Source organism: Rhineura floridana, chromosome 3, assembly GCF_030035675.1.
Source record: "Rhineura floridana isolate rRhiFlo1 chromosome 3, rRhiFlo1.hap2, whole genome shotgun sequence".
Lineage (NCBI taxonomy): Eukaryota > Metazoa > Chordata > Lepidosauria > Squamata > Rhineuridae > Rhineura > Rhineura floridana.
This window is the reverse complement of record NC_084482.1, coordinates 3684023-3828201: the sequence shown is the minus strand read 5'-3', so window position 1 is coordinate 3828201 and position 144179 is coordinate 3684023. Positions and strand designations below refer to the sequence as shown.

General features: G+C 43.3%; 2 protein-coding genes and 1 long non-coding RNA gene across 10 annotated transcripts; 2 read left to right on the top strand and 1 right to left on the bottom strand.

Moving 5' to 3' along the window:
* The first annotated feature begins 14565 nt into the window (after positions 1–14565).
* On the top strand, positions 14566–56316 carry TUBB4A (tubulin beta 4A class IVa). 3 transcript variants are annotated; one of them, XM_061613914.1, is made up of 5 exons: positions 14566–14733; positions 36884–36976; positions 49322–49430; positions 50741–50851; positions 54516–56316. In XM_061613914.1, the coding sequence occupies exons 2-5, from the start codon at positions 36974–36976 to the stop codon at positions 55571–55573; spliced, it is 1281 nt and encodes a 426-aa protein (XP_061469898.1). In that variant the 5' UTR covers positions 14566–14733; positions 36884–36973; the 3' UTR covers positions 55574–56316. The 3 variants fall into 3 exon arrangements, with proteins under 3 accessions (XP_061469898.1, XP_061469899.1, XP_061469897.1); XM_061613915.1 differs by lacking the exon at positions 14566–14733 and adding an exon at positions 32577–32696; XM_061613913.1 differs by lacking the exons at positions 14566–14733; positions 36884–36976 and adding an exon at positions 37420–37603.
* A 6126-nt stretch (positions 56317–62442) lies between these two features.
* On the top strand, positions 62443–136098 carry DENND1C (DENN domain containing 1C). Of its 5 annotated transcripts, none has more exons than XM_061613908.1 (23): positions 62443–62531; positions 64989–65053; positions 72828–72871; positions 73922–73971; positions 76892–77011; positions 78019–78088; positions 78212–78292; positions 79352–79441; positions 80081–80131; positions 81936–82046; positions 84173–84273; positions 85173–85218; positions 87134–87235; positions 91503–91628; positions 93225–93326; positions 98861–98948; positions 112090–112130; positions 113938–114009; positions 114282–114338; positions 115732–115857; positions 117258–117313; positions 122927–123149; positions 132453–136098. In XM_061613908.1, the coding sequence occupies exons 1-23, from the start codon at positions 62515–62517 to the stop codon at positions 133053–133055; spliced, it is 2442 nt and encodes an 813-aa protein (XP_061469892.1). In that variant the 5' UTR covers positions 62443–62514; the 3' UTR covers positions 133056–136098. The 5 variants fall into 5 exon arrangements, 4 of the variants coding, with proteins under 4 accessions (XP_061469892.1, XP_061469895.1, XP_061469893.1 ...); XM_061613911.1 differs by lacking the exon at positions 132453–136098 and adding an exon at positions 124136–124266; XM_061613909.1 differs by lacking the exon at positions 73922–73971.
* On the bottom strand, positions 81246–101914 carry LOC133379177 (uncharacterized). 2 transcript variants are annotated; one of them, XR_009761131.1, is made up of 3 exons: positions 101870–101914; positions 101660–101735; positions 81246–87220 (listed from the first exon to the last, which is right to left on the bottom strand). It is a non-coding gene; the product is annotated as an uncharacterized LOC133379177 (long non-coding RNA). The 2 variants fall into 2 exon arrangements; XR_009761132.1 differs by having other exon boundaries at positions 81246–87211.
* Positions 136099–144179: the final 8081 nt, after the last annotated feature.

Sequence of the window (144179 nt, the reverse complement as noted above, 5' to 3'; positions counted from 1 at the left end):
CGCATATTTCCACTTTTTTCTTTTACATACAGGCCAGGCCCATGATTAACCAGTAGAACTCATTGCCAACATGTGCAAGGGACAATAATCAGCAAATTTGAAAAAGGTTACTAAACTGTGGCTCTTTAATGGCAAGTGATTCCTGGGAAGCTCAAATATTAATCCCAGGTGACTAAGATACAGGCAAGCTTTAGCTGAACTGTTCTTGTGGGGTCTTTTTCTTTCTTTAGCTGTGTAATCTCCAAATCTAAATCTCTCCAAATCCCTTCCCCCAAATTGCTTTTCCCGTGCTCCTGTGGCCGTGTGAAATGTGTTGGAAGTGTAGGAGATTGCAACTCAAATAACAAAATGTACTGTTTATGTTCTTCTTTGAGCTGCACCATGGCTTTTTGTGTTGGGCCTTGGGAGGGTCTGCAGTTCAGAGGAGTTTGTGCCTCCTCCTGCCGGGTCTTTCTTTCCCCTGCCAAGGCCCCTCTTGGTGGGCTGCTGGTTTTGTACCTGGCAGGGCTGGGCACGTCACTGACATCTTTTTCTTTATTTTAAACTGCTCTATTTAATTTATTTATTTCCCATCCTCCCAGTAGGGAGGCAAATCCTGTAGACCACAAAACTTTGATTAAAAAATTAACATTAAAATTGGCCCATTGTGAAACAGACACTTTCTTTTTTAAAAAAGAGGTGCGTGCATGCACAGGTAAACAAATACATGCAGACATGCTCACAAAAGACCTCAGGTTTCTGGAACCTAGGGAGGATGGGACAGTACTAACTGAGGGGAGGAAACAACAACGTTAATACATCCCATCAGGCACCATCCACTAGTGTAGATGGGAAAACAGATTTAAGTTGGAAGCACTCATGTGTAGATGCGTGTAAGTTAAAAAAAATACTCAAGAATGTCAACATCAAAAGGTCCAGGCTGAAGAGCAACATCACAGTATGCTTCTATGGACCTAGAGTCATCATGTTCCTTTTGAGTATGGCATCTATTCATGAGTAAGCAATCCCTTAAACCCCTGTCAGGGTGTGGTCTACATAGCCAGAGTTCAAAAAGTCTCCCTCTTGAGACTTCCAGTTGCTGGAAGCAACACAGGTCTTGGGCTTCTTGCTATTGATTGATTCTCCTTCCTTGCTGAACTCCCTGTGGGATTAGACTGCTTCCTGGCCTTGCTTTTGGATTATGTTTGAATTTAGATAGGTTTCCTGTGTTTGACGTGGGCTTGTTTGGACTGTGCTGCACTAGAACCTTCCTCCCTGTGTTAGGATGCTTTGGTGAGAAGCTTATACCTGCTGAGAAGGACCCTGGAGTGTGACGGTCTCATGCAATATTTCCATATAGTCTGATAAGCAGACTATTTATCTGAATTTAAAATTAGAGGCACACCTCAGTCTGACTCCCCCAAAGTGTACTTTTACTTTACACAATCTACAAGGCAGCAGAATTGGCCACCACCAGTTGTGTCTCTATGTGAATTTCTGCCCTGAGAATGCCCACTGAGCCTTTTCCAACCAGTGTGCCTCCAGATGCTGTTGGACCACAACTCCCATCAGCCTCAGCCAGCATTGCCAATGGCCAGGAAAGATGGGAACTGTGGTCCAACAACATCTGGAGGCACACTGGTTGGGAAAGGCTGCGAGAGGCATGACAGGTGACCACCTTTGGGGAAAGATTTCCCTGCATTAGGCATGGTTGGAGTACAGTCACTCCCAATGCCAGGATGTCTACATCATCAAGAACTATTTTTTTGTGAACAGCTACTATTAATAATTTAGCTATTACCATCTGTACTTTCTGCAATTCATTTCCTTTTGACCTCACTGTTTAGAATCCTGCCGATCTCTGCAACTCTGTAACTCAGGATAACGCTTCATGCATCTGATGAACTGGATGGTGACACACAAGAGCTTATGCCATCATAAATTTGCTAGTCTTTCAGATGCCACAACATTCTTTGTTGCTCTGTAGAATTATCTGCCCTCAGAGGAAGCTGCCTGGAATGAGCCAAGGCCAAAGCCACCCAACAGCTTTTAATTGTTAACTAATTGGTTTCTTGCAGTACATTAGTGGTTTCCTGTGGAGGAATGCTTGGTATAAGATTTAAGGAATAGGCTTGCATTTGAGGCCTTGGGCACCATCTTCTGGTTATAATATGCATGACATGTTCTTTCTCTTTTCCTAGAAGTTAACAGACCTATCCAGATTTGTACACTGTTTTTTCTGTTGTTAATTGGTTCAAATAACTGAGCATTCATTCCACACCGCTGTTGCATACAATTATTTTTAAATGATTTTAAATTATCAGATGCTAGGGCTTAATTTAGAAGCTACATCTTTCCTAGAACAGAAGATTTTTTAAAAAAAATCCTGGGTATTCTCCTATCTGGTGCCCTAGATGTTGTTGGACAACAATTCCCATCATCCCCAGACAGCATGGTAAATGGTCAGGGATTATGTGAGCTGCAGTCCATCAGTATCTGGGGACCCAAGGTTGAAGAACAGTGTTTTGGACTACAGCTCCCACTGTCCCTGATCATGAAGTTGTTGGGAGTTTTTGGTCCAAAACACCTGGTAGGCACCAGATTGAGGAAGGTTGGTATGGTGTCTAGTTGTCATTTCTCAGTTGTTACAGCAGGGATCGCTGCCATTGTGTCAGTGAAGGCCTTCAGTAGTGCCCCCAGCAAATAGCCCCAAATCTGGGCTTTCCTTTTGTTAAAAAGTAAGTCTCTGTAGCTCTTCTAGAAAGTTGTGGAGTAACTAGGGAGGGTTCTGCCTGTTTGCCAAGGTGAGGGGTGCGAGTGGTATGCAGGTGAGGGGGAAGCATTCACACTACAATTCACATTGGCACCTGTCTGTGGCTCTGCAAACTGCCCCCTCCCCCACACGGGTTGCCCTCCCACCCTACCTACCCATCCATGGGTCACCCACCCACCAAGGGCCAGGCCCAGCCAGAACACCCGGCTTCACCCCTCTCACTTACCCGCCACCACCACTGCCTCGCCTCACAGCATCACATTACTCAGCATGACTCTTAGAAAAATATTATATAGTAAGATAAGATGCGCGCAGGTACCCTTCTAAATGATGTATATGAAATGAGCCAGCCTGGCTGCTGCTGACTATCAGTATTATGAGCCAATGAATGAAGTCAGATCTGTGTTTGATAAGTGAGCTGTTTAGACACCAGGCAATTCCCTGGGGTCCTAAAAAGCTGCTGTTTTGCCCTGCTTTTTAGTGCACTTTTCCTGTGTCACCCTCATGGCAACAGTTGCCATGGGGAATAGAATGTCAGGGAAGAGAGGAAAGGTGGTTTGAGAGAGAGATTTGGAGCTGCCCTGTGAGGAGGAGATTGGAGAAGAAAAATCTAGGAAGGAAGACAGAGAGTGTCACCATGGGACAGAAAGGCTGTGAGGAGCAGGGGATTTGGCAGCTTGCAACACATGTGTTGAGGAAGAGATGTATTCATCTCATTTCCCTGGGCAATAGGCAGGGCCCTGCAGAAGCAGAGAGATTATGCAGCAGGACTAAGAAACAGGACTTTATTTGGGACTTGGTTTATTTTATGATACCCCAATATTTGTGAGGGGTTCATTTAATAATAATGTAAAAAATTGTTGTTTTTCTCAAAAATCTGAAGTGCTTGCCTGGTTTCAGCGTACACCTCCCAGATTCCCTGAGCCTTGGTCACACCTGCTTCTGTCCTTTTTTCTGGTCCTTGGATCCTCCATAATTTGCCCTTCCATTTCCCTAACAACCAGAATGCATCTTTCCTGTGCTGGATTGCCTAGATGTTATTTTCTGGAAATGCTAGTACACAATAAATGTGGGTGAATATTAAAGACCCCTCCCCCCAAGGCAAATGTGAAAACTTTGCAAAAAGGTTTAGGCATGTCTCCTGCTTTGATTAGGGACTCATTCAGAATTCACTGTATAATTTAACTTACAGTACCATGGTATACATGTCAACTCAGATGTAAGTCTCTTTATATTTAATGGGGCTTACTTACATTGAATACAACCCCAAGTCTCTTTGTGTTTAATGGAGTTTGCTCCCAGGTAAGTGGGTATAGGATTGCAGCCTAGGCTTTGGTTTAGAGCTTGCACTGGGGAAAAACAGGGTTCTTGTGCCTTTAACAGCTATCTGGCAGGCAGAAATTCAACAGATCAAGCCTTTTAAAATATAGAAATATAATTATAGGAAAACCTTTCACCTAACTGTTCACTGGTTTTGTGTTATGCCAGGCTCCTCAGAGTAAAGCTAAAGAAGAACAACAAAGCAATCATAATGCCAAAATACAATTTAAATAACATCCCAGAAGAATATAAAGATCAAATAAGAAACAGGTTTGAGGCTTTAAACTTAGTTGACAGAGAACCAGAAGAACTATGGAATAAAGTCAGAGACGTTTCCAGAGAAGAATGCAAAAAGACAATACCTCTAGTTAAAAAGAGAGATAGACTTCAATGGATGACTGAAGAAACTCTTAAAATGGTTAAAGACAGAAGGAAAGGAAAAGCAAAAGGAGATAGAAACACAGTCAGAACCCTAAATGCAACAATACAGTGACTAGTACGTAGGGACAAAGAGAACTATTACAATAGTTACTGTACAGAAATAGAAGAGGACAACAAAAAGGGTAGAACAACAGCCCCGTTCCAAAAGATTAGAGAAATGAAAGGGAAATTTAAACCAAAAGTAGGGATATTGAATAATCAACAGGGGAACACATTGACTGACCGAGATGAAATAAAAGGAAGATGGAAGCAATCTCTTAAAACACCTTTTGCTATCATTCCCTCTAGTTGTGTAGTATTCTTTGGCTCACCTTTGATAACCTGACGTCTTCCAGATGTATTTGGATTGCAACTTCCCTCAGTTGTTGTCTAAAACATCTGGAGGGCACTAGGTTGGTGAAGGCTGCTTTGGGGTCTTTTTCTTTCTTTAGCTGTGTTCGCACCACACTATGGACACATAGGTCACATAGTTCCAATTCTTTCATGTGCACTTTTTTTTTAACTTACACGCATCTACACATGAGTGCTTCCAACTTAAATCTGTTTTCCCATCTACACTAGTGGATGGTGCCTGATGGGATGTATTAACGTTGTTGTTTCCTCCCCTCAGTTAGTACTGTCCCATCCTCCCTAGGTTCCAGAAACCTGAGGTCTTTTGTGAGCATGTCTGAATGTATTTGTTTACCTGTGCATGCACGCACCTCTTTTTTAAAAAAGAAAGTGTCTGTTTCACAATGGGCCAATTTTAATGTTAATTTTTTAATCAAAGTTTTGTGATCTACAGGATTTGCCTCCCTACTGGGAGGAAGGATGGGAAATAAATAAATAAATTAATAAATTAAATAGAGCAGTTTAAAATAAAGAAAAAGATGTCAGTGTCATGCCCAGCCCTGCCAGGTACAAAACCAGCAGCCCACCAAGAGGGGCCTTGGCAGGGGTAGAAAGACCACACTTTGTGGCACTGTTGGTCCAGAAAGTCTCAGAGCATTAGGAATAAAATGGACATTACACACTCCATGGAGGCCGCAGTCATCGGGGCAAGTTGACAGAATGAATGAAACTTTGAAGGGAGCCTTAACCAAATTGTGTATTGAGACGAAGCTTAAGTGGCTGGAGGCTGTCCCTATTGCTTTAACGAGATTAAGATGCCAGCCAAGGGGAAGTTTAAAATTAGCACCATTTGAGTTATTGTATGGTCGACCCCCCAGGTTCTCACCATTGGCTAGAAAAGGAAGTGTAAACTTAGAAGTAGGGGATGTTCAAATTAAATAATATGTTACTGCCTTGCAGTCTGTCTTGTTTTTCCTCCATAGGTTTGCCGCCCCGGCTCAGAGGTTGCCACTAGGTGGGCCATTGCATTCGCTGAAACCAGGTGACTGGGTACTCCTAAAGATGTGGAGAGATGATCCGTTGAGAGAAAAGTGGACCGAACCGAAGCAAGTGCTGTTGACCACCCACGCAGCGGTGAAGCTCGAGGGGATGGAGAAGTGGATACATTATTCCAGGCTGAAAAGGGTACCAAGGCTGGAGGACAACGAGACAGCTAAGGTCTTAGCAACTGGAGGGGAGAAAAAGCAAACACCTGAAGAAAAGTGGTTATCGGAGACAGTACCGGATCTCAACCTGAAGTTGAAGCTGAAAAGAATTAGAGACTAAGAGTTAGATGCCAATCAGCGGTTTTGCATGGGAGAAGGAGTTAAGCCAAGATTAAGTACTAAATATCAGCTTCGCCCAGGTCCAAGAGAACAAGAGGAGAGAGTGAGGCTAGGTTTGCAGCCCCATGAACGAGCCAAAAAACCCCAGCCAATCATAGGGATAGCCTTTTGTGGGAACACTCCCATCTGTTGGAACCAATTGGTAAGGGACATTTGGGTAGGAACCAGGGGAGGGGTCAAACAAATATTTAGATGAACTATGGCTCAGCTTGGGCTTATATGGTCAGTTATCATCCTTAGTTCCTTAGCCGGTATAACACATGGGATACTCACACAAAAATTTGATGGCCAGACAAATGTTTGGAATTATATAGCTAGCCAAATTGTAAACACGAGCTCCTTTTGCCTGGCCGGGGGAATTTCTGTTAATCAAGTGTTTAAGTCATGTTTGATAGGGATCCCAACCCCTCCAGAAGTCCTTACAAAAGCATCCTTTTTGAGAAACTTAAGAATGTCACTGCTGATTATAATAATTACCATGCTTGGGGTCAAATTGACACCCATAAGGATAGGAGGTGCTTTGCCCTCAGGGTTCAGATGGTAGCCCCTCCGAATGTCACCCAATGTGTAAATTTTATTAATTGCTCTCGAGGATGTATGGATATAAGTCCTATGAGCGCTTTTAATTGTAAGGCTATGGTCAATGCCTCTTACATGCTCATGTGGTGTTGCCTCCAGGATGGTTTCTTTTATGTGGAAGGATTGTATATTCTTATGTTCCAGCGAACATCACAGGTGGTCCTTGTGCGGTGGGAAGATTGACAACTTGGCTCCCCACTCACTCACATCTGACGGGACTCAGGAGGAGGGACCTGAACACCTTAGATGCCACCTGTGATGATGTGGAGTTACTGAGTAAAGGTGAAGCCGTGGCATTGGCTGTATCATTGGTCGGAGTACCAGCCTTAACAATAGGGAATCATAATCAGCTTACAAAGGTAGTGTGTGCCTTGGCTAAAAGTATAAATTTCACGTCACAAGCAATAACCGCACTGAATATGGAGGTGACCCTTCAAAATAGGGCCACCATTGATTATTTGTTGTTGAGACATAACCATGGGTGTGAAGAATTTAAGGGGCTCTGTTGTTTTAATCTTTCAGATCATGCAAGACTCATTGAGTCCAATGTGGCAAGTCTCAAAGAATTGCAGACATTTAAGACAGAGTGATGGGTGGGATCTGTCCTGGCTTACCTCTTGGTTACCCGGGTGGGGTTGGCTCAAACAACTCATCCTGGGGCTTATAACTCTTGTTGTGCTTTTGCTCATTATTTGTATGTTTAAGTGCTTGATTTCCTGTTGGGCCAAAACCAATTATGGATTATAGAGAAAAGCCTTTTGAGGGGGGAGTGTTGAGAAAATCCAAACTGCATCATAACCAGAACATGCATAACTGAACCAAAGTATAACTATACTGAAAGTCACCAGGCCCAAGGGGAATTTCTTGTAAAATATGTGCTGAGAGGAAGTAAAAGAGCTTGGCCGGTGATTCTGGTTTATCTTGTTTTTAAGGTTTATCTTGTTTACACAGATGTGGTTGGCAGATAGCCAAAAGGCAGTGGCCCAACTATAAGTTTTGTTTCCTTTGTTGAAATGCTTGAGCTTTGTAATTTTCCATGGCCATGTAGCAGTGGTGAGATAGGTATAAAAAGGAGGCCTGCAAAGTAGTAAGCAGGCAGCTTACTTTGACGCATGAGCGTGAGTGTGTCTCTATTCTGCAGAATAAAATTGGGTTGAAACCTCGACTGACTGACTTCTCATTCTTGGTGGTAAATTAGAGAAAGCCTACCAAGGGGAGCGGACAGCAATATTTGCAACAGTAATGCAGCCGAAGCTCTGCTCATGGCCGGAGTTCGATTCCAACGGAAGGAGGAAGTCATATCTCCGGCAAAAGGGGTCGAGCTCTACTCAGCCTTCCATCCATCCGTGGTCAGTAAAATGAGTACCCAGCAGAGCTTGGAAGATTACTTTTAAAAAGTAATAAATTACAGTTACAATTACATGGCCAAAAAAGTAGTAATTACCGTTACAATTACAATTGCTCTGAAAGTAACTGATTACTTTGCTTTTTCTCAAAAGTAATCACTACAATTACATTTCAGTTACTTTTTAAAAAAAAACTCCTACAAGGAGCTGGCCCTGGCTGCTGCACATCTAAGAAGCCTAAAACAATATTAAAAATAAACACACACACACACGGGGTAGTAGAATAAAAAAATTTATCCATAAGATTAACATAATGGCATAACAGAATCTCACATCCCCCCAAGCAATGAAGATACCCCAACTCTTGAAATCAAATTTTACACTTGAAATGCTTTTATAATATGTTTCTGTTATGTCTCAAAAGAACAAGATGCTCAAAGAGCATGTCAGACAAGGAATGTCTTTTTACAGTCATTACGTTGCCACCAGTACTGAACAGGCGTTCTACTGCGGCGCTTGAAGGCATGCCTGTGTTGTGCTGCAAAAAACACCGCAGCACACGTGGAAAGCCATGGAGTGATGACACTTCCCTGCTGGGAGACCTCAGGTACCTCACCAGTTCCTCCTCAGCAGTGTCCACTGCTGACTTCTTGCCCTGGGGCAGAAAGTTAAAGAAGTCATCTTCTAAGTCATCTCCTTCCTGGTCTTTATCTGAAGACTGATCACTGTCCTCATTAAGTACACCCATCTTTATTTCAGCTTTCAACAAGGCTTCCATTGTGTATCTAAGAAAGAGAGAGGATATGTTAACACATATATGTTAGGAAACCATCATCTGCTCTTCATTTCCTGATGCTTGTCATGCCCCCTGGTTCAGGGTCCAGCCTGAGCCTGTGGAGGATGACATGGAAGGTAGGAAGGTGACCAAGTCACCACACTCATGGGGCAGCACAGCAGACCCTTAAGGATTACCTGCAGCAACCCAAGGTTGTGATGAGGAGCCCCAGGAAGAAAAGGCCCAGCCCCTGCCTACCACCTTAAGCCCTCAGTGCCTCCCTTGAGACAACATTTCCCTTGGAGTAATCCACCCAAAGGGCTTCCCTAATGTTCTTACTTGTTGGTATGGGTGGTGGCCTGACACGATTCCAGCCAATCTAGTTTGAAGCGAGGGTGTAGGCGGGCTGCCAGAAGAAGCCTCTTGTCCTCCCAGATGTATTTATTTATTTATTTAAGCTTATATACCGCCCGACTAGCAACAGCTCTCTGGGCGGTGAACATTAAAAATACAATAAAAATAACACAATACAGTATATCACAATACAAAACTGTACAAAAAACTGTACAGTCTAAAATCAAATTATAATAATTTAAAATTAACAGGAATTAAAATGCCTCAGAGAAGAGAAAGGTTTTAACCTGGCGCTGAAAAGATGATAGTGTCGGTGCCAGGCGCACCTCCTCGGGGAGACCATTCCATAGTTCGGGGGCCACCACTGAGAAGGCCCTAGATCTTGTCACCACTCTCCGGGCTTCCCTATGAGTCGGAACCCGGAGGAGGGCCTTCGTAGTAGACTGTAGTGTACGGGCCGGTTCATATCGGGAGAGGCGTTCCGACAGATATCGTGGTCCCGCGCCATATAAGGCTTTATAGGTAAGTACCAACACTTTGAATCTGGCCCGGAAGCATATTGGAAGCCAGTGCAAACGGGCTAGCACAGGTGTTATATGCTCAGACCGCTTAGTTCTTGTTAGCAGTCTGGCTGCCGCATTTTGCACTAGCTGTAGCTTCCGAATCGTCTTCAAAGGTAGCCCTACGTAAAGCGCATTGCAGTAGTCCAGACGCGAGGTTACCATAGCATGTACCACTGATGTGAGGTCCTCCTTACTCAGATAGGGACGTAGCTGGGCTACCAACCGAAGTTGGTAGAACGCATTCCGGGCCACCGAGGCTACATGAGCCTCAAGTGTGAGGGAAGAGTCTAAGATGACTCCCAGACTACGCACCTGTTCCTTTAGGGGGAGTGTAACCCCATCCAGGACAGGGTATATATCCACCATCCGATCAGAGAAACCATCCACCAACAGCATCTCAGTCTTGTCAGGATTGAGTCTCAGTTTGTTAGTTCTCATCCAGTCCATTGTCGCGGCCAGGCAACGGTTCAGCATGTCGACTGCCTCACCTGAAGAAGATGTAAAGGAGAAGTAGAGCTGCGTGTCATCAGCATACTGATGACAACGCACTCCAAAACTCCTGATGACCGCCCCCAGTGGCTTCATATAAATGTTAAAAAACATGGGAGACAGAACCGAACCCTGCGGGACCCCACATTGGAGAACCCACGGTGTCGAGCAATGTTCCCCAAGCACTATCTTCTGGAGACGACCCGCTAAGTAGGAGCGGAACCACTGCCAAGCAGTGCCTCCAACTCCCAGCTCCACAAGCCTCTCCAGAAGTATACCATGGTCGATGGTATCAAAAGCCGCTGAGAGGTCAAGGAGAATCAACAGAGTCACACTCCCTCTGTCTCTCTCCCGACATAGGTCATCAAACAGGGCGACCAAGGCAGTCTCAGTGCCAAAACCAGGCCTGAACCCCGATTGAAATGGATCTAGATAATCGGTTTCATCCAATAGCGCCTGGAGCTGGTCAGCAACCACACGTTCCAGGATCTTGCCCAGGAATGGAACATTGGCTACTGGTCTGTAGCTGCTGAAATCCTCTGGGTCCAAGGAAGGTTTTTTCAGGAGTGGTCTCACTGCCGCCTCTTTCGGACAGCCAGGGACCACTCCCTCTCGTAAAGAGGCATTAATCACTTCCTTGGCCCAGCCAACTGTTCCTTCCTTGCTAGTTTTAATTAGCCAAGAGGGGCAAGGATCCAGTACCGAAGTGGTCGCACGAACCTGTCCAAGCACCTTGTCCACGTCCTCGAACTGAACCAACTGAAACTCATCCAACAAAACATGACAAGATTGTGCTCCAGACACCTCAGTAGGATTAACTGCTATTAAATAGGAGTCTAAGTCCCGGTGAATGCATGAGATCTTATGCTGGAAGTGTTCAGCAAATTTATTACATCGAGCTACCGATAGCTGCAAACCGCTTTCTTAGGGCTTCGCGCACACCTCTCAGCAGCTGAAAACAGTATGTGTACCTCTCAGGTTTGTTTTCCAGTCCTTCTAACTTGCGGTCCAGATTGCAGAGCGTTGGTAGCAAATACCCCATGAACATGCCGTTCTCCCGTTGCAGGATATCTAGGGACTGGGCTAGTGGCTCCATAATCTCTGTGTATTCCTGTACCACTTCAATCTCAGCAGCTGTGATCCTGGACAAGGAGCAGCGGTCCATTATGGCATGCATTTTCAGTGGCACAGTTGACAGGAGCTCATGTAGTTGCTTCAACGCGTCAAAGGTGGAATTCCACCTGGTCTTATTCGGTACCTTCAGATACACACCACATTGCGCATGGATATACTCAGCAATCTGGGCTGACTGGTTCTGCTTGGACCACAACTTGCTGCACTTTCCCATCAAGGAATGAAACTGTTTCTTGAAAGGACCAAGAAGACTACTTTTGGAGGAGTCAGAAAGCATGGCCTCTATGTCTTGTGTTGCCACAAGGTTGAGGGTGTGGCTAGCACATCTCTGGTGTGGTGGTAAAACAAAATCCTCTCCTGAGTCTGCAGCTTCTTCCTCTGCCTCAGGTCCTATGTCCAGGATCTCACAGATAGGCACAAACTCCATCTCAGCCTCCTCCTCCTCCTGGTTATCACCATCATCGTCACTGGTGCCTGCAGCTTCCACTGGTTCTTTGGCCATGAAAACTCTGAACGCTTTCACAAAGTTGGAGCCATTGTCTGTAGTAGTGCACATAACTTTGTTGTGGATCCTGTACTGCACATGTACATCATGCAGTGCTTTTGAAAGGACATCGTATGTATGGCGCCCCTTCAGACGCTTACAAGCCAAGGCCCCGACCTCACGTTTCAGGGTAGTTGGGTTGATCCAGTGGGCTGTTACCCCAAAGTAACTCTTCTTGCCATTGGTCCAACAATCTGCAGTGGTTGCTATATATGCCACAGCACCCATTCGGTTTGCAAGAGTTTCTCTTTCTCCCGGGTAGAGTTTTTCGTGGTGTCCTATTTATGTTGGTGGCAACTTTGTTGAAGTCATTGGACCCACATGAAACTCACTGAATTTAAAAACAATGGAGCTGCTTTCTTGAAGAGATCAGTGCCTTAGAGACGATATCATCTAGCTTCAATGAAAATTAGCTGAGAGATGGAAAAATCCTAAAATTCTGTGTGTTTTAAAATGTGGAGTAGGGAGGTGAAGGTCATCCAACAAATTCGAAGAAAAGAAAGGGGGGAACCCCAGAATGATGAAAAAACGTGTGGAAAATATCCAAATGGTTTATTTGCAAGCTTATATCTCATAGTTGTCCACCTTGCAGTTGTGCGGTCCGAAAGTCCAGTCTTAGGGATAATTGTGACTGAGTTCTTCTTTGGGGTTTTTTGAGACATATCTGGGGCTAGCAGATTAATTTCTGCTACAATTTGAGTTGATCTGACATTACATTTATCACCTATCTCCCTGCAGGTTGTCATCTTCCTTTCTAATGAAACTGTTAGGTTATGGAGTCTTATCAAAATGTCTTTTTGTGCCTCTGTAGGTAGAGCAAGGAATGTATCGAGTAAGTTCTGTTCCTCTTCTATAAATTGTTCCTTTTCCTCCTCTTTCTTTGTTGATACAGGAGGTGGCTCTATTAACTCTGCTGTATCCCAATTTTTCAGGGCCAGCGACTCCATATCTCGAATTTGAGGAGGATCTATATCCGGTTCCAAATCAATAAAATTGTTGTCCAAATTATTTTCCCGATTTATCGGGAGTTCTATTACTTCAGCTTCAATAGGCAGAGTTAACAATTGTGGGGGTGCTAAATTCTCGAAGACTCTTGTTATTAAAAGGCCATGGGTTGAAAATAGGTCTTTATATGCAAACAACAATTTAGCTTTCTCTATATCTATAAAGGATATTATGGCATGAGCATTAATATAATTGTAAAATAGGTATTCTGTATGCATTATATCATCCAGATTAACAATACCCAGAATAATGGAATCTATCACCTGTTGAAAATGTATGTTACGATCTTCTTGAGAAGCATATCCTATCGGTTTTGGATAATTAGCTACCACCAACTTAAGGCGGTTTAAAACTATTGACCACTGCATATTTCTCTTCCATCTCGAAGGTGACTTAGTTTCTACGGGTAATATTGTCCAAGGACCTTGTTGATCCAAAGCCTGATTCTGCATTATGATCTTAGTTTGTGGTCGGTGGGGAGAAATCTCCAAGAGATCTTGTATGGGTTTATCCTCTGCCATATGCTTTTGCTCTTGTTAAGAGGCTTTTTTTGTACCATCTTCTTATCCTGAGTCTGTGAGGCCTCAAGCAATTTAAAAAGGTTTTTAAAAATCATTTTACAATTACCATGTCTTTTTAAATTTTTGATGTTCTTAGACTTCTTAATCGCATTAGTAGTGTAAGATCTAGACCTCCGTGCTTTATATTGCTTATTTGCCCATACAGAAACCGTCTTTGGCTGCACATTTTGATCAATAGCCAAGGTTAAAGGAGGGCCTGGTGACTTCTCCACTTGATTTAGATCCAGATTTATGACAGCTTTGGCTAAAGTAGTTAAAAGTTGATTAGATTCTGCTAAAAAAATTAAAATTCGGTTTAAGATCATCGCCATCCAATAAGGCCAGACCTCATCTTGCTCTGCATTATCTATATTCACATCTGTTGATCCCTTTTCCAATTCCATGTCCAATTTTGTCTGGCTGATGTCAGACATATCTTTACTCATTTTATCCCTGAGTTCGGGGGCTTCAGAGGGTTGTGTTTGGAGAGGTTTATTTTGAGCAGACTGATTATCCTCCTGGAAGGTTGTTGTTGTTCCTAATCATAAATTATTCTCCGCCCAGGCTAGTTCTTGGGCCAGATTTACAGCAGACTGGCTTCCACTATCACAATGATATTCTGGCAATTTATTAATTGACCAATCCATCACTAAATTCTCTTGTCGTGGACTTTTAATAGCCAGTTCTTTTACTTTTACATCTTCACCAAGAGGATCCTTAGCAGAGTAAAAATGGGTTATTTTCGCATAAAATCTATGTTGGGCTCACATAGGGGCTCAATTCCCATCTCCTTATAGTTTTTTCTTGTTAAGACCATATTGCTCAATTGCCAAGTATCTGTCTCTTTAAATTCCAGTTCACTATGCCTTTACGTTGCAAATGCAGCTATCCTCGGTAAGGTATACTTCAGCTATTTATAGCTGATTTATAGTTCATAATTTGTAGTAATAACAATAGCTTACTTACTTAATGAGGCTCTCTTTAACAGGCATGGAATACTGAGATAGGCTGGTTGGTGTAGAAGGAAACAAAGAAGCACTGTGATAGATAAAGCCGTTCTTCAAAAGCAGTTTGGTGCAACTCTGAATGACACCAGGCCGAAACAAGGAGATCAGATATCAACAAGGCGCTGTCACAAAGAAAACAATCTTCCAAGGTCAGCAGTCGCCTCAAGTAAATATAGAGTTGTCATAGGACTCTCCAGCAGTAACAAAATATAGGTGCTTGGTCTTAAAATAAGCGTCCTTGAGAGATAAAATGCAGAGCTCCAGACTGTCCTTCTGGCTCGCCATCTTGGCCCTTCCCAAATGCAGAGAAGCCCATTGTACAAGCTTATATCATTAAAATGTCTTTATAAAAAGCCCAACACTTTCTCCTGACGCCCAAAACTGATCTGACGTTCAAACTAGAAACATTTAATAAAAAGAGAACAGACAGTTGCTGGAGGGGGAACATAGACAATCATAAGGGAATAGGAGCCTGTTGTGAGTGGTGTAGGAGTATTTCCCAGTTACTCCAGGGTTGGAGAATAGTAATCTAGTCCAGCATCCTGTTCTCACACTGGCCAACCAGATGCCCATGGGAAGTCTGCAAGCAGGACCTGAGCACGAGAGTGCTCTCCCCTCCTGCTTCCATCCACAGTTGTTCTGTTCCATTAGATGGAGCAAGATGAGTACTTATATCAGAAAAGGTGTGTGTGTGCGTGTGTGTGTGTGTGTGTGTGTGTGTGTGTGACAGGTGGGTCATCATATGATTGACAGGTGGGTTACCTGCCCACCTGTCAAAATCCTTTGCATGCTGTTCCCTTGCACTGAGAATCACAGTGCAAGGGGCGTAGCCAGCCCTATGCTTTGCAAGGCTCCCCATGCCTCTCCATTCCATCCCCAAAGTCAGAGGTGGAAAGGAGCTGTGCAAGGATGCTTCAAACAGCAGTTGGAATGGAGAAGTGGTCTGCCCTCCTTGAGCAAGGTGTGTTTCTATCACATGTTAGCTGATGGGCAGTTGGAAGCACACCTTGCTTCTCCAGCAAAGGAACAAACAGGAGCCCACTTTAAGCTTCTGATTGTTCTTTTGAAGCCCTGCCCCACACCTGACATTATGTAGGGTGTGTGGGCATGGCTTCCCCAAAACAACATCTGGCCTACAAGCTGGAGATTCAACAGTTTTCAGATTTTCTAGTTTCAGAGAGTGCATTCCTTGCTGCTTGCTAGCTGTGGATTCTGGGAAATATTCCAGTATGCACATTCTGAGACAGTCTCCCAGGGCAGAGATAGTGGGCCCCTTGCTTTCCTCCTCAAAACACACTTCTCCTTCCTCTTGGCCCCACCCCTTTAAAACAAAACAAATAATAACCAATATGGCAACCCCTTATTGTCAAAGAAAGCAATACAACATTTTGAAATTTTGAAATGATGAATGCCATTTTGAAATGATTTTGTAATGATGAGTGCCATTTCTTCATCATTGAATGGATCCACCACTCCCACACACCTAAAATTGACCCTTGGGTCTCTCTATTATAATCTCATTTCACATTTCCTTTTTTGGAGACAAAAGCATAACATTTTTGTACAGGCAAACCATGTAAATAAATAATATTTTATATTATAACAAGTTCCATAAACTGGATCTGCCAGCAGGATTGGGTTGGGGCCAGGTAGGAGACCCGCTGAGCCTGGACCCCATTCAGCCAGTGCCCCACCTGGCTCACTGCTGATACTTGGCCTGCTTACTACAACTGATCTCAAAATGTCTGCCAGCTTAGGTGCCACTTCTCTGCTGGAGTTCATCAGAATTGCTTCCTTCTATGCATCCATTCACGGAATCCTTGGGTTCCTATTGTCATTACAAAGCTAGTTTCTGCCTAAGAGTAGTTGGCCTCATATGGCCTGATGTCTAAGAGGTGGCAAGTGGAGGCTTGCTTGTGCCAGCTTGGGAAGAAGTTGAGCTTTACCGGACTTGGACCATTGATGGGTCATGTGACAGAGTCAGGCTAAACACAGCCCACCAGCCATGCATGGCAGACCATCTGGTGCTCCATAAACCTCCACGTGTTGCTACCTCCCTGGGACTGCAAAAACAGAGCTTGTCATCCACCTAGCAAACTAAAACCTAAGCCTAGAGCATGCCATATATGGATTGAGAGATGGGAGCGAGGTATAGAAAAGCACAAAAGCAGGACTACAGCTGAACGTCAAAAAGACTAAAGTAATGTCAACAGAAGATTTATGCAACTTTAAAGTTGACAATGAGAACATTGAACTTGTCAAGGATTATCAATACCTTGGCACAGTCATTAACCAAAATGGGGACAATAGTCAAGAAATCAGAAGAAGGCTAGGACTGGGGAGAGCAGCTGTGAGAGAACTAGAAAAGGTCCTCAAATGCAAAGATGCATCACTGAACACCAAAGTCAGGATCATTCAGACCACGGTATTCCTGATCACTATGTATGGATGTGAAAGTTGGACAGTGAAAAAAGTGGGTAAGAGAAAAATCAACTCATTTGAAATGTAGTGTTGGAGGAGAGCTTTGTGCATACCATGGACTGCGAAAAAGAAAAATAACTGAGTGTTAGAACAAATTAAACGAGAACTACCATTCGAAGCTAAAATGATGAAACTGAGGTTATCATACTTTGGACACATAATGAGAAGACATGATTCACTAGAAAAGACAATAATGCTGGGAAAAACAGAAGGGAGTAGAAAAAGAGGAAGGCCAAACAAGAGATGGATTGATTCCATAAAGGAAGCCACAGACCTGAACTTACAAGATCTGAACAGGGTGGTTCACAACAGATGCTGTTGGAGATAGCTGATTCATAGGGTCGCCGTAAGTCGTAGTTGACTTGAAGGCACATAACAGCAACAACAACACAAAATGTGAATGGGAAAACTGCATGGATGTCGTTTGTTGTAAGTTGGGCTGGGCTCTGAATTGGAGTAGACTACAGACATACCCCACTTAAGGTAGCTTCACTTAAAGTATCCTCGCTATAAAGTACATGCTCCATACTCCACCATACCCCGCTTAAAGTATGCGCGCTTCACAATAGCGGACACTTTATTGGCATGACGCCGCTGCCATCTAGTGGTGATTGCGTGCAGTGCAAGTGAAGATAATTGCTTCACTTTAAGTACATTTTCACTTAAAGTACACTCTCCGGTCCCATTGCGTACGTTAAAGCGGGGTATGCCTGTACTTTCTGGCGTTCATCCAATTGGTTGTGGCTATTGCTGAGAGCAGGAGGGGCAGGCATCATTTAAATTATTGCTGATGACACAGCAGTATAACATAATCATGTTTGGCTCATGGTAGAACTGGTGGTGATAATTTGGTTATGTTATTCTATCCTCCTTTCACCTTTTTTAGCTAGGTGCAGGTACCTTGATGACTTCTGCTGCATAGCTTCTTCCCAATTCCCGATTCTGGCAATAAGGTATTGTGGTGGAAACTGAAATGCTGGCATAACATGTTGCTGTCCCAAGAATCATTGTCTCATGATAGTTTTCCTATCTTAAACTTGTAAGTTAGAGTCTAGAGTCATAGCGCAATATTTTGCTTATGAAGGTGGCTGTTATCTACAGAGGCACTAGCCTTTACTAACATGTAGAACTACTCATTGACATTACAAGGAATATACAATGCTCTATGATAAATTTGCCTGTCTTATGCCTTTGTCAAATATGCTGATCTTCAGTGTGATGTATTCCTCTGATTCAGTTTTTGGCCTCACAGCAACCTTTTAAATAAGTTATTTTGGATGTCATACACTTGTGAGTTTTGTACAGATATGGTATTATGAAGGCATAAATCTATACATAGTAGAGAAGTCAATATGGCTCTTTGAAAAGCATTTCGTTAGAATGTTGCTGTTAATAAATGAAAGGATGAATGCAATAAGCAGGGTTTTTAAAAGTCACAAAATCTTACCAAAAGGTTTGTGTCGATATGTAATACATTAACTTCATAAGAACATAAGAACATAAGAAGAGCCTGCTGGATCAGGCCAGTGGCCCATCTAGTCCAGCATCCTGTTCTCACAGTGGCCAACCAGGTGCCTGGGGGAAGCCCGCAAGCAGGACCCGAGCGCAAGAACACTCTCCCCTCCTGAGGCTTCCGGCAACTGGTTTTCAGAAGCATGTTGCCTCTGACTAGGGTGGCAGAGCACAGCCATCATGGCTAGTAGCCATTGATAGCCCTGTCCTCCATGAATTTGTCTAATCTTCTTTTAAAGCCGTCCAAGCTGGTGGCCATTACTGCATCTTGTGGGAGCAAATTCAATAGTTTAACTATGCGCTGAGTAAAGAAGTACTTCCTTTTGTCTGTCCTGAATCTTCCAACATTCAGCTTCTTTGAATGTCCACGAGTTCTAGTATTATGAGAGAGGGAGAAGAACTTTTCTCTATCCACTTTCTCAGTGCCATGCATAATTTTATACACTTCTATCATGTCTCCTCTGACCCGCCTTTTCTCTAAACTAAAAAGTCCCAAATGCTGCAACCTTTCCTCGTAAGGGAGTCGCTCCATCCCCTTGATCATTCTGGTTGCCCTCTTCTGAACCTTTTCCAACTCTATAATATCCTTTTTGAGATGAGGCGACCAGAACTGTACACAGTATTCCAAATGCGGCCGCACCATAGATTTATACAACGGCATTATGATATCGGCTGTTTTATTTTCAATACCTTTCCTAATTATCCCTAGCATGGAATTTGCCTTTTTCACAGCTGCCGCACACTGGGTCGACATTTTCATCGTGCTGTCTACTACAACCCCGAGGTCTCTCTCCTGGTCGGTCACCGCCAGTTCAGACCCCATGAGCGTATATGTGAAATTAAGATTTTTTGCTCCAATATGCATAATTTTACACTTGTTTATATTGAATTGCATTTGCCATTTTTCTGCCCATTCACTCAGTTTGGAGAGGTCTTTTTGGAGCTCTTCGCAATCCCTTTTTGTTTTAACAACCCTGAACAATTTAGTGTCATCAGCAAACTTGGCCACTTCACTGCTCACTCCTAATTCTAGTTCATTAATGAACAAGTTGAAAAGTACAGGTCCCAATACCGATCCTTGAGGGACTCCACTTTCTACAGCTCTCCATTGGGAGAACTGTCCGTTTATTCCTACTCTCTGCTTTCTGCTTCTTAACCAATTTCTTATCCACAAGAGGACCTCTCCTCTTATTCCATGACTGCTAAGCTTCCTCAGAAGCCTTTGGTGAGGTACCTTGTCAAACGCTTTTTGAAAGTTTAAGTACACTATGTCCACTGGATCACCTCTATCTATATGCTTGTTGACACTCTCAAAGAATTCTAATAGGTTACTGAGACAGGACTTTCCCTTGCAGAAGCCATGCTGGCTCTGCTTCAGCAAGGCTTGTTCTTCTATGTGCTTAGTTAATCTAGCTTTAATAATACTTTCTACCAGTTTTCCAGGGACAGAAGTTAAGCTAACTGGCCTGTAATTTCCGGGATCCCCTCTGGATCCCTTTTTGAAGATTGGCGTTACATTTGCCACTTTCCAGTCCTCAGGCACGGAGGAGGACCCAAGGGACAAGTTACATATTTTAGTTAGCAGATCAGCAATTTCACATTTGAGTTCTTTGAGAACTCTCGGGTGGATGCCATCCGGGCCGGGTGATTTGTCAGTTTTTATATTGTCCATTAAGCTTAGAACTTCCTCTCTCGTTACCACTATTTGTCTCAGTTCCTCAGAATCCCTTCCTGCAAATGTTAGTTCAGGTTCAGGGATCTGCCCTATATCTTCCACTGTGAAGACAGATGCAAATAATTCATTTAGCTTCTCTATTTGCCTCTAAGAGCTTCCTTGACTTTGCTCGTTAACCATGCTGGCATCTTCTTGGCCCTGGCGGTACCTTTTCTGATCTCCGGTATGCACTCCAGTTGAGCTTCTAATATAGTGTTTTTAAACAACTTCCAAGCATTTTCGAGTGATGTGACCCTCTGGACTTTGTTTTTCAGCTTTCTTTTTACCAATCCCCTCATCTTTGTGAAGTTTCCTCTTTTGAAGTCAAATATGACCGTGTTGGATTTTCTTGGCAATTGGCCAGTTACATGTATGTTTAATTTAATAGCACTGTGGTCACTGCTCCCAATCGGTTCAACAACACTTACATCTTGCACCAGGTCCCGGTCCCCACTGAGGATTAAGTCCAGGGTTGCCGTCCCTCTGGTCGGTTCCATGACCAACTGGTCTAGGGAATAGTCATTTAGAATATCTAGAAACTTTTTCTTTGTCATGACTGGAACACATATGCAGCCAGTCTATGTCCGGGTAGTTGAAGTCACCCATTACTACCACATTTCCTAGTTTGGATGCTTCCTCAATTTCATATCTCATCTCAAGGTCTCCCTGAGCATTTTGATCAGGGGGACGATAGATCGTTCCCAGTATTAAGTCCCTCCTGGGGCATGGTATCACCACCCACAACGATTCTGTGGAGGAGTCCGCCTCTTTTGGGGTTTCGAGCTTGCTGGATTCAATGCCTTCTTTCACGTATAGAGCGACTCCGCCACCAATACGTCCTTCCCTGTCCTTCCGATATAGTTTATATCCAGGGATAACCGTATCCCACTGGTTTTCTCCATTCCACCAGGTCTCCGTTATGCTCACTATATCAATGCTCTCCTCTAAGACCAAGCACTCCAGTTCTCCCATCTTGGTTCGCAGGCTCCTAGCATTAGCGTACAGGCACTTGTAAGCAGTGTCTCTCTTCAAGTGTCTTTGGCACTTGTGGTTAGGCCTGTGGTAATTTTGCTCTTCTGAATTTATATCCTGTGCCCCTGCTCTCACAATGCCTACTTCTAGGCCTACCCCTTTTAAAATTTCATCATTTCTTTGGTTTTTATCCCAGGGGGGAGGTTTATTCTGAACCGGACTTTTCTCAGCTCCTGTCGGGTTTCCCCCCTCAGTCAGTTTAAAAGCTGCTCTGCCACCTTTTTAATTTTAAGTGCCAGCAGTCTGGTTCCATTCTGGTTCAAGTGGAGCCCGTCCCTTTTGTACAGGCCCGGCTTGTCCCAAATTGTTCCCCAGTGCCTAACAAATCCAAACCCTTCCACCCGACACCATCGTCTCATCCACGCATTGAGACTGCGAAGCTGGGCCTGTCTGGCTGGTCCTGCGTGTGGAACTGGTAGCATTTCAGAGAAAGCCACCTTGGAGGTCCTGGCTTTCAGCATCCTACCTAGCAACCTCAATTTTGCTTCCAGGACCTCACGGCTGCATTTCCCCATGTCGTTGGTGCCAACGTGCACCACGACCACTGACTCCTTCCCAGCACTGTCTACCAAACTATCTAAACAACAGGCAATATCCGCAACCTTCGCACCAGGCAGGCAAAACACCTTGCGGTCTACACGCCCATCACACACCCCACTGTCTATGTTCCTAATGATCGAATCACCCACTACAAGGATCCCTCCACCCCCTGGAGATATATCCTCGGCACGAGAGGATAGCTGCTCATCCCCCAAGGAATGGGTCCCTTCTAAGGGATCGTTTCCCTCTTCCTCAGCTGGATGCTCTCCTTCCCCGAGACCATCGTTGTCCATGATAGCAGAAGAGCTATCATCGTTGGAGTGGGACACAGCTATAACGTCCCTGAAGGCCTCCTCCACACACCTCTCTGCCTCTCTCAGCTTTTCCAGGTCCGCCACCTTGGCCTCAAGGAAATGAAGTCATTCCCGGAGAGCCAGGAGCTCATTGCACCGAGAGCATACCCACGACTTCTGTCCAACAGGCAGATAGTCGTACATGCTGCAGGCGGTGCAAAACACTGGAAAGCCCCCACACCCCTGCTTCAAATAATTAACTTTAAATAAAGCTTTTATTTCAATAGTATTTCTAATATGCATAATTAGGTGCATATTCTTAGATAGGTTGACATTCTCTCTGTGTTAATCATCAGTTTAAAGTAGGGATGGTGAACCTATTGATCTCCAGATGCTGTTGGACTACAGCTCCCATTAGCGCCACTGAGCAGGACCAACAGTCAGTGATGATGGGAGTTGTAGCTGAAAACGTTTGGAGGGTTGGAGAAGGCTGCTGTAACTTGACATTGGCGATCTGCAATTGGTTATACTAGAAATAGTTTTCAAAGTCATGAGAAGAAACTATATCTGTAAAGCGTTTCTGGACCGGGATAGCCTGACCACTGTTGTCTATGCACTGGTAACCTCCAGGCTGGATTACTGTAATGCCCCTATGTGGAGCTGCCCTTGAGGTTAGTCCGGAAGCTGCAGCTGGCACAGAATGCAGCGGCAGGTCTGCTTACTGGGGCAGGGTATCACCAACATGTTACCCTGCTGCTGAAAGAATTTGACTGGCTGTCCATTAGCTTCTGGGCCAAGTTCAAGGTTCTAGTTTTGGTGTACAAAGCACTATACAGCTTGGGACCAGGATACCTGAAGTTACCCCTTATATACTCAATCGATCTCTAAGATGTGCTAGCCACACCCTCAACATGGTGGCAACACAAGAAATAGAGGCTATGCTTTCTGATTCCTCCAAAAGTATCCCTCTTGGTTCTTTCAAGAAACACTTTCATTCTTTGATGGTAAAGTGCAGCAAGTTGTGGTCCAAGCAGAACCAGTCAGCACAGATTGCTGAGTACATCCATGCGCAATGTCGTGTGTATCTAAAGGTACCGAACAAGATCAGGTGTAATTGCACCTTTGATGCGTTGAAGCAACTACATGAGCTCCTGTCAACTGTGCCACTAAAAATGAATGCCATAATGGGCCAGTGCTGCTAGTCCAGGATCACAGCTGCTGAGACTGTAGTTGTGGAGGAATATACAGAGATCACGGGGCCACTAGCCCAGTCCCTAGACATCCTGCAATGGGAGAATGGCATGTTCATGGGGTATTTGCTACCAATGCTCTACAATCTGGACCACAATCTGGCTGGAAAACCAACCTGTGAGATACACATACTGTTTTCAGCTGCTGAGAGGTGTGAGCGAAGCCCTAAGAAAGTGGTTTGCAGCTATCTGAGAGGGCAAGATGCTTCTTCTGGCAGCCTGCCTACACCCTCACTTCAAACTAGAGTGGCTGGAATCATGCCTGGCAACTCCCCATACCAACAAGTAAGAACATTAGGGAAGCCCTTTGGGTGGAGTATTCCAAGGGAAATGTTGTCTCAAGGGAGGCACTGAGGGCTTAAGGAGGTAGGCAGGGGCTGGGCCTTTTCTTCCTGGGGCTCATCACAAGCTTGGGTGCTGCAGGTAATCCTTAAGGGCCTGCTGTGCTGCCCCATGAGTGTGGTGACTTGGTCACCTTCTTACCTTCCACGTCATCCTCCACAGGCTCAGGCTGACCGTTGGACCCTGAACCAGGGGACATGACAAGCATCAGGAAATCAAGAGCAGATGGGGGTTTCCTAACATATATATGTTAATAAATAAATATATGTATTAACATATCCCCTCTCTTTCTTCGTACACAATGGAAGCCTTGTTGAAAGCTGAAATAAAGATGGGTGCACTTAATGAAGACAGTGATCAGTCTGCAGACAAATACCAGGAAGGAGATGATTTGGAAAATGACTTCTTTAACATTCAGCACCAAGGCAAGAAGTCAGCAGTGGATACTGCTGATGAGGAATTGTTGAGGTACCTGAGGCCTCCCAGCAGGGAAGTGTCATCACTCCATGGCTTTCCACATGTGCTGCGGTGTTTTTTGCAGCACAACACAGGCATGCCTTCAAGCTTCACAGTAGAATGCCTGTTCAGTACTGGTGGCAACATTATGACTGTAAAAAGACATTCCTTGTCTGACATGCTCTTTGAGCATCTTGCTCTTTTGAGACATAATAGAAATATATTGTAAAAGCAGCATTTCAAGTGTAAAATTTGTTTTCAAGTGTTTGGGGTATCATCATTGCTGGGGTGGGTGGAGGGATGTTAGATTCTGTTATGCCATTCTGTTAAACTTGGATAAAAAAATATATTTTACTACCCTCTGTATGTGTGTTTATTTTTAATGTTGTTTTAGGCTACTTAGATGTGCAGCAGCCAAGGCCAGCACCTTGTAGGCGTTTTTTTAAAAAAGTAACAAATGTAACTGTAGTGATTACTTTTGAGAAAAAGTAAAGTAATCAGTTACTTTCAGAGCAATTGTAATTGTAACTGTAATTACTACTTTTTGGGGCCATGTAATTGTAACTGTAATTTATTGCTTTTTAAAAGTAATCTTCCAAACTCTGCTTTCAAGGCTATTTCAAGTGACCAGCTAAGCAAAGGACTGCAAGTAGAAACAGGGAAAATTCCAAAGGCCTCTGAAAAAGGTGGACTCTAAAGCAAGAGATTCATTGTGATACAGAAAAGTCAGATTGCTTGGTAGACAGAAACCCAGCCAGAGGGCAGCCCTTCTAGGAGTTGCAATAATGAGTAACATCTCATAGAAAATTGGCTTAACAATGTAACCCTCCTCCTCTATGCAATCATAGGAATACTAAACCATACTCAACAATCACAGATGGACATCCCATCCTTCATGCCAATCCACCCCATTCCCACACTAAGGGAATAGGCTTCATGTCATTCTGGCCAGGTTAAAAATATTGCTCATACCAGTTCCAGGAGCAGTTCTTCTGGGCTTTGGATGAGGAAGCACCTTGTACTTTAGAATGTCTTTATCATATTTATCTTATTTAGAAGCATACAAGCAGCAGACAGCAAATCTGCTGAGTCTATTCCAGTTCCTCAAAGAGAGCAGCTGCATCCCACAGATGTTTCAGTCTCAGCTAACTCTCAGCTATCTGACTCTCTAAATTCAAACTGCAAAATGACTCCACACTGTTTCTCTGGTCCCTTACCTATAGGGGGTTTCAACATCTCCAAGCTTTGATAATAAAGAGAGAAACCGGCTATTAAGGGCTACTAGCTGTGGTGGCTATGCTCTGACCCCACCATTGAAGGCAGGATGCTTTTCAATACCAGTTGCTAGAAACTGCATGCAGGGGGCAATAGACTGCTCAGAATAAAAATCACAGCTGCTTTGCTCCTCCCCCATCCTGCTGCCACCATGCTATATGGAACTAAGCTATGGCTTGGCTCAGCATTATGTAAGAAGCTGAGAATCCAGACGCATGGTTTGTCTCCCTGTGATGGGCTGCTAAGGCTTGCCGGTCCTTGGCTGGAACCTGGCTCCTTAAGTAGGCCCTAGTCTGCATTAGCAGGCAACACCCAAACAATAAGTCCTGAGGAGACCTCATTTGGCCACCATTGGAGACTCCATCTGTGAGAGAAGAAGGATGGGGCACTCTCCCTCAGCTGCCTGGTGATGGCAGAGAATGAACCCAGTTGTTGTGTCTTAGACAGGAGGTGAGGGGAATCAGGGAGATTATAATAGGCCTCAGAAACAGGGGATGAAGCTCTGTGGAGACCCAGGCTGGGCAAGCTATGCCTCACCTGAGAATGGGGGAAGGTTATCCTTATGTCCCTTGTTCTGAGCCCATGGTTCTGAAACCCACTTTGCCAGACAGTCAACTCAATCTCTCTCTTTTAATCAGAACTATTTCATTAAACCAGGAAACACAAAGGTATACAGAAACTTCAAAGAAAACATACAGTCTCTGGGGATGGGGATGATGATGAAGAAGGTTGATAGCAGGTAATTATATTGTAGGATTGTTGAAGAGGTAGATTAAATGGAGGAGAGGTACCTTCTGAGAGAGAAGCTTCTGGAAGAGGCAATTCTGACAGAGAAATACCTCTGAGAGAGAGTGATAGGTAAAAAAGGAGTGTTGTCCTCTGGGGCTACTAGGCCTGCTGCTAGCTTCACTGATGACTGAAACAACCGAGGCAGATTTTTGGAGGGAAAAATAACTAACCAATTAAAGAGAGGGGTGATGTCACCTGACAAGAAATTACTGTAAGGCTAAGGGAGCATAGAGACAGACCACTAGAGTTCCATAACTCTAACCTAATAAATGGTTTGTTTAACACAACAGAAGGAGTATCTCTATATACAATTCTAACCCTGCAGAGGCAGCACATCCCTGGTGGAGGCCCTTATCAGGCTGTTTCTGTAAGTCCTATTGGATGTGGCTATAGTGGGGATACCAACAGCCCAGATTTATCTAGCCCCCCTGCACACTGGGGAGGCATTTGATTTGCCTTTGATTTACACTTGCTAAAGGCATAGGGGCTGAAGGCCCCTGTCTGCTTTGGGGAAGAGCCTCCCCTGGGACAATGAAGCAGCCCTGAGAAGGACAGGTCTGCTAAAGGATTTGGTGTTGGGAGGAATCAGAGCCTGAAGTAATACCAGATAATAAGAAGTAACATTTCTGTAATAAAGCTGGATGTACAACTGATCCAATGTGTTAGTGCCTTTGTTTGGACCTCCTTACCAGGTGGGACCCATAGAAGGCGTGGAGCGTGCCCCCTTCGTTGTGCCCCTTCCCCTGGAGTAAACAGTAAACCAAGGACAACTATAAGCTCATGGTTTGTTGGGAGTGAGACAAACTGCAAGACTGGGTTTGGACATAACACTAAGCCAAACCATGAAGTAAGGAGGAGTGACACACCTGCAATTTTAGCAGTACGTATTAGCACATGCTCATTTACATTAAAACATATTTTAACTATGGTTCAACACAACATGTGAACCAGGCCGGAGTCATGTTGGAATATGTGGTTCAAATCCAACTTGTGGGTTGAGGCTGCATGGGGTTAAAAAGGGTAGCTAGAGAGGAGACCTCCTGATTGCTAGGCTAACACCTATCCTTTGATCTCCTCCTGTCCAGTGGTGTCACTAGGGGTGTGTGGACCGCACCAGGTGACACCGTCAGAGGGGGGTGACTCTCAGCTTTAATTTTAAAAAAAATTAAGTTTCTAGGTGGTCCGGTTCTCGAGATATACATAAAAATGTCAGCTGCCCCCCAGTGGTGTCACTAGGGGGGTGCGTGGGGGGTGGACCACACCAGGTGACACCATCAGAGGGGGGTGATTCTCAGCTTTAATTAAAAAAAAAAGTTTCTAGGTGGTCCGGTTCTCGAGATATACATAAAAACGTCAGCCGCCCCGACTGTTAAATCTTTTTTTAAACTACTGTATAGCACTTTGTAGCTTTAACCCCACCCATTCAGGATTGCAGCCAATCAGTGAAGTGTTTGTTTGACCTGTGGCAGTGTCTAGTAAACCTCATTGCAAGGCCAGAACCCCCCCCATTTATCTGAAAATCTCATAAATTGGGTAAGTATATACATGTCAGTTTTTTCCCCTCTTGTGTGTAGGAGTCAGATCCTGGGCAGTGTTTTCAAAACCTTCCCAATACTTGCTTTTGTGGGGGTAAAAGCATTGCTAATCCCATATCTCCAGAGTAAATCCCATTGAATTCAATAGGATTTACTTTTGAGTAGACATGGTTATGAATGTGCTCAAAATCGATGGGACTTTGGAATGAATGTAAAAAAGAATTGTGTTTCTGTTGTCTTTCTGTCCCTCCCTCCTCCAGTCCTATTTTAAAGCAAGTAGGCAAGGCTTACTTAGGTATTACAGTTTTTATTCTGTAGGAAACGAATACTGTTTTTTTTAAAACGAATACTGATTTTTCTGCAATGACCAACTGGTTTGACAATAAACTATTATATGGGCTGTATGTATTTATACATCTGCAGTGTGTGTGTGTAGTCTTTCCAACGACCCTGTGAGGTAGGGTTGGAAACCAAGGCAGCTCACAAGAAATAAAGCCATTTAAAATCCAATAACCATAAAGCAAGAATAAACAGTTGGAAAACAGCCTAAAGATTCTGAATTTTGGGTTGGGTGAATGAAGATTATTTATTTATTATTTGATTTATATCCTGCCTTTCCTCCCAGTAGGAGCCCAGGGTGGCAAACAAAAGCACTAAAAGCACTTTAAAACATCATAAAAACAGACTTTAAAATATATTAAAACATCTTTGAAAATATTTTTTTAAAGCTTTAAAAAAACATATTTTTTTTAAAAAAAGAAAAGGCTTAAAAACATATTAAAAAGCAATTCCAACACAGACTCAGACTTGGATAAGGTCTCAACTTAAAAGAACAAGTTGAAAGAACAAGTTCCTTATCACTTTAGGCTGTAGTTCTCTGCACACTTCCCAGTTTGAGTAAGCCCCATTGAATACATTGGGGCTTGCTTCTGAGTAAACAAACATCGGATTGCACTATAAATATATTTACAGATTGTGTAATTCATAAACATATTTGAGAGTCATGTTTATATAAATATTTCTTCATACTGTGTCCCAATAAGTATTTGATTTTACACTATGGTTGTAGATGATTTTTTCCTCTACATTTTAAGTGTGCCCTTCTTCCTGGGAGTGGTCATGGTTCTCCATTGTTTTCATCCTGAGGGGAGGATAGGCTGAGAGATGGTGAGTAGCACATTTAAGGTCTCTTCACCTTCCCCACTTTTTTATTTGTATTTATTTTATATTTCTCCAATATATTGGCTTCTAGAGATGTTTGTTGTTGTGAGAGAATGCATTAACAAAGATCTCATTCTTAATCCAGGAGCAAAAAAGGGTGTACGTGGCTGTAACTATCATGAAGGGACCCTGCAGCTCTGAATTTTCTACTAAACAACTGATAAATACCTATGTAACTTTGTGTCTGGAGACTTATTATTAAGAATCACTTTCCATAATTGTAAGGAGGTGTGTCCACATGCAAGCATCCCAGGCACCTAAATGAGGGGTGAGAGCAGCATAGGGACATAAGCAGGTGTCTTATTCCAGGGGTTCCCAAACCTTTCTTCTACATAGACCACTTGAAAATTGCTGAGGGTCTGAAAGTATCTGAAAATTTACTATGGGCATATGCAAGATAATTAACTCCCATTAGTAATAAGAGCAAGAATTTGAGCTGTGCATATGATATTGTAATTTAAAGGTGTAATTTTAATTTTGCTAGTTGTTTATGTCACTACTATTGCCATTACATTCAGTGATATATGGGAATTACGATTTACGAGTAACATTAGTACAAAAAACATTACTAAGGATTCTGTATGGTCTGATACGGGAGGAGGTCCATGGGGGTGACACCATGAGTTACCGCACCAGGTGACACCAACCCTAGTGACACCACTGCCCATTGAGCACCAGGTCCAAATCCCCTAACCTTCCCTTGTCTCCCATAAGCAGTACCTCGGTTTTGTCAGGGTTCAGCTTCAGCTTATTCCTTCCCACCAGCCACTCACCGACTCCAGGCACTTGGATAGGGTTTCTACAGCCAATCTCGGTGAAGATTTAAATGAGAGATAGAGCTGTGTGTCATCCGCATACTGGTGACACTGCAGCCCAAATCTCCTAATGATAGCCCCCAGTGGCTTTATGTAGATGTTAAGTAGCATCCAGGACTGGATGGAGCCCTGCGGCACCCCACAAGTGAGAGGCCAAGGATCCGAAACCTCATCCCCCAATGCTACTCTTTGGTGCCTATCAGAGAGGAAGGAACGGAACCACTGCAGTACAGTGCCCCCTATGCCTAATCCCTCCAGGCGGTCCAACAGGATACCGTGGTCAACAGTATCAAAAGCCACTGAGAGGTCCGGGAGGACGAGGAAGGTGCATTCACCCCTATCCAACACTCTCCTCATATTATCCACCAAAGCGACCAAGGCTGTTTCAGTCCCATGTCCAGGCCTGAAGCCCGACTGAAATGGGTCCAGATAATCCGCTTCCTCCAAGTGCGCTTGTAACCCCTATGGGTTATATTGGTTTGGTCCAGCGGGTGGAGAAACCTTATGGAAGGATTGTATTAAGGAGTTGAGTACAAACCGTGAGGAAGCTGAAGAGAAAAGGAGCTGTTAATGCCAGGGAGTAAGGACTAGGCCCTTGTCATCTTGAATTAGGGCTTTGAAGTTTGCAATTTGGAAATTTCTGAATTTTCTCTACTGGACTTTCTGCAAGCAACTTCTTCATTTATGTCTTGCTGAATGCGTTGGACTTTGGAGATTATTATGTTAAGAAGATATATGATATATTCTGTTGGCATACATGGTGTTATGTTCCTTTCAGTTATTGTTTAAATATATATATATATAAAACAAACATTGTAATTGTGTTTGCAGTATTCGTTTCAACGAGCCCCATAGGACCCAAGAAAGAGGTACAAAAGTGGCGCCCAACCAACGTGGGGCTCGAAGTGAAATTGCAAACATAAAATTGCTGTAGTGGAGGTGTGCAGAAAGTTGGGTTTTGATCTGCACAGAACTGTATTGCTGATTGATATAGACCATGGGGATGAGAAGGGTGAGGTTCAGAATGCTGTACAAAAATATGGTATTGTCACTAAAATGCAAGAAATACAAGGAAGGGGTAAAGAAATGTTGCTGTGTGAGTTCCAGACTCCTAGTGCTGTTTGTAGGATAGGGAGGGAGTGCTGGAATAAAAGACTGCATGGGAAATGGGAGGTAATTCCTGTAGATGCAGAAGTCACAGCATTTTTGGGTGAGGCAGCATGTGATAATTATGAAAGAAGCACTCCAATAGCAACCTCTACTCCTGCAATAAATCTTTCCCCTGCATTGCAACAGCAACTGTTAGCTAGAGTTTTGCAAAGAGAGGGTGAAACTGGGGCTGCAGTAGCAGATCTTAGAGTGAAACTTAAAATGTTTTCAGGACTCATACCCAAACCAGCTGGGGAAATAGATTATGCTGTTTGGAGAGTGCAAGCCAGGGAACTACTGGAAGATGGCAAAATCTCTGGAAACATAAAAAGAAGAAAAATCATAGAGAGTTTGCTCCCACCTGCATTGCATGTAGCTTTAGGAGCAGGAAGGAAAGCTACAGCAGGAGAATGTTTTGCAATATTGGAAACAGCGTTTGGTAATATAGTTTCAGTTTCCCAGCTAAGAGCAAAGTTTTATGAGACTTACCAACACGTTAAAGAATCTCCTTCAGGATACTTAAATCGATTGCATGCTTTTGCTATGGAAATTCTTGAAGAAAAGGGGATAACAGAAGGGGAGTTTAATCTGTATGTACAGGAACAGTTCTTTAGAGGTTGTTGGCATGAGGCTTTGCTAACTACCCTCAAAATCAAAGGAATAGGCTCTGGCAGCAAGCCAAGAGGAGTGCCTTATGTAGAGCTCCTCTATGCAGTAAGATCTTTAGAACGGGAAATCCTTGATAAACAAGAGAGAAAACTTAAACAAGAATTGCATGAAAGGGGAAGGCCTAAAGAGGCAGGGCAAATTGAGAGGGAAGTAGATTGGAAAACTAAATATTTAGAAACTGAGAGAGAAATGGCTACGCTCAAATTGTCTGCTCAGCAGAGAGATCTCAGGAGTTCAAGGTCAGTCTTTCCTCAAACCTATAGTGAAAAAAGAAGATCTGAACCAGCTAGAAGGCCTAACAGGGAATTATGGTGTTTCAATTGCGGATTAAAAGGACATTTTAAGAGAGACTGTATTAATGAACCTAACTCAACTCTAGTTCATCTGAATTTAACAAACAACACAAGGGACCAGAAGCAGACAGCTGCAAAGGAAATTACTCAGAGCAATGTTGCCAATCAGTGCGCCTATGAAAAGGAAGGATTAACTGAATGTGAAAGGGAAATATTGCAGGAATTGATAGGACCAGAATGTAATGATTATGTATATCTGGATGGGGCAAAATGTAGTTGTTTAATAGATACTGGGTCCCAAGTAACCTGCATATGTGAGACATTTTACAAAGATCACCTGTCTCATAGAGAGTTGCATCCCATTGGTGATATACTAGCAATAGAAGGAGCTGGAGGTCAGCTAGTGCCTTATATAGGATTTGTAATGCTAGCATTGCAGATTCCACATGATGATAAGGACAGGGAGGATGGGTATGAGATTCTAGCCCTTGTATGTCCTGATCAGCGCATGAACCAAAAGGTGTCAGCTATTATTGGAACGAATGTACTGAAACGTGTAACAGAAGTTCATTTTAATCCAAAGTCTTCCAGCCCTCTAAACCAGACAGACTTGCCATATCAGTGGAGGATGGCTTATAGGCATTTTTCAAGAAGCCAGAAGTTGGGAGAAGAAGATGGGAGTGAGATACGATTACAACGAAGAAAACCTGTTAAAATCCTAGCTGGTGGATCGTGTACAGTGTCAGGTATGTTACAGGTGCCAGGACGAGGCCCAGAATCCACAGTCCTTCTGGAAGACCCAGAAGTAGTAGCAGGGCCAGGAGGGTTAGCTGTTCTTCCACAGATTGTGAAGCTCACTGCTACTAATATGAGAATAGGAATGCATATTAAAAATTTAACAGCAAGGGATATTGTGTTGAACCCTCACACAATAGTGGCTAAGGCTTGTGAGGTGGAATGGGCAAAGGCCCTATGTATGCAGAATTCTGTCACAGCAAATAATAATAAAGGAGAACAATCCTCACCTCTTAACTTTGAAGCTTCAACATTGAGTGAGTCTGAGCAGAATAGAATTTCACAAATTATAGCAAGTGAAGCCCCAGGAGTTTTTGCAGCACATGATTTAGACCTGGGCAAGGTCTCGGGTGTGACACATAGAATTGAATTAACAAGAGATGTGCCCTTTAGAGAAAGAACCAGGTATGTTTCACCTGCTGATTTTGAGGACTTAAGAAGACATCTGCAGGAATTAGTTATGTTGGGGATCATTGAAGAAACCAGCAGCCCGTATGCATCCCCAGTGGTATTGGTAAGAAAAAAATCTGGAGCACTTAGGATGGTGGTAGATTATAGAAAATTGAATAACTTAACAAAGAAAGATGCTTACACCCTACCTAGAATAGAGGAGACATTTGCATTGCTTGCAGGATCTGAGTGGTTCTCTGTCTTGGACCTGAAGAGTGGATATTATCAAGTTCCTGTAGAACCAGCAGATCATCAAAAGACAGCTTTTACCACTCCATTTGGTAATTGGCAATTTAAAATGATGCCCCAAGGCCTGACAAATGCTCCAGCAACTTTTCAACGAATGATGAAGAATGTTATGCATGGCTTAAATTTAACTGAAGTAGTTGCGTTTTTGGATGATTTGATCATTTTCTCAGCCACCCAAGAAGAACATGAGGAAAGGCTTCTAAAGGTATTGAAGAGACTTCATAATTATGGACTGAAATTAGCCCCTGCCAAATGTAAGTTATTTCAAACGTCAGTGAAGTATCTGGGCCATGTAATATCTGCAGCAGGGATAGAGCCGGATAAAGAGAAAACTGATGCCATTACCACTTGGCCAGTGCCCAATACTCTTAGGGAGCTTCGGAGATTCTTAGGATTTGCTGGCTATTATAGAAGATTTGTAAAGAGATACTCAATTTTAGCTAAGCCATTAAATTCTCTCTTAGCGGGGAACCCTAAAGGTAATAGAAGTTCCGGGAATCAATCTCTCAAACATAGATGGGATACTAGTTGCCAGAAGGCTTTCGAAACCTTGAAACAAAAATTGACTACCGCACCAGTTTTGGGGTTTGCTGATTGGAGACTTCCATATATATTGCATACAGATGCCAGTACTACTGGATTAGGAGCAGCATTATACCAGATCCAGAATGGCAATCTTCGTGTCATTGCTTATGCCAGTAGAGGATTGAGTCGTAGTGAATGCAATTACCCAGTGCACAAGTTAGAGTTCCTGGCTTTGAAATGGGCTATTTGTGAAAAAATTCATGATTTTCTTTATGGGGCTAAGTTTCAAGTAATGACAGACAATAACCCCTTGACATATGTGTTAATTTCAGCCAAACTAGATGCTGCAGGCCAGAGATGGGTGTCAACCCTATCCTTATATAATTTTGAAATTGTCTACAGATCTGGACGGAATAATATAGATGCTGACTTTCTCTCCCGAAGACAAGAACATGTTCCTATGGAAGATGAGGAAGGAATCAGACAAACAGAGCGGATCGCCAAGATGTTGTCTAGAAGCCAGCAGGATCTTAAAATCTGGAAATCATGGGATGCGGCCATGTGCAAAGCAGTCATTCCAGTTCAGGCACTCTCTTGTGACCAGTCTGCATCCAAAGAGTCGAGAAGAAACAGCAATCTTATTGAAACATTACCTTCCTCAGAGGATAGTATTCCAGAAGAATATGAAAATCAAGGATGCAGAGATGATCTATTTTATGAACAGGGTACTAATCCCCCAGATTGGAAACGGCTGCAGAAGAAAGATAAATATATGAACAAAATAATAAAATATTTGGAACAAAATCATAAACCTACCATAGATGAGGAGAAATATGAAGAATACGAGACTAGACTTTATCTAAGAGAGTGGCATAGACTTTTCTTATCAGATGGCATTCTTTATCGGAAAGTACAACGGAGGGGAGAGGAAGTGGAGCAATTGGTGATCCCTTATACCCATAGGAAGAGAGCTTTAGAAGGAATCCATGATGAGATGGGCCACTTTGGAGTGGAAAGGACTTTGGAATTAGCACGGGATAGATTCTTTTGGCCTAGAATGACACAAGCAGTAGAGCAGAAGTGCCGTAATTGCGAACGTTGTGTATGAAGGAAGGCTAAGGTGGAGAGAGCAGCTGAATTAGTCAATATTAAAGTGTATGCTCCCTTGGAATTGGTTTGTATAGATTTTCTGACTCTGGAACCTGATGCAACAGGCATTAAAACCATTTTAGTCGTCACTGATCATTTTACGAAATATGCTCAAGCTTATCCCACTAGAAACCAGACAGCAAGAACCATAGCAAACACCTTGTGGGAAAGTTTTATTAGTCACTATGGATTCCCTAGAAGAATTCATAGTGATCAGGGGGCAAGTTTTGAGTCAGAATTAGTTGTAGAGTTGAGTAAATTGGCTGGGACTAAGTCACATACCACACCATACCACCCTAGAGGGAATCCTGTAGAGAGATTTAATCGTACTCTCTTAGACATGTTGGGAACATTGGAAGCAAGTAAGAAAACTAACTGGAGAAAGTATGTAAAACCATTGGTGCACGCTTACAACTGCACAATGAATGATACTACAGGAGAATCTCCTTATTTTTTAATGTTTGGAAGACAACCATTGTTGCCTATTGATTTATGTTTCGGGATAAAATCTAGGGGACATAGTGAAGTAAGTCATCAGGACTATGTGAAAGAATTGAAACGCAGGCTACATTATGCATATGACTTGGCTACCAAGGAAAGTGAAAAGCATCAGCAAGCCAATAAGAGGAGATGGGATGGCAAAGTTGTGAGGTCCAACAATGAACCAGGAGATAGAGTCCTAGTACGTAATTTGAGTCCTCGAGGAACCCAGAAATTGGCTGACAGGTGGGAACATGTTGTACATACAGTTTTGGATCAGATTGATGAAAATCTTCCGGTATATAGAGTTCAAGCAGAAGGTGGTGAAGGCCCTATTCGAACTCTGCACCGAGATATGTTAAGACCCTGTGGGTTTATCTCTTCAATTGAAGAAAATTCTGTTGTGAGGGATCCAGATGATCCTATTAGTAATAGGACCAGGCAGAAGTTTAAGGATGCAAGGATTCAATTAGAAGATGATGGTGAAATTTCACTGGAGTGCTCATCAGAACTTAACCCTTTAGCGATGGAGTTCAATCCGATCTCTCTATCCGCGGATGTAGACATATTTTCAAGCTCTCATAATGAAGGAACACCAAGCAGGGTGTTTGAGCCGCAGGGAATTGCCGAAATTGATTCTCTCAGTACTGTAGCTTCTTCAGCAAATTTAGAAGAAAACAATAAGATATACCGGAGGTCTCAAAGAATTAAGACCAAGCCGGCAAAGTTTAATGATTATGTTTTGAGTTTCTCAGCAATACCAAGTATCATGAGTTTCCAACCCGTGGTTACACGTTGCAATATATTAATTGCATTAATATAATCATGTAAATATATAATATAAAGTTAGCTCTAGTTGCGCTATAATTGAGTAACTGTCGGGTCGACAGAGTTTTAGTGGGGGAGAATGTAACCCCTATGGGTTATATTGGTTTGGTCCAGCGGGTGGAGAAACCTTATGGAAGGATTGTATTAAGGAGTTGAGTACAAACCGTGAGGAAGCTGAAGAGAAAAGGAGCTGTTAATGCCAGGGAGTAAGGACTAGGCCCTTGTCACCTTGAATTAGGGCTTTGAAGTTTGCAATTTGGAAATTTCCGAATTTTCTCTACTGGACTTTCTGCAAGCAACTTCTTCATTTATGTCTTGCTGAATGCATTGGACTTTGGAGATTATTATGTTAAGAAGATATATGATATATTCTGTTGGCATACATGGTGTTATGTTCCTTTCAGTTATTGTTTAAATATATATATATATAAAACAAACATTGTAATTGTGTTTGCAGTATTCGTTTCAACGAGCCCCATAGGACCCAAGAAAGAGGTACACGCCTGCAACTGCTTCGCCGCCACCCGCAAAACCGCCTTGCCCAAGAATGGTAAGTTTGAGATTGGGCGAAAGTTGTTCAGATCTTGGGGATCCAAGGAGGGCTTCTTTAAGATTGGTTTTATTACTGCCTCCTCGAGAGCTGATGGCATCACGCCCTCTTCCAAGGATGCATTTACCACCGCCTTAATCCCCTCGCCCAGTCTATTCTTGCAGCTCATAGTGAGCCACGATGGGCAAGGATCGAATATGTGAAACAACAGTGCCTTTGAGTTCGTGCAGAGTGTCTTTTCTTACCCACCATGTAATCCATAACTACCCCAACACCACACATATTTAGGGCGCACAGAAGAGACCAGGCTTTCGGATCTCGACTACAGAAGCTACCGCGGTTCACCTAGAAAAGCCCCGGGCGCGTTTGCAGCGGTTGGCCTCTTGGTAAAGCAGAAGAGGGTGGCTGCATTGGCAGGCAGCTGCAGCCCATGCGCAGTGGCTCACGCCAGTCATTCCGTGCCGGGCCCCATTTAAGGCGCCTTAGAGCAGCGGGCTGGAGTCAAAGAGTGGCGGCGCTGCAAGACGAGATCGGAGCCTACGTGCAGCTTAAATCCGCAGCAAGAAGACCATGAGGGAGATCGTGCACCTGCAGGCTGGCCAGTGCGGCAACCAGATCGGGGCCAAGGTTAGGGCAGAGGGTTCCTGGTGATAGGGCAAGTTTGTGCCAGAGCGTCTCCTATGGGGTTAACTGGCCCTTTTGGCTCTCGAGGCGAGGGTGTGTGTCTTGGGGGCTAAGTCGGCCGGGGAAGGGGATTCAGCTGCCCCGATTTCTTCCACCGACCCCTTGCAAATTCTAGCGTGATCTGTTGTCTGTGATGGCTCCTTGCAGGAATGTGCTTGGAGCGTACGGTGGGGACCGGGGAACGCTGACGAGGCGTTTTGCGGCGGCGAAGGAGAGGCTGGATCTGCTCCCTTCTTCCCGAGCCGAACCCACCAGCCCCTTGTTTGCGCCACTTTTTCCATCGGGGGAGTGTGTGGTGAGGCTGGGTGGATCTCTGCAATGCGGCCGCCAACACGGGTTCCGCCATTGCCCCAATGAAGAAATCCTAGCCGAGGAAGGGGCGATCTCCTCCGGGCTCATGGCCCCCTTCCTCGCCTGCCGCCGCGGACGGATTCTCGGGCGATTATGCGGTACTTGGATGGCTGGGGGCCAGGCAGGGCCTTCTGCTATTGCCTACCTGCTCTTCCTCATCCAAGAGAGTTTGGTGCAAATTTGATCGGTATGGGAATTATCTTGCTGTCAAAGCGAGGCCTGATCCAGTAATTTTGTGCTATGGCAGGCTGTGTTGTCCTGCTACACCAGAAGAAATGTGTCGTTTTTCTTTTATCTGTTATTATTCGTTATTTATTTGTTAAGCTTGTATCTCACCATTCCTCCTAATGGGGCTCAAGGCGACCTTTTGGCTATGTCTGATTAGTGGAATAGCACAAGATTCACACACACTTTACATGGATGCAGTAGGAATCTGAATCTGCTGCAGTGTGACTCTGTCTTGCTGCATGTGCATGCGGTGAGCTTCTACTGCATGTGAATGCTGCAAAACTGATATGTACTTGTCACATGCCACAGTGTAAATGTCAAACATTGTGCAGCAACAGGGAAATGTAGTAAAACTGTGTTGTACAAAGCAGGATCACACCGAGGCCCTTCCCCAACAGCTTCACCAGGGACGGGGTACCTGTGGTCCTCCAGATGTTGCTGCTCTCTTAACTCCCATCAGCCACTGCCAGCAAGACCTGTCAGGATGATGGGAGTTGTAGTCCAGCAACATCTGGACTGCACCAGGTTCCCCATACAGCATACATTGTGTTGCATCCTGGTATCCTTCAGGGATGCTTCTTGGACTTCATTAGTGCCCCAAAAATTACCACCCTAAGTAACCTCAGGTCAGTTCCCATGACTCTTCAGCAGATGCCATCATGGCTAGAAGCAGATTGGAATTAACTCTTGCTTGTCTTGGGATTCCATAGCTGCATCTTGACTTGAACTTGAAAGGACCACAGTGGGCCATCTAGTCCATCATTACCCGTTAAGCATTTCTAGAACATTTGTGTCTAATTACAAACTGCCTTAGAAAACTCCGAGTTGATAATGTTTCCCTTCTATTAAATTATATTCATTGGCTGCAGGCTTCTGGCACAGTCTACCAAATCCTAAGAATTTTTTTTTTCCTTGAAAGGGGAAGTAGGTCAGAAGAGTAGCACACCTTTCCATGCTAACCTACAAAAGTGCTCCAACCTTGTTAGTGTAAACTGTAACATAAAGCTTGACTTCAAAAGAGAGTGTTGTGGATTTATGGATAGCACAAGCAGATGTGTTCTCCTTTGAGAGCCACTGATATTTCCCCCTACACAAGGCTCTTTGTTTGCTTGGGGGGGGGGAATGAATAGAAAGGAGGAGGATTTGCTGCTAAACCAGTTTCCCTTGTAGACCAGTTAAGATACGCGGAGGCCTAACTATCACAGAGGTGCTCAAACTGTGTCAGGGCTGTACCTCTGAAAACTGCAGGTGGACGATTACATAAGTGAATGCTTCTTCATACAAAGCAGTTCTCCACACAGAAATCTAAAAATCTGCCCACTGCCTGTTTTTGTGTGTGGAGAAGCTTTCCATCAGGCACATCCCTACCTGCAATCTGAAGCAGCCCAGCCCAGCCCAGGCCCCAGACACCACTTTATCACTGTGGTGAGAGTCAGACCTTGAGTCACCACTGTAAAGCTCACTTTTTTGAGAGCTCAACAAGTTCTCTGTGGGAGGAATTGGTCTATGACTTACCCACAGTTGCTAACTTGTAACCTTCCAGGAGAGAGAGAGCGTTTGCTTCTTGGGCCACCACTTTTTAAAGCACCCTTGCCTTTCAGTGTAATGATTACTGTGCACCCTATTGACTTTGCCCACTAAAAGTGGCTGCTGTATTTGACTGGCAGCTGTTTTGCTGCAGTGCCCCTTGGAGATTATGCTGTGGCTTTCCAGCACAAAATTGCAGTTTATCTCCCTGCCCTATCTAAAATGTATTTTGTTGTTGTTTGTTTTGTTGCTGAATCTGGTGGGGATGTGAAGGCATTAATCAACCCAGGGCTTAAAAGACTTATCTGCACAACATGGAATGAATGCAAACATGTGCCCATGCAGAGCTGGTGGACTTCCTTGGATGGCGGATTCATCCTGACCTTGAGGCTCAATGCAGTTGTAGCAGCAGAAAGTGAGGTTCTGACAGCTCTACAGGCTTTCTGTTGCATTGATATCCCCCCCCCCCCTGCACACACATGCTGTGGAATGGTTTGTGTTCATAGGACATTCAGGCTTGATTCTGTGCAGAACCATGCTGGCTTAAATAGTAGCCTCACCCTTTATGGTAATGAAATCTGGCTCGCTCTCTCCCCACATGCCTACCTCCTGCAGAACAAAGGCGGCAGCTGCGCTCTCAGGTTTGGGTTTAAAAGCACACGGGCAGCAAGAGTCTCCTTGTGAAACATCTGGTGTGCCCATCTCCCTCTGGGTTGTAACTTTTAAAAAGTCCAACTGGGGTTGGCCTGAAGGATGCTAAATAGGAAGTGACTGTATGCTCAAAATGGAAGGCCTCTCTTCATTTTAATGTACAGCCACTTCTGACAGCCATAACTAGCTCTTTGGACAACTTGGGGGCAGGTATTGAGAACAGAATGCAAACCAGGGGCTCCATTGCTAATTTGGGGAAAGGGGTTGTTCTCATTTATGGCAGCAGAGTTCCAACAGCTTTTGGAATCATGGGCAGGCTGCAGGAGGGTTTGTCTTTGAGCAGGTCAGTGAAAATATCCCTGCAGCTTAAGCCTTTTCCTGCAGCGTGATGAATGAGGAGGAAGTCTGTCAGCCATCTTTGCTCTCCCCTCCAGCACACCAGGCTCTTGAACTATTAAGTCTGCTCTCTGTGCTGGATTTATGACTGTGGCGCTTGCTCTCTACTGGTCTGGCTGCTTTCTTTGAGAGGGGTGTGTGTGTGTGCAGAGGTTAAAGAGTGCAGCGACTTCTGCATCCTTGCGTGCAAGCTGTCCCTCGCTTTCATAGATATTGGGTATAAATAGAATCTGCCAGTCACACTGCTGCTGTTCCTGCAGCAGAGTGAAGGAAGCAGACTGACTCAATTTTAGAGCTGTGCTGCAGAATGCAATGAGGAATGGCTAGGGACTGGCTGTGCAAGGTGCTCTGCCTGCAGTGGTGGGTCTGACCTGATTTGGGAAGGGGCTCCCTGCCTATATGCTGCTATGCAGAGGAGCTAATCTTAATGTCTGTTGGGTGACAGTTTATTCCCAGAGCAGGATCCACTTCCAAAGGGAACAGATTTTTGGGAACAAGTGTGAACCAGGGGTCTGTCCCAGCCTTTGAGAAGGAAGAGGGATCTTCATAATACTTTGTTGTTAGAAGCTCAACTGAAGTGCATACCGCAGATCAGAAAAGGTACCGCCAGGGCCAAGAAGATGCCAGCATGGTTAACGAGCAAAGTCAAGGAAGAGGCAAAAAGTCTTCCTTCAGAAAATGGAAGTCTTGTCCGAATGAAGAAAATAAAAAAGAACACAAACTCTGGCAAAAGAAATGCAAGAAGACAATAAGGGATGCTAAAAAAGAATTTGAGGAGCACATTGCTAAGAACATAAAAACCAACAACAAAAAATTCTATAAATACATTCAAAGCAGGAGACCATCTAGGGAGACAATTGGACCCTTGGATGATAAGGGAGTCAAAGGTGTACTAAAGAACGATAAGGAGATTGCAGAGAAGCTAAATGAATTCTTTGCATCTGTCTTCACAGTGGAAGATATAGGGCAGATCCCTGAACCTGAACTAACATTTGCAGGAAGGGATTCTGAGGAACTGAGACAAATAGTGGTAACGAGAGAGGAAGTTCTAAGCTTAATGGACAATATAAAAACTGACAAATCACCGGGCCCGGATGGCATCCACCCGTGAGTTCTCAAAGAACTCAAAGGTGAAATTGCTGATCTGCTAACTAAAATATGTAACTTGTCCCTTGGGTCCTCCTCCGTGCCTGAGGACTGGAAAGTGGCAAATGTAACGCCAATCTTCAAAAAGGGATCCAGAGGGGATCCCGGAAATTACAGGCCAGTTAGCTTAACTTCTGTCCCTGGAAAACTGGTAGAAAGTATGATTAAAGCTAGATTAACTAAGCACATAGAAGAACAAGCCTTGCTGAAGCAGAGCCAGCATGGCTTCTGCAAGGGAAAGTCCTGTCTCAGTAACCTATTAGAATTCTTTGAGAGTGTCAACAAGCATATAGATAGAGGTGATCCAATGGACATAGTGTACTTAGATTTTCAAAAAGCGTTTGACAAGGTACCTCACCAAAGGCTTCTGAGGAAGCTTAGCAGTCATGGAATAAGAGGAGAGGTCCTCTTGTGGATAAGGAATTGGTTAAGAAGCAGAAAGCAGAGAGTAGGAATAAACGGACAGTTCTCCCAATGGAGGGCTGTAGAAAGTGGAGTCCCTCAAGGATCGGTATTGGGACCTGTACTTTTCAACTTGTTCATTAATGACCTAGAATTAGGAGTGAGCAGTGAAGTGGCCAAGTTTGCTGACGACACTAAATTGTTCAGGGTTGTTAAAACAAAAAGGGATTGCGAAGAGCTCCAAAAAGACCTCTCCAAACTGAGTGAATGGGCGGAAAAATGGCAAATGCAATTCAATATAAACAAGTGTAAAATTATGCATATTGGAGCAACAAATCTGAATTTCACATATACGCTCATGGGGTCTGAACTGGCGGTGACCGACCAGGAGAGAGACCTCGGGGTTGTAGTGGACAGCACGATGAAAATGTCGACCCAGTGTGCGGCAGCTGTGAAAAAGGCAAATTCCATGCTAGCAATAATTAGGAAAGGTATTGAAAATAAAACAGCCGATATCATAATGCCGTTGTATAAATCTATGGTGCGGCCGCATTTGGAATACTGTGTACAGTTCTGGTCGCCTCATCTCAAAAAGGATATTATAGAGTTGGAAAAGGTTCAGAAGAGGGCAACCAGAATGATCAAGGGGATGGAGCGACTCCCTTACGAGGAAAGGTTGCAGCATTTGGGGCTTTTTAGTTTAGAGAAAAGGCGGGTCAGAGGAGACATGATAGAAGTGTATAAAATTATGCATGGCACTGAGAAAGTGGATAGAGAAAAGTTCTTCTCCCTCTCTCATAATACTAGAACTCGTGGACATTCAAAGAAGCTGAATGTTGGAAGATTCAGGACAGACAAAAGGAAGTACTTCTTTACTCAGCGCATAGTTAAACTATGGAATTTGCTCCCACAAGATGCAGTAATGGCCACCAGCTTGGATGGCTTTAAAAGAAGATTAGACAAATTCATGGAGGACAGGGCTATCAATGGCTACTAGCCATGATGGCTGTGCTGTGGCACCCTAGTCAGAGGCAGCATGCTTCTGAAAACCAGTTGCCGGAAGCCTCAGGAGGGGAGAGTGTTCTTGCACTCGGGTCCTGCTTGGGGGCTTCCCCCAGGCACCTGGTTGGCCACTGTGAGAACAGGATGCTGGACTAGATGGGCCACTGGCCTGATCCAGCAGGCTCTTCTTATGTTCTTATGTTAATCAAGGGCATTACTGTGTTAAGAGCATGTTGCAAAAGCTATGTAGGGTAGGTCAGCCTTCTCATCCCCAATATTTCATATGGGAATTAAGGAGGAGGGGGCGGGAGGTGTGCTGAGTCAGAGCAGCCTTGCCTAAAGCCACCCAGGGACAAGTCTTGGCAAAGGTGAGATGTAAACTAGGGATTTCTTGGAAGTTCACAGCTCAGATCTTAGACACTATACCACAGTAGTACTCTCTGTGCTGGGTGGGAGGCAGGGAGGCCAGTTTGCAATTCTCTGTAGCTACCATCTGTCTAAACATTTGTTGTGAACCTGAAAAGAGAAGATTCTGAAAGTTCACACTGAATCAGTTTGGCAGCTAGCATTTTTTTGAAGTCTCACCTTATACTCTGCTTATCCCCGGACACATGGTTCCCTTAAATCAGGAGTGGGGAACTTGCAGCCCTTTGTACGTTGTTGGACTCCCATCATCCCTGACCATTGGCCATGCTGACTGGAGCTAATGGGAGTTGGGAGTCAACAGCATCTGGAGGACCACAGGTTCCCCATCCCTGCCTTAGATACTCCAGATCCATATTGGTTCGGCTGCCTCCCCACCACCACCACTGACCTGAGCATGGGTGAATATCCTGTGTATCCATGCTCTGATGCAAGCAGGCTCTTATGCTTCTGATGGGCTATTTCTCTCCTGGAGAACAGCAGCAGTGCCCAGGTGCAGGCCTCTTTGAAGTTACCAAGGGTCACTGCAGCTGAAGATGTGGCACCACAGAGTTGACCAGTTCACATCTGCCTCCTTGCTAACCGAGCTTTGACAAATCTGCTTGCCAACAGTTGCACTCCATGCACTTTCAAGAAAAGTCCAGCTCACAGAGAACTTGGAGGAAGTTCTTCTTCCCACTGGGTGATTGCAGAAGATGGAAGTGGTAAGGCTTTGCTTGCTCCTTCTGCCAAATCCTGCCACTGAGGTAAACATCCCTCCCTTTTCCAAGGTCTCTCTGTGTGCCACAGAACTCAAGGAAGGGAGGTGCTGATAGCAACCACAAAGAAGCCAAGCCAAATATCTGTGGAGCCTGCAGTGGGAATAGTGTGTGTGCTCATGTGTGCGTGTGTAGGAAAATGATAAACGGAGACTCCAAAGCTTCTACTTGATTCCAAAGCAGAACTGAGATTTCAAGCTTACATTTTATTTCCTAGGGCTGGGACATGTGTTTTTACATCACTCAATGTCTTTAGCGTACACTTAATGACAGTTGACTAAGTGAGATGATCAAAAAGCACTGCATCAGTGGAGAACTTCTCCTGCCTGAGCCACATTGAAATGGATCAGTAATGCTCTTCATAGCTCCCATTCATTTCAATAGAGTTTGTTCCTCATCATTAATTAGTGGCAGCACTTGGATGTTCACCCTCTGGTGCCAAACTGTTTTGATGATCATGAGTAGCAAACTTTAAGAGGAGCCTGAGGGCATCCATCTCTCATCCCTGTTGTCTCTGAGCTAACTTTGCCTCTGATTAAATCAGACTCTGGAAGCTAGAGCCAATCAAAGAACCAGTTGCTTAGGAACGTGTCACAAATGGGCAGCCTAGGATGTACATTCATGCCTGGCCTTGTACCTGTCCCTCTTGTTTGCTTCTTAGTCTGTAGTCTCTTACCAGGTGTACAGTTTAACTCTCAAATGGCACGGGCAACTGCAGAGCTTGGAAAAGTTACTTTTTTGAACTACAACTCCCATCAGCCCCAGCCAGCATGGCCACTGGATTGGGCTGATGGGAGTTGTAGTTCAAAAAAGTAACTTTTCCAAGCTCTGCAACTGCCAAAGGGCAGCTTGGAGTCTTCCTAAATCTGGCACATCTTGGAATCACTGCCCTCCTCCTTGATTAAATCCATAGTATCCAGGTTTGTGTTGTACTCTTGGTATCAGATGTCTCTGCATCTAAAATATAGGATTTCACTAGTTCCAAAAAGTACAAGTGTTTTCTTGCCTAGTTTTCAGAATGCTGGGCAGGTATCTCCTTGCAACTTCAGGATAGCCCAAGTTAATATTGCCAACTCATCATCCCATCCCTTCTTTGCCCAGTCAAGTTGAGTCTTGGAGATGGAGGGCTGTAGTTTCTTGGCAATGGTCTTGCTTCTGGGACTTTTCCCACACCTGTTAGCTGTAGTGCAGGCTGCATCAAGGAATGCTAGTGTGGCATCATGCCAAGCAAGAGCAGAAGGTAACTGCAGTACTTCTCTTGCCTGATCTTTACTCATAAGAGGGGTGGGTGGAGGATGAGCAAGTAAAACTAGTGTGGTCTAGCTGCCACTGTCCCATAAATTTAAATATCCCTGCCTATTACAAGACATATACAGTATGGAGGCTTTATATGTATATACAGTAATATCTCAGTTAACAAATTAAATGTGTTCCTGGACATTACTTCTTTTACAGAGGTAGGAATAACATGGAAATAATAGGGATAGGTTCCTACACCCGCTCATAGATGGTGGGGGCAGCTTCAACAGGGATTTTAAAGGGTGCCTTCCAGGCACCTACCCCTACCCCTCCTCTGAATGTATTGGATCCTTCCCTCCCCAGCCCTGAGAGGAAGGAAGAGATCTCTAATGCAAAGCAAAGACCCAGGCTGGTCAGTTTCACCTTAAAGCAAAAGGCACAGCCTTGAAAGTTTATCCATAGTAAAACAAAGCTGATCTGTTTCACCTTTAAAAAGTCTTCCTTAGAAGGAGCTTCATTCCTGGAGGATTTGTTAGCTGAGATATTACTGTATTTTATTTTCAAGGCATACTTTAGCCCCTCTTGGAGCACATAACTGGGAATCACTGCTTTTTAAATTGCCTGGTCATGCAACAAAGAGCTGGCCCTCAAATACAGGAATGGAAAACCTATAGCCTTCCAGATGCTGTTGGATTAAAGTTCCTATTATCTCTGACCGTTGGCCATGCTGGCTGTGGCTGCTGGGAGTTGTGGTCCAAAATATCTGGAGGGTGACAGGTTCCCCATCCTTGCTCAAAGGGCAGCCCTACTTACAAAGATCTTCTAACTGTGCAGCCTCCACTTTACTGACTTGCCCAAGCATGGTGAGATTACTCCCAATTGTTCTTCTTGCTCCTTGTTTCTTTGCCTGTATGTCTAGCCAAGAAGTGAACAGGTGCAAGGTCTCAAGTGTATAACTGCACCATGGAAGATCTTATGTCCATCTGCATGAGGGGCTGCTTTATAGCTGTGGCGTCAGTTCTTAAAAGAGTTGAGTGCATCAGTTGCTTTCTCCTAAGCCTAGGGATGGGAACCTATGGCCCTTTGGCAAGGGCTGAGGCTGATGGGAGCAAGAGAGCCAACAGATGGCCCTTCTTCCCTCTCCTAGGTTTAAAACCTCACAGACTAAACTCATGCTGCTTAGGAAGTATATAGAGCCAGCTCGCACAAACACTTTTATTTTTTTTCTAATTGGTACCTGCAAACCTGGGTGGCTTTGTATGGTGCAATAAATAGGCTTCTTGAAACAGTACCTAATCCCTCAGTTCAAATGAATGACAACTTGTTGCATTTCCAGAGTGTGGTTGCATCCTTAGTTGCAGTTTTAAAGGATGGGTGTGGTTTCTGCAGTTAAATCATGTGTCTAAAATATAACATGAGACTGGGTATTATGTTACTCTGTTAATATAGCTCATTGTACATGATACTTTACAATACAATGTGTCTGCCTTGTGTCAAAGGCACAGACAGTGGGATGTTATCAGTGGCCTGTTTGCCATATTCAGACAACTCTTATACTTTAATCCAAACATTCAGGGGAAACTGCGGTATTTAGGACAACAGGAAGCTGCATCAGACAGTGTCAGCCTTGCTCAGTATTGTTGACACTAACTGGCAGTAGCACCCCAGTGTTTTGGACAGCGATTTTTCCCAACCTAGCCTGGGAAATGCCAGGAACTGACTCCGGAATCTTCAGCATGCTGAGCTATGGTCCTTCTCTGTAATCAGAATACATATGTAATGCTTCCAGAATGCATTTGGGTGATTGTGCCTCCATATCAGGAGTCTCCTTGCACGTGGAAGGCTAATTTGTGACTGAGAAAAACAAATCCAGATGCTGTCTTCTTGACATATTAGACTTGTGTATGTGAAGGGGCTTCCTACATGCACACATTCTAACTTTGCTACAGTCTCATGAGGAGTATGTCACACACCTCCCTGCATAACCAGGTGACATGGGAGTGACATGGAAAGCTCTCTGGTCTGGAAGAGGCAGTGTCCAGCAAAATAGCTGTTGGATGGAAGTCATTTATTGACGTTTCTTCCATGAGCTGAGTTCAGTGGCACTGATGCTCTGTGAAATGTGCCAGCTTTGCTGTTCCTTGCTGTTGTCCCCTTCAAGTTGTGCCTCTTTGTGGAAAGCAACAATTCTTCCTCTCAATTAATGGAGGAATTAAATTAAAGCTGGTGGTTCTCAAAAGTATATGCTAGGGAACCTGCTACACTGCTTTAGAATTTTATCTGGGATACCTAAATGAAAAGATGAATATTGGCAAGCCATCTTATCTTAATATTTTATTTACTTATTTATTAACTGTATATCCTTCCTCCCAAAGGGAGCCCAGGGCAACAGTGATAGGGCAATGGTAAGGCAAACAGTCTATCTTCCCATGCAGTGTATAACCTTAGATAGTGTTAGGATGTGCACTTGAGTCACATGAATATGGCAGGAGTTCGGTCCACTAGGCCTGGCCACTACCCTGAGTGAACTGTGCCATTATGTACATGGTTCCTTTCCACCACCACTGCCCACCCTTCACCCCACCATTTCCCCCCTCACAAAATCCCTATAAGGCAGGGTAGGCTGAGGGATGGTGACTGCCTCAAGGTCACCCAGTGAATTTCATGACCGAGTTGGGATTTGAACCTGGAGTATGTGAAATGACTCCCGAGTGTGTGCCTTATAGAATATCTCCCCAAATCTTGCATTCTTTCCAAAGGGGTATCTGGCAGGTGAGCTTATATAGAAAGAAGTAAGAATATAGGGAAGTAAGAATATTTAAGAACCACAGAACACCCAGCCACATATGAAATTGCGCTGCTAGTTTGCTTCTCTGTGAAACTGAATGCCATCTTGCAAACAAGTTCCTTCTGGGGTCAGGATGATAGAGTTTGCTGAATGATGAGCATCCAATACCCTTGGTCTGCTGTTGCTTGAGATACTGGGTAGCAAATCCAATCCATGCTATTTGAATGGTGAAGTGATCTAAACTAGGGGTGATGCTGATACCTGGCTTACCCACCTAAGAGATATCGGAGTTCCTGGCTCTTCCATTCAGAAAGTGTATAGTGATGGATACTATTGGCTGCCAACTGCAACTGTGAAGAAATGCATGCCCTTGCAATAATAACCTGCCCATGAAGGGAAAGTTTTGCATGGCTGAAGCTGCTTAACTAGTGCAGAGATAGAGAATCTGTAGCCCTCAAAATGTTTCCCATCCCTGTTCTAGTGCATGGGGGTAAACCCCAAATGGTGCCCCCCACATTAACACAGGGGCCCAATCCACTGGGCAGTGCTTCTACTTGATCCCAATGGAAATGAATTGAAGCTATGCAAAGTAATGGTAGTGACTTAAAGGCTGTCTGAAATCTGCTACCTCCATTTGCTTCTGTGATTCACAAGAGGCCTGGCTACATCTGGATTTCAGAAGGATTCGGTGAGAAGGCTCCTCCTGATGTTTTGTCCTCCCCCCCCTTTCCTTTTCTTCACCTGCCACAGTTCTGGGAAGTCATCAGTGATGAACATGGCATAGATCCCACTGGTACCTACCATGGAGACAGTGACTTACAGCTGGAGAGGATCAACGTCTACTACAACGAGGCCTCAGGTTTGTTCTCTTAGCAGCGCTGTATGTTTCAAAGTCCAAAAATCCTCCCTCATCTCTTTGCCCATAACTCCACACTGCTCAAGCTTCTCTGTATGATCAGCTGTTCTCCCTTTCTCTTCCGATCCCCCTTGCCCACCACAGTTCTGCCTTTGGGCCTAGAACAGTCTTTCATACATCAGGGATGGGGGAAATTGTGACTCTCCAGATGTTGCTGTTCCTATCGGCCCCAGCCAGCAAAGCCAAAGGCCAGGGATGGTGGGAGTTGTAGTCCAATAACAGCTGAAGGGCCCACATGACCCAACCTCCCATAGAGGGAAAAAGTGAAAGTTACAACCCTGATCTTCCCAATTCCTTGCTCAAATGTGCTAATTTTAGAGCAGGAGTACAAAGTGCAAATAACAAGGCGTGCTATACCTACAGTGCTCTACCAAACATCAGCTGGCACTGTGTATGGTTGTATTTAGCTTCTGACCATGCTGTAGTACTAGAATTCAGTTGGTGTAACTCTCTTTTAGCTCCATTGTCTATATTAAGCCATATCCTTCTCCTCTTCCGGGCCCTTAGCCTCGCTTAATATGCCGTTTTCTCTTCCCTCCCCCACAATACATAGACACTTTGCTATCCCTTCTCTGACCTCTGGCTGCCATCTGGTGTCATCCATAAATGGTGGCTGGCTTGCAGAACAGGTTGCTTGCTTGCTCCATGTGATCAGTCCCTTGTATGGAATTGTGAAAAGAAACTTCTGGGAACTAAAGAAACAACAGCCTATAGCAGCAGCCATCAGCTGTTTTCTGGAATTGCCACAAGACTTCTGTGGAAATGGCTTAGATGTTGTTGAGAGATGATGGCAAAGTTCCTCACTGCAGAAGGATCCCATCAAAGTCAATCATCTCTTTGCTGGAGAGCCCGGAGGATGGTCAAGACCTAAAGGCAGTTCTGCTGCCTTGGCCCTGTAAGCTGGCTTGGGAGCCATTGCTCTGAGCCCTTTACAGCAGAGATGGGCAACTAGTGGCCCTCCAGGTGATGTTGGATTTTAACTCCCATCAACCCCAGCCAGCATGGCCAATCATGTGGGGATGATGGGAGTAACATCCGGGGGATCACTGGGTTCCCTGTCTCTGCTTTAGAGGGAGAATTGGGTGTATTTGATCCATCAACAGAGTAGTACTGAACCTGCTCTAGAGCTGATTTTGTTCAACAATGAGCTTCTCAGATTAAATGCTAGAGTATCTGTTGGAATGGAGGGAGAGCTGCTGTCACCAGGTGAGTTCTTAAATTGGTTCTAAACATTTTTCTTTCTCTCCGCTCAGGTGGCAAGTATGTGCCCAGAGCTGTCTTGGTTGATCTGGAACCCGGCACCATGGACTCTGTCAGGTCTGGACCTTTTGGGCAGATATTCAGGCCTGATAACTTTGTCTTTGGTAAGGAACTATTGGGTAGGAGTATTGCTAAGCTGCAGTTGCAGATGTTATCCAGTCAGATTAAAAAACAGATACGGTGTGTAAGAGATCGCAATATCTCAAACCTGAGCTACTTGAACTGTGATAGGATAAGCCAGCTATTGTCAAAGTGAGCAACTGGGCTATAGGTCAGTGGTAGAGTGTCTACTTGGCATTCCTTGGTTCAGTTCTCAGCATTTCCAAGTAGGGCTGGGAGACACTTCTCTCTGGAGAGTTGCTGCCAATCAGTATAGACAGTACTAACATAGAAGGTCCAATGGTGTGACTCGATATGAGGCAACTTCCTATGTTCCTATAGGCAATAGGGGGAAGGGTTGGTACCTGGGTGATGCAACAGATAATAGTGTCAGGCATGGGAATTCCAGGTTCAAATCGCTGCTCAGCAATGAAACTCAAGAGTGGCCCAAAGGCACAATCTAAGATCCTTGGTATGACTTCCCACTCAGGATGGTTGTGAGGATAATTGGGGGGGCAGGGCATATATGCCATTCAGCATAATGCATAAATAAAATAAAATCAGCAACCTATTTTGCATGTCACAATAACCATAGTTGATATTAACTATGGTTTCATGCACATGAGTAGCATGCTGGTGCACACTGTTCAAAAGTCCCCACTCCTGGCCACACCATGACTGGGAGCAACAAACAAGCCACAAGCGTTAGTCAAGGTTTGTTTCTGGCTTACTGCTAATGGTTTGTTTGAAGGAAACAAACCACAAGTGCAGGTTTGGATGACACAAGCCAAAGCTTGTGGTTGGTTGCTCCAGGAGCGGGAGAGAAGTAAAACAGATATGTTTGAGTAGAATGCTCCTAATTCACATTAAAACCATAATTAAACATTAATTATGGTTTAACATGATATGCAAACTCGGCTGTTTACTTTCCTACAGGATCAGAGTGGGTTGAAAGCCAGTGCAGCGCACCAGATATTGTAAGTGGTGCCCTTCAAGTTTATATGGTTAGGATCTTTTATGTCATGGGCTCCCAACCCCTGCCAGCCCCAGCCAGTATAGCCAATGGAAGTTGTGGTCCAACATCATCTGGAGGGCACCAGGCTGGGGAAGGCCAATTATTTATAGACCACCTTTTTAAGGCATAGCCTTTACAAGACAGGCTACATAATCACGAAATATATATTGTAGAACAAGAAAATCCAGACTAAGGCAACTGCATAATTTTATTTCTTTTAAAGGGCCAGTTAATTTAAAACAATAAAATGGCAACATTGATTCCAATAATAATACTAAAACATTTTAAGAACAGCTCAATCTTTTTATAGCAGCAATATTGAGAGACCTTATTTAAGAGAAGGCAGAAATATATTTTTTTAAAGCTTATAATGTTGGAGCCATGGGCACCTGAGTGGGTTCCATAACCTGGGAGCCATCACAGAAAAAGTCCTGTTTCTTATGCCTTCCAACTAAATTAACCTCACAGGTGAGCCTATATACAGGACCTCTGAAGCAATCTTAATGCCAGCTTAGGACAGGTCCTACCTGTAGTATTAAGGCGTAAATCAAATTTTCATTTGCTACCAGGCTGGTTCTAGCTGCTAAGAAGACTGGTGTATGCTGTACCCATAGAGAGTGCCTAGTTTTTTTCTCAAAGTGCGCTTTGTTTTGGGATAGGAGGGGCATTTTTAATTTTTTTATTTATTTGTACATAGCTGTCTTATAACATACATTTGATGGGCTGCTAACAAAACAATTACAATATAATTTAAAACTAAAAAACGCAATTAAAACTTGGGGAAGAACCTGGGGACAAGAACACAGAAGTTATTTATAAGATCAGAGTGAACACCTGGCACCAAAAAGACCACAAAGATGGCACCAGGAAAACCTCTGGGGATGCTGTTCCATAACCAGGATGCTATCTACTAGCAGGAATAACCTTACTGGCTGTGTCTCAAGTTAAAAACTGCAAGATTTGATGCAGTACGAATTATGCAAAATTAACTCTTAATTAAACCACCTCCCATGCATGTGTATGTGTCTGAGAAAGAAAAAGAGGTGCCCAGAGGAAGGGACTGGAATGAGCTAGCAACAGCTTTTGCTGTCTCTGTGCTACTTTTTTTTCTCCACAGACATGGGCCAGCATATATATTCTGACTGGGGTGAATAGAAAGCCACCACCTCTTGATTTTTGTATGCACAACTTGGGAGTGTGGCTTGGTTTATAGTGGGAGGAATGGAAGGAGAGATCTTACAGAATGAAGACCTTAGAGCCCATTTGCAATTTGGGAAGGGTTGAGTAAGTTTTGTAATTGGAGAACAGCAGTTGCATTCTATAATGCAGAAAATGGAAATGGACTGCCTTCAAGTCGAACCCGACTTATGGCAACCCTACGAATAGGGTTTTCATGGTAAGCAGTATTCAGAGGTGGTTTTCCATTGCCTTCCTCTGAGGCTAAGAGGCAGTGACTGGCCCAAGGTCACCCAGTGAGCTTCATGGCTGTGTGGGGATTTGAACCCTGGTCTCCCAGGTCGCAGTCCAAGACTCTATTACCATAGCAGCTTCAAGCTCCTGTGATGTACAGATTTTTTTATAACTGGCAATATCTGAATCATGGTCAGATATAATCACAACTGAATCCTAGTCAGACACACCACTTCACCCTGGCTTTTGATGGCTGAGATATATACATTTTGAGACCCTCTCTAGTTGTGAATGCGATTTGGTTTTAACTGTTTTCTAATAATTTGTTTTATATTGTTGTGACCTGCCCTGGGACCTCCTGGTGAAGGCGGGTAATACAATTTAATAATGATGATGCTGTATATCAGTGGGGAAAAGGGGGTTAAAACTGCTACATTTCGGCTTTAAGATGACTCAAAGGATAAGGTTCTTTGCAGTGTAAAACAGCTCATGGAGAATTAGTTAAGCAGATCAGTGCTGTGTGCACACTGTGTATGTGGCTTATGCCCTAGTTTTGTAAATGTAGTTCTAAAGTAGCATAGGGGGTTTTTTTTAGAACTTTTTACTCTTCGCAAGAGATCAGTATTCTTTGCATAGGTAAATGATAGGAAACCATAAAGAGCAATTAGTCATGCAGAGTACAAAAGCACCCCACCCCTAAGCACAGGAACCTTTTACAGATGCCACCTGCAGTTCTCCAAACTATCGTAAGGCTAGGAGCCTACTACTTAAATGATGGTGAAGATTACTCATAAATATTGGATTTGCATACACAAACTGTTACATACTTACAGAATGGTTATAAGTAGTTGCTAGGAGCCTGAGAGGAATGGCTTGGATACTGTAGGCTGCAGTCCTAACCCCACTTAAGTGGGAGTAAGTCCCATTGAATTCAGTAGGACTTCTAGTTAGGATTGCACTAAGTTCCCTGAATACAGCCTTTCATTGAGGTTTCAGGTATGTTACCTGAAGCTGACAGAAGTTGAGTTTGTTTAAGTTTGGGGCTAAGCTGAAGTGTGTGAGGGTCTCTTCTGAAATGTGTTTGTTCCCATGAAAGGATCACCTGTTTGGGTTACCTTTCAGAGGCCTATGTAAATGAGGGCCAAATGGTTTGCCTTCTTCAAAGAAACTGCATTGTTGAAAAAAGCCAATCCTGAACTGAGTGTCTTATCCTTCAACCCCTGACTTTTTTCCTTGCTGCTCAGGTCAAAGTGGTGCTGGAAACAACTGGGCCAAAGGACACTACACAGAAGGAGCTGAGCTGGTGGACTCTGTCCTAGATGTGGTAAGGAAGGAAGCGGAGAGCTGTGACTGTCTCCAGGGGTTTCAGCTCACCCACTCTCTAGGTGGGGGCACTGGATCAGGGATGGGGACCCTGTTGATCAGCAAGATCCGAGAGGAATACCCTGACCGTATCATGAACACCTTCAGCGTGGTGCCGTCCCCCAAGGTTTCGGACACAGTGGTGGAGCCTTACAATGCCACTCTCTCAGTGCACCAGTTGGTGGAGAACACGGATGAGACGTACTGCATTGACAATGAGGCCCTGTATGACATCTGCTTCCGAACCCTCAAGCTTACAACTCCCACCTACGGAGACCTCAACCATTTGGTCTCTGCTACCATGAGTGGTGTGACCACCTGCCTCCGTTTTCCTGGCCAGCTCAATGCTGACCTTCGCAAGCTGGCGGTTAACATGGTACCCTTTCCTCGTCTCCACTTCTTCATGCCCGGCTTTGCCCCTCTGACCAGTCGTGGCAGCCAGCAGTACCGGGCCTTGACTGTGCCAGAGCTGACACAACAGATGTTTGATGCTAAGAACATGATGGCAGCCTGTGACCCCCGCCATGGGCGTTACCTGACTGTAGCGGCAGTCTTCCGTGGTAGGATGTCCATGAAGGAGGTGGATGAGCAGATGCTGAACGTGCAGAATAAGAACAGCAGCTACTTTGTAGAGTGGATCCCCAACAACGTGAAGACAGCTGTGTGTGACATCCCACCCCGTGGCCTCAAAATGGCAGCCACTTTCATTGGGAACAGCACAGCCATCCAAGAGCTCTTCAAGCGCATCTCTGAGCAGTTCACAGCCATGTTCCGCCGCAAGGCCTTCCTCCACTGGTACACGGGAGAGGGCATGGATGAGATGGAATTCACGGAGGCAGAGAGCAATATGAATGACCTGGTCTCAGAGTACCAGCAATACCAGGATGCTACTGCTGAAGAAGGAGAATTTGAAGAGGAGGCAGAGGAAGAAGTAGCATGAAGATCTCCTCTCTCTCTCCCTCCCCCATGACTCCTCCTTATTCCCACCAGTCTTCTAAACCAATGGACCATATTGCCTGCACTGGCATAGACTTGAACTTTCTAGACCAGGGTTGGGGAACCTGTTGCCCTCCAGATGCTGTTGGACTCCACCTCCTTTCTTCCCTAACCATTGGCCATGCTGGCTGGGACTGATGGGAGTTGGAGTCCAACAACATTGGGAAGGCCACAGGTTCTCCATCCCTGTTCTAGGCCAACCTAAAGGAATTAAGTTATGTGTTTAAGTCCTTCCCACCTACCTATCCCAAATGTTGCAAGGTGGAATGATGGATACAGAATTGATGGGGGTAACAGGCTTCAAAGCTGTGTTCTGGAATGACAGTGAGCGGTAATATGTCTAGCTAAACCACTACCAATATATTTTTTCATCTTACCCCACACCTGTTCTTACCCCTCTGCCCACTCTCCAAGGCACCTTTCCTGCTGCGATGTCTGTCCTTAGTGTTCTGTGGTCATGTATGTTTTTTTGTTTTCAGAGATGAATATGCACTAACTTGTAACTTGCATTGTTCTTTTGTTTCTTCATCCATGCTGGGCTTAAAGAGAAGATTAATGGAACTTAGAGGGGTTGAGGGGGGATGGGGCTCTGTCCTTTAGGGTAAAATGTAGTCCCCCTTTTGAGTGTTTGCTGTCAAAGCAGTTATGTCTCCATAATAAACTATTGAACTATGATAACAGGCTAATGTTGGTTTATGAGCTTGACTTGTTGAATCCACTCTTTTAAAGCAGGCTAGCCCTGTTGTGGCCAGGTTGAGTGGTGTAACAAGGAAGTGGGACCACAAGCCTACCTAAAGCACTGGTGGTTCTCTTCTTCCTCCCCCACCCTTTACTTGGAGGGATACAGCCTGAAATCCTCACACCACCATTCACCAAAAACTAGGAAGAAATTTATTCACTATGGGGACAACTGTCCATTTTCTGCAGTCCTGTCAATTCAGAAAATATGGAAGTGTTTTATAAGCCTCTGAAATTATGTGTGTTGTGCTTAACTCTATTCTGCTATTATTTTCCATTTAGATTTTAAATGGCTTTGATCTTGCTTTAAGCAAAACAAAAGGAGGGCTGTTACCTTTATCAGTACCAGGATGCTGGTAGTCTTTTCGGCTTAAAACAATGGATTTGTTGCGTTTGAAGGCAAGGTGCTTGTGAATATTACTTTGGCACATGGCACAAGTGTCTTTAAAATACTGCACCCCTGTAGTTCTTGAGTACTAGGGTGCATCATAGTAGCAAAATAATATTGCTGCAGTTAATGTAGCCAGCCAAGAAAGTGGTATTCTGTGGTATCAGCATATTAAGTATAACCAGCAGGGGAAGTCCTTGTAGGTGGATTCTCCACTCCCAGTGCTATCAAATCAAACTCCAGTTCTGTAACTCAGCCTCCAACTAAACACAGCAAGAAAAAAAATGGAGAGGATCAATTAATTCCTCCCTCCCCATCAGTTCTGCTTCTGACTGGTTTCCATATTGTGGCTTGGAAGTGCACACATGATCTGATTTTGATTTTGATGTTTCTACCCCGCCTTTCGGCCAAAAGGCCCTCAAGGCAGCTTATGAAAGAGCACCAATACAAAGATACACCAATAAACATCAGTAATACATCAATAGAACAATGAAAACAATACAATTTGCAATACATTTCAGGGTTGTCACAAACTACCTCCCCCCTCACTTTGGCAAAATAGGTATTATAGACATTGGGCTACTTTGCAAGGCTAGCCACACTCTCTCAGTCATAGTCCTATCCCCTGTAATATAAATATAATAATTATGAATTTTATTTGCATTGGTATTAACAGTCATTTTTAAATGTTTACATTACATGCACATACACAAAAGCCTGGAACTCTTTTGAGGCAGGAATCTCTGAAGTTGTCCAGCACTAAGTATCCCCACAAATGCCTCTTTGCCCTATCAGTTGCCTTATACCCCTTCAACAGAAATCCATGGAACTGTGCTAAGCTCCCCTTTGTGACGCTACTGCTAGGAACCAATAGGTCTGTGACCTAGTTTTGTCACTTGAGATAATAGTTGGTCATTCTGTTTCACACAGGTGGTTGGAATAGCCTACAGCAAAAGAAAGCTGAGGAAACTACCAGGGTGTGGGACAAACAGGTTCAGGTGGTAGAACGGGCTCTCCTTCCTTCCTTGTTTTTACTACCTGTCCAATATGAGTAATGCATTGCAGCTCCCATTTAGTAATTACACAACCAATATTTTTTTAGTTATTGTAAACTGCCCAGAGAGCTTCGGCTATGGGGCGGTATATAAATAAATAAATAAATAAATAAATAAATAAATAAATAAATAAATATTATCCTTCAGCACTCTTGGTGAATTTCTGCCTGGTAGGATTGCTCATTAAGAGGATACAGCTGAGCATTGATCAATGTAACCAGGACTATTGGGTCCCATGGCAGTGCAAGGAGGAAATTGGTAGTAAGTGCAGGTGAGCATTGTCTGTGGGATTCTTTGGAAGACAGAAGAGTTGCTCAGTGAGACAGCTGGGATCAGTAGCTATTGCTCCCATTAACAGAGTATTAATAATTAGTAGAACAAGAGAAATTATACATATAAACAAACATTGGCATAAACATTCTCAATAGCTGTTATTCATTCCGCCTTAAGGGGAAAAATAATATTGCATTGTGGGACAAAGTTGACAAGGGGATGAGGGATCTGTCATTAGTGCCACCATGAAACCTAGGTCTGCTACTGCTCAAAAGTTGGACAGCGGTTTAATGTGTTTTAGAATTGTCAAAAGCTGACTTAGTGTCTTTAAAATGCCAGTCACTGCCTCTCAGTCTCAGAGGAAGACAATGGTAAACCCCCTCTGAATACCGCTTACCATGAAAACCCTATTCATAGGGTAGCCATAAGTCGGGATCAACTTGAAGGCAGGCCATTTCCATTTTCCCGGAGCTTCGTGAGCCAAATGCTGAAGAGGAGGCATCATTGTATACAGGTGGAACACTTAAAACCAGAGTCCAAATGCCCTGGTATCAACCAGGCTCTGTTCACGACTCTTGAGTGGTTTACTTTTATTTCTTTCCTTTCATTTCCTTCACAATTTGTTAAAAATTGCTTATAACCTGTCCTGGGACCTTCTGGTGAAGGGCAGGTAATAAATATCATCATCATATTTGTTTTTGTGATGAATTTATTGACATTATTTAACCCTACATTGTTTTTTTAATTAACTAACTTAAATTAACTAATAAACTAGAGACTAAAATTACAACAATTAGCATGTAGGGGTTGCAGAAATTTTTGAGGTAACAAAGGGGGTCCTGTATTCATAAAGGTTGGGAAACACTGCTATAGAGTCTAATTTCCTCTGGAGGAGAGAATCTGTAGAATTTAGCATCTCTATATCCAGTGCTTGAAAACAACATTTTGAAATGAGGTTGGTTCCAGTTCGTTCCCACCCCTCCAAAAAGGAATTTGTTCAAGTTTGCCTCCTCCAGAATTTCATTGCAATTTAATTCACCATTCATTCATGTGGTCCTCTGCATTTCCCCCCCAGCTCACATAGCATAATGTGAACAACTGTTTAATTTATTTTTCCTGACAATTATGATATTTAAGCTTAAACAGTGGCATCACTTTTCAGATAGGTAAAAATGGTAAATGCAATGGCCACAAACAAACAGAGTTAAGTGTGAGGAAAACCCTATATATATATACAATATTCAAGTAATGAATTAAAATTGAATTGAATTAAAAATCACCCAAGTTTCACCACAGCTTAATTCACGTTCCGATCACCCAGAAATTGTGTAATTCAGACATAATTCAGAGATTTTTGAATTAATTCAGTGACTTCATTAATAATATGAATTAGTTCATTTCTAGCACTGGAAATATCTGCCTTATTTGCAAATATATAAGCAAAAAACAAGCAAAAATACCAAAATTGCTGATTCTGCATCAGATTCACAGGGAACAAAAGGGTGGACCCCCACTTCTTCCAGGTCAGTTAGTAGTACTCTGTCTCCAAATTCAAATGCCTTTCTTCCTTTCTCCTGAAAGCCTTAGGCTGCAAAGGCACCTAGCAACCAGATGAAAGAGTTTCCACTGGCCACACCTCAAGGAGGAACAGGTTGATTTGCTAATCAGTTGCAAAATCTCTTTGAAGCTGAATTTTAAAAAAAGTGAGTGTGTTTCTACTCACGCCTGGGGATACCTATTCTGGAGAACATCTAATTCAATTATTAACCCTCACTGAGGAAACATCAACTTATCATTACTGACTATTAGCAAGCAAATCAGCAGAGATAGTTACCTAGTAGTAGTCCTAACAATACTATTTCACACTCTCCAATTCTTGCTGTAGTAGTAAGTTCCAGGAGCAGCTGTTACTGAGTCATTTTACTTAAAAGGAGAGTGTACTGAAGATTTGTTGGTTTTGTGACATTTGTTTATTTGACAAGTTGGGCAGGAGAAAGCAGATAGACAATGCCCATCCTTTCAGTTTCATCAGCTCCTCAAGTGCCATGGCATACAGCCTCCACCTCCCTGCTGTTTCTTGTCAGCCAGCTGCAAAATTTGGACTTCCTCCTCTTATATTTAAATAGCCACACTGTTCCCCTCTCTCTCATTCTCCCACCTGTCAGCCGCCACCTACGCCAGTAAGGTGTTTAATAATTGGTAGCCACCAGTTATCAAAGGCCAACCAGTCACCAAAATGAAAGCATTGGGAAGACATAATTGTGCTAATCCAACCACGAGTAGGGATGTTGAATAATCAACAGGGGAACACACTGACTGACCGAGATGAAATAAAAGGAAGATGGAAGCAATACACTGAAGAACTCTATAAAAGAGATGACAGGATGACAGATTAATTCACGGAGGAACCATAAGATGAAGAACCAGAAATTTTAGAATGTGAGGTGAAAGCTGCTCTTAAAATTCTTGGAAGAAACAAATCACCAGGAATAGATGGCATACCAACAGAGTTGCTACAAGCTACTGAGACTGAATCTGTCCAAATTTTGAGAAAAATTTGTCAACAAATATGGAAAACTAAACAATGGCCCACAGACTGGAAGCGTTCAATATATATCCCACTTCCAAAGAAAGGGGATCCCAGAGAATGCAGTAATTATCACACTATTGCCTTAATATCCCATGCAAGTAAAGTAATGCTCAAGATTCTACAACAAAGACTCTTACCATATATGGAGAGAGAAATGCCAGATGTCCAAGCTGGATTTAGAAAGGGAAGAGGCACCAGAGATCATATCACAAACATACGTTGGATAATGGAATGGACCAAGGAATTTCAGAGGAAAATCCCCCTGTGCTTTATAGACTACAGCAAAGCCTTTGACTGTGTAGATCAGCCTTTCCCAACCAGTGTGCCTCCAGATGTTGTTGGACCACAACTCCCATCAGCCTCAGCCAGCATTGCCAATGGTCAGGAAAGATGGTTGGGAAAGGCTGGTGTAGATCATGAAAAACTATGGAATGCTTTAAAAGAAATGGAGGTGCCACAGCAGCTGATTGTCATGATGTGCAAACCTATACTCTGGACAAGAGGCTACTGTGAGGACAGAATATGGAGAAACCAATTGGTTCCCCATCGGAAAGGGTGTGAGACCCGTGTGTATTTTATCACCCTATTTATTTAATCTATACATAGAAGATATCATACAGAAAGCAGGATTGGACCAAGATGAAGGAGGTGTGAAAATTGGAGGGAGAAGCATCAATAATTAAGATACGTAGACAATACCATACTACTAGCAGAAACCAGTAATGATTTGAAACGAATGCTGATAAAAGTTGAAGAGGAAAGCACAAAAGCAGGACTACAGCTGAACGTCAAGAAGACTAAAGTAATGACAACAGAAGATTTATGTAACTTTAAAGTTGACAACGAGGACAAGGATTGTCAAGGATTATCAATACCTCGGCACAGTCATTAACCAAGATAGAGAGAATAGTCAAGAAATCAGAAGAAGGCTAGGACTGGGGAGGGCAGCTGTGAAAGAACTAGAAAAGGTCCTCAAATCCAATGATGTATCACTGAACACCAAAGTCAGGATCATTCAGACCATGGTATTCCTGATCTCTATGTATGGATATGAAAGTTGGACAGTGAAAAAGGCAGATAAGAGAAAAAGACAAATAATTGGGTGTTAGAACAAATTAAACCAGAACTGTCAGTAGAAGCTAAAATGATGAAACTGAGGTTATCATACTTTGGACACATCATGAGAAGACATGATTCCCTAGAAAAGACAATAATGCTGGGAAAAACAGAAGGGAGTAGAAAAAGAGGAAGGCCAAACAAGAGATGGATTGGTTCCATAAAGGAAGCCACAGACCTGAACTTACAAGATCTGAATAGGGTGGTTCATGACAGATGCTGTTGGAGGTCACTGATTCATAGGGTCGCCATAAGTCGTAATCGACTTGAAGGCGCATAACAACAACAAAAGAGGCTACTTGCAACAGTTCTCTCAAGTCTGCACAGTGTCTCCAAGCACCCCAAGAGGTGAAAATAACCCCTTTCCTCATTCCTCTTTTGTCAAAGCACTAAAGTGATCTGGAACTCTGCTTGGCCCCCAAAATCTGCCTATTGAAGGTTTAGATGAGCTGAAAAGAGATACAGCAAGAGAGAAAGGGACCAAATTAACAGCCATCCACCCCCATCAAAGCTGGCACCCTGCAGTGAGCTAAGGCAGTCACAGGCCTCATACTTCCTCTAACAAAAAGCCACAAAGGAAATGCTGTTTTTTTAAATGCACCAAACTCAGTTCTAAAGAGATTTGTCAGTTTTTAGAGCTTCAGTCCCTTTGCCTGGTTGCAAGGAAAGACTGTCCTTTTTGGGGCTTCATTCGGATGACGATGTGATGGGATGAGCCAAGGAGAATGGGGTCCCGGATCAAGTAAGACCAGGGGCTGGGTTTTATGAGCAGGAGGGTGGGGCATTGTGTGTGCATAGCCAGCTCACCTTCATTTTTCTTCAGCTTTAATTCTTCACAGTAGAAAGTCAGTCAGGATCTATCCAATCCCTGCTTGGATGGAAAACTAGAAACATTTTCCTCCAAGGGACCTGAGAGTTGTATCCCAGCAGGTTACCTTGCAATGCTGGAGAGCATGCTACAGACCAGGTCTTCCAAACATGTACTGCTTGGATCAGCTTGTAAACAGTTTAGCTCAGGGGTGGACAACCTGTGGCACTCCAGATGTTACTGGGCTACAGTTCCCATCTTCCCTGACCATGCTGGCTAGAGTTGATGGGACTTGAAATCCAACAACATCTGGAGGGTCACAGGGTGTCCACTCTGATTTATGCCATTGTGTGTGATGGGATTCTAGAAGAAACAACAGTGATTACAAGAACCAGCAAGGGTCTAGTGGGTGGATTGCCCAGTTGCATATGGAGCTGCCTTTGAGTCAGACCACTGGTCAATCCAACCATGAGTTGTCAGCCGCACAAGGCAACAATTCTCTCCAGGGTCTCAGAACCTTCTAGCCCTTCTGTCTCAGATCTTTTAGCTGGAGATGCTAAGGACTGGAGCTGTATGCAAAGCATAAGGAACTTTACAAGGCATACACAATACTTCACTTCTGAGCTAGGGACCTTCCACTGAAGATTTTCTTTCAAATCCCCTGCCACCCCCCTCTGGTTAGGAGGATAGGAAGTTGCCTTATACAAGAGCATCCAACACAGTACTCACTGAGCATACTTCCTGTGCTCGATAGGAAGTACATCATTCTTCCTCACATTGCAGGTTCCCCAAGAAAGGCACTTTTCAAGTATAAATTATAGCTGGATCATACATTGGAAATTAAAATAAAGCTGCAGTCCTAAGCACACTTACTTTAAAGTTAATGGCATCAAAATCAATAAGACTTACTTCAGAGAAAATACATCTGGCTGTGAGTATTAAATATACTGTCCTTTCGTTTTCAGAATGTGAACATGTCGGACAAATCTCACCTCCGCCAAAGCACTGCTCCTTCTGTGTCCTTCCAGTGTTTTGCTTGTGATCTCGTTGACCATACATTATCTTCTGTTCTGACTGGTGGCAGCTGCAGGTTCTCTTTCCCAACTCTGGGACCTGATACCACTTTTTAACTAGAGAGACGAGGGTAGGATAGCGGAAATCTTATTCACTCTGTATCTCCAAGGCACAGAGTGCAATACCTTTTCCTGGCATGAAACGCAGCTCAAATATGTCAAATAGGCTGCACATTCTTGTATAAATACCCCCAACTCCAAAAAAATCTACCATAGGCAGGCTGTGCCCGGAGAGAGGGCCTATTTCTTTTTGCAAGAAACTCCTCCCCCATGCAGCACTGCAGCTAATTTTAGACCTTGGACTAAATGGTCTTACCAGGAAGGGGAACTTTTGACAGCCTTGTGTATTACATCAGTTGTAAGGACACAATTAACATTTCTGTTCTTCCCCACCCAATATATTTGTAAGGCAAAAATAATAAATGAGCATCTGTAATCATGCACTTACCTGATTAGGAAATACTGAAACATTTTGTTACAGAATGTGTGTGTGTGTGTGTGTCATTTGATTCCCAGCATTTTGTTGCACTTTAGTACTATAAATGCTTTTCAATAATAGGAAGAAAGGATGCTGCGACAACCAGCATCAGCCCCAGTTGAGCCCATCATACCAAGGCCAGTCCAGGTGGGCCCTCTTGCCACTGTTCCCCTCATCTGCTGCTCTCTAGGTGGCCATTGGGGCTGTCCTGTGAGGCCTTAGACTGCCCCCATGGAACTCTAGGTTTAAACACAACAGTGCCCCCAAACACCATGATTTCTTGTCCTCAATTTATTATTATTATGATGGTACTTAATACCACTCAGGCTCAACAGAATTTGAGAATTCGTTCAGAGACCCACTTTAAATGCTGGAAATATTCAGCCGCGAATGTGAATCTCCGGAACATGTGCTAAATAATTTCTGGAGACAAAAGGTGCAAGTTATAGGGATATAACGTGACATTAATTCCAGTGCTGATTTTGTTTAATGTGACTGAGGATGAGGTAGATAGAGGCTTGAAATAGTTAGTATGGATCCTATTAACAGTGACAAAGATAGCGTGAGCTAGAAAACGGAAATCTCAGTAAACCCCATCTGATTTAAAACTGTTTTTAAAATGCTTGGAACTGGCACACATTACAGGTTTACTTAAACGTGACCTGAACCTCATGCTATGCCAGGAAATCTTGATTCCCACGCTTGTCAACAGCATACCTCCATCTTATTCTACCCTTTACAGTCAGCTGTACTCACATACCAAAATGCACATGGCTTCTGAGACTCTTTTGTCAATTACTAGGGCAGATCTCTGTTTATTGGTTCCTCTTCTCTCCTCAGGGAAAATCCTCAGAAAATATTTGATCTGTTCATTGAAGCTGCCTGTCCAACACTTGCAGATGATGGTGAGTCTCGACTATAGTGAGAATAGATGCTTTTAGGGTGGAGGGAGGTGGTAGTGAGGGAAACATATTTGTGCCATCAGTATGTCAGATTTCTAGGAGGATCCAAATGGCCCCTGCTGGGAGGAAGTGGGCTGGGAACAATCCCAGGTCAAAGATGAAGCCTCTTTATGTAAAAGCAGCCTCCCTGCTGCTTCATCCACCTCCCAGTCTATGGGCTGTCACTCAGCTGAGGCTTCTTCTGTGAGGAGAACAGGGAAGGGAGCAAATTTTGGCACTTTCCCTTCCCTCTGCAGCCCTAACACGTCTAATCCAGAGGGCTGGGGGACCCTCCAGAGCAAATGTAGTTGGAACACAGGGAAGGGGGCAGCAGCAGAGAAGGTGAATCCCTATAAATTGCTTCCCTGCCCTTTCTGCTGATGGAAGTCTTAATGTCAGCTGAGTGACATCATTGGACCCCCCCTCCATTATGTGTGATGGCCAAAATATGTAAAAGAGAGCCACAGAAGCCAAACCTTTGGTTTGCGGTTCTCTGCTTTGGGGTTGTTTGCAAGGCTCTCATGGTGGAATAAAATTTGCACATGATGTGGAGAAAATGGGTCAGAGATCATTTTTCTTTCCTCTCTGATAACACTTGAACTCCAAATCAGTTGGTTGGTATTAGCTACAGGAAGGAGAAACAAGAGTGTTTTCTTTCACAGCATAATAATAAATAATTAGCATATGGACTTTGTTGCTGCAAGATATGATGATGGCCATTGGTTAAGATGGCTTTAAAAGGGGATTAGACAAATTCATAGAGAGGGAGATCTATAAATGGGGATAAGCCAGGATAGCTAAGTAGGATCTTCATGTTCAGAGGAAATATACCCCTCAAAACCAATTGCTGTGGGACAAACAATGGGAGAGGACAAGCGTAGACTCCCCAGAAGCTTTTGGCTGGCTGAAGCTGGGAACAAGATACTAGACTAGGGCACCCTTTCCCGAGAATTATGGGAACTGTAGTCCGGCAACATCTGGGAACCCAAAGGTGTGTGGCAGGTAAAGCTTATCAACAAAGGGACAACTAAGATCCTTAAGAATGTGCTCCTTACTGTTCCTCTGCAAGTAGGGCTTACATGTGGCACCTTTTAAATTTGACACCAAATGCAAGCCCCATTGGGATTGGTTTAGGGTTGCCATATTGCCTGGTTAGCAGGGTTTTACCCGGATTCTGTCTCGGTGCCAGTTTAGCCCCTTAGGTGGCCCGGATTCTCAGCTTTAATTTTTTTAAAAAATTAAGTTTCTAGGTGGTCCGGTTCTCGAGATATACATAAAAACGCCAGCCGCCGCCCCAACTGTTAAATCTTTTTTTTAATCAAATCTGTACTGTACTGTATACACTTCCTAGCTTTAACCCCGCCCGTTCAGGATTGCAGCCAATCAGTGAAGCCAGGATTGTGTTTCAGTTTGGTTGACCTGAGGCAGTGTCTAGATAGAAACCTCATTGCAATGCCTTTGCATAGGGACAGATAGGCAGATGTGCCGGCAGGGTAGTTGCTGAGAGGTGTGCATGCGCACACACAGCTCCTTCCCTTCTTTGGTGGCAAAGCAGCCTCATTTTTTCTCCAGGCCTGGGGAAGGCAAATGGTGGCAAGAACAGCCTCTGTTGCCTGCTGGAGCCGGCAGTCTGGTGGGGCATGACTATTGCATGAGGGCAGAGGGCAGAGGCGGCTGAAGAACACAGAGGAGGAGGGTGAGTCCCGCCTGCCCTAGGTGGACACTGGGCTGGCTCACGATCCTGGCAGGGACTATTGTATTGTTTAACATTAAGTGTCAGCCAAATACGTTTAAAATCAACCAGTGATATTCCTGGTTTGCTTTTTGTTATTGCTGTTGTTGATGATGATGTTTTTATTACACATTTAAGGTCTCTTCACCTCCCCCCCCTTTTATTTGTATTTGTTTTATATTTCCCCAGTATCTTCCCCTGGCTGTTTTTATGTATTTTAAATATTTTTAGATTAAATAAATAGGAAATCATAACTGTGAACCTCTCTAAAAGCAATTTACCAGGCATGCTGGTAGAACAAGAGACCATGTTTGAGGCATCTTATAAGGCATTTGAGGACTGTGTCACACATTACTTTTAGATGTTCGAAAGAACACGTGCATGTATTGAATGGTGGCTTGGGTGCTGTTTTTTGTCTACGCTGCACGTGTAGGGAATGTAATACATCATCTGGCAGCTAGCTTCATAACGTGAGAATGAAAAACATTTGGGTCACCATTCACTTGTTTACTTTTCTCACTATTGAGACCACTTCATATATTACTTTTTCATATACAGAAATTTAATATTTGTATAGGAAAAAGTATTTTCTATATAGGAAAAAGTATTTTGTAAAATATGAAGGACAGTGGTTGTCCAGTCAGTATAACCACTGTACAAGATCTACTCAGCCACTGTAATTACCTTTTCGTTTTGAATACCCTGTTGTCTGGGTCTTGGTTCAGGTGTGTATCCAACTTTGATGTGCTTATGGAAGGGGTGTGCAAGTAGTGCCCCCTGCAAGTGTGGAGGCTTGGACGAACATTGTGTTATGGAAAACCAAAGTCTGTGTGAAAGTACATATTTGGGAATGCCATCAGTGTGATCCTAAGCACACTTAATAAATAATGTCATATCGAACTTGCACGTCACAAAATATTTTACGGTCATGTTCAAAAGCACCAGGAGTGTAGGGGGTCTCAGTTCCTCTGCTTTTTGGGGAGCAGGGTCCCTATGTCTCCAAGCATCCTACAATCAGCATGAAAAGGGAGTGTGTTAGTCACTGAGAAGAGTCTTCTAATAGGCTTCCTTGTCTTTCCTGCTGATTGGAGCCAATCAGAGTGAAAGGAGGTGAGTCAGCCACTGAGAAGACTCTTCTCAGTTGCTAAAGCTCTCCACTTACATGCTGATTGGCTCCTAGAGATGTTTGTTGTTGTGAGAGAATGCATTAACAAAGATCTCATTCTTAATCCAGGAGCAAAAAAGGGTGTATATGGCTGCAACTAGCATGAAGGGACTCTGCACTTCTGAATTTTCTACTAAACTACTGATAAATACCTATGTAACTTTGTGTCTGGAGACTTATTAAGAATCACTTTCCATAATTGTAAGGAGGTATGTCCACACGCATGCATCCCAGGCACCTAAATGAGGGGTGAGAGCAGCATAGGGACATATAGTCTTATTCCAGGGGTTCCCAAACTGTTCTTCTACATTACATAGACCACTTGAAAATTGCTGAGGGTCTGAAAGTATCTGAAAATTTACTATGGGCATATGCAAGATAATTAACTCCCATTAGTGATAAGAGCAAGAATTTATAATTATTAATTAAAACAAGAGGCTTATCAGTACTTTGAAGAGGTTGTTGTTGTTATGTGCCTCCAAGTCGACTACGACTTACAGCGACCCTATGAATCAGCTACCTCCAGGAGCATCTGTCACGAACCACCCTGTTCAGATCTTGTAAGTTCAGGTCTGTGGCTTCCTTTATGGAATCAATCCCATCTCTTGTTTGGCCTTCCTCTTTTTCTACTCCCTTCTGTTTTTCCCAGCATTATTGTCTTTTGTAGTGAATCATGTCTTCTCATGATGTGTCCAAAGTATGATAACCTCAGTTTCATAGTTGTGGTTTAATTTGTTCTAACACCCAATCATTGGTCTTTTTTGCAGTCCATGGTATACACAAAGCTCTCCTCCAGCACCACATTTCAAATGAGTTGATTTTTCTCTTATCTGCTTTTTTCACTGGGTCAATATGGTCATGATGCCCGGTGCGGGGGGGGGGAGCAGGAGAGTAGTCGATAAGACAGACATCCTGGCACTGGTGATCTAATTAGCAAGGTATGTGTGGGGTTGTTGCACACTTCCAGGCCCAGTTTCATTTTGAGTAGGGAGATGGAACCTGTGTAGATGTGGTTGATCAAAGGGAGAAGAAATTTTGAGTTAAGCAAAGCTCTGCTTTTATAAAACCTAAGAAACTTACAGATACTTTGAATGTCTGAGTGCGTGTGTCAGTGGAATACTGGAGGAACTTGTAAAACTTGCTGCAACAGTATTTAGAACTGAGCATGTGGTGTGAAAGACTCCTTTTTCTAACATTTTGGCTTCTTGTTTTTCTCCACCCACCACATCTTTGAAATATATTGTATGTAATGGTTAACCGTACTGCTGCCCTGACTTACTTTATGTTTGTTGCTATTTTGTGTTTTTATTATGGTTTTATATTGATTGTGTATTTTTATTGTTTTTATTATATTTGTAAGCTGTGCTGAGCTCTGTTTTTAACAGCAGAAGGGCAGGATATAAATCCTCTTAATCAATCAATCAATATTCCATAGCGTTGGAAACTAGAGTCTAGGCATTTAAGGCTGAAAATGTAAGTTTTTTTTAAAAAAAGATTTCTCACATCTTTCCCCAGTTTTTGGTGGTAATTGCTAGGCACAAAAACAAAACAACTGTACAATCCAAATATTAACATGCAAATAATTTGCATAATATGCACACAATATGCAAATATTTGCATAATATGCAAATTAGCCTGTCCGGATTTGTGGAACTGGAATATGGCAACCCTAGTGGTTTCACTAGGAACCTCCTGAGCGGACTCAGTCTCTGTCAAAAGCAGGTCCTATATTTTGCAGCTCCAACTTGCATTCAGAGACTCTTTGCAGAATCTGAACTGCACTTAGAGTGCACTCCCAATTATTACTTTGAATTTGAATAACCTGACATCAAATGACATCAGATGATTGACAGGTGGGCGGCTCTGCCCGCCTGTTAAAAATGCTCCGTGAACAGTGGACAAGTCCTGAATTCAGCTTGGTACAGGAACAAAAATTACATAGTGTCAGTATGGAATCAGGATTATTCAGGCAGCATTTTCTGCCTTCATCCTTGTGCTTCCCAGGTGTCATAACAGGCAGCAGCTCCATCCTCAGTACTGGGGGGGGGGGAGAATAAACAAAAAGGTGGCAACCCAACAATTTACATTTGTTTAAGGCAACAAGGTGACACCCAGTGTGGTGTAGTGGTTAAGGTGTTGGACTGCGACCTCTGAGAGCAGGGTTCGAATCCCCACATAGCCATGAAGCTCAGTGGGTGACCTTGGGCCAGTCACTGCCTCTCAGCCTCATGAAAACCCTAGTCATAGGGTCGCCATAAGTCGGGTTCAACTTGAAGGCAGTACAAGGCAACAAGAGAACAAAAAACACCCAAGAAACCCCACGAACACCTTGAGCCCCTTCTAACTATCTCACAGTGAACCTGGATCTGCTCCTTTAAATGTCTTTAGATAAGCAAAGGTTTTAAGAAAGCTAGGTGGAATGCCCAACCCCAACCCTCAGTAAATGTTGGGCAGTGGTTTCTAGGTAAGTGTGGATCTTTGTGTGCCAGGTGCTCATTTGTGTACCAGGCTCCTACCTTTCTCTTCTAGAGTAGCCCAAAGATTGCATAAGGAAATCAATTATCACTTATCCCTCTTCATCCCTTTCAGTTCCATGTGCTCCAAGTTGTCTCTATTCAATAGAGATGGTACCTAAGTTTTGTGCCCCCTTCTGCTCCCTACTGTGGTGGTCTCTAGATGGCTTGAGATGACAGTTGGATGATGGTTGTTAACAATTAGAAAAAGAGGGGAAATGGAAATCTCTACTTAAGCTATGCTACTCAGGAAAGTGTGTGTGTGTGTGTGTGTGTGTGAGAGAGAGAGAGAGATCCAATTTCTATGCAGAGACAGCACAAGACTCTTTCATCATCTCCTGTCTTGCCTCTCTCCTTCCTGTGTCTGCACTGGTTAGTCTTTGCAACTGGGATGCAGCGTCTCATGCATGCCTGGAAGCCATGCTTCAAATCCCAACTGCATTGGGGCTGTGGCTCTTCAGTGGCAAGGGAAATATATACATTTTCCAAATGGAGGCACTTTCTGTAGGCTGTTGCTCTTGCTATTTTCTACATTCTGAGCATTAGCATTGAAAAAACATGTGTCAGGGTTAAGCACTCTTAATTCCCGGACAAAATTAAACTCTGTAGTTTGAAAGAGTGAATCAAGGTACTAGGCCTCATGGTTTGATGTACAGAGGGTTGGCCATATAGAGTATCTTTGCTCTGTGCGTAAGGGGATCTGTACAGTTCCCAAACTTTCACAAATAAAAATAGATGTTTTTGTAACATTCTGTTCTTACCGCAAGGATCCTACTACCTGAGTTGCACCCCTCATTGCACAGAAGGCTCTTCTTTGCCTATTGTATCCACTGTATTCGTTTATCATGTGATAAATCATTTCTGCACTGGCTTCTGGAATAGGGGGCCATTAGTAAATTGACCATAACAATTTCCTTTTTAAAAGTTGAATAGAATATTTAATTTTACAATGGATCTGATTGTACTTATGATATTTACTAGTAGCTTTGTTTCCAGCATTGCTTGGGCATTCTAAGAAACCAAAAAAAAAAAAACAGAGCAGTTTTGAAAGGTTCAGTCTGCCATCTTGTTTCAAAATGATGTCCAGTTGTATCCAAACATAGAAGAAAACCTGCTCCTTGATCTCAGGGACCATTGTGCAGAATTTGGTTACAATATCTTAAGAAGTGTTCAAATGCATAGTGAACAGACAAATAAACAACTTTAAAAATATATATAGTAGATAAGTGCAACTCAAGATCATTCTGCAACATTTAGTATCAAACTGCAGTTATGCTGGTGATGAAGCATAGGTCAGATTTCTTGCCCACCTATCTCATATCCAGATGTGGTTCTCCAAGGTCTTAGGCAGAGATGTTTTGCACCATATCCATCTGGTAAAGTTAGCCCAGTTGTGTCTCCTCTGAGAGGCTTCCAACAGCTCTCCAAGATCTTTAGCACTGGTCTTTTAACTGAACTTGCTAATGACTGATCCTGGTGTTTTAATACACCTCTAACTTGTACATGGTGGTTGGGATCTGGTGGATGGTAGAGAGTTTAGGGGCTCGGCCTGGGGGCTCTCCTTTGCCAGATCTTTTTAACGTGAGACAGCAGGAATTTAACTTGGAATTTTCTGCATTGTTCTAAGCTGCAGTCCCTCACAGAGAAAGAGGGTCCTGGCATTAAATTTCTGTGGATGTGCATTTACACATATTATTGTCAAGATGTATCCAGTCCACCCAGGAGAGGGGGGACTGTGATCTAAAAAACTTTGTTGAGGTGTGTGCACAATTGCAGGTTTTTAAAAAGCCATTCCCAACCTCCCCCCAAAAGGTTTTAAAAAATCAAACAAAATAGGGGGAATATTTTAACAGGGACAAGTGACAGAAAATAGGGCCTGTGCTCTGTTAAATAACAACACCAAGAGCATTTGAATTCCATAGAAGTGGGCCTCAGCTAATCAATGGTTGACAAGGAAGGGTTGTAGCTCAATGAAGAGCACCTGCTTTGCATGTAGAATCCAAGTAGTGCCAGAAAAGACTCCTGCCTGCAACTCAGTGAAAACCAATGATCAGAAATAATGGGAGTTGAAGTCCAACAACAATTGGATGAGACCACGTTAGCTACCCTTAGTGTAGACACTTCTGAGCTGGATGAACCAACAATGGGCTGACGTGGTACATAGTTTGCGATGGTTCCTAGCATTTAAGCAATTAGATCTGGCATGGGCTTGATGACAATCATGATTCCTGTGGTCTGTCCAAACAAGCTTGGTTCCCATGTAAAGCCATTTGAAATTTAGTATATCTGTGTTCCATATGCTATCTTCTGCTCTCTTTCTCTGTGCAGATCCTCCAGTGCTTAGACAGTTCCCTTTGGAATTCGACGACCAGGTAGGCCAGCTGCCCAATTCCACTATGCTCAGTCCTTTGCATTCCTAAATAACTGCTAGCATGTGCTAAAGTCTTCTTCTTCACCATCTTTATTCTGAAAAACAACCTGACACACAGAAATTAAACAGATGAAGCTTTTCCTGACATGGAGATAAAATTCTGAGGAATGATTAAACGATTTAATGAAACTGAAGGGAATTCAAAGATATGGAGTAGCGACCATTAAACACAGCTTTGTAAATGAAGCCAAAAATATTGGTCACCTGCAACTTTTTTTTTTATTAGTCTGATGAGGGGCTAGTAGCCTATTTGCAGGCTTGTAAAAACAGTTCAGTTCCACCAGGCAGGCTGGTTCTACTGACAACCACTCACTCGCTCACATGGATTTTCATTCACTCACCTGCATGGAATTCCATATCCCTATGGTTGAATGTCAGGCAAGTTATTCAATACAAGGCTGCATCCGCCACCTGTATATCCACCCCCCACAAATATAAACTATGCTGTCTGGTGATGGCAAGGAGAGGTTTTGGAGGAGGGTATGAAGTATCTGGAAAACAGCCCCAGGCACTCCAACATCTCCCAGCACAGCGACATAGGCACCCACTCCTTAGAAGCCAAGGCCGGCGGACTTGTGTCGCCCCAGATGTTGTTGACCTGTAATTCCCATCAGCCCCAGCCATTATGGCCAATGGCCAGGGATGACAGGAGCTGCAGTCCAGCCACATTTGGAGGATCACAGTTCCCCCTCATTCTTGGTTATAAGCTGGGGAGGGGGAAGCACCCCATGCAGCCCTTTATAAGTCATTGTTCCCATTCAGTTAGCAAAGGAGGCCAAGACTGCAGTACTATTTACCTGGGAGTAAGCCCCACTGAACTACTTGGGACTTACTTCCTACATAGGCATGTATAGGATTGTGCTGTAAATGCATGTTCTATACATGTACAAGGCTTTTCCTTGCCATTCAGAGATCTTCTCTAGGTGCCCTTTTGTGTGTTCAGGCTGGTTTGTGTCCTGTAATAACCAAGGATACTTCTCTTTTCCTGCAGGAATCAATCCAGATACTGCCCAAGTTTTGCTTCCCCTTTGATACAGAAAGGTTTGTAATGTCCTGCAAGAATGGGGAATGCTTACACTTCAAACACACCTTTGCAACTTAGGCTTCCCAGCTGTTAACACCAGCCACTGTAGCTGTGCCTTTGGTGGCAATTTGATGAGCAGATTGCCACACGACAAAAAGCTTTATTGCGGATTTTTGCAAATCAAATTGCCGTTAAAGTCACAAAAGCTATTTTTTTCCTGGTTGGTTAGCAATCCTCACCAAGCCACCCACTGAAGGCTCCTCTTTGTTTACAGGTTCCCCCATCTAGCGGGAAGCAGCACCCTGAAGACTGGGAATAAGCTTCCCTTCTATAACTTTCCCCCTGTTCTAGATATGGACTTGCAGAATTTTACCCTAGTTGGAGGATTCTCTTTACTATGGAGACCTTGTCTCCTCCTTCACTGTGACCAGCCATTCCAACCTTTATTATAGGGTCATCAGTACCCACATGGAAGTACATCATTTGATCTCTGTATGTGATTACATACCATCTGTTATTTCAGACATGAACTATCTGCATGGAAAAAGTTCCATGTTTGGGGAGTGATATGAAACCTCTGTCTGTGAACAAGAAATAAATTAATAAAATAATAAAGGCTTTTTGTGAGCTCAAAGTACTCATCCACTGAAGAGGATGCCTACTATCTTCTACATGATCTTGTGTTCTGGCCTTGTCTACTTCCAACTAGCCTCTGTTAGAGATAGATAATTTATTTATTTATTTTATTTTATTATTTCAATTTATATACCGCCCTTAGCAGAATAGCTCTCAGGGCGGTGAACAAACAAAATACAATATATCATAATAAAAATCATAAAAACATATACAAACAAACAACAAAAAACACTACAAAAACACAATATGACAAAAATTAAAAATACGGATTAAAAGATTAAAATGGTTAAGAAAATTAAAATGCCTGGGAGCATAAAAAGGTCTTTACCTGGCGCCGAAAAGATAAAAGTGTAGGCGCCAGGCGTACCTCTTCGGGGAGGCTGTTCCACAACTCAGGGGCCACCACAGAAAAGGCCCTAGATCTAGTAACCACCCTCCGGGCTTCCCGATGGGTTGGTACCCGGAGGAGGGCCTTAGATTCTGAACGAAGTGAACGGGTAGGTTCGTATCGAGAGAGGCATTCCACAAGGTATTGAGGTCCCACGCCGTGTAAGGCTTTATAGGTAAGAACCAGCACCTTGAATCTCGCCCGGAAGCAAATAGGAAGCCAGTGCAGGCGCGCCAAGACAGGTGTTATATGCGAAGACCGACTGGTCCTCGTCAGTAGTCTGGCAGCTGCGTTCTGCACCAGCTGAAGCTTCCGAATTGTCTTCAGGGGCAGCCCTACGTAGAGCGCATTACAGTAATCCAATCTTGAAGTTACCAGAGCGTGAACAACGGAGGCGAGGTCGTCCCTGTCCAGATAGGGGCGTAGTTGGGCTACCAGACGAAGATGGTAAAACGCATTCCGTGGTGTCTCCGCGTCAGACATGATTGGATAATTCAGTCACTCCTTGCAGGAAGATGACATGTCAGCACTCAAAACAGGGTGCTTCCTGTGTGTCCAATGAGTCCCTGTTCTAACTTGTCACCTTCCATCTGGAGGCACATCTAGAATACACAGAAAGGGTAGATAGGTGGGAAGAAGCTTGTCTGGGGGCAGGCAAGTCTTAGGCTGTGATCACACTAGTTGCCTACAGCAAAGCATTTCCATTGGCCGCACCTGGAGGGGGAATGGGTTGATCTGCTGATCAGTTGTGAAATCTCTTTGAAGTGAATTAAAAACACACACACTCAAGCTAATCCCACCAGGTTTTACAGTAAAAAGGGGCAGGGTTTGACTAGCATCGTATGCCCCCATTTTCAGAAAAAAGAGGTGGAGACGCACTGGTATCGGTAGAACGGTAAGTGTGTTTCTACCCTTAGTCTTGCAGGTTCTAAAAGTAAATATTTTTGGATGCAAGAGTGAAGTGTGTTTCTCATTTTTAATTCAGAAATTAGTGTTCTGCAGCAGCCAGAACTTTGAAAAACACTGCCTTAAGGAATAAAAAGGATAGCTCCAGCATGGAGCTAGTGAGCTAGAATTCATTAAAGTATTGAGAATGGATTTGCAGAAAATGGTTGTCCCATGTTTAATTTTTATGTAAAACTAACTGCTATGCTAATTTATCACCTGGAGCCTTAGTTGGGAGTCTCACAGCCTCTCAGATTGGATCCTGCATCCATAAGAACAGCCCCACTGGATCAGACGAAAAGGCCTATTTAGTCCAGCCACTTGCTTCCCACAGTGTTAAATAGATGCCTCTGGGAAGCTCAGAAGCAGGACATGAACACAATAGCCCTCTCTCACTGTTGTTCCTCAGCAACTGGTTTTCAGAGGCGTGGTGCCCCTAATTCTGGCGGTGGTACACAACCATCATGACTACTGGCTTTTAATAGCCTTATTAACTCATTTTTAAAGCCATCTAGATTAGTGGCCATCCTCACATCTTGTAGCAGCAAATTCTATAGTTTAACTGTGTGCTGTGTGACATACTTCCTTTTGTCTGTCCTGATTCAGCTTCATTTGTTGATCCTGGGTTCTGTTCTTAGCAGAGAGGGAGAAAACCTCTCAATCCACTTTCACGACACCATTTATAAGTTTTTAAGCTTCTATCATATTCCGCCCCCTTATTTACCTTTTGTGCTCTTGCACAGACACGCTTTATGACCACCTCTTATCATTTTGGTCTTGCTATATAGAGCATTATATCCTGCTGTACTCATATTTAAGCAACAGCTTTGTCCATCTATCAAAGTGGGTTGTTTCCCACCAAAGCATATGTAATATTATTTTTGTAGTCTTGTTGTTTTAGCTGATTTATTGTATTCTTCCTCCAAAATGGTACCCGTCTTACACAGTCCCCCCATTTCCTTATTAAGGGTTCAGAAGAGCCCCACGATCCAACATTTCACTTTTGCACTCACCGACATGGAGGGGAAGCAGCGCTTTGGTTTCTGCCGACTGGCCATAGGCTTCCGTACCTGCCTGTGTATCCTCAGGTATGATGGTCCGCTCTTCCTTAGCCGCCTCTCACAGGAAGCGATTAACATGTTACTGCTAGAAACATTGTTTTGGCTTTGATTGACCCAAAGGCCTACAAGTCTCTCTCATTGCTCTGTTTCTTTCAAGGCTGCCTCACCTCCTGCTGGCTAAATGTATCCTGTGAATCAGAGCAGCCGTGCTAGTGTTGGTCTCTCTAGAAAATAATGTGGAGTAAGAAGACTAGAGCCACAAGAAAAGAGAGTACTTAAGAATTAAGGGCATTTTAGAAAATAAACCACAAGCAATAAAATTTAACATTTATATAGTGCAGAGGAGGGAACCATTGGCCCTACCGATGCTCTTGGACTCCAGCTCCCATCAGTCCTGGTGAGAATGATTCAAGAAGTGCCATTAACTCACTCAGTCAGTGGCCATTGGCAAGCCTCTCTCTCTCTCTCTCTCTCTCTCTCTGTTCCCCATTGAGCTATAGGGATAGTAATAAGTCTCTCCAAACCTAAAGGGTTGTTAATGTAGGTGACACCCTTTAACATTTGAAAGGTCTCCATATATGCCCAGTATTAACCTTGCCAGAGTCCTGTAAGTTATGCCAACATTATCATCCCCATTGTTGCAGACAGGAGATTAAGGCTGAGAGAGAGAATGTTTTGCCTAAGGCAACATTAGGCAGAGGGGAAGTCTGAACATGTTTGGCCAAAGTTTTATACTTAGTACAGTTTCTGTAAGTTGATTATTTATTAAGTTGGTGTCCGTTTATTATATGATAATTATATATTTTTATTCACATTGGTCGTATTAAATCATTTTCATTGGATTTTTGGTCCAAGGGTACATGACTCACCGTTTGATCCTGTCTTGGGGGTCTTTCCAATCCCATCCCTGCCAATTGAGACCCTTTTAACTGGAGAGGACAGGGAATGAACATGGAAGCTTCTGCATATATAAAGCATGTGCTCTTGCTTGGTAAATTGTGTCCTGATGCCTCTGCCACTGCTTCTTTTTACAGTTACTTGCCCTGGTTTGAAGTTTTCTATAAGATCCTGAACTACATTGGAGACAACCTAGCCAAGGAGCAGGTGAGAGTACGAATTCTGGGTTTATTTCAGAGCCCAACAAGCCTCCTCTATGTTTCCCCCTTACCCCTGCTCCTATTTTTTTGTTATTCAAACACCAACCTCTGCCTTTATCTCTTCCACCAGTTCACAGAGCTAGATGAGTTCTTATCAGCGTTGTATCTCCACCCTGTGCCTAGTCTCAGCGGTCCCATGAGTCTTGAATTTGTAAGTATTCGCCTCTCTCATCTGTAGAAGGATCTGCTCCGGACATAGAAAAGTCTTAAGACATCCTGAGCTTTGGGTAGAGTTGCCAGCCGCTATTTTTTGTTTTCTTGGCAATGCCTTTAAACATCTCTGTGGGAGGCTGCAGCACTTTGCTATGCAAAGATGCAGTGATGGGGTACTCTAGGGGCCATACTAGGCATCTTTGCAAGTTTTTTAAAAAGTGTAAAAAGTTAGCATTAGTGGAGGGGGGGACAGATAATGTTTGGGATCATAGCAAGCATTGGAGGGGAGATGAATCTTTCCTATCCCTGCTTCAATTGTGAAGTTGGAATTTACATTAGGAGAAAATCCCCCATTGGTACCAAAGGAAGGTTTCCTCCCAATACAATTTCAGGGGAGGAAAGTGTTATATTTCCCCTCCATGCCTGCAGGAATTCTGATAATTATCACATGCATTTGCAGCTGATGCTATTTACATTAAAAAAAAATCATGTTAAATGTAAAGATCTGTTTGGCATCTGATTTGGTCCCTGAGAACATAAGAAGAACCCTCTTGGTCTGGATCAGGCCAAAGGCTCATCACAGTCACATCCACACCATACATTTAAAGTGCATGGCTTCCCTCAAAGAATCCTGGGAATTGTAGTGTACCCTCATAGAACCACAATTCCCAGCACCATTAGCAAACTACAGTTCCCAGGGTTTTGGGGGGAAGCCATGTTCTTTAAATGTATGGATGTGGATGACAGTGGCCCTAGAAAGAGCTGGAAAATGAGATAAACAGGGATTGTTTTTAAGCTCCTCAATATAGTAAGCTGTGGCATTAAAGGGTTTCTATCATGTCTTCAGTTTACATGGAAGTGAAAGACAGTGGAGTGTGATGATTGATGAAGGTTTTCAAAGTACGTATTATTATTGGAAAATCTAAAAATGGAAACAGTCCCTGACCTGTCTACCTTTATTCTTTGCGTTGAGTGTTTTGATCCCTGGGTCTCTGGCTTGGAATGCCCATTATATATTTCTGGGTTCCTTTTTAACAATTTCTTGTTCTCTTGCAAGGATCCAAAGATGACCAAATTAAAAATTTCATCAGAGAAGGATCTGGACAGACAAGGCAAGAGCCAGGATCTGAACCCTGGGACTGCACCGGTGAGTCAGAACTAGGGTAGCCATGTGTACTACTTTACGGAGAACAGTCCTCTCTTTCAAGGTCCAGTTTAAACAATCCTAAGGAGGAAGATGGGGGGGCTTGAAGTTGCCCATCATCAGTTAGTACCTGGACAGTAGATTGAGCAGTTGTACAGGTCACCTGGTCACACTGTTCCCCACTATAGTGAGATGCAGTGTATTTCTATTTAAATTATTTCCAGAGGGATTAGCTGCGTTAGTCCCTTGCAACAAAAATGATTGAATCTTGTGGAACATTAAAGACTTAAATATTTAAATCCACAAAAGCTTCTGCCATAATAAACTTGTTAGTCTTTAAGGTGCCACAAGACTCTTTGTTTATTAAAATTATGGTAATTTTCTAAATTTGCATATGCACATCAGTGTCCTTTTTTTTTTTTTAGTCCTTTCTTGGTGATGCATATCTGGCCATCCCATTGGGAGATCAATCATGAATCTCCCCATATAATATGTTGCTTGGCCTAGTGTAACATGATGGTTGGCCAATCAGCTACCAGCCATAAAAATATGAGGCTCAGGCTACTACCATCTTTTGCTTTGCTTCACAGAATCTTCTTCTGATTAGACCAGATCATCAACCTCTTTTCTTTTCTGTGCCAGGCTTATTTCATTGCCCCTGACCAAGGCAAACTCCCCACCATTCCTGAAAGTGTAAGTCACAATTGTTCTGTCATGGAGCTTTGGGGTAGATGGTTGAGGTTTGTGCGGGCAGTGTTTACTTTCTGAAAAGAGAGATACCAGTATCCTGGAAATGATGTTTCCTGAAATAATCCCTGACCTGTGGGCCTGGCTGCAATTATCCTGTTGCAGAAGACACTCTGCATAAGCGCCTTTATCTGCTCTCTTTATAAACTGGCATTTTCAGTGCTCCAGGACTGAGACTGGCATTGAGTATAGATTCTGAGAGCCAAAGTGAGCCCTGACTCAAATCAAGCCTTGGGTTTGAGTGTGGCATGGTTGATGCAGAGGGAGAAAGTCCCTATTGCTCTTATACAGTATCCATTCAATTCTGTTGGGGGAGAGGTCGCAGGTGAGAAGCTCCAGGTTCCACCTGGGTCATGTATGTTTGAGCAGGGTGGAATAAGCTAGACCAGACAGGCCTGGCTCCTTTACTGGCACTCAACATCCACTCATCTGCCTCATGGAAAACCGGGTGACATTGAGGAGGAGGACCAGCAGCTGCAGAGTGAGGATGTTGTATTGCTAGCACTGTGGATTGTGTGGCAGGGGAGTGGCAAGGAATGAGGTGGAAAAGGCATGATCTGGCAATGCTACAAAGACTACCAAGCAGTTTGGGGGGGAGGGAGTGATTCATTGCAAAGGTCACTTCCTAAAGGGGGGGGAGTACAAGGGGCTTGGGAAGCAGGGAAGGCACCAGGAGGTGGCCAGGTTGGGCCCTGGCCAAAAGCCCCTTCTTGGGGTGGGAGGGTGGCGCTCCTGTTCTGCGATCTGCAGCAACATTGGGTCCCACAACCTGACTCTGCTGTAGATTGCAGAGAGGGAGCTCCCACTCCCCCAATACAGATAACATGGGCTTCAATAAGCCTGCACATATGCCCCACCCACCTCTCCAGTACGTGTTAATACCATGTGTGCATGCCTGCCATCACCCAAGACATCACATGACACAAGAGGTAGGTGGGGCATGCATGCAGGCTTATTGAAGCCCATGTTATCTGTATTGGGGGAGTGGGAGCTCCCTCTCCGCGATCCATGGCAGAGTTAGCCCCGTGCCCCCTGTATGGGGGGGGAGGATTGGACTAAGGCGCCGCATGCCTGGGGCAGATTGGTGCCCAAGGGCCCAGTCATGCCTAGTGCCAGTCCTGGTGGGAAGTGTTTGAAACAACCAGGTATTGCACAGAGAAGGGGAAGAAAGGACTGTAGTACATTGAAGAGAGGAGAAGGAGAGCAAAATGAAGAGTTGCTGGGTTTTTGTGGACAGGCTGCTGCTGCTGTACCTCAAGCAGCTTCATGACAGGTAGCAAATGCAAGAGCTGAACCTGCTCTGAACATAGCAATACAAGAGAAGAGGGACTGTATTTCAGTGGCAGAGTGCACGCCTTGCACGCAGAAGGTCCCAGATCCAATTCCTGGCATCTTCACTTAAAAAGGGTCAGGTAGCAGGTGACCTCTGCAGAGGAAAGACCGCTGCAGGAGACCCCCAGAGAGCTGCTCATGCCAGCCAGAGCAGACAGTACTGAGCTAGATGGACCCAATGGTCCGGTGCAGTATAGAGCAGCTTCCTATGTTTCCAGTAATGGGAAGTGCTATTGCTGCTCCTAAGCACAGAAGCCTCTCCATAACAAAAGGTGTCAGAAATGCAATGTGAAGCAAGTGAGGTGGATGCTTTGTACTGCCTTGGGTGAAACGGAGAGTACAGAGGAGACCAGGGGTGGGGCTCAGTGTGCAATCTCTGCATTGGAGAGCTTAACTGGACAATGGCTCCTTCCTGCAGAGGAACCTGACAGAGTTTGTTGTGGCTGTGGATGTGAACAACATGCTGCATTTGTATGCGAGCCTCCTTCATGAGCGACGGATCCTACTCACCACCAGGAAGCTCAGCACGGTGAGGAAAAGGGGATGAGGGGAGGGAGAAGGGTGTCTCACAGAGGGGCCAGGCCTCCTGAGATCCAGACCCTGAAATGTAAGTGGCAGAGGCCTGGGAGTTAGGGGGTGCTGCCTAGTAGGGTTAGGGAATAGTGTTGCCAGGTGAGAGCAGGGGGTGGCACTTGGCAGGTCAGGGAAGAGCTAACTGTGTTCAGTGGCTCAGCCTGGTGGAGCCAGATGGACATGGGGGTAGAAGTAACAGCAAAAGCTTTCATCAAGACAAGCAGAAAATAGGCAAGCCTCTCTTCCCACCCCCATCCCCGCCCCCTGGATTCTGATTCCATCTTGAGCAGAGGTGTCCAACTGTTTTTTTATACTTGCCAAAATTGTTGGCAAATGTGTTTAACATTTTCGCCACATGACAAAAAAAAAACCCTGTGTTTTTGAGGGTAGAGAAATACACAATACTGTTTTGAATTACTTATTGATAGAATTAATGAGCAATTTGATATATCTTTTCATTTACGTAGTGCAGGGAAATCAGGCATAAAATCAATTAGACTACATCTCAATTCAATCTCCAATTCTTGCCCAATATCTGTGACCTATATTTTAATTTCACCACTTTAACCACAGAAAAAGTTGATTCGCAGAGCCACATTGAATCAAAAATTGAAAACAGTTTTGGAATAACTATTTAGAACCGCAAACTTACTTTGATTTAAAATATGAGTTCACATCATAACAATTGAATCACCTTTCAAATATTGAGTGCTTTGAAGCAACATCGCATCTATCTTGAAAAGGTGCCTCTCCAAAGAAAGAAGCCTCACAAGCTCTTGAGATAGAATTGTAGATGTTAAGGTACAACGGAACATGCATGAAGTCAACAACAATTCTGTACTCTTCAAAATCAGAAAAGTGATTAGGATCCAAGGACGAATCTGTGATTGTTAGGGGAGGAAGGTCTACACTTTTAAAAACTGATACACATGTAAAAAAAAATGTTGTTTTAAAAATTATTTTAAAACAAACAAAAGTAAAGTACCAATTTGCTACAGGTCAATAGCCATTTCACTACATGTGGCAAGTGGCAACTGTGTTGGACACCAATGCTCTAGAGCCTGAAAAGGAGAAGACTATGACCCCAACACTTCACATCATGTCCCAAGACCTGGCAACTTTAGGAAAGAGGTAGCGCTTCTACAGCTGCTAAATCCAGCTGTAAGGAACATCCTGTAACTTGGGGGATTTGGACATGGCACCTGTTTTTAATTTTCATTTCTGTATCTATTTACCATGGCAATTGTATCCCACTCCTTCCTTCCAGGAGCTCAGGGGCAGTGCAAACAGAGGGCTACCCCATTATATTCTCACTACAGACCTGTTAGGTAGGCCGGACTGAGAGAGATGTCAACTAGCCCCAAATCACCCAGGAACCTTCATAGCACCATAGTAATTTCCAATGCATTGGCTACACTTGGGCAAGCGAGGTGGGAGGACTTTAGGAGCTATAGTGTAGCACTGCTGAGGGAAGTGCATTTGCCTTGCACACTTCAGAAGCACACTAACGTTGTGCAATGTATGTGAGAAGGTGCGACACAAAATGGACACAGGGATGTACCGCATTGTGACCCTGCCCATCGACTTCCTGTATTCCGTGGCCCTCCTCACGTGTTCAGGGAATACGTAAGGAAGGAGTAGGTTCACACCTGCTGGCCGTGCCCACTGGCAGTTGTTAGAGGCACTGCTATAGTCACACAGAGCCTCTTTTATTTGGAAGCATGGCTGCCAATGGGTCTGATCAAGTGGGCCCATCAGGGGCCCATCAGGGTTTGGACATAACACAAAGCCAACCGTAGCTTAGCCCCAGGTAGCATGGCAACAGCAGGAGTGCAACAGCTGTGATCTTTACCTTGTTAAATAAATAAATAAATAAAATAAGCTACAGTTTGGCTTAGTGTTGCATCAGAACTGGGCCCAATGTATGTGAAGCCCCTTCAATGCTCAGAAGCATCATATTAAGGCAAAATCTTATTTTTCTTACTCCACCCTCCATGTGTAGTTGTACTCCGTCATTTAATCTGGCTTCTGAGCAGGGTTAGGCTGTCCTAATGGGGGAAAAGTGTCTCTATCTCCTTGCAGCTCACAGCCTGTGTGCAGGCCTCCCTCTCCATGTTGTATCCTATGCACTGGCAGCACATCTACATCCCAGCATTGCCCTCGCACCTCCTTGACTACTGTTGGTAAGCAATTGCATTTCCTTCTTTGAAACTCCATGCAGAACAGGGGTATAAAACTGAAAGTGGTGGAAGCATCCCACAGAGTGCCTGGAGCCTGATAACAGCAGGTAAGGAGGAAGCGCAGCCAGAGTGATGAAGGCTGCATTTGCCCTTAAGGGCCAAGCCAGACTAGTCTTTCCATTTAACTTGAGGTTAAATTGGAGGAAGCTTGGAGGAAGGAAGAGATGGAGGCCTATATTGTACCAGTGAGAGAACAGATGTTTTTCTTGCTGGTGTTTTTGTATCCCCTTGCACGGTGCCTTCCAGGCACTGCTTCATTGAAAGGTGTCCAGGCTCAAGCCTTCCTGCCCTCTGACGTGGGGGAGCCCTTGAGGGTGCCTGCTGGAAAAGTGGCATACAACTAAACAGATGACAGATGCAAAGACTCTGGGATGAGGGCAAGACAGGCACTTCCATAGACTCCTAGCCAGTTGTCTTAATTCTACTACTTCATATCTTGAGAAGCTGAGCCTCCATTGTGCTTTAGGAAGTCGTAGCTCAAACTGAGGTCTGTTTTCACGGAAGGCTATTGTAGGAAAAAGGAGGGAAAGTTGGAGTATTAAGAGACAAGAGGGGGAAAGAAGTCTTTCTCTTCCTGCCCCTGTCTGCTCTCCATTTTGCTTGCCCTATGTCTCTGGCATCAGCTCTGGGAAGGGTTGGACACTTGCCAGGGCCCAGCGACTGTTAAGAGGTCCTTCTTGCCCAATTCCCTCCTAAAGCAGACACATGAGTTCTCAAGGACATGTCTTTTTTTTGTATGTCGGGGGCAAAGTGAAACTGGGAGGACCCAATCGGTAGTCTCTTGGCCATGAACCTATACAAATCTGGAACCAACTCTGACTCTTTCTTTCTTTCCTCAACAGTGCCCCCATGCCCTACCTCATAGGAGTCCACACCAGCCTCATGGAAGTGAGTTTGTAAATCCATCTTGAGCCCTACAGTCTGTTATGTAAATTTGTATAAATGAGCAGAGATCGTCAACGGTCTGAGATGCGTGTGTGCCAGTGTGTGCGTTTAACTAAGTGGCAGGCTTTTACCCTGCATTAGGACCACTGAGACTTAAGACTTAGTAAAATAAGAAAAGCTACTTTATTTATAGAAATACATAGTAGATAGGAAAGGCATACCTAGTTCTAACTAAGTTGGAGGTGCAATGCCCAGACTTGGGTATTGCCCTCATGGCTCAGGAGAGAGAGCAAAGACAAAGATGTCTCCTCTCTCTTGGACAGTCGAAGAAGAGAAGAAGCAAAGGGCAGAAGGAGGAGGGGCAGATAAGCTTCCCTAAGCATATCAGGCTGTGACGGAAGGAAGTCAGTCAGAGCATCACAGGTAAAGCTAGTCAATCCTAGCCATCTGGAGGACCCTAACTATCTCCCTTCTGGAACATAAATGAAAGAACAAAACAGAAGTTGCTCTTGCCCCACTCCCAACCATGACCCCTAAGGGTGTGTGTCACAGAAGTTCAGTATAATAAAGAATAGGAATCAAGTGTTCCATGAATAGGTGGGTGTGGGGGGGAAGCAGGTTGGGTGAACACCAACAGAGCACTGACACCTAGGGCAGCAATTCAAATTCAAAATTCAAATGACGCCATCTTTCTTCCAATAATTAACACTAGGAAATTTTCCTGCGAAACCCTAATTGAAATGAATGGTCTGGGCAAGGGCATGTATGTGAGGCTTGCACAGGAGAACTTCCCAGTGGGTTATATCTGTAAGCCACATCTTGCTCTCCCACTCAGCTGTCTTGAATGATCCCTCACCTTACCCCCACTCCCAGTTCTTTTGGAAAAATTGTAGTGCCATCTCTCAATATTTGACCTGGACCTCAGGGGTTTTAGCCTCCTTCTCATGGTCTCCAAGAGAAGGATTTAAATCTCAGGTGAGGGACCACAGCCAGAGGAGGAAGACTAGACTATTTTCTGCTTGGCTTCAAGAGATCTTGCTGTTTGCTTTGTTCCCACATGCATCAGGCTCCATCCCTGAGCCACTATGAAGCATAGCCAGGGTCTGTTCCCCTGACGCACCAGGCACCATCCCCTGCCTCCATCAGGAGCCACTGACTTTGCCCCTACCCTATCAAACTCCTTCCTGATATGCCAAGTCTCAGGCTCCTTCTCCTGAATCTCTCGCTCTGAGCCTCGGGAGACCTGGGGACACTGTATGAGATGGGTTTTGCTCATACTCTAAGTCTGATCAGCATCTCTGAGTTCAGAAATGAATTTTCTCCCAGGTAACCTTGGGAGTTTTGTGTCCCTGCAACTTCGTATTGCAACATATTGCTTGGTGTATCAGTAGGAGCTCTTTGCTCAGCAAGCTTCTTTCTTCAGTTGCTCACCCTCTGCTAATGGTCCAGGCCAGCTCAAGACACTTTGCAGTTGCTTAGCAGCTTCACTGAACAACTCAAGAGCCATATCCCAGTGTTGCCAGTGACATTGCAAAGGATTCGGGGCCTGAACCTTTGGGATCGCATTCTGCTTCTTTGATGACCCTCAAAATCACTGTCACCCCAAGCAGTTACTTGGACTTGCTTGTGCAGTCAGGATGGCCCTGCTTGTGGCATGCTGGGGTTAGGTTGATAGAGGATTGACCTATAGGAGGCTGGTAAGTGGGTTCTCATGCCTTTACAGCAGGTGGGTTGAGTACCTTAGGCCCATCCATCTCTTCAGTTTCTATGATGCTTATAAGAACCGTTCAGTGTCGTGAACCAAGGAACCCTCGCCAAGGGTGATGAGAGATCAGGTGTAGATGGGTGACAGTTAACATTAGCAACTGACTGGGAACAGTCTCTCTTTGTTTCTCTATTTTCTCTTGGATATCTTTAGAGGGTGAGGAGCAAAGCCCTGGAAGATGTCGTCATTCTCAACATTGACAGCAACACCTTGGAATCGCCTTTCCAGGACCTGGAAAACCTCCCAAGTGATGTAGTTAGTATTGATTTCACAAGTCTTTTAAAATAATAACTACTACTACCCTGCAGGTAGATTTGATGTCCTTGTGAGCACTCTGGGTCTTCCCTTGGAACCTTCATTGGTTCTTTTCTCTGCCTAACAGCCTCTCTTCCTCCTTACCCCACCCTCTTGGCTCATCACAACTAAATTCTAATAGTTATTTCAAAACGTGAACTTTGGTTTCAACTAATAAAATTTTGCTTTAAACAAACTGATTCATCCTTGCATCCCTAAATATTTTCTCCTGTACCCTCTTCTTGTGTGAAAATACAACAGAACCAGATGGTGGGAAATGGCCCTACTTAACTCATGAACTATTTTGCTATTTTGTGTGAAAATTGCAAACAGTTTTCTGGTATTTTCTGATCTAGGGAGTTGAGCTACTTAAAAAACAGTTCTGTTTCAGTTTAGTATTTTTTTTTTAACTCCCCTGTTCAGACATCAACTTCCAAATAAAGTGTTCAGCCACTTTAAACAGGGTTTGAACTTTTTCAGGTACGTTTCATACAGGTGAATGTCAAACTCTTAATGATTGCAATGTAATTCCCATGCAATGAATACGATTATAAATAATTTCAGAGAACTTCTATTTTTGAACATACTACTGTAGTGTCAACTTCTCTGTGCTATGACAGGCTCATAACAGCCATTGGCCTGGTCAAAATTAGGATCATAGAAAGCTACTTTATATTGAGTTAAAACATTGATCCACTCAGCTCAGTGCCATCTATGCAGCATTTCATACAGGAGTCTTTCCAGAAGCTGGAGATTGAACCTGGGGCCTTCTGCATACAAAGCATGTGCTCTACCTCTGACCTGCAGCCCCTCGTGGGAATTGATGACAGGGCTCAGAAGCATGGTCACAAATGCTTTCCTCCTCTTTAGGCTAAAAATTACTAATGCAGAGGGTATGTGTGTGTACATGTTTGTTACACTGTATGTAAGCTAGTAAAAACTTTTGATGGCTAATAACTCTGCAAACTTATCATTTGCAAAGCTGCATACTGAAACATTTCTCAGTCTAAAGCTTACGCCTTGTGAACCATTTTTTGCTGCACCTTCCAAGACCTGATGCTGAAACAAAGCTTTCTTGATTATAACACGTATGTTTCCATCATATCTCAATTTCCCTTTGTGGGGTTTCAGGACAACCCCCCCCTATGCCAAGGCCCAAGGGGTCAGGATATCCAAGGGGATAGGATATTTATTTTTATGTTTATCAAAACATTTGTATACTATCTTTTGGTTGTAACAAGGGGCCCCAAGGCAGTTGGCAAGACAAAGAAATACCACAAAACCAGTAAGAGAATTAAAATTAAACACTAAAAACCAAGAAAAGCAGAGTGGTAGAGTACATTGCATGCAGAAGGCCCCAGGTCCAACCTCTGGCATTTCTAGGTTGAGTTGGGAGAATCCCCTGCCTGAAATCCTGGAGAACAGCTGCCAGTCAGTGTTGACAAGACAGAACTAGATGGACAAATGGTCAGTATAAGGCAGCTTCCTATGTTACAGAGTTAAAAAACAGTCTTAAATTAAAAACCATGAAAAGTCAAGTGGAACAACAGTGTTTTTGCTACCTCCCTAAAAGTTATCAAGGGTGGTGCCTCCCTAATCTGTCCAGTCCTGAGGGAGGGAATTCTGTAACTTGGGTGCTGCCACAGAAAAGGCCCTGTCCTGTGTTCCTACAAACTGAACCTCTTTTGTAGGGTTGCCATATTCCAGTTCCACAAATCCGGGCAGGTTAATTTGCATATTATTTAAAGTATTTGCATGTTATGCAAATATCTGCATATTATTTGCATATTATGCAAATATCTGCATATTAATATTTGGATTGTCCAGTTGTTTTGTTTTTGTGCCTAGGAATTACCACCAAAAGCTGGGGAAAGATGTGAGAAATCTTTTTTTAAAAAGCAACATTTTCAGCCTTAAATGCCTAGACTCTAGTTTCCAACACTATGGAGTATTTATTGTTTGATTAAGAGAATTTATATCCTGCCCTTTTGCTGTTAAAAACAGAGCTCAGCACAGCTTACAAATATAATAAAAACAATAAAAATACACAATCAATATAAAAACATAATAAAAACACAAAATAGCAACAAACATAAAGTAAGTCAGGGCAGCAGTACGGTTAACCATATACGATATATTTCAAAGATGTGGTGGGTGGAGAAAAACAAGAAGCCAAAATGTTAGAAAAAGGAGTCTTTCACACCACATGCTCAGTTCTAAATACTGTTGCAGCAAGCTTTACAAGTTCCTCCAGTATTCCACTGGTGCAGGCACTCAGACATTCAAAGTATCTGTATGTTTCTTAGGTTTTATAAAAGCAGAGCTTTGCTTAACTCAAAATTTCTTCTCCCTTTGATCAACCACATCTACACAGGTTCCACCTCCATACTCAAAATGAAACTGGGCCTGGAAGTGTGCAACAACCCCACACATACCTTGCTAATTAGATTACCAAGATGTCTGTCTTATCGACTACTCTCCTGCTCCCCCCTCCCCCCCCGGGCATCATGAAAGACCCAGTCCTGGGCTCAGAAAGAAAATAAATATCTGGTCCTCTTCAAAGTATTGATAAGCCTCTTGTTTTAATTGAAATAATAATTATAATTTCTTGCTCTTATCACTAATGGGAGTTAATTATCTTGCATATGCTGCTGTTGCTTCTATGGCTGTAACGGAGTGAGGTTAAAGATAAGTGAAATGCAAATAGGGAAAAAAAACACAGAAGGCAGTAACACTTTCCTAAATGTAATACCATACCAACCACAACAAGATTCCTACGAGTAAGGCAAAAACTAAGCATCTCACAACCAGTCAGGATTCCTAACCAAAAACCAAAAATATGATAAATGAAGAAATATTTATATAAGCATGACTATCAAATATATTTATTATTTACACAAATTGTAAAGATATTTATAGTGCAATCCTAGGTTTATTTATTCAGAAGCAGGTCCCAGTGTATTCTGTGGGGCTTACTCAAACAGGGACAGAAATGCAACCTCAAGTGATAAGCAACTTCATTCACACAACCCAAAATTCCAAATCATGCCACTTTACGCTGTTTTGCAACTGTTTATACTTGTTTTTATGGTTATTGGATTTTAAATGGCTTTATTTCTTGTTGTGAGCTGCCTTGGTTTTCAACCCTACCTCACAGGAGTGTTTATTTATTTATTTATTTATTCAATTTCTTTGTCGCTCAACTGGCTGGCTACCCAGCCACTCTGAGCGATGTACAAAGCAAAAAACATATAAAATATCAAAGACTCCATACACACACACACACACACACACTGCAGATGTATAAATACATACAGCCCATATAATAGTTTATTGTCAAACCAGTTGGTCATTGCAGAAAAATCAGTATTAGTTTAAAAAAAATCAGTATTCCTTTCCTACAGAATAAAAACTGTAATACCTAAGTAAGCCCTGCCTACTTGCTTTAAAATAGGACTGGAGAAGGGGGCAGAAAGAGTTAGAACACAAACACAATTCTTTTTTACATTCACTCCAAAGTCCCATTGATTTTCAGCACATTCATAACCATATCTACTCAAAAGTAAGTCCTATTGAATTCAATGGGATTTACTCTGGGCATATGGGATTAGCATTGCTTTTACAAAAAGCAAGCATTGGGAAGGTTTTCAAAACACTGCCCGAGATCTGACTCCTGCACACAAGAGGAAAAAAAACTGAAATGTATATACTTACCCAATGTATGAGATTTTCAGGTAAGGGGGGGGGACCACCATTTTGTTTTCTAGACACTGCCTCAGGTCAAAGAAACTGAAACAATCCTGGCTTCTCTGATTGGCTGCAATGCTGAATGGGTGGGGTTAAAGCTAGAAAGTGCTGTAGTACTATACAGTACTGTTTAAAGAAAGATTTAATAGTCGGGGGGCGGCTGACGTTTTTATGCATATCTCGAGAACCGGACCACCTAGAAACTTAATTTTTTTTTAAATTAAAGCTGAGAATCCGGGCCACCTAAGGGGCTAGCCGGGCGCCAGGTGGCATGCATAGAATCCGGGTAAAACCCGGCTAACCGGGCAATATGGCAACCCAACTCTTTTGGGTGGTGGGACATATAACAGGGGCCTGTCATGCTATTGATGCTCGACTGGGACTTCTGAGTATAAATTGTGGTTGATACAATCTTGTGATTGTGTGTAAAGGGCCCATGGGATCAAGGAAGAGCTTGTATCCTTCTCCTCTCCCTCCATAGGTCTCTTTACTGAAGTTCCAGTTGAAGAAACAGATGGTGACTACTGGGGATGGAGTCGCCCAAGCTTTCCTCAGGGCACAGGCACTGCTGTTTGGCTGCTACCGAGATGCACTCATTTGTAGCCCAGTGAGTAGATTGGCTCCCACTGGGTTGTTTCTCTTGATTCAGCCCACCAGATGGAAGGGAAATAGCAACACGTGCAGGAGCTCCCTTTTCATCACAGAAGCATTTTAGAAGGGAAGGAAGGGGGGCATTTCAGAAGAGACATAAAATTAGCAAGTGGGGTAGAGAGAGAGAAACTGTTCTAGCCTGCTTTTTTGCCTTTTAAGAGCTTGAAGTGCAGAAATCTACTAATAAAACTGGTCTTAAAGGCACAGCTAAAAATGGCTAATTTAAAAGAACTTAGTAAGTTTTTCTTTGGCCAGTCAGAGGCAGCATGCTTCTGAAAACCAGTTGCCGGAAGCCTCAGGAGGGGAGAGTGTTCTTGCACTCGGGTCCTGCTTGCGGGCTTCCCCCAGGCACCTGGTTGGCCACTGTGAGAACAGGATGCTGGACTAGATGGGCCACTGGCCTGATCCAGCAGGCTCTTCTTATGTTCTTATGTTCTTATTTTCATACCTTTGAGCCACACACAACACTCCCCCTCTCCTTCCAGCATTTATGTTAATTATCTGATAATTGTTCATGTGAAAGAAAAACCAAAATTCAGACATTGCCACATGACTGGGCATTCTGTTCAAGGCAGGGTTTATTTTCACTTTAGAAAGCAACTGAAGGAGGACCTGCTTTGGGCTATGAGTGCGAAAGTGCTCTTTTTGTCAGATTAATTATATTGGGGAGAGATTATGTTAACCAAAGCAAGGCATAAGTAGAAAATGACAGGCTCTAAAACTTCCCTGGACAAACATACAGCGGGGGGAGGGGACAAGGAACCATCATGGCACCATCAGTGTTCAACCATTGCTTTTATTATTACTGTATTTGTTCAGTAGGCTCTGATTAAACTGGTTTACTAGTAGCAAATGCAATTTCTTACTTGGGGAAAAAGCACTTCCCTCAATGAAGGATGTGTGTGTGTGTGTTTGGTCAGGTATCTAAGGCACTAGCCAATAACATCATTGGAGTAAAGTAGTAGAGAGTGCTGTCTCTCTCTCGCTTAAACACACACACACAAAGTTTTGTAACTTTTCAATTTGTTTAGTAAGATGAAAAGTAAACACGTATATTTTCAAAAGAAAAGAAAATCTTAGCAGAAAGCTTAAAAGCAACAATTCCATCAGAGTTCATTTAGTTATTTTTTAAAAAATCTTTATTTTTTACTGAGCAAAATGCATCCCACTTTTCCAAAACTTATTATCTGGCATTTGTTTTTTTAAAATGATTTTAAATAAGCAAGAGAGCTTTTAGAACCCATTTTCCCACCAAAATCAGACTTGCGTGATAAGGAAAGTGATGGGAAAATGCACTGAAAAGTGTGAGAGAACACTTGCTTCACACGATGCCATCTAACCTCCCTGCGAACAAATTGGAATGAATACTCCTTAAATAGCCAACATCATCTAACTTCCCCACAAACTTTGTGCAAACAAATCATGATGAATGCTCAGTAAGCAGGTCATCTGGAAATAACCTCTCATACCATACGACCACTCACTATGGATCTCTCTTGATTTGCTCTGGTCACACTCACTATCAACTTACTACCTCTCTCTTTCTCTGCAGGGAGAGCTCATCTCCTTTTGCCAAGACACCTTCCTGCAGCAAGGGTCCAGTGCCATGCAGGCCTTCTTCCAGCGGGCTGTGCACCTACAGCTCTTCAAGCAGGTATGCATCTGGGGCATGCCCTAGCAGGTCTCCAAGCATACAACCATCATAAGGACACACAATCATGTCTAGTTCCCTCATCCCCTGAAGGAGCAGCCTTCACAAATCAGCTTATCTCACCCGCCCGCCCCACAGCCAGAGTACAATATGCAAAAGAGCACAAAGCTGCTTGCTTTATGCATTTTTGGCATCTCTTTAACTATGGTGACCCACATACTTTCCTCTCTCTGTGCTCCGCAGAAATACCAGCATACAACATTTCTACATACTCTTTATACAGCCACGAGAGTGGCTGTATACTATAGCCAGCGTGGATTTTTCACATTCCGCAATGTTAAATTGAAAATACCCCCATGCCATTCTGATGCTTCCCATAAGCTCGTTTCAAAACAAAACCTTACATAACTTATAGTCCTGAACTCAGAAATGCTTGCTTAACAACCCTGTCAATTTTCATGGCGATACACAAAACAGTCAGAGAGAATAGACAGTTCAAAGTGTGAAAAGAGAGAGAAAAACCTTAGAGCCCTTTTGGACTTTTTTTCTGAGAGTTCTCATAATCTGTTGAAATTCATTAAAAATCAGCCATGTTCACAGAGTACCTGTAATCCTAATACTGACGTTGCCCCATACTATGACCTTCATCTTCTGCAGTTTAAAAGTTTAAAAAATGCCTGGCTGATTTTTAATTAATTTAATAAATTTTGGCTGGGACCCAATGATAATGCGGAGCATGCTCAGTAAGAACCAACTGTCAGTGTTCTAAAAGCCTCACAGCTGCTGGGCTTGCCTAATCAGAGGGCCACACCCACACCAGACTTTGATTTCATGTGAGACAGTCATGGCTTCCCTCAAAGAATCCTGGGAAGTGTAGTTTGTGAAGGGTGCTAAGAGACTCCTGTTCCCCTGAGAGAATGGTTTAACAGTCAGCCACTCTGATTGAAGGTCTGTGAGGGGAACAGGGCGTCTCCTAGCAACTCTCAGCACCCTTCACTAACTACACTTCCCAGGATTCTTTGAGAGAAGCCATGACTGTCCAAAGTGAAATAAATGCCTGGTGTGGATGTGGCCAGGGAAAGCTTTGGTTTAAATTTGGGTGGGAGGCTACATGTGTCTGTCGTAGAATAAAAAGAGAAAGCCTGAAAAAGAATGATTCTGTTTACAATGTTTTCCTTTTGGAAAGGAAAGGGGCTTTCCTTCTGCCCAGTGCCCACCCACCCAATCTCCTCCCCTCCCACTCCCTGCCCCTTCCCTGGGTCAGTGTTGGACTACGACCTGGGAGACCAGGGTTCGAATCCCCACACACCCATGAAGCTGACTGGGTGACCTTGGGCCAGTCACTGCCCCTTAGCCTCAGAGGAAGGCAATGGTGAAATCACCTCTGAATACCGTTTACCATGAAAATCCTATTCAAAGGGTCGCAATAGGTGGGGATTGACTTGAAGGCAGTCCATTTTCATTTTCAAACATGATTGCATAGAAATAAATCCCACTGAACTCAAAAAATATGCAAATGATCAAACCCACCCTCCCTTCTCCTTCCTCCTATCCCCTCCTCTTGCCCCTTCCCTCCCCCTTCCTTTGCCCCTCACTCCCCATCCCCTTCCAATCCCCTCTTTCCCCTTCCCCTTCCCCCTCCTCCCCACGGTCAGTTTTACCTATCTTAAACATGATTGCACGGAAGTAAATACCATTAAACTCTATAAGCATGAAAATGATCAAACCTGCCCTCCCCTCCACCTTCCTTTGCCCCCCTCCAATACGCTCCTTCCCACTCCCACTCCTCCTCCCCCATGGTCAGTGTTTCCTGTCCTAACCAAGATTGCATAGGAGTAAATCCCATTGAAAATAAGCATGCAAATGATCAGACCTGCTTCCCCCTCTCCTCTCCTCTCCCTTCCTCCTCCCCTGCCCACTCCAGTCCTCCGTCTCCCCCCGTTCAGTTTTACCTATCCTAAACATGATTGCGTGGGAGTAAATCGCACTGAATTTAATAAACATTCAAATGATCAAACCTGTCCTTCTCCTCCCCTCCCCATCCTGCCTGCTCCCCTCCCAGTCCTCCCCTCTGCATTTCCTCCCCTCCCTCCTCCTCCTCCTCCCCTCCCCATCCTCTGTGGTCAGTTTCACCTATCCTAAGCATGATTGCAGGGGAGTAAATCCCATTGAACTCAATAAGCATGCAAATGATCCATCCATTCTCAGCAAACTTAGACAGGATCCCATTTCTTACCTCCCGGATTAAAAAGCAGGGAAATTCACTAATAGGCAAAAAACATTGCGGTTTAAGAACATACCTATAGCCCACAGCTATTCTATCAAACTTTAAAAAGCAGGGAAATTGGGCAGCTATAGTGAATGCACCAGGGGAGCAGGAGACCTGATCTCCTCTCTGAGATACTGGACCGCCCTACAAATTGGTCAATATGCAAACACTATTTGGGTTGGTCTTACACAGTCCAATCCACTTCCTGTGTAGCTTGGAAGAATTTGGTAACATGTGCCTCTGAGCATATGGTGAGTGGTGGCAACGCCTGCAATCAGCCCAAATAATAGAAACAAGACATGTGCTGTTCTGATCTTGTTTTAGCAGGGAGGAAGCAACATTATTAAGACAGTTGATATAGTTCAGATGGTCACTTTGAATATGTCTGATTTCCTTTGCAATTTTAGTGAAGTTTCCTATAGGAAATCATTTTCTTTTGTTTCTGTGAATATGTGAAGTACAGCAACTCTTTGCAAAATTTACACTAAAAAAACTCCAAACATAATTGTGGAATAATGGCACTGACTTCTGCAGAATAGTCTCCAGTGGACCTCAGGAGTGTATCAATTTGCACAAAATAAAACAGTGGGAGGTGAAATATATTCTAGCAAAATGCTAGGTGTGCTCTATGTTTTTCATTGACTGTGCCCTGTGTTGTAAATGAAGTGGTTTAAACATAGCAGGCTGAAAATATGCATCCTCTTTTTCCCCAACAGCTAGAGTCATTGCTGAAGTAGCAACATATTGGAATCAGTCTGATTTTTCATCAAACTGCAGGTCCAAATTCCACTGTTAATGCACCCAAAATAGAAATAAAACATAACCTCCAATTTGAAACACAAAAGGCTGTCTTCACCATCATATGACACTGACCAATAAAAGGGCTTTGAAATTAATAAAAATAAATTTGACACAGATTTCTGGGATGAATAACGAGGGAAATAAAATTTTCTAGTGTAGATTCTCTGTAGAAACATTAATAACACAGGAAAGAAGCAAAGTAAGAACACCAACAAACATACAAAAATATAATTCTCTATCTTTGGAGATGGCAAGTGTTGCCACCACTCACCATATGCTCAGAGGCACATGTTACCAAATTCTTCCAAGCTACAGGAAGTGGATTGGACTGTGAAAGACCAACCCAAATGGTGTTTGCATTTTGACCAATTTGTAGGGCAGTACAATATCTCAGAGAGGAGTTCAGGTCTCCTGCTCCCCTGGTGCATTCACTATAGCTGCCCAATTTCCCTGCTTTTTAAAGTTTGATAGAATAGCTGTGGGCTATAGGTATGTTCTTAAACCGCAAGGTTTTTTGCCTATTAGTGAGTCTTTATTATACTCATTGGGTCTGCCAGTACTATTACAGTGCTTTCTCATTCCTATGCATTTTCTGGTTTTGCCCCTGTACTATGGAATGTCCTTCCCTCTGTCGCCACACATGAAGCAGCAACCATCAGCTGGTTCAGACCTCTTGTAAAGACTTATCTTTTTGCCTGGGCTTTCCCTGACCCACAAGATCAGAACTGGTTTTGATTTATTGGAATTATCTGAATTCCTGTTCTGTTGGTTTCTATAAGCTTTTACATTACTGTTTTACTGGTTTTATGTATTTTTGTTTTAATTGTATTATTTATAAGTTGTACACTGCTTGGAGGTTTTTTTAAATATTCAGCAGTAAGGTGCTTTTAAATAAACAAGTGGCTTGACCTATGAGTAGCCAAGGTGGTGCCCTCCAGATGCTGTTGGACTGCAACTCCCATCATCCATGACCACGACAGCTAGGGCCGATTGAGTCCAGCAGCATCTAGAGGGTTACCATATTAGCTACCTCTGGCTTAGCTCTTTCATCTGTTTGCCACACTGAAATGAAGCCTAAATACTTCTCTCTGGTTACCCTTATTTAAAACATTTAAACAGTCCCACTGTCTTAACACTTTGTTATCTCCTTTACCCAACACCCCCTCTTTAAAAATGAGATCATACATTTCTCCAGAAGAGAGAACTGTCTCTTTTGCTTATGTCACTCTGTAAAGTATCATATTCATGGATGATGCTATATAAATGATAAATAATGAATTCCCATAATATAGTGATGTTATTCCTTAATAGGGATGGGAGAGAAATTAAATTGTTAACATATAAAACTGAATCTATCAAATTTGCACTTTCCAAAACATGAGAACCAAAACACAGCCATCCTTCGAAATCTGCACTTTGAATTTCATGGTGCAGTTCTTCAACCAAAAACTGTTTACCAAAAATGTATATATTAGGGGAAAGTGTGCATAAGAATGAATACAACAGTGAAAATAAATCCATTGTATTAGGAGAAATTGTTTGTGGAAAACGTACATTAGTCAAAACTGCATACAAAATATGTTTATGAGGAAACATTTACATGGAAATGCTGAACATTTTTCATGAGGATTTAAAAAAAACAACTACACATTGCTACAGAAATGTGGAGAACTGAAGATTGCAAAAATGAGAAAGGGAGAGAACTTGAAATTGACATCTCCTTCCATTCCTACCCCTTAGCTGAGCCTTCTGCTGCTGTTCTCTCATTTTGTGTCTCGTCCCATTCTAATAAGCTCTTAGGTTCGTGTTCCTCAAATTTTTGAACTTGGGGATGATCCGTCCCACAAGCAAACATGCAGAGATCCTTAGTGGAGTTGTGTACAGACAACCTGATGCTCCATGCAGGGACCTGTAGATTGTGATAATAATGCTGGCAACAACAAAATGAGCCCTTTTCATCCCAGTTCTGAAACCCTGCACAGTGGGAGGCATCATAAGAAGAAGCAGTTGCATCTGGATTTTTTTCTTTACAAATAACCCTTGGAATGATGGGTCAATGTGGTTGCAGTCATCCTCCCACAAATCCTATGTGGATCACTGTGGGTCCTCCCTCTGCCAGGCGCATGTTCCCCTCCTAGACTTTGGCTGATTTGGGAGTGAGGCAAAGGCTGTACCTGTTTCTATGTCTTATTCTTCTTTGGAATTTGAAAACCTCTTAAGGAGCTGTCCCTTAAGGCCTGGCCCACAATTTGAGAACCATTATCAAATTCCCCCTATTTCTGATGAGGTATCTCCAGTCCAGACATAAGACACTGAAGTGTTTTCCCTTTGCTTGTGTGCTCATCCCTGGGCTGTTCCCCTGTGTGTGCTTCCTCCTTCCATGGACAATGACTCCTTCCAGCACTTTCTAATGGCTCTCCTTCTATGTGTCTCTCCCCAACCTTGCATCCACCCTAAACTCTGCCAGTTCCTGGATGACCGCCTGGAGAAGCTGAATGCAGGGAAGGACTTCTCCGACCTCTTTGAGCAGGAAATCAATAAAAGCCTGTCCCCAGGTAATGCAGAATCCAGCTTGATGGCTAAGGCCTTGGAGCTGCAACTCTCGTACCAAACCACAGCCCCTAGTCGCATGGCCTCCTTGACACCTTCACGTTGTGGGCTACTTAAAATGTTATGTTTCAACAACAGTAGCAACAAAATATTGGTGCTTCCACATAAGGGGTTGTAGCTAATTTTAGTCCTCCTTTGAGGAGACCCACTGAAAATAATGGGCATAGTTAATTTAGTTTTCTTAATGTCACTGGGTCTGTTCTGAATATAACTTAGCTGGATATAACCCTAGCACTCTCTAGCAGTCCTAGTGGGATATTTTGCCACAGTCTTTTGCATTTGACTTTGTCCTTAATGATCCTATGCACCCATTTGATTTTGTTCTTTTTAACCTCCCACAACTTCTGTCCTCACAATCATTCTTGAAAAGATAAAACTGGGCAGTCTGACCAGCCTTTTTATTTTAATATTTGCAAAGCACATGCACAAGCTCATGATTAGCGGTCCCTGGAACAAAAAAGCAATTGAGTGCTTGACTGCGCATACATCACACTGTGAACAGAAAACCAGAGCAATTTGTATGTTGTTGCTATGCATGTGCACTGGAGGATGGAGATAAAATAATGGTGGAGAGATAGCATTTTGGAACCGGGAATGGAGCTCCATGCTATTGCATCATAAACCACACCTACAAACCAAGTGATATCATAATATGAAGTTACTTCAGACTTCAGATAATGTGATGTTACTTTGGACAGTAGTTAACTTCTGATGGAAATGGCAAAAGTCGCTAAAATTCAGAGATGGAAATAACAGGATGACATATTGGGAGGGGCCGAGCAGGGGGGCAGGGAACAGCAGGAACACCAGCCATGATTTTGGGATAAATGTGAAGGATTATCAGCAACAAAGCGAGCCAATAGTGTCAGTCACTATACTAGGGGGGAAAGGCTAGAGTGGAAGCATTATTACAGGCTCCCAATACAATAATGTAGAGAAGTTTTAAAAATTTAAACTTGTGGGATATTACAATTTCTTATTTCAAAAGAAGCATGCATCATGAGCCCTCAGTTGTGACTGGTTCTAGAAGGAACAAGAGAGGCAAATATTTTGTTTCCAACTGTAATATTAGAGAACCAGAAGTATAAAGGTGAGTTTTATAAAGTCAGGCTTCCCTGGGGACCACTTTTCATTTTCTGTACAGAAGGGACTTCAATATTAGAAAAGGCTTATATACTCTTTACATCTGGTGTGTGTGTGTTTTACTGCATGCTGGGAAGGTGTGATTAGCCACAGCTTTCCAATGATACACTATTTATTTATTTTATTTAGACAATTTATATACCGCTTATATTTAAATGAAACTCTAAGTGGTATACAACGTAAGTTAAAATGTCTTAAACAGCAATTAAAAACACTACAGTCTGATGACAGACGGGGGTCCTCCTCCCACCTTTCACCATCCCAGGAGCCAATTCCCTACCCAGGGCAATTGATCCTGGCAAGATATCTTTCTCTGCCAAGGCTGTGCACGCTCACAACAGCTCTGCAGGCCAGATAGTTGCCACCACCCCTATACTGGTTAACCACTCTGAGCCAAGGGGAGACTCAGAGCCTAGGAAACTTGCCAGAAATTCTAAAGGGCAAGAGCCAAGGAGACAGCCCTTGGTCTGGAGCCTGGAACCAGTTATACAGTAGTTGTGGTCAATGGTCAAAGTACCAGATTCAGAACCGACCTTCTCCTGGTACACACTGGTAAATAGAAGTAAGTTTATTGAAGAATAAAAGAGGTACACAGTTACAGCAGCAAAATGGTTCCTTAATATCCACACCCAAGAGAGACAAGGTAAAACATAGAGAGTTCAATCACAATAGAAAAACAACAAAGACTAGCTAGCCTGGGCTACTACTTACAAAAAAGACTTGCAGTTGGTTAGCCACCTCTCCTCAAACAGATAACAGCCAGGATAGTCAGTGGTAAAATGGAACCTCACCAGGCAACATCAAGTAGGCATGATAAAACCCAGCAGAGGAACAAGAATTAGAGTTTTCTGCCTATAACTATGGCAAAATCCCCCAGCCACAGGCCAAAGGCAATTAACCAATCAGGGGCCAAATTGTACATCCTCCCTGAAGCCTGGCACAAATCAGAAAAAGAAAAATGATCCTTGATGGAAATGACAAGAAAAAAAGCAAAAATCAAGGTATGAACACGCTAGAAACAATATACAAATAAATACTGAAGTAAGAAAAAATGTCTAATGAAGGACAGAATATACCAACATGCCCAAAGTGAAATACTTAGGCACTTTTAATAGACGGGCATACTATAAGTGGTAGTTAATGAATAAAATATAATAAAAACATGGTACAAACATACAAAAACAATAATAAGTAGTCATAACCACAAAACATACAGAACACGAACGCTAAGCAAAACAATTCCACAAATGAATAAAAACAGTAAAACTGCCAATAAAATGCACACCAAGAAAACTGGGTTACAACAGAGGTACCTAAGAAGCACACCACAAATAGATAAAAGCAGCAAAGGAGCCAGACACGTTTTGGCTTTAGGAAAGCCTTCCTAAAACAGAATCTATTTGTGCAATTCTAAAAAGTGCAAATTAGCAGGTAAAAATCCGAACCCTTAATACACAGGGTGTAGCCAAATCATTGAATACATAATGCTGAAAATAGTACATAACAAACTTACCAATTCACTAGTGCTGCTAGTACAATTGACATATATGAATGTTTGCAGTCCTTTTATAAGGCATCAGAATGTGAGCCTAAATAATCATCAATAATAATGGTGAAGTATAAATTAAAATTTTAATAAAAATATAAATAATGTATTTAATATATATATATATATATATATATATATAGCTCTCCAAATTAGCAAACGTATAAAAGAACTCACCCACTGGTCAAATTAGAAGTAAAATAAACTCATAAATAACATGTAAATGCATTACATGTGTGAAAGAAGGGCTGGCCTATATATATGTCATGAGTTAAGGATGCAGCTTAACTGATGTAACACAAAATGAACCACAGCTGGAACAAGTACCACACCCTTCTAGAAGAGCCTAATTCTGCCCATACTTAAAACAATGAACAAAGATAGAAGGGAAAATGTGAAGTCTTGATGAAAAATGAATGCAAAAAAGAACCCAAGGGGTTCACAAACAATGGCTTGGAGATTGCAATAGAAATTTCTAAAAACCAGAACATGTGTAAATCTATAGGATAGACCAGAGCTTGGAAAAGTTACTTTTTTGAACTACAGCTCCCATCAGCCCAATCCAGTGACCATGCTGGCTGGGGCTGATGGAAGTTGTAGTTCAAAAAAGTAACTTTTCCAAGCTCTGGGATAGACATCCAGTCCAATTCCTCATTTAGACCATTTGGTATTGAGGTGTCCAGCTTATATATCCAGAATAATTCCCTCCTTGTCAGCTGTTTGGACATTTTCCCCCCTGAAGTTTTGACTCTCTTTAGACACCAAAATAGGAGGGATTTCTCATTGTGTTTGAACTCCAGGAAATGTTTGACTAGTGGGGCATGCATTTCGTTTGTTCTAATGCAACTTTTATGTGTTCTTATTTGCCTAGTGGTCATGCCCACATATAAACAAGGGCATGGACACTGTATGACATATATAATCCCCTTAGTAGCACATGTAAAAAAATCTTTGAGAACCAAGGGGTGGGAGAGAATAGGCAACTCCCCGAAGAACCCCCAAACTGCCTGCTCCCTGCTGGCCAATCTTCCTGGTTCCAAATGCATAGTTGGACCTTTGTTCCTGTTAAGAGCTGACTGGGAAGGGAAAATGGAGTCTGCCCCTGTGCCAGTGGTGACTTATTTACAGAACCTACGTGAGACTCTAAAAAGCTTGTTAGAAGCAGCACTTGAGAATTTAGGGAGGGTGTATCACATCAACATGATTGAATTGAATTGAATTTATTCTTGCGGTCATAGACCAGTACACAATATCAAACATCATATAAAACTGGTTAAAAATCATACATTTGCTAACTATAATCATGGCTGTATAGGCAGTTGGGCTAACAATGTTCTGCGATGGATGATTGCCATAGCACAGAATCTTGCAACACTACACGTGATTTGAGTATATTGATCCAAAAGAAGATAGGTGGTGTAAAAAGAAAGGTCCCGGCCAGGAATCAAGTTGATGATTGGAGTTATATGCAGGAGACGGAGTTCATGATAAAAAGGGCAGATTAAGAGTACATGGGTTACTGTTTCAATTTGTCCCATCCCACAAGGGCATAATCGCTTCGTACGGGGAACTCTCCGATAACTGCCCTCAATAAGAGCAGATGGGAGCACATCGAACTTCGCCATTGTAAATGCTTTTCTGTATCTCACATTAGGGAGCAAGCTGAAGTAATGTGGGAGCGCAAAGCCCCTGGTGTGGGAAAGAGAATCATCCTTAAATGTCATCAACGATTGATGACTTTGTAATTCTACATCCATGATTCGTTGTGATATAGCCAGCCATGCTTTAGAATAGCCCGGCGTGAAAATCGCGGGAGGAGAAAAGCCAAGGTTTGCAAATTTCTCAATCAAAGACTTATGCCATTTAGATCGATAAGAGTCAGAAAGTACCAGGGGGCCAAGCCCACGGGGCAGAACTGCAGTTTTAACCATAACCTTATTCTTAATTTCCAAATGCGGACCTCAGTTGTAGGGAGACCAGCTTCCAGTCTTAGAATATTATTTGAGACACACGTCGGTGTCCCAAAAATGGATCTTAAAAATTGGGTTTGGACGGGTTCAAAGGACACAGATCTGGAGTATATAAATGCCTGAGAGCCATAGAGCATTTGGGAGATGACCTTCGCCACGAAGACTTGTAAAGCGGAGGGAACATATTGACCTCCCTTAGTATGAAAGAATAACAATAGAGCCTTCGAGGTCCTCCGGGCATTAGTGATGGTATTCTTTGCATGAAGATACCATGCTCCTGAGGAGTGGAAGGTCACGCCCAAATATTGATATGAAGAAACCTGTTCTATTTGAAGTCCATTAAGTTGCCAGTTGTGCCTCACCTTTTTCTTGGTGAACACGAGTACTTTCATCTTCTCATGGTTAATGACTAACCGTTCTTTGGAGCAATAATCTGCTAAGGCCCATAGTAGTCGACGTAGACCAATACTTGTCCGCGATAGCAGGACTGCAGCGTCAGCATACAGTAGTATTACTAGGGGTTTGTTGGCGAGTATAGGAGAGTGAGATGCAATCTGTGCCAAGGAGCCAACCAAAGAGTTTATATAAAAATTGAATAGGGTTGGGGCTAAGACGCAGCCCTGTTTGACACCCTCATAGGTAGAAATTGGCTTAGTTAGATGGCCTGCGTTGTTGCACCTAATACGCAGTCTAGTGCAGAGCTTGGAAAAGTTACTTTTTTGAACTACAACTCCCATCAGCTCCAGCCAGCATGGCCACTGGATTGGGTTGATGGGAGTTGTAGTTCAAAAAAGTAACTTTTCCAAGCTCTGGTCTAGTGTTATCATAGAAACAGCGTATGAGAACTAAGAGGCGTCTGTCGATGTCAGTTGACTCAAGCTTTTCCCAGAGCTTGTCTCTGGGTATGAGATCAAATGCGGTTTTAAAATCTATAAAAGCCGTGTAGAGAGATCCCCTCTTTTTAGTTGAATATTTTTCTACTAGATGCTGGAGTACTAATACATGGTCCACGGTAGAACGTTCCGCTCTTAACCCTGCTTGCTCCTTGGCCAGGATATTCTCCTGGGCCAGCCAATTTTGTATCTTATCGAGCAAATGAGTGGCATATAGTTTGCTGACTATGTTTAGGAGGCTAATTGGCCTATAATTGGCAGGGTCAGAACGGGGACCTCTTTTATAGATTGGGACAATAGTGGCTAGACCCCAGTCTTCCGGAACTCAGGCTGTGCGGTCGATGGTTGTAAAGAGTGCTGCTAGGATTGAAGCCCACCACTCTGAATTGCACTTAAATATTTCAGGAAGGATATTATCGGGTCCTGGTGCCTTGCCCATTTTCAGCCTTGTAATGAGAGAAGATATTTCCTTTGGAGATACCATGGGCCAGTCAGGAAGATCTTCAGGAGTGTTCACAGTATATTGGAATCGCTCCTGCCCCCTAGAGTGGATGTTATAAAAGTACAATTCCCATGATTCCACGGAAATGTGATATTCAAGACTAGGGGGAGGTTTAGGCCAACCCCTGGCTACAAGTCGCCAGAAAGTGGCTGCGTCTTTGTTCTTTGAGGCCTGGATTAAGGTCTTCCATTGTTGTATCTGTGCCAGCCTTTTTTTGTTTTAATCAGTAATTTGTATTTCTTCAGCACAAGATATTCCATGGGCAATGCTGAAAGGTCGATGGCGCTGTATGTTCTGTAGTTTGCAGCTAAAAGCTTCTTCAGGGCTAGACACTCTTGGTCAAACCAAGGTTTGGAATTGAGCGAGGGGGCATGAGGACTTGCCGCGTAGTTTGAGATTAAACATTTTTGAAGCTCCATAGACAATTCTTGATACAACGCTAATATATCTGTCTCAGGAGTCGCAGCCATAATAGTATTGCATAAATTGATATTACTGTCTGAATTTAGAATTCCCTTTATTTCTAGCTCTATTTCGGCCGACCATTTGGTGTGGGTAATTTTCGTTGGGAGATCTATACCCACAACCGGAAACCATTAAGCCTGGGGGCATATATTGTTGTGATAGAAGTGTGCAACTAATGGGAAATGATCACTGTCCATACAATTCCCAACCATACATCTGGCCACTGAACTTAAAAAGTCAGATGATATTATAAAAAAATCAATTACAGAGGCACCCGATCCTGAAACGAAGGAATACTCCCCGCTCTTATCACCATCCACAGAGCCATTCAACAAGGTCAAGTTCAGGTTATGAAGCATCTGGAGAAGACAGTAGCCTGCATAATTGCATCCTAAGTGTTTAGAATGTCTCTGCGGTAAATTAAGCGCGTCATCTATAGATGGATTTCATGAAAATGAGCGTATAACGCTCTATCAGTCGTGCCAATTCTGGCATTAAAATCGCCAGCTATCACTAATACCGCTTCTGGGAATAGTGCTGTAAAGTTAGTAATAAATTGTTCTAATTTCTGGCTGTTGGCTTTTACCTCGCTTTTTTGACGAAGGGGTGGCAAGTAGATGTTAATAAGGACGAAATGCACTCGGTAGAATTCAAGGAGCATCGACATAGCAAGCCCAGGTAAGGAAGTTAGTCTTTTCGTTGAAACACGTAAATTTGTTGAAATCAGCACAGTAAGACCGCCTTTGGGTCTACACCCTTTGTTGCTTGGCGTTGCCTTAAGCGAGTATGGAGAGAAACCATTTAATTCCACTTGTTCTCTGGCCCAAGTCTCCTGCAGAAGAATGATGTCATGTTTGTTCATAAAGTTCAAAAGTGGATAATCCATGGCCTTATTCCTCCACCTGGCTATATTCCAGGATAAAATTATAAATCTGGATTTAGAGGAATTCTTAGTTTGTCAAGATGAAAGTGGATGCATCTTAGCAGATGGCTTGATGGAGAGCTTCTCAGTAGCAATGGCAGGGCTAGGTAGGGGACTGTGAAGAGCCGGAAGATGGATTATCACTTCAATAGAATTATCCAACTGGCTGACATTTGATCTTATCACTTTGGGAGGAGGAAGCCCCGGCAAAGCACACCCTTTAGCAGGGGATCCCAATTCTTCTCTGTCCAGATACCTCATGTCGGTCCAGGAGGGAGTATAACATATATTTGGCAGCTTCTTCCGATGAAATTCCTGAAAAGGTATGCAAGTTGATGAATTGATTTCAGCGAGAAAGTGTGAGGGGGAGGAATCTTTGTTCGCAGGAGAATGCAGTGTCCGTACCCTCTTATCCGCTTGCAGGTCCTCAGCCTCTTTCAGGTCGTAGCGTTTGTTTAACTTATAGGAACCACAGGGTTCAGATTGAATCATCCGGTCTTGGAGATGTGTAGTTAGTCTCTGGAGTCTAATAGTAATCTACAATTGAGCTTGGCTGGGCAGGGTACTAAAAGCACTGAACAGTTTCTCCTCCTCTTCAATGAACGGTGTTTGTGCCTCTACGCTCTCAGGAATGTTCATTGTAGCTTCCCGGTTAGCTGAGGTCACAATGCTAGCCAACGGGGCGTTGAATAGGTTCTCCTTCTCCTCGATAAATGATGTTTGCTCCTCTATATTATCGTGGCTGTTTATTATCACTTCCTGTTTGGATGTGACCACATTATTAGCCACCAGAGGGGTATTAGAACTAAAGAGCTTGGAGGTATACCTGGGCAAAATCCTTGTTGTAACCCGTGGGAGAGCCATCGGCCTCAATGAAGCGCTAGAGGTATTAGACGTTGGGACCAAGTCTGGTAATGCTGGGTTCGTCACAGGGATTGAACACCGGTTCAACCGATGTTCTGAAGGAGCAGAAGGTAGAAGCGTAATCAAAGGATAGGGCCAAGCAGTGTTCTCAAAATATCTATGCGCCATAATTCCAAAACTACTCAGCACATGCTTATTTGTAAGAAGAAGGTTAGCTTTATCTGAGTTATTAAAAGTCAACAATATCCGAGCATTTATAGGATTAAAATACAAATACTCTATGTGATTAAAATCGGTTATAGTAAAAAGCCTTGGCATACTCGTTTGTAAAAGCTTCACAAGGTGAGCTTTACATGCTATTTGGGTACGGTGAGTATATGCCCTGGGATAGTTGGTTAAGACTAATTTTTGAGGAATGAGTTTTAAATTCCATCTAACCTCCTTCGTCAGATTCTGCAGAGAGACCCGGGGTGCTAAAGAGCATGAATCCTGTGGTTCAGGGGAGCAAAGTTGTGGTAGATTGTTAGGAGAAAGAAACACTGACAGGTGAGTCGCTATTATATCAGAGCTCTGAGAATTAGCTTTGGCATTCTTTGAAGGATCCTCCTGTCTTCTAACCTTAAGCTCATGATTGCTCCTTAATTTAAGTATCGAGTCTAGAAGCTTGAAAATTTTTGTAAAATTCAATTTTCGACCTCGATGAAACTTAAAGTTTTTAATATTTTTGCTCTCCTTGGAGGTGATCATTCTTTTGTTCGAGGAGTTTCTTTTAGTTTTTAATGTTATCTTCCTTCTTTGCCTCCTTGGCGTTGAAAGATGTACGGGACCAGTAAGTTGACAACCGGATTTGGGCTCATTTATTTTTTGGAAGCCTGATGTCTTGTAGGCTTCCATGAGGATGGTCAGCAGCTGGTTTGATTCCGTTAAAAAAATTTTTATACAGGCTATGTCCCTGGAAAGTGTATGGAGCCAATTTTCCAATGTTTTAGTATCAATGCATTGTTGATCGTCTGGGTGAATTAGTATGTCATCACTTGGTTTTAAATTTGAAGGAAAAAGGTAGTTGGAAATCTGCTGGCTGGACATCTTCGCATCCTCTTCACTACTTCCAGTCGTGAAGTAATTAGTTGAGACTTTGGGTGTATGCTTCTTGGTCAAACTCTCAGCCTGCTCTATCTCGGAGGCGAGATTATAACGGGGGATCAGCTAAATCCGGTTGAAGAACTCCCTTCAAGTCCAGTGACCAGTCCAGGGGAGCATTGTCATGGCTGGAAGTGGAAAGGTCAAACTCCTGAGGCCCCGGTTGCACCTTCGCGCTAGTCCTTTCTCCTCCCTTTGGTGGAGCTGAATTCACTGCCTTTTCATAAGGGGGGGGGGAAGTGGGTAATAGTTGACTGCTTTGACTGCTTTGCCGGTTTTACAAGAGAAGGTGACTCACCCTCCAGGGGCATTCCAAGCTTTCTGTAGCTGTTCCATATTGTGGTGCTGTCTCTTTAAGGTGATAGCCAGGGGTCAGTATTAAAGCTACAATTACTGTAGCAGTCCTGAATAACACAGCACGGAATAACTCAGAGTGGATGTTTCCCCAGCTTTTCCTCCGTCTTTAACGTCAGTTCAAGTAGTTAGATGGTTAAAGAAGAAAAGTTTGCTTACTTAAGCGTTGGATGGTGTGTATTAACAAACTCCACAGGCACTCTGGCTGCTCAGCTCAAATGATGCCGCCGTCTAGCAGGGAGACATCAAATAAATCCACTCTCACTTCACTCTCAAGGTCGCTCAGATGATAAGGAGTTGATATCAGTGTTGCTGAGGATGGAAGTAAGCCAGGAATAAAGATTCAGGGACCAGTCTGCTGTTTACACAGCTTTTTAGGAAAGCGAGTGCTGGAGGAGATGAGGCAACGTCTGTCCTATTGGCCGCTATCTTCCCTCCCCATCAACATAATGAAACAATACTGGTCTAGAAAAAAATGGTTTTGGCTTGTAAAGGAGCATGTAGAGGATTTGGGGGACTTGGTAGCTGAGAGTCAGCAGGAGGGAAGAATTGCTGAGGGTTTTTTGCCTAACAGTTTGTCACAGAAGCAACGCACTCAATTGTACCAAGTTTCAATGAGATTCCAGGCTCTGTTCTCTAGTAAGCCTGGCCAGACTCAGTTAGCCATTCATTCTGTCATTACAGGGGACCACCCACCTATTTAGTCTCAGCCTTATCATGTTACTGGACCTCATGCAGAGGTAGTGGAAAGGGAAATTCAAGCTATGTTGGAGCTTGGAGTTATTGAGCACTCAACTAGCCCTTGGTCTTCCCCTATTGTTCTTGTGGCTAAGAAAGAGGCTAATGAGGTTCGTTTCTGTGTTGATTACAGAAAATTAAATCCGATAACTCAAGTGGATCCTTATCCCCTGCTGAGGATGGACCATTTAATTGAGCGACTGGGAACTGCTATATTACCACTTTAGATCTGACCAAGGGATATTGGCAGGTGCCCTTGGATGAAGATGCTGCCTTGCAATCTGCATTCATGACCCATTTGGGACTGTACCAGTTCAAAGTTCTCCCTTTTGGACTTAGGAATGGCTCTGGGTCCTTCATGAGACTTATTTATTCTGTGTTAAATGGGTTGGGAGAGTTTGCATGTGCTTACCTGGACCATATTGCTATTTTTAGTTCTGATTGGGAATCTCATGTTAAACACTTACAATCTGTATTCCAAAGATCACAGAATGCTGGGTTGATAGTTAAGGCTCAAAAATGTTAATCTGGGCTGGGGGAGGTAGTTTATTTGGGGCATCATGTGGGAGGGGGCCATATGAAACCTCTTGATGCAAAAATTGAGGCTATTCAAAATTGGCCTGTGCCTCATACAAAGAAACAAGTCAAATCATTTTTGGGTCTGGCTGGGTATTATAGAAGGTTCACCCCCCCCACTTTAGCAGTATTGCAACCCCCTTGACTAATTTATGTAAAAATATAAGCCTAAACAAGTGCAGTGGTCTGATAGTTGTCAACAGGACTTTGATGCTCTTAAAGCTCCTGATTTCTCTGCACCCTTTGTGGTACAAACTGATTCTTCTAATTTTGGCGTTGGAGCTGCCTTGTTACAATATGACACAGATGGAGAGTTGCACCGTTGCTTATCTTGGCAAAAAATTGATCCAGCGAGAACGAAACCTCACTACAATTGAGAAAGAATACCTGGTGATTGTATGGGCATTAGACAAACTGCGTCTCTATTTGTGGGGTCCCCATTTTCATCTGCAAACTGATCATTCACCCATGTGTTGGTTATCTAACATGAAAATCTCTAACCAGAAATTGTTAAGGTGGAGCCTGGCTTTACAAGATTTTGATTTCACTGTAAATTATATCAAAGGAATGAAAAATGTGGTTGCTGACAGCCTCTCCAGAACCTATGCTCCAGAGGATTGATTTTCCAGTCTGCTGACCTATGTTTTGACCCTGACTTGATTTATGGATTGAGATTTTAACTTGGTTTTAAAGTTCCTGTGACAAGGATGTTTATGGTTTTATGACTTATGCCTGGAAAGGGACCTGGATTTTTGGAAGTGTCCTTTATTATTCTCTTATTCACTTTTATGCTCATGTAGTTCACTGCTTAAGAACTTGTTATTAGAATTGTCTTTTTGATAGGCTTTGTTGTGTCTTACCTGTTTCAGAAGGCATAGGCCAGAAATGGTATATCACACTGGGAGATTCAACTTAAGAATTTACTCTTTTGTAGAGTTTTGTTAGCCTTTTTTCTGTTGCCATCTCTACTGGGAGCTAGCGATAAAATAAGAGGTATTGAACCTCTAATGTCATCTTTCAAAAGAGGGGAACGTCAAGAGGGGAATTGTGGGATCACATTTGGTTTGTACAATGAGGCCATGAGGGATAGTTGTCTGCCCAGCTTCAGGGAGGATATGTAATCAGAGGCCCAACCTAACACCTTCTTATCAGCAGAGGCCTAGCTCCAACAAGATCTAAAGTCTGGGAAGTTTTAGGGAAGATGTGTAATCAGAGGACCCACGTCTGTCGTCACACAGTCTACAATCTATAAAACATAGATAACTGAACAGAACATCCTCTTTAGTGTCAACATTTAATATGAATATTGCACATAAAAATCAACTACAAAAAAATATAGAAGAAAAACTCATAGCATAGTAAACTGAACAAAATGTCCCCTAGCCTTCAAAAAAAATATTATTCAACCTTATTTTTAAACATGGTAGGTTAAACAAAAAGAAAATAAACTCATTTCTTAATCACTATATTAATATATAAAAAGCAAAACAATTAAAACTGCCAGTCCCCCTTTAAAATGACAAACAGAACTTTATCTAACTACAGTTGGAAGTAGATATCATTCAGAAATCAGTAGCCTATCATATATGAATTAAATAGGTTATCACATAGATAATAATCATGCATGACAATCTACATGCAATCTTTCCACACTTGTTTCTACATAGACAGGTTTTTGGATAGGAAATGTGTCTAAAGATGCCGTCTGTGCCCAGTTCTTCACAGGATGCTGGACTCCTGCTACATCACAGGACTGGTAGCAAATATATATATATTTTATTTTATTTTTATTTATTTTATTAAGCTTATATACCGCCCGACTAGCAAACAGCTCTCTGGGCGGTGGACATAAAAACAATTTAAAAAATATAAAAAATTGCCCTGGATATACAGTCCAAGGCCCTGCCTCTGTGAAGGTGGAGTCAAGGCCCTAATTGGAACTCACCTGTGCTCTCTTCTTCCCCCTTCCCCAGGTAGCATGCATTCCTATCAGCTGTGGGTGGAGAATTTAAAGGTAAGTGAATGAACCTCCATCTGTCTTCTCCCAGCCGTTACTTCTTGTCCTCACAACTATTGTTTGTTTTGTTTGTTCTAAGGTGGTTTTTGTTGCCTTTTAAGCACAAAATGATAAAACTGGAACATTTGATTAAAAATGTAGCATTCAGCCCAATATAATATCATTCAAACATATAAAACAATTAAACTTTTTTTTGTTCCCATCTTTTAAAAAATGTGAATCACCTTCAGAATGAAAGGTTTCTTTTGTTTTTTTATGTTGAGAAAGGCTATAGATAGCTTACTGTTGTTATTAACAATATAATTATGAAAATAGTTGTTTGCTCAAGGCCACTTGTGCCAGAGTTGGGACTTGAAACTATGTTTCCCAGATCAGAGTCTACCTCTGGCTGGCTGGGTTGCTTGAATGTGCAATGAGTAGATTTGGTTCAACCTTAAACCACCATTAAGGGTAGCCGAATGGGAGATGTCAAGAGCTGACCAATGGGGAGCAATCCACAGGGAATTGTAGGGCTGGGGCTGAAAACAAAGTAGTGCTGCTTTTGCATAGCTCTTATTTATTTCAATGGGGTTTGTTTAGAAGAGCGTCTGGTCTGGTCATGGATTGCGGCCCACCATGCCCATTAGTGCAATTTGTAGATATTCCTCAATTCTGGCAATCCGCCAGGCCGGGGTAAACACGGGGCTCTCAGATTCTTTTTCTGAGCTCAGTTTTTTGGTCTCTGATGTAAACTGGTATAATCTAATGTCTAAGAGACTGAGCTATGAATTTAAGTGTGAATTTCATCTCTGCCATGAACTTGCTATGTGACCTTAAGCAAGCCACTCTCACAGAATCTGCAGTATGAGGATAAGAGTAATGAGTATGACCTACTTGACAAGACTATTGCTGTAAGGATTACAACAGGATAATATCCAGAGGGATAGCAATGTTCGTCTGTTGCAGCAAAAATAGCAATCTTGTGGCACCTTAAAAACTATAACAAATTTTATTAATCAGCTTTTGTGGACCATAGTTTGTACAGGCAGATGCACACTGAGACACGCAGTTTCCCTTCTTTGGCTGATCAATGCAGATCAGCTAAGGAGGAGAGGTTATTGCCTGCTCCCTGCTCATTGGATGATTGATTGTTCCCCAGTCATCAGATCAGTTACTGGATAAATCTATAAAGGTATAGATTTTGCACCCTCATCTGGGTGCTGGCATCTGCTGCCCACTCCACCATTAAATGTTTTAATCATTTTTTGCCCCCACCATCAAAATCAGTGGGGTCTTCAGGGAGAAAAATTGCTTGTGGGGGACTGGATCAGCCTCTAAAGTCACCCCTTCTCTGAAGGGTTTTATAAATGCTTATTATTCAGAAGAGACACTGTTATCCTGGGCAGTCTCTATGAATGTGTCTCTAATCCTTATAAAGAAAGCTTCTAAAGAAACCTGGGCTGTGAACACACTGTACATTTAAAGCACATGACTTTCCCAAAGAATCCTGGGAACTATAGTTCAACCTTCACAGAGCTACAGTTCCCAGCACCCTTAACAAACTACAATTCCTCGATTCTTGGGAGGAAACCATGTGCTTTAAATGTATGGTGTACTCTTGTTAAGCTGGACAGGGAACAGAGCCCAGGTTTCCTAGGTTAATGTGCTTGTCACTAGTGTCTCTGCCTTTGTTTTCCCTTGACACCCAGATCTCTTTAATCATCAGTTCTTTCTTCTAATGGCCAATCTTTCAGTGGCTAAAGATGAAATGTTCCTTGGATGTGTTGCTTCTAATTGATGTGTGTCAGTGCTTTTTCTCCTCTAGAAAGGTGGAGGAGCCCTGCTAAGTACCATGAAAAACAAAGCCAATCCTGCTGTCAGGAGTGCATACCAATATGTAAGATACTTTTTACTTTTAACGGAAATTTTCCAGGAGTGATGTTCCATTGAGTAGCTGTTTTCTCTCTTCTTTTGATCCGAAAGCCTGCCATAAAGAAGAGAGAGAGCCACTATTTCTCAGGTGTTAGCAGCCTCAGAGAAGTGCAACGAAAGCCTTCAAAAGCTATACATTTGAATCAATTAATAAAATAAAAAGAATGAATCTCTTTCCATCCTTGAAATTCTGTTCTGAATGCTGCACATTCCTAACCTCCTCTCCATATCCTCTAGGCCAAAGGTCATGCCAAAATGGGGCTAAAGAATATGCGGAGCCGCCTGATGGAAAAGGTAAGAGGCTATTTCCCCTCCCTGCTTCAGATGCTTCCTTAAAATATTTTAAATGACTGAATGCTTTATTTGGGGGGGGGTAGACAACATGTTGGACTCTGTCTCCCATCAACCCCAGCCAGCATGGCCAGTGGTCAGGGATGACGGGAGGTGTAGTCCAAAACCATCTGGAGGTGACCAGGTTGGCTTCCCCCTGCTTTAAATGTTTGTGAAGCTATAGGGGAAAAGTCAACATGGTTGCAGCCTGTTAGCATTGCTCTCTGGTTTAGGCATTAAAAATAAAGTGTAGAGCCATTATGGTGTAGTGGTTAGAGTGTTGGACTATGACCTGGGAGACCAGGGTTCGAATCCCCATATAGCCATGAAGCTCACCGGGTGACCTTGGGCCAGTCACTGCCTTTTAGCCTCAGAAGAAGGCAATGGTAAACCACCTCTGAATACCGCTTACCATGAAAACTCTATTCATAAGTTTGCCATAAGTCAGGATCAATTTGAAGGCAGTCCTTGCCTCCTAACAGGTCACTGGGTGACTCTGGGCTAGTCAGTCTCACTTTCAGCCTCACCTAGTTCACAGGGCTTTTTGTGAGGATAAAATGGGGTGTATGCTGCCTTGAGAGGAACAGCAGGATGAAAATGTAATGAACAGACAACGTGGTAGTAGCTTCATGTATTAGTAGTAGCTCCTCCTCAGAGGAGGGCAACAACGATGATCAGAGGATTGGAAAGAAAGCCCTATGAGGAGAGACTGAAACAACTGGGCATGTTTAGCCTGGAGAAGGGAAGTGAGGGGAGATAGGATAGCACTCTTCAAGTACATGAAAGGTTGTCACATAGAGGAGGGCTGGGACCTCTTCTCGATTGTCCCAGAGTGCAGGACACGGAATAATGGGCTCAAGTTGTAGGAAGCCAGATTTCGACTGGACATCAGGAAAAGCTTCCTAACTGTTAGAGCCATATGACAATGGAACCAATTACCTAGCGAGGTAGTGGGATCTCCAACACTGGAGGCATTCAAGAGGCAGCTGGACAGCCATCTGTCAGGAATGCTTTGATTTGGATTCCTGCATTGAGCAGGGGGTTGAACTTGATGGCCTTATAGGCCCCTTCCGACTCTACTATTCTATGATTCTATGATTTTACAACTTTGTGGATATTTAACACTAACCATTATGCAAATCTTTTATGTTAACTCACTGTGCTTAATATATAAATATATACATAACTGTCTTTAGAGCGCTTTCTTTCATTTCATGTTATTTTTTTTTCCTATTTGATTGCTTGGTTGTATTCCAGTTTTCATTTTGAGTGGCTATCATCTTCTTTGACATGCCAGCAGATGTGGGGCAGGGATATGAGCACAGCTTATGCTTAGTATAATTTTAACTTCCCCTAGGATTCCACTACAGACCAGCATCGACAGTTGAACTGTGATCACATTTCTAGTCCCATCATGCCCACTAGGTATAAGCAGTCTGAGAGCTTGCAAAGCCGGTTGCCCATCACCCAGCACTTTGGGAAGGTAAGGGGGAGGGGAATAAAAGATTTAAAATGGTTGGGGAAGCTGTGGCCCTCCAGACAATGTTGGACTACTACTTCCATAATCCCTAATCCATGACTGGGGCTGATGGGAATCGGGAGCCCCAACAACAGCTGAAGGGTCAGAGGTTCTCCATGACTGATTTAAAATGATTTAAAGTGGCGTGCAAGAAAAAGAAGAAAACCAGATCAGGGGGCAGGGGGAATAAATAAATAGGGGCAGGGGACTTCTGCTGAGACCCTGTCTGCATTAGAGGGAATGGACAAGTCTGACACTTATTGAATGTACTCAGTGTGCAAATTCTGGGTCACAGATCTCCACATGCAGTAGTTCAGTTGCATCAACCATTGCATGAGGCAGGGATGGTGAACCTATGGCCTTCCAGATGTTGTTGAACTCCAACTCCCATCAGCCCCAGGCAACATTGCCAATGATCAGGAGCTGTAGTCCAGCAAAATCTAGAAGAGCTGGGTTCCCCATTCTTGAAAAAGAACAGAGAAGTGCACTTCTATTGTTTATAGAAATGTTCTGCAAGTTTTGCCTGTGTCTGGCTTGTATGTGGATGTATGCTTGAGTGGGGGCATCTTTAGGCAAACATTAAGGAGTAAATAAATATGGCTAGCTCCTCAGCATGTTTATTTAGAAGTAAGGGCAGCAAAGTTCAGTCGGACTTACTTTCTAATACTGAGGTTTAGGATTGCAATTTTATTCATTCCCTTGGCTGTGGGGAGAAGATACCTCATACTATTAACTCAGTATGATATCTATAGACGCTCCTTGCAATCACAAATCTACTTGTAATTGTGCATTGTTTGTCAAATCACATTTGTGCTGAAAATGTTACAGTAAACAAAGACTTCAAAGCATGAGGCAGAAAGATAGGATAGAAAATATGGTTGAATTTACAAAACATGTATCAGCTGTGTACCATTTAACTGTCATGGCTTCCTCGGAAGAATCTTGGAAATTATAGTTGGTTGAGAGTGCTTGAACATTCTCTGTTGGAGATGCTCAACTCTCTTTGCAGATCTGTAGTTCCCTGGTGAGAGGGCATGAGTTATACCATTATTTTGTTGGCAATAAAGACACATCCAAAGTTAAGGATTGCAAAGGATGATGGCTAATGCAGAAAGAAGCTGTGATGTCTTGAGAGTCTCCAAGTGAATCCATGCCCCTGGTATATGTACTCACTGGTTACCCACCTTCCACTAGAGTGGGGAATATGTAGCACTGAATCCTGGAGGAAGAGAGAAAGGGTCACTGGATCATCTTCCCCCAGAAAATGTTGTTGTACTATAGTTCAAAGGCAGCAGGCCCCTTACAGGTGTGTGTCACAAGTCACAACACAGAGGTTGTCTCAGGTCCTGTCTTTCTCTTCACAGTCTCGTCCCAGGCGACCACAAAGACAGCGCAGCAAGGCAGAACTGGAGGCTCAAAGGTAAGACGTGCTAAGCAGGTGGGCTACACACAACTGGATTCCATTCACTGTTCTCACCTTGCTGCATCCTGTGGATATGTCAGGGCTGGCCCAAGAGCATTTGGTGCCTGAGGTAGGTCAGATACTATTGGGAAATTCCCCTGCACAAGCCTCACTGAAATGAATGAGAGATTCCGTGACTGGAAAAGCCATGTTCAGTTAAGCCCCTTGGGTTACAGTCCTGTGCATTCTTAAATTTGAGAGTAAGTCTCAGTGGGCTCAGAGGAATGTTTCCTTCTGAGTCACTAGATATAGGGCTGGGTATAATTGTTAAAGGTTCAGGGGTTTTCTCAGGGTCTGGACTGGAAAACCAGGATTGTACTTCGGAATATTGTTGTACTCCAGGCTTCCAGAGATATTAAAAAATATAATATTCCAAAAAGATTAAAAAACAACAACAATGGTTTTATCTAGTTGGTCTTCCAATAATACCCAAGGATGAGGATTTTAATTTTGTCTTGTTAAATGATTAAAAAAAAAATCCTAGATAAACTGCTGTTTTACTACAACAGCTGAAGACAGCTGAGTCAGCTGGCACCTCGAAAACTAAAAGGTCTACCAGGTTTATTATTTTTAAATCTGAAGAAAAAGTAAATCCAAACATAATATCCCCTCGAAATCATTATTATGAGAATGCATTTTATTTAGATTTAATTTTTTAAAAACCAAGGATATTCTGGCAAAAGCTTTTATTGTCCAGAGTACACTATAGCTGCTTTTAGACTATTGCTATTTTGTGGTTGGGATTATTATTATTATTAATAATTAAATTTATATCCCACCCTTCCTCCCAGCAGGAGCCCAGAGTGGCAAATAAAAGCACTAAAAATACTCTAAACATCTTACAAACAGACTTTAAAAACATATTATTTGTTTTTAATGTTTTTAATTGTTGTAAACTGCCCAGAGAGCTTCGACTATAGGGCAGTATATAAATGTAACAAATAAATAAATATTAAAACTAAACATATTTAAAAACATCTTTTTTTAAAAAAACTATAAAAACATCTTAAAAAGCAATTCCAACACAGATGCAGACCAAGATAAGGTCTCTACTTAAAAGGCTTGTTGAAATAGGAAGGTCAATCACAACCCAGCAAATTCAGGTTGTTCAATTAAAGTGGATTTGACATTCTAGTGCACCAAACCCATTTCCCTTCCCCAACCCCAAACTGGACTTTTTGCAATAAAGAAAGTGATGGGAAAATGCACTGGTAAGTGTGGATTAACTATTACCTGACTGTAGTATGGAATTCTTTACTAGCAAAATGGGCAATTAAATTAACACCAATCAGGCTAGTTCAGGTTTTTAGACTTAAGCATAGCCAAACAAGCCCCCCCTTATCTGATGTTATCAGCAACAAGGCCTCACTCCTGGATCATTAATCACACACCCTCCTTCAGTGTTGGGGGTTCTGCATAAGACCCGCCCCTTAATCATTGTATAGTCTTTCTACCATGCTACTACTGAGTCACTTGTTTATATTTCATTGTTATTATTTTTTATTGTTTATTTCTACCCCGCCTTTTGGCCAAAAGGCCCTCAAAGCAGCTTACAAAAAAACACAAATATAAAAATACATCAATAAAAACAATACAATTTACAAAAAGCAGCAGTTGCAACTTCCAATAAAATACATTAACAAATCACAGAGGGAAAATCAGAAGGGTAGCAGTGAACTTTGACCAAGTGCTCCTTGCCGTCTTTGCTGCTCTTAAACGTCTCTGGACAGCTCTCCACCAGGCACTGGTACACGCTGTGCCTCTCTGCCATAACCTGGAAGAGGGAGTCGTGCCACTCCAGAACATGAAGCTCTAGTAGATGGGCGGAAATTCCCATGAAATTTGATGGCTGCTTCAGATTTCCCCATGATGTAGGTGGAGGCATGACTGTTGGGCAAATGTTGGCCCTTCCTCTGCTGGAGCCATCTCCTCGAGAGCTCTCATAGTCGAAGTGGAAGCTGCCAGAGGGTGACTCATCCAGTGGGGTGCTGGGTGTGGAGAGCGAGAAGGTGCCCTGCAGCTTCCCCCCTGCCAGCCGGGAGTAGCAGAGCGGGCAAGGAAAAGGCCGCCAAGCATTCCACCGAAGGGCTGCCCACCACCCTGGCCCGGGGAGCACAGATCAAGCTCTCTTTCATTTGCTGATAACACTCAGGCTGGACTATTGGCTAAATATCACTTCCCAGGAATAGCTTGCCTTAGCCTATCAAATGGGCCAGGCCCTAATGTACAGATGCTGTATGGTGACTTTCCCCCGCCCAGGTGTACCATCTCTATGAGACTGCCCAGCAGCCCCCCTCCCTGTAACACCTTCTGTCATCACTTATTCCTGCACACTCTTAACAAGCTGCTGCTATACCTAAAGGATTATACTTAGTGCACTTTTCACATGCAGTTTATACCAGTATATTATGAAGCAAACTTGTGCCCCAAATAGGCTGTTTCTGGATTCCACTTATCTCAAGGAAATCCAGTCCACTTGGCATTACATTGACATGATGTCATATAACATACAAACAAGTTAGAATGAATGCTCAATAAGCAGTCATCTTTTGCTAGGTACATGAAACTTCCTCCTGTACTGGAAAAGTGGGAGAAGGGGAAAACCCTGGGATGCTTCCATACTTGGTGCTTACTCTGGAATAGCTATACTTTGTTCACTGACTTCTTACAGGGCTTCTACATTACATCAATGTTCAGTCATTATTATACAGCCACAAAAGTGGCTGTATACTATAGCCAGCGTGGATTTTTCACATTCCGCAATGTTAAATTGAAAATACCCCCCATGCCATTCTGGTGCTTCCCATAAGCTCATTTCAAAACAAAACCTTACAAATCTTATAGTCCTGAACTCAGAAACGCTTGCTTAACTACACTGTCACTTTTCATGACAGTACATAAAACAGTCAGAGAGAATCAAGAGTTCAAAGTCTAAAAAGAGAGAAAAAACCCCTTTTGGACATTTTTCTCTCAGAGTTCTCATGTTGTTGTTGTTATGTGTCTTCAAGTCGACTGCGACTTATGGCAACCCTATGAATCAGCTACCTCCAGGAGCATCTGTCACGAACCACCCTGGTCAGATCTTGTAAGTTCAGGTCTGTGGCTTCCTTTATAGAATCAATCCATCTCTTGCTTAGTCTTCCTCTTTTTCTACTCCATTCTGTTTTTTCCAGCATGATTGTCTTTTCTAGTGAATCATGTCTTCTCATGATGTGTCCAAAGTACGATAACCTCAGTTTCATCATTTTAGCTTCTAGTGATAGTTATGGTTTAATTTGTTCTAACACCCAATTATTTGTCTTTTTCGCAGTCCATGGTATCCACAAAGCTCTCCTCCAACACCACATTTCAAATGAGCTGATTTTTCTCTTATCTGCTTTTTTCACTGTCCAACTTTCATATCCATACATAGAGATCGGAAATACCATGGTCTGAATGATCCTGACTTTAGTGTTCAGTGATACATCTTTGCATTTGAGGACCTTTTCTAGTTCTCTCACAGCTGCCCTCCCCAGTCCTAGCCTTCTTTTGATTTCTTGACTATTATCTCCATTTTGGTTAATGACTGCGCTGAGGTATTGATAATCCTTGACAATTCAATGACCTGATTGTCAACTGTAAAGTTACATAAATCTTCTGTTGTCATTACTTTAGTCTTCTTGACCTTCAGCTGTAGTCCTGCTTTTGTGCTTTCCTCTTTAACTTTCATCAGCATTTGTTTCAAATCATTACTGGTTTCTGCTAGTAGTATGGTATCATCTGCGTCTCTTAAATTATTTATATTTCTCCCTCCAATTTTCACACCTTCATCTTGGTCCAATCCTGCTTTCCATATGATATGTTCTGTGTATAGATGAAATAAATAGGGTGATAAAATACACCCCTGTCTCACACCCTTTCCGATGGGGAACCAGTCAGTTTCTCCATATTCTATCCTTACAGTAGCCTCTTGTGCAGAGTATAGGTTGCACATCAGGACAATCAGATGCTGTGGCATCCCCATTTGTTTTAAAGCATTCTATAGTTTTTCATGATCTACACAGTCAAAGGCTTTGCTGTAATCTATAAAGCACAGGGTGATTTTCCTCTGAAATTCCTTGGTCCTTTCCATTATCCAACGTATGTTTGCGATGTGATCTCTGGTGCCTCTTCCCTTTCTAAATCCAGCTTGGATGTCTGGCATTTCTTGCTCCATATATGGTAAGAGCCTTTGTTGTAGAATCTTGAACATTACTTTACTTGCATGGGATATTAAGGCAATAGTTCTATAATTACTGCATTCCCTGGGATCTCCTTTCTTTGGAATTGGGATGTATATGGAACGCTTCCAGTCTGTGGGCCATTGTTTAGTTTTCCATATGTGTTGACAAATTCTTCTCAAAATTTGGACAAATTCAGTATCAATAGCTTGTAGCAAATCTATTGGTATGCCATCTATTCCTGGTGATTTGTTTCTTCCAAGAATTTTAAGAGCAGTTTTCACCTCGCATTCTAAAATTTCTGGTTCTTCATCATATGGTTCCTCCGTGAATGAATCTGTCATCCGGGCATCTCTTTTATAGAGTTCTTCAGTGTATTGCTTCCATCTTCCTTTTATTTCATCTCGGTCAGTCAGTGTGTTCCCCTGTTGATTATTCAACATCCCTACTCTTGGTTTAAATTTCCCTTTCATTTCTCTAATCTTTTGGAACTGGGCTCTTGTTCTACCCTTTCTGTTGTCCTCTTCTATTTCTATACAGTAACTATTGTAATAGTTCTCTTTGTCCCTACATACTAGTCGCTGTATTGTTGCATTTAGGGTTCTAACCATGTTTCTGGCTCCTTTTGCTTTTGCTTTCCTTCTCTCTTTAACCATTTTAAGAGTTTCTTCAGTCATCCATTGAGGTCTTTCTCTCTTTTTAACTAGAGGTCTTTTTGCATTCTTCCCTGATAACGTCTCTGACTTCATTCCATAGTTCTTCCGGTTCTCTGTTAACTAAGTTTAAAGCCTCAAACCTGTTCCTTATTTGATCTTTATATGCTTCTGGGATGTTATTTAAATTGTATTTTGGCATTATGATTGCTTTGTTGGTCTTCTTTAGCTTTACTCTGATTTTCGATATGACCAGTTCATGATCTGTACCACAGTCTGCTCCTGGTCTTGTTTTTACAGAAAGTATGGATCTTCTCCATCTTCTGCTACCAATTATATAATCAATTTGATTCCTATATTGACCATTTGGTGATGTCCATGTGTACAGTCGTCTTTTCGGTTGCTCAAAAAATGTGTTTGCAAGAAACAAATTATTGGCTTCACAGAATTCAATAAGTCTTTCTCCTGCTTCATTTCTGTCTCCTAGACCCCATTTTCCCACAATTCCTAATTCTTCTCTGTTCCCTACTTTTGCATTCCAATCCCCCATGATTATCAGCACATCTTGTTATTTTTTAAATAAAAACATGTTTCCCATGTCACTTTACTTGCTGCTTTAAAGATGCAAAGCCATGCTCTTTGACATGTCAATGTTTCCATTAATAGCACTCTATTTCCAATCACAATTCACATGTGAAATTTGTTTTTTTTTTCCTGAGGGGTGTTTCCACCTCTTCCAGCACAGTCTCACTGGATTGTTCTTTCGAGCCTGGTGAAGGTGAAAATTTGCACCCAGGTTTCCTGGATCCAGGTGGCCTTGATCTCTTAGGTGAAATCTTTGAGACACTAAACTTGCTGGAGCCAAGCCAAGCCCAGCGGCCTCTCTATGGGACTCACAGCCTGGACTTCTGCACCTTAGAAGAGAAGAACTTCTATACAAAGGTAAGCCTTCCTAGTTCAGGTATCTGTGCACCTGTTAAAGATGCCCAGGGTGGAGAGGAGCAAACCCAGTGCCTGCAGGAGGAAGGGAACCAGCACCACCGCCCAGAGCTGTTTGCTGCTGCTATCTGCCTGCCTGCCTGCCTGCCTGCCTGCCTGCTGCTGCTTTTTGGCTACCACCACTACCCTATCCCTGTTGGTCTTCTGCGCTGCAGGTTGTCACACCTTGCAGGACCAAGTCCCCAGGTACTCAGCCAGCTGTTGCTGGTATCGTCCACCTGTCCCTTCCCTGGAGGGGATACATAAGCTGGCTGGCTGAGGTGGCTCCTGCTTTGCAGATTGCCTGGTTTTTTGTGGGACTTGCAGATCCTGAATCATGTGCCTGGGGGAGAGGACTTGGAGCCAAGTGGGGAGATTTGAGGGGGCCCCAATTAGTGTAGTGGCGGATAGAGGGAGATATGGCATTGTGAGGAGGGCTTGCCAGGTAAGGGGAATGCGGCCCAGGCAGTTAACGACTGTGCCTTGTTCCGGTCCTCCCCACACCTGCAGGTTTGTTGGTTGCCCTATCAGCCAGCTCTCAGACCTCCGGATTGTGCTCCGAAATGCCAGATCAGTGTATAATAAGATCTTCCTCATTCATGATTTAATTGTGGATGAGGCAGCTGATCTGGCATGTATAACCGAGACCAGGGGTCGGTCTCTTCCAGCTATGCCTGCCAGGGTACTTGGTTCAGCATCAGGGTAGACCTGTGGGTCGGGGAGGGGGGGTTGCTGTGGTCTATAGGAACTCCATCTCCCTCTGCAAGCACCCTGTCCGTGTGACTACTGGTCTGGAGTGTTTGCACCTTATGTTTGGTCAGCGGGACAGACTGGGGATTCTGTTGGTTTACCGCCCACCCTGCTGCCCAACAGACTCCCTAGCTGAGCTGATGGAGGTGGTCTCCAGTGCACTGTGGTTTTTTAAATTATCTTTTATTTTATTTTTCAAGATATACAGAAAGATGAACAGTTAATCAACAAACATGGAGTACATTGTATATACAAATGATGTTGACAATCCAGTCTTGTATCCAAACCTTAATAAAAACAAAATGGCATTTTATAATTACTTTTCACCCATTGACTTTATTCTCTGTGTTCTTCTATAAGTTTCTCTGTGTTAGTGTAAAAGATAGACCCTCTCCATAGCGAGACCTGGGATAACGGGGGAGAGAAAACTGGTAGAGTTTTGTTAATATAAACTATGAATGGGTACCACACATTGTCAAATTTGTCTGTTTTTGCTATCCCATGAACTTTGCTATCATGTCGCATTAGTTTTTCAGAAAGTGCTATTTCCCATACTCTGCCCATCCATCGTTCAGCTGAAAGGTCGTCTGCTAATTTCCATGGAAGTGAGATTTCCATGTGGGCTGCCGCTAGCAACAGGATAACCAGGTCTTTGTGCACTATGGGTATGTTCAAATGCCCTGTATAGGACACCAAGGCCAAGGCCGCGTCCGGAGCTAGCAATTGCCCTGTAATATCCGAGTTTTTCCCAAAAAACACATTCCAGAACTTCATTACTGGTTTACAGTTCCACCCCATGTGCAAAAGTAGCCCACCACTTCACACCCTCTCCAACATAGAGGGGATAGAGATTTATTGATGTGGTATAATTTTAAAGGCGTCCAATGCCATTGGAGAAGTATTTTGAGAGCTGTTTCTTGGATTCTAGCTGAGGCAGTTCTTATAGGAGGCTTAGACCATAGCTGATTCCACTGCTGCTCATCCATGCCTACACCTAGCTCTTCCTCCCATTTCATCTTAAGACCTAAAGTGTTACCCATTGTGGCTGCTATAAGAACTTTATATATTGAAGCTGCTACACCTTTTGTCTCTACAGCTGAGCTTGTACACATTTTCTCAAATGCTGTAAGTGTATGTTTAGTGTCGGCTCTTTTCCCTAGTTTGTGTGCTAATGAATGAACCTGGGCTACCTGCATCCAGTTATAGGATGTCTGTCCCAGTTTTCTGTGCAATGAGACCTCTGATATGGGTTGGCCTTTTACAATTAGATCCTGAATCCTATATAAGCCTTCCCATCCTTTGTATTGAGCATATTTGTCTTTATCCCTGAATTCAGGAAGGTCTAGAAAGGGAGTGAGAGGAGAAAGGCTGGGTGCTAACGTTTTTCCCCAATGTTTCCATACCAAAAAGGTTGCCTGTAGGAAAGGGTTAGGAATCTGTTTAAGTTGTGGCCATGATGGGGATAGAAATGGCCATGCTCGAATTGAGGGTACCGTTCTCTCCACCTCCATGGCTACCCACACTGTATCTTCGGAATTCCTAATGATATGCAAAAGCTGTTTGAGTTGGAAAGCTTCATAATATAGTTTTAGATTAGGTACCCCCAAGCCTCCCATGTTTCTGTATCTGTATCTGGTCATTGCACTCGTTCTATTGTATTTGTCCTTCACAATAAATTTTTCTAGTATTTTCTGCCATTTGCCAAACCACTGTTTAGGTACTGAAATCGGGAGTACCAGGAAAAGAAACAATAATTTAGGTAAAATGACCATTTTGATGGCGGCTATCCTGCCCATCCAGGACAGTTTCAGATGCTGCCAACCCATCAGTTCTTTGACTATTGTCTTTGTGACTTTGGTGAAGTTGCGTCGCCTAAGTTGATTAAGATCTTTAGAGATCAATACTCCCAGATAGCGGAAACCGCCATGGCTTAATCGAAAGCCTGAGGTTGTGCTTAACCGATTTTGTTCGGCCAGTGACATATAAAAGCATAACATTACTGATTTTGAGTAATTAATCTCTAAGCCCTCAACATTGCGATACTCTTCTAGAGCCTCTTTTATAAAGGGGATTGTCCTGTCCGGATTCTTAAGCATCAATAACACATCATCAGCAAATAAGTTAATTGTATGATCCTTGCCGCCATCATGGATGCCCTCTATCCCCGAGTTATGCCTTACGCCTTGCGCTAAGGCTTCTATAGTGAGGGCAAATAATAACGGGGATAGAGGGCATCCTTGTTTAGTTCCCCTTCCCAATTCTATACGGGGAGATTCTAGACCATTTGTACATATTATTGCCGATGATTTTGAATATAGTTGGTCAATCAGATGTGAAAATGCTTTTCCGAAGTTCATCTTATGCAACAACTTGTTTAGGAACCCCCATTCCACCCTATCAAAGGCTTTAAATGCATCAAGAGATACCAAAGCTGCAGAAAGTTTGTTAGTAACATGTATAATATTCAGGACCCTGCGTATTGAATCTGCAATATTATGTCTTGGCATAAACCCAGATTGTTCTGGGGATATAACTTGTCTGATAAATACATTCAGTCGCTTAGCCATTATTGAAGTTAACAATTTGGCGTCTTGATTTATAAGTGCTATGGGGCGATAGGAGTTCAGTGACTGAGGATCTCTGTCAGACTTTAGTAGTACTATATTTTTGAGTTATGCCAAGTGTCAGGTATTGTTCCCCCCGACAGAATGCTGTTAAATAGTTGAGTCAGCCAGGGAGCAAGATCCGCTTTAAATGCCTTATAGAAGTCGCTGGTGAATCCATCATTGCCTAGAGCTTTGCCATTTTTCAAATTCTTGGTAGTATCGATGACTTCTTCAGTCGTCACTGGTTGATTCAAATATGACATCTGATCTGGAGAGAGATTTTTCAATTCTGTTTGTGCCAGATACTCCTCTATTTTGTGGTCATCTGGTTTGTCTGACGTGTATAGTTTCGAGTAGTATGTTGCACATTCCACATTAATTTTCCTGTAGTCTAGAAGCAAAGATCCATTTTCATTTTTAATTCCTGGGATGAGATTTCGAGATCTTTGCTTTTTAAGGGCATGAGCTAGTAGTTTAGAACCCTTGTCACCAAATTCATAATACTGTCTTTTTGTATAAGCCATTGCCACATGTGCTTTTTCTATTTCCAGGGATTGAAGTTCTCTTTGTTTAGTATTCAATGTTTGGCCTATTTTCCTATCTCCAGACCTTTTAAATTCTTTGTCCAGTTTACCTATATCATCCAGGATGCTTTTGACATGTTTTTGACGTTCTCTTTTGAGGAAGCTGGGTTCCTTGATGCAATGCCCCCTTACGACTGCCTTCATAGTGTCCCAAATCACATGCAACCCAACCTCCAGAGTATTGTTTTCTTGGAAGTAATGATCAATGGTTTCCTTCACGTTGGAGCTGAAGTTTTCATTAGCGAGTAAAGTGGGGTTGAATTTCCATGAGATTGTCTGCCTCAAGGTTGACTTTTTGTACAGTGTAAGTGATATTGGAGCTTGGTCCGATGCAGTTTTTACTCCTATTTCAGCCTCAATTACTCGCTTCCATGCCTTTTTATTGATGAAAATGTGATCCAGTCTTGAATGTGAATGAAACCTGTGGGAGTAAAAAGTGTAATCTCTTTCTGAAGGATGAAGCAATCTCCAAGGGTCCAGTAAGTTATGGGATGTAAATAGGTCTGATATGCCAGTATCATTGTTGCGCTCCCTTCGTTTACTGTTGCTGCGATCCAGCCGTCTATTGAGGCAGCTATTAATGTCTCCCCCAATAATAATTGGGCCGTGGGCAAAGTTCTCTATAGTCTGTAGTGTTATTCTTAGATAGGTCAGCTGTCCTTTATTGGGAGCATATATGGAACAGAAAGTTAGTTGCTCTCCTTCAGTCATACCATTTACTATTACATAGCGACCATTTGGGTCCGATAAACTATCTCTCACCACTAGGGGGCACTTTTAGCCACCAGAATGGCCACCCCCCACAGCTTTTGAAGTTCCTGAGGCACAAACCTGCTCACCTATCCAGCCCCCTTTCAGAAGTTTGCCCTGAAACCTTTTTGCCTGGTGAGTGTCTTGGAGGCAAATTATATCTGGAAGTTTGCGTTTGAGTGCTGTTACTACTCTAGCATGTTTGACCGGGGATCCCAAGCCATTGACATTGAGAGAGAGTATCTTTAGTGTTCTAATCCTCATGTTCATAATACTGAGAAGGGAGAGTGAGAGTGTTCAAACGCGGTTTTGTTTTTTTGATACCAGAGAGATGGTGCCTTGCCTGTACTCCGAACCCCACATGGAGAAGAAACAGAACAGAAACAGCAAACCAACCAGTGAAGGCAGTCCATAATCAGTTGACTGACATGAGACAGCGCCGAGAATTGCCTCAACCCGCTCGGCTGGGGTGGGGGATAGCGGGGACCATTCTTACACATAGGTCCTCTCCCTTCACGGACCGATGCTAGAGATGTGGCTATGATAGCCTATATAATTCGCTCAATTAACCTGCGTGCTTGTACGTAGATCAGAATCAGGTGCACTCAACCATCAGCGTTTGCCAGAGTAGGATCGCTGCTTCTGCTGCTCTCCCCTTCCAACTGTGCTATAGTGTCTTTTTGTTTGTTGTTGCTCTTGCTTCTTTTACTCTTTGACGTTCCCATGGAGTGTTCCCTTCATCCAAGACAAAGACTTGTTCATCCTGCTGTTTATGTTTGCCAGATGAGATGTGGAGATCGCAGAGTCATTTCTCTGCTTGCTTTCCTGTGCTTGCTGTAAAGAATTTCCCTTCGTAGATCACCACTAACTTAAAGGAAAATCCCCACCGATATCTAATTCCTTCCTCTTGTAGTGCATCCATATATGGTCTAAAGTCTTTCCACCTACTCAGTGTGTCGGGACTAAGATCTTGAAAGATATCAATTATATTGTTATTGTACTTGATTTCCCTAAGATTGCATAGTGCTTTGTAGATCATCATCACTTTATTACGGTCGCAAGACCATCCATAAATGAACACATTTTAAATTACATGGGAATGAATAAGATTAAGTAAATTTAAAACTATAAACATCATAGTAAGTATATATCATGATCAAAAATAAAATAGAATTAAAATTATAATTATGATTAAGTTCAAAGGAACATCAATATAAATCTTAAATATTTTAAAATGCTCAAATTTGATGATTATGTCCTTTGGAGGACCATCAGCTTTAGGGCAAGCTCCCAGTGCCCTGTGTGCTCTCTCGATGTCTTCAGCTGAGAGAGTTACTCCCAGATTAAGTATATTAAACCAGTCTGTAATAAACTTGCACATATCTGCCCCTTCCTCTTTTTCAGGGATCCCTCTCACCCGAATATTGCCTCTTCGGGCTCAATCCTCCTGTTCTGCCACTCTCAGCTCTAATTCTTTAGTCGCCATTTTTAGCCTCTCTTAACTTTTCGTTGTGTCTTAAACCTAGATCCATGGCTGCATTAGCCATTTTAGTTATTTCCTTCATTTGTGTTGAAAGGCTTTCTATTTTCCCCTCTAGTGGTTGTAGAGCCTTTGCCCAATCAGTTGAGAGAGCTTTTCTAATTTTATCTATGTAATCATTTGGGTTGTAATCGTTTGACATAGCACTTGTCTGTTTCCGGCCTTTGAGAGCCTTCTGGCCTCCCCGCGCCGTGTCAGTTTCACTCTCTGCGTCTGACAGGCCTGCGAAGTCTGTGCTAATTTTAGGATGTTTGCTGGGGATCCTTGGGTTGTCTGAGACATCACCTACCCGATCTTAGTGGTTAGAAGAAAACTGCTTACAATTTGCAGGGTTTTACATGTGATAGTTTTTCTGTGAATGCGGGAGACTTGGCTCTACGCTGCCATTCTGCCCCATGGCAAACCACGCCCCCGTCTCCAGTGTACTGTTGAGATCCCCCAGATTGTTGGTTCTGGGGGATGTCAACATCCATGCCGAGGCCACCTTATCCGGGGCAGTTCAGGATTTCATGGTCTCCATGACAACCATGGGACAGTCCCAGTATGTTATTGGCCCAACACATGTAGCAGGGCATACTCTAGATTTGGTTTTTGCATCTGGACATGGTGTTGGTGATCTGAATGTAGGGGGGCCTTACATCAGTCCCTCTGTCATGGACAGATCACTGCTTGCTGAAGTTTAGACTTACAGTGGCTTTTTCTCTCTGCAAGGGTGGGGGACCTATTAAGTTGGTCCACCCCCAGAGACTAATGGATCCGGATGGTTTCCAAAGGGCTCTGGGGAGTTTTCCGGCTGATAGGGCTGGCGCTCCTGTCGAAACCCTGGTTAAACTGTGGAATACAGAAATGACCTGGGCAGTTGACATGATTGCTCCTGAGCGCCCTCTCCTGTGTAGAGCTCGTATGGCTCCATGGTATACCCCAGAGCTGAGAGCGATGAAACAATATAGGAGACGGCTTGAGTGCAGATGGAGACGAACTCCTGGTGGATGTAATTACACACTGGTAAGTGCCTATGGTAACCTGTATTTAGGGGCAGTAAGGGCAGCAAAAAAACAATATTTTGCTGCCACTATCGAATCATCACTCTGCCACCCAGCGTAGCTCTTCAGAATTGTCCAGGGGCTATTACACTCTGGCCCCAGGGACAAGGTAGAACCATCTGAGGCCCGCTGTAATGAATTTGCTAGGCACTTCCAGGATAAAATCTTTAACATCCTCCAGGACTTAGACTCCAGTGTTATAGCAGGTGAATCAAGCGAGGTATCCAGAGCACAGCCTTGTCCCGATTTCTTGGATGAGTTTCAGTTGGTGCAGCTTGAGGACATTGACAAGGTGCTTGGACAGGTTCGTGCAACCACTTCTGTGCTGGATCCTTGCCCTTCTTGGCTAATAAAAGCTAGCAGGGATGGAACAGCCAGCTGGGCCAGGGAGGTGATTAATGCCTCTCTGTGAGAGGGGGTGGTCCCTGGCCGCCTGAAAGAGGTGGTAGTGAGACCACTCTTGAAGAGACCCTCCTTGGACCCAGAAAATTTTAATAACTATAGGCCGGTGGCAAATGTTCCATTCCTGGGCAAGATCCTTGAACGAGTGGTTGCGGGCCAGCTCCAGACACGCTTGGATAAGACCGATTATCTGGATTCATTTCAGTCAGGTTTCAGCCCTGGTTTTGGCATGGAAACAGCCTTGGTTGCCCTGCATGATGACCTTTGTCGGGAGAGAGACAGGGGGAGTGTGACTCTGTTTATTCTCCTTGATCTCTCAGTGGCGTTCGATGCCATTGACCATAGTATCCTTCTGGGGAGACTGGCTGAGTTGGGAGTGGGAGGGACTGCATGGTGATAGTTCTGCTCCTACTTGGCGGGTCGGCTCCAGAAGGTGGTGCTTAGGGAATATTGCTCAGTACCCTGGACTCTCCAGTATGGGGTTCCACAGGGGTCACTTCTGTCCCCCATGCTGTTCAACATCTACATGAAACCATTGGGTACGGTCATCCGGAGCTTTGAAGTGTGTTGCCATCAGTATGCTGATGACACGCAGCTCTATTTCTCCTTTTCATCTTCATCAGGTGAGGCTGTCAATGTGCTGAATTGGTGCCTGGCTGCGACAATAGACTGGAGGAGGGCTAATAAACTGAGGCTCAATCCAGACAAGACTGAAGCTGCTAGTGGGTGGTTCTTCAGACCAGATGGTGGATATCCAACCTGTCTTGGATGGGGTTGCACTCCCCCTGAAGGAGCAGGTTCGTAGCTTGGGGGTTCTCCTAGAACCATCTCTGTCACTTGAGGCTCAGGTAGCCTCGGTGGCACAGAGTGCCTTCTACCAACGTTGGTTGGTGGCCCAGCTATGCCCCTATCTGGACAGGGATAACCTGGCTTCAGTTGTCCATGCTCTGGTAACCTCCAAGTTAGATTACTGCAATGCATTCTACGTGGGGCTGCCTTTGAAGACGGATCAGAAACTGCAGCTTGTGCAAAATGCAACGGCCAGATTGGTAACAGGGACCAGACAGTTTGAACATATAAAACCGATTGCGGCCCACTTGCATTGGCTGCCTGTATGTTTCTGAGCTCGATTCAAGGTGCTGGTTTTAACCTATAAAGCCTTACATGGCTTGGGACCACAATACCTGATGGAACGCCTCTCCCTACACGAACCCACCCGTACACTACGCTCAACATCCAAGGCCCTCCTCTGGGTGCCTACTCCGAGGGAAGCTGGGAGGATGGCAACAAGGGAGAGGGCCTTCTCAGTGGTGGCCCACAAATTATGGAATGATCTCCCTGATGAGGTGCACCTGGCACCAACACTGTTATCTTTTTGGTGCCAGGTCAGGACTTTCCTCTTCTCCCAGGCATTTTAGCATGTGTTTTTAAATTGTTTTTTAAAAAATGTGTTTTTAAATTTGTATATTTGTTTTTAATGTTTTTAATTGTTGTGAACCACCCAGAGAGCTTTGGCTATGGGGCGGTATATAATTGTAATAAATAAATAAATAAATAAATAAACTCTAACTCTGTCTCTTTATCTGTTGTAGTTGAGGCCCAGTAGAAACACACTCCATGAACCCCTATCTGAGGAATGGGATGATAGTGACTCCTTGTCTGAGGGTGCCATGTCCCTGGCCTCTCAGGATCAAGGGAATGTGCAGAGTGCTTGGCTGCTGCCCACCAGAGCTGCAAACAGAGGCAGTGAGAAGTGGAACCATGGCACCCCTGAGCCCCAAGAGATGCCTGGCTCTGAGAAGTCAACAGTTGCATTGCAGGAAGAGGAGGAGACAGTGGTTGTTTCTGCTAGCTATGAGCTGCCACAAGTGGCATGGACCCAGAATGTAGACCACAAGGACTCCAGCCTAAATGAAAATGGAACTGAAAGCTGCACTGGTATGGAGTCTGCCCATGAGTCTAGGATTGACCAAACTGTTCAACCCACATCAGCCATCACCACCCCAAAGGCAGAGCCATTAGCAACCAGTTCCTCCAGCATCCAATCGCCTGCAGCATTGTTCCAAACAAAAGTCAATGTGGACACTGATTTCACGACCAAACAGAGCATCCCAGCCCTTGGAGCTGTCACCAACCCACAATGCTCCTTGACCCACTGCAAGGTGTCAGAACTGAAGAAAAGATTTGAGACCTAGAATAGGGATAGCACTTCATACACTTGGAAGTAGAACACCTTCTATGTCTTGACTTCTAGAGTCAAGTAGTTGCCCCTGTGCCTGGAGGCCACACTGGAGGACTCTCCTCCAGAGTTTCAGGATAGCTCTGGACTTTGAAAGGCTTTGAAAGGAAACACTCCATCTATCCGGGCATAAACAGTGATGGTTGGAAGCAGAAATGGGATCTGTTAATAGCCCCAAAGGGGTAGGACTACCCAGGTTTCCTGCCCAGGTTCTGCTGACTGGTAAGTTGCCACCACCACTAGGAGGCAGCACTCCTGTTCAGATAAATTTCTGGTACAGGAGAGATTCCCTTGACCAAGAGCTCCATTCCTCTCCTAAGTACAGTTGACTGCTTCTCTTGTAACTTTTCCCAACATGATAACCAAGAGCTATATCAGGGAAAGCATGTAATGTGAAAATGTCAGTCAATGGCTACATCATTGAGTGAGTGAATGAGCTGTCTCAGATCAATAACCATAAATAAAACCATGAAATGTCAGCTCAAGATGTGATGGTCATTGACTTAAGTGGCTTTTATTTTGAAGTATTAAATAAATTAATGGAATGGCAAAAGTCTGTCTGTGGCTATTATGCTAGCCAGATGGATCCTCCAGGTTCAAAGGCAGTATATCTCTGAATACAAGTTGCAGGGGGAGGGCAGTAGTGGGGAAAAGCTATTTCCTTCATATGCTGCTTCATAGCTAAAAACAGAACGTTGGATTAAATGTACCTTTGGGCTGACCCAACAAAACATTCTATTCAAAAATATTAAGAACATATTAAGACTTTCCTCTCCTCCTCTCCTTTAGCATGTGTTTTTAAATTTTTTTTTAAGTGTTTTTAAATTCGTATATTTGTGTATTTGTTTTTAATGTTTTAATTGTTGTAAACCGCCCATAAAGCTTCAGCTATGGGGCGGTATACAAATGTAATTAATAATAATATAAGAACATAAGAATCAGTTTGTTCAGTCATCACGTTTGAGTAATCAAGTGAAATACATGAAATTTGTGACCTAGTTCTACGCTTTCTACATTGATGAAGACAGATATCTTATTATTAACACAGAAACATGAGTGGCTCTTCCAAGTGATAGCTGGCATGCAGACAATAAACTTGTTTCTCAAAGAATAAATAATGCAACAGGAAGGAACAGCCTGAAACAGTATCAGAGTGATACTTATGTAGTGAAGACCAGCTGTGTCTCTAGGCAGCTAAAAAAGGTAAAGGTGTCCCCGCACTTGTAGTGCGAGTTGTTTCCGACTCTTAGGGTGACATCTTGTGATGTTTACTGGGCAGACCGTATATATGGGGTGGGATTGCCAGTTCCTTCCCCGGCCTTTCTTTACCCCCCAGCGTATGCCAGGTACTCATTTTACTGACCACGGATGGATGGAAGGCTGAGTGGACCTCGACCCCTTTTACCGGAGATTCGACTTCCTCCTTCCATTGGAATCGAACTCCGGCCGTGAGCAGAGCTTCTAGTACAGACCGTTCTCAATATGTTTTTTTCTTTCCCCAGTGGAGCAATTGAATTTATTCAGTGCTGGCATGCTCATTAAAACAAATTATGAAAATCATGGGCCTAGACCTGGCCACTGGTTAAACCAGCCTTGAGCTCTGTTGTCAGAAAAAAAAATAACCAAGTGCAGGTGATATTCTCAGCACTTCTGTGGACCCTGCTAAAAGATGCCATTGGGAGAATTCACAGCAAGCTACTGTTGGCTGGAATATGTGTGAGCAGCCCCTCCCCCTCCTGCTTATGGACCAGCAACTTTTGTTTTAGGGCCGTTCTTCAAGCTTGGATCCCTAGATGTTGTTGGACTACAACTCCCATCTTTCCCAGACTTCATGGTCAATGGTCAGGGATGATGGGAGTTGTTGGTCCATCATCAACTGTGGGGACTCAAGCTTGAAGCACAAGGTTTTAGGGCAGGGGTCCATGAGCTTCATTCAGGAGGTCCGTGGCATGTCTGCATTAAATATATTGATTTTTAATTCTATTTTATTGCTTCTTTCATTTATTGTATTATTGTATGCCTTTTTAATTGTTTTGTCAACTGTATAACTTAGAGATATAACTTAAGCTGCAATCCTATGTGAACTTACCTGCCGCTCTGGGCTTCTTTGGCAGGAAGGGTGTGATATAACTGAATAACTGAATAAATAAAACAGATTCATAGAGACTTCCATCTGGGTAGACATATGCATAGGATTGCACTGTCAGATATGGGACTTGAGCCATAATCTGGATGGAAGGAACAAATACACATATTGGCATGCAAAAGATCCCTTATTCAACCCCTGGCAAGTCCAGGTAGAGTTGATAATATTTCCTTCCTGAAACACTGGAGAGCAACTGCCATTCAGCCTACGCAATGATGAGCGAGATTGGCCTGTTCATTTGGAATATTAATGTCAAGAATAGCTAACTTTGGTCAAGCTGAAATGGGCCACCAGAGAGGATTCTGGGAGCCCATGATTACCTAGGACTCCCTACTGGGAGAGGTCCGCAGCTCAGGGTTAGATAGGCAATTTGCAACCTGGGCAGGGGGATGTAACTGATCCCTAGTTGTTATTCCTGATCAGCTTCCTGGGATTAGAAGTCAGGAAGAAGGGGTGTGTAGATCGGAAGCCCTGGGGGATGCTGACTAGCTCCATAATCTTCAAAGCCTTCAAAGGAGTAGACCTGCAGTGGCGGGAGGTGACTGTTTGCTTTCCCCCTCTTTGGTGACTGTTAAACTCCATAAAAAAGGAAGGATAAACTTCCAAAAGGAGTTCCCTATTTTCCATCTACTCAACTTGCCTGAGATATGACAGAGAAAGCCTTTTGCGGGAACCAGGCTGATCTATGTAAGTATAGGACCTAGCTTAGTAAGTTCTTTATTTTACCTCTTTGTCTGTATTGAACCTCTCCCTTTTTGTCATGCCAGTGTACCTCGTGTAACCCATGGGGGAGTGATAGCTTTAAGGAATCAAATCATTGTTCACTTTGTACATACCATGCTGTTTACCTTTAAATAAACTATCCTTTTATGGTGTGTATTGGATTGGAACTAAGGATTCTAAATCTAGTCCTTTGACTGCTGAATGCTACTGTTACTGTTAGTTAACGAGGGTTAATCCCTTGGAATTCACATTGGGCTCTGAGGTCCCTTCCCTCAGAGAAAGGAACCTAGCCAGGAGGGTGGTGGCAGTTACTACAGAAGTAATTACTCCTGAAAGAGGGAGAGTTTGCCTGGGAAGCAGCGGCCCAGAGGGATGGGACTGTTCTCAGAAGCAAAGACACCCCCCTTGGAGAACTAAGGACAAGGGACCGCAGGGGGACAAGTCTTTGCCAATTAAAATTCAAGAATCAGGAAAATATATAAATATACAATGAATAATATTAATAGCTGCCACCACTGGCTGCAAGCAGGCAGATCTGATGGGGTTTAAATTTATTTAGTTTTAAAAGGGGGTGGGTGACAAGCACCATTAGTGTATAGGTGAAATTAGGATTTTTGTCCCAACGTACATCACTTTACACTTGCTTACATTGAACCAGATTTGCCATTTTAATGCTCATTCAGCCCGTTTTGAGAGATGCTTTCAGCGTTCTTCAAGCAAAACTGAGTGTCAAATGTGGCCACCTCAGTGTTCGCTTCTAACTTCAGGTCATTTGTGAACAAATTTAAAAGCAAGATTGGTGAGTAGACAGCACTGGGTTAGGTATGCCAATGGCTGGAGTGGGTAAAAGGCAGTTTCATAATCCTTCCCATTTGAAAGATATCACTACCAGAACACAAGAGTAGGAAAAACACTGTGAAAAGGACACCTGGAGTTTCTAGTGTAGCTTTTTTGGGGCAGAGGGCAGGGACAAAAGCATACTGCAGACTTGGGTTCAAAAAAAGTTGACAAAAAGCAGAGAACACATATCCAATCATTACATCCCTCACAAATTTGATGCAGTAGCATCAAAAATTGGGGTTTCTTGATAAACATTTTTATTTATTTTAAAGTGCCAGCATGGCAAACAAGTGACCTTGTGTTAAAACAAGACAATAAGTCACAGTGAAACATTGTGTAGATTGTGCTCCCCACCCTTTCTATAAGTTCTCCTCAGTTTATTGTGTAAAGGGGCTTTGCTGGGTTGCTTGCTTACTTGCATAATGTAAACTTACTTATGCAAATCCCAAGAAAGTGCAAAGTCTCCCGCTCCTGGCTGCAGATCAAAGGACTTCCTGCCAAGCAGGGCTGGAAGGAACGGAAGATTGGTAGCCTTGCAGTGAGCAATAAATTCATGCAGAGAGAACAAGCACTCTGCATTTAGGAGGCACGCACACAGCAGAGAAACAAGCAGTTTCCGACGTGAAGCCCCAACTCAGTGGGAGTGACTCAGCTCCCATGAGTAGTTAGGAGGATGGTAAAGACATCTAGAAGCCTAGGAAGTGTGTTGGGTAGGCAGGAGATGCTTTTTTTCCTGATGGGAAGGTGGAAAGCAGCAGTGGCAGCGTGGGTGGTATCATCTGGCTGGCTTGGGACAGTGGGCCCGTTAGGTTGTAAGCCCTCAGCCAGTGCCCCACCTGAGCCATGCCACTAGCCCTGCTGGCTGAGGCTGGCATCCCAACATCAGAAAGGCTGCAGGTTCCCCATCCCTGCAGTAGAGTACCTATTGCTGGAAAGAGACAACTGGAAAGCAAGGCCATAACATAAGAACCTGTGTGAGTGGGCAAATATTTAAGACCAGGGCAGTGCACATCGCACACAAGATAGCAGCACTAGCTTTCCATACCTCTCATCTTCTCAAAGGGGCAACAGAAAGACACCAGCAATACTAAAAGTCAGTTTATTTCAGGAAGAGGGGAGGATTTTCAGTGAAGAATGAATAGTGGACTGACTTTGCAATGAGAAAGTAGAGAGATACACTTGTCCCTCTGTGTACCGAATGCTAACCATTCCTTCTCTAGGTTGGAAGTTTTCCATTCTGAGGCATCACACAACACTACTGCCTTTTTGGGAGAAATGTCTGCAAGCAGTAGGGCCTGATGGCTTGAGGATGTGAACCAGATCCACCAGGAAATCCACAGAGGAATCATAGAGCAATAGCAGCTTCACTTCTGGCACCAGAGTTGCATGTTTTAGTAACTGTCAGATTTGATTTGGCCGAGTATCCCACCTGTTCAAGGATGTGAAAGACCAATTGGATCAGGGGTGCAAGTACATACAAAGAAACATCTCAGCATTTAGGCTAAAAAACAGATTTCTAGGTTGCCTCTCTCTTCCCTCCCCTTAAATATTAAACTAGGAGACAGGTTGATGGGGCTCAACTGTTTCAAACAATGTAGACTTCTGAAAGAAAAGAAAAATGGGTTTGTTTTTCAACCCTCAGGGCCCATCACTTCATTCAGGATCAATGATGGCTTAAACTGTTGCAGTGCTGGATGTTTTTTTCTGTATTTCGCAGCTCGGTTTATTTTAATTTATGTATTTGTTGGCAGGCTGCAGTCTCCAGGTCACTTATTCCCATAAAATACCATGGATTACCTGGCCTAACAGAAAGGAGGAGAGGCCAGGAGGTGGAAACTGAGCCAGCACACACACCTTTCCTTGAAGGGCAATTAGGAGAACTAGGCACTGGGACCAGCAGGGAGTCATCCTTCAAGCTTCAGTTCCCACACTACCTCCCTGCTCACAGCTCCTTGATGGAAAAGGAATGAATGCATATAAAAAAAACTATACAAGTGCCCCCAAGTGGAACCACGGAAACTAATTGTGCTATATGGTGCTGCCACCTAGTGCCTGCCTATAAGGACTAAGAGACTTTGTCATTGTTCCATTGAACCAAGTGCTAGCAGGCTAATTTGGATGTGTAACCAAAAATGCCGAGGCAACTCTTCGTTGGCTAAAGGAAAAAGAATTATCCCTCACTAAGAATACAATAGAAACACTGACTCTGTTCCATCCAGTTGATGATAAATGGGAGGAAAGTCCAAGGAGATACACAAAGATAGTAAGTCTCAGAAGCAAACCACAAGAAGGGGTGTGGTGACCAAATTTATTTTAGAGGATGCCATAAAAGCAGGAAGGGGAAGGTTGTTCTTTCCACCATTTATAACCATCCAATAGGTTTAAGCCTCCCAAAGGGTATGTAGATATATATCTGGTTGCTCTAAATTACCAGAGGCATATGATTCAAACTGCTTTCATATTTGAGCTGTGGGCAGGTGCTTTATTTTGGCTCAGCAATTGGGGGGGGGGAGGTTGTGCCTTATGTTAATTATCAAGAGTAGCTGCATTAGGATTTATTCCCTTAGGCACCAATATGCCACAGCATCATCTACAACCTGAGATAGGCCAGATGCTTTGCACTGAATGGTGACATAGTACATCTAGCTTGCCCCATGGAGATAGCCACATTACAGAGATTTTAACTGTAGCCATGTGGCGGCCCATTCGCACATCTTCCAACCAGAGCTTCTAAGCAACACATTTCACTCTCCAGTGGATACAAGGTATAGGTTCTAATGCTGCATGACAAACCTTTTGAAAATTGGACACCAACACATCAAGAACAAACCAGTGAGAGGTATGTGTTAGTGGGACTAGAGAATGTTCAACTAGGACGACACAGCTTAAAATCTCCACTTAGCTATTAAACTCACTGGGTGTCAGTCAACCAGTTATTGGCCTCAGCTGCACATGCTTAACCATAAGCAGTACTTTAACAAACTATACCATGCGCACACTGCCCAGTCACCCACACTTCAGTCCTGCCTTCACATGAGCAGATAAATAAACCAGGAAGAGGATAGTTTAGTGTTACACTTGAACACAAGACACAACAAACCAGGACTCATAAAACCAACAACAAACCTTAGTTCAAGGCAGGCTGGTGATCCTGACTTGTTGAGGAGAAACAAACCTTGATCCCAAGTACAGACATAATGCTAAGACCCCCATCGTGGCCTGATCCACTTGTGCAAACTGAGAGTGGCGGTCTGTGTGCACCTACTCACAGCTCATGCACAGTATAGCTTATTAAGCAAACATTTATCAATATGTGCAAACACAGCCACTACTATCTTTCAGCCTAACCTAAAATCACAGAGTTGTGAGGGGGGGAAATGGAGAGAACTATACAGGCCATCTTGAACTCCTTGGAGGAAAAGTGGGATGTAAATAACAACAAACAGATTTCACTCTCTTAGGGTCAAAATGAATGTGAAACAGGAAAATCTACAGTAGGACCTTCTGACATATGTCACACACTTTATTTAAAGTATCCAAGGGAGCTCCAATTTGAGTAGGAGGAGAAGGTGGGTTAAATGGCTTCTCATGTGTTTTCCCCAATCTAATTTCACAACCACAGCTACTATTCACTAATAGGCAAAAAACCTTGCGGTTTAAGAATGAGCCTATAGCCAACAGATATTTCTATCAAACTTATAAAAGCAGGGAAACTGGGCAGCTATAGTGAATGCACAAGGGAGCAGGAAACCTGACCTCCTGCACACCAAATTTGTAAAAATGTAAACACAGTTTGGTTTGGTCTTTCACAGTCCAATCCACTTCCTGTGTAGCTTGGAAGAATTTGGTAACATGCCATCTCCAAAGATGCAGAATTACATTTTTTGTATGTTTGTTGGTGTCAGTGCAGAATGTCAGTGCCATTATTCCACAATTGTTTTGGGAGCTTTTTTTTAGTGTTACAAAGTGTTGCTGTAGCTCACATATTCACAGAAACAGAAGCAAAAGAAAATGATTTACTATAGGAAACTTCACTAAAATTGCAAAGTAAATCAAACATATTTAAAGTGACTATTAACTATATTAATAGTTGCTTCCTCCTTACTAAAACAAGATCAGCACAGCACGTCTTGTTATTTGGACTGACTGCAGGTGTTTCCACCACTCACCATATGCTCAGAGGGCACATGTTACCAAATTCTTCCAAGCTACACAGGAAGTGGATTGGACTGTGAAAGACCAACCCAAATTGTGTTTGCATTTTGACAAATTGGTAGGGCAGTACAATATCTCAGAGAGGAGGTCAGGTTTCCTGCTCCCCTGGTGCATGTAATATAGCTGCCCAATTTCCCTGCTTTTTAAAGTTTGATACAAGTATCTGTTGGCTATAAGTACATTCTTAAACCAAACTTTTTTTGCCTATTAGAGAATTTCCCTGCTTTTTAGTCCGGGAGGTAAGAAATGGGATCCTGTGCAAGTTTGCTGAGAATGGATTGATCATTTGCATGCTTATCATAGAATCATAGAATAGCAGAATTGGAAGGGGCCTATAAGGCCATCAAGTCCAACCCCCTGCTCAATGCAGGAATCCAAATCAAAGCATTCCCGACAGATGGCTGTCCAGCTGCCTCTTGAATGTCTCCAGCGTCGGAGAGCCCACTACCTCTGTAGGTAATTAGTTCCATTGTCGTATGGCCCTAGCAGTTAGGAAGTTTTTCCTGATGTTCAGTCGAAATCTGGCTTCCTGCAACTTGAGCCCATTATTCTGTGTCCTGCACTCTGGGACAATCGAGAAGAGATCCCGGCCCTCCTCTGTGTGACAACCTTTCATGTACTTGAACAGTGCTATCATATCTCCCCTCAGTCTTCTCTTCTCCAGGCTAAACATGCCCAGTTCTTTCAGTCTCTCCTAATAGGGCTTTGTTTCCAGTCCCCTGATCATCCTTGTTGCCCTCCTCTGAACCTGTTCCAGTTTGTCTGCATCCTTCTTGAAGTGCAGAGACCAGAACTGGACACCTAACCAGTGCTGAATAGAAGGGAACTAATACTTCACACGATCTGGAAACTATACTTCTGTTAATGCAGCGTCTGTTAATGCATTTACCTTTTATGCAGCCACAAAGCACTGTTGGCTCATATTCAACGACAATTCTCACATGTTGTATTGCTGAGCCAAGTATCCCCCATTTTATAACTGTGCATTTGATTTCTTTTTCCTACGTGTATAACTTTGCATTTATCCCTGTTGAATTTCATTCTGTTGTTTTCAGCCCAATCCTCCAGCCTATCAAGGTCCCTTTGAATTTTCTTTCTGTCTTCCACGGTATTAGCTGTGCCCCCCAATTTTGTATCATCTGCAAATCTGATAAGCATGCTCTCTACCTCCTCATCCAAGTCATTAAAACAAGTCATTAAGTGTTGAAGAGCACTGGGCCCAGGACTGAGCCTATGGAACTGGACACAGTACTGAAGATGAGGCCTAACCAGTGTTGAATAGAGGGGAACTAATACTTCACGCCATTTGGAAAATATAGTTCTGTTAATGCAGCCTAATATAGCATTTGCCTCTTTTGCAGCCACATCACACTGTTGGCTGATATTCAGCTTGTGATCAACGACAATTCCAAGATACTTCTCACATGTCGTATTGCTGAGCCAAGTATCCCCCATCTTAAGGTAAAGGTAAAGGTGTCCCCACACTTATAGTGCGAGTCATTTCTGACTCTTACGTTTACTAGGCAGACCGTATATATGGTGTGGGATTGCCAGTTCCTTCCCCGAACTTTCTTTACCCCCCAGCATATGCTGGGTACTCATTTTACCGACCACGGATGGATGGAAGGCTGAGTGGACCTCGACCCCTTTTACCGGAGATTCGACTTCCTCCTTCCATTGGAATCGAACTCCGGCCGTGAGCAGAGCTTCGGCTGCGTTACCGCCGCTTACCACTCTGCATTTGGTTTCTTTTTCCTAAGTGTAGAACTTTGCACTTATCCCTGTTGAATTTGATTCTGTTGTTTTCAGCCCAATGCTCCAGCCTATCAAGTTCCCTTTGAATTTTCTTTCTGTCTTCCACAGTATTAGCTATGCCCCCCAATTTTGTATCATCTGCAAATATGATAAGCATGCTCTGTACCTCCTCATCCAAGTCGTTAAAGAAATGTTGAAGAGCACTGGGCCCAGGACCGAGCCCTGTGGTACCCCACTCATTACTTCTGCCCAGTTTGAGAAGGAACCATTCATAAGCACTCTTTGAGTATGATTCTGGAGCCAACTGTACAATCATGCTTATGATAGGCAAAATTGATCATTGGGAGGGAAGCCTGGAGTGGGCAGGGGAGAAGGAAGAAGAAAGAGGGGAGGAGAGGAAGAAGGGAGGAGGAAGCGAGAGGAGGAGGGGAAAGGCAGGTCTGATCATTTCCATGCTTATTGAGTTCAGTGGGATTTACTCCTGTGCAATCATGGCTAGGGTAGGGAAAACTGACCATGGGGAGGAGGTGGGGGATGGGAGAGTAGAGGGAAGGAAAAAGGGGGAGAAGGAGGAGTGGGGGGAAGGAGGGGAGTGGAATTGAAGGGGGGAGGAGTGAAGGAAGGGGAGGGAAGGGGCAAAAAGGAGGAGGAGGGGAGGGCAAGTTTGATTATTTGCATACTTATTGAGTTCAATGGGATTTACTCCCATGCAATCATGCTTGAAAATGAAATGGACTGCCTTCAAGTTGTTTCTGTCTTATGGAGACCCTATGAATAGGGCTTTAATGGTAAGTGGTATTCAGGGGTTTACCATTGCCTTCCTCCGAGGCTGAGAAGCAGTGACTGGCCCAAGGTCACCTTGTGAACTTCATGGCTGTGTGGGGATTCGAACCCTGGTTTCCCAGATTGTAGTCCTATGATAGGTAAAACTGACCATGGGGGAGGGAGGCTTGAAGGAAGGGAGGAGAAGGAAGGAGGGGATGGGAAGGGAGGCTTGAAGGAAGGGAGGATAGGAGGAAAGGGATAGGAGGGAGGAGGGAGGGAGGTCAGGTTTGGTCATTTGCATGCTTTTTGAGTACAGTGGGATTTACTCCTGTGCAATAGTGCTTAGGATAGGGAAACTGACCTGGGGGAGGGGCGTGGAGGGAGGAGAGGAGATTGGGTGGGTGGGCACAGGGCAGAGGGGAACCCCTTTTCCTTTCCAACAGAAAAACTTTGTGAACAGTATCATTCTTTTTCAGGGTTTCCCCCACCTTTTTATTCTACAGCAGACACATGTAGCCTCCCACCCAAATTTAAACCAAAGCTGCCCCTGGCCACATTCACACCAGACTGTTATTTCACTTTAGGCAGTCGTGGCTTCTCCCAAAGAATCCTGGGAAGTGTAGTTAGTGAAGGGTG

Bases quoted from the DNA above. Each gene is read 5' to 3' on its own strand.
- TUBB4A (XM_061613913.1), top strand. From the start codon at position 37,547: ATGAGGGAGATCGTGCACCTGCAGGCTGGCCAGTGCGGCAACCAGATC. The intron at 49,431-50,740 runs GTTTGTTCTCTT...CTCTCCGCTCAG, and splicing joins CTACTACAACGAGGCCTCAG to GTGGCAAGTATGTGCCCAGA. The intron at 50,852-54,515 runs GTAAGGAACTAT...CTTGCTGCTCAG, and splicing joins GCCTGATAACTTTGTCTTTG to GTCAAAGTGGTGCTGGAAAC.
- DENND1C (XM_061613908.1), top strand. The intron at 91,629-93,224 runs GTGAGTAGATTG...CTTTCTCTGCAG, and splicing joins ATGCACTCATTTGTAGCCCA to GGAGAGCTCATCTCCTTTTG. The intron at 115,858-117,257 runs GTAAGGGGGAGG...TTCTCTTCACAG, and splicing joins TCACCCAGCACTTTGGGAAG to TCTCGTCCCAGGCGACCACA.